The following is a 131,519-nucleotide window of genomic DNA, read 5'->3' as shown; positions in this document are numbered from 1 at the left end:
TTTTGTATCTAATGTAAATAGTCTGACTAATGTATATGTCATACTGTAACTAAAACGTATTATGAAGTTGTTATGTTATGTTCTCCATACTTAATTATTAATAAAAGTTTAATATAAAGACGTCTTTATAATCAATGATATGATAACATTGTTAATGGGATTACTATTGTCTAGGAGTGTACACAATTATGTACTATTCAGACTTTTCAAGATAATTTAATTTTTTTGTCAATCCACTCATCGGTTTGCCTGTTGACTTCGACTTTATCATAAGATACCCTGCCAATACTTCTTCTCTTTCGCCCCTGGTTAGCAAAAGCTCAGATTAGTTTGAATATGTTGTTCTTTGTACGTAAAGTACCTGTTAACAAAAAATGTGCGTGTTTTTTCGTAATGATTTTTACCCTTCGACATAAATTTTTTTTTGAAAGTCTCAGTTGTATAACAAGCTTTTTTAAGCGATGGTGAACAAGACGATTCCGAAACGCAAGTAGCCACCGCGATGGATGATCACTAGGATGTCAAAACTGTCGAATTTCGATTCCGACTCATATTGACCTTCCTTTTTTTTTATTGATTAAATCAATTAACCCCATTTTTTCGACAATTTGTGAATAGAGTAATGTTACGCTCGCCTATATTTAGTAATAATAAAATCAAAATTATTTTATTGTGCTGTGGCTTAAAATTAGTAATTTTAGTCGCCACCTCTCTTTTGAATGTATGTGCGGCGATGATGGGTGACATCATCGATAACGGCAGCCTGGAGAGGATTGCCGGAAATCTCGATTGCAGGGTCCAGAAAAACCTCGAAACGGCGTTCGCGAACCATAGGGAGGAATGTATAGGTTTAAATAGAGGCCTCGTTCGGGATCGAGCAAGTCTCAGTCAACGAGTGAATGAGTCTAGTCGAAATTATTGTGTACATAATAAGTTAGTCGTGTAAATTAGTATACCTGGGAAATAAATTTTTGAGTTTTATCCACGCCGATTTTAAAATACCGATCAATTTCTTGAACTATTTTTGATACGTGTGTATGATGTCTCTCTTTAGATCTTACAGAAATAAAAAAAAAATCGTTTGTCTAAAATTCTGCTGAAATTTGTACACTAAGCAAAACTTCTTCAGTTTATAAAGTGATCATCATGCAAATCTTCCCCATATTTTTTCAATATAAAAGTATCACCTACAGGTGCCAAGATGCCAGAATTTACTTTGATTCTAATCGGTATTTCATTTCTTGAATGGCTTGGTCCGGCCTTTAGATTTCCTATTGTTTGGGAAAATTTTATTTGAACACCAAGTGTTCTATATACCTGAACTAGTTTGCGGAATTACCTTTATCGATAGCAACGTCTTTGCTAGAGATTTAATAATTTTTGATGCACCTTTTGTTAAGCAAAGCAAAGAGGCTAACAAATATGTATTTTCCTAAAGTTTGAGTCAGTCATATTTGTTATAGTCAATATTAATATTTATTGGTTTATTAATATTTTTTCAATTTAATTTGTTTTAAAATCTTGATTAGGGACTTTGTATTAAATTTTCAAAAAATAAAGGATAAACAATTTTAATAAAGAGGTTTTAATGGTATATTTTGAACATTCGTCTATACAAATTTACAGAACTAATCCCTTGTCAGAAAGAAACCACGTAGAATTTAATAAAAGTGATTTTTTTTTATTTTTCAGTTTTATCACATTTTCCTCTTTCTACAATGGGCGAAATATGTTACCACACATAAAATATACTAAACATATCTTAAATCGAAAGGACTATTTCGTCTATTGTCATCATCGTACATTTACTGCCACCATTTACATACGAATATTGCATATTATTACACTTATTAAAATTGCCAATGGTTATGTAAATCTAAATTTTTTCTGCACTTAGCCAAACGTCACCTTGGGCCGCTAAAATACCAGCAGATGGATTTATCTTGAGAGGTTCCATGGTTTTCTTGTTAACCGTAAATTTATAATTCTTTAACAAAGCTGTTAAGCCAACTTTTGATTGCATGAAGCCAAAGCGCATACCTATAAAAATCAACAATTACGATTTTAATACAAAATTTATTTTATTTTTTACCTATACATATCCTGGGACCTTCTCCAAAAGGGAGATGCGAGAAGTGGTGCCTCTTACTCTTATTTTCTTCAGTAAATCGTTCTGGATCAAACTTTTCCGGCTCTGGATAATATTCTTTATCGTAATGAATAGCATAAACCGGTATTTCAACCATTGTTCCTTTCTCTATAACCACATCTTGGTCTGGAATTTTGTAGTCTTTAACACACTTTCTTACTAGACGAGGCACCGGTGGGTATTTTCTCAAAGTTTCTTCAATCACTTGATCCATGTACTTCATTTCTTGTATTCCCCCGTAGGTAATCTCACCATTATACTTAGCAAGGACTGCATTTATCTCATCCCTTACTTTATCTTGAATATCTTGATGTCGTGCGAGTTCATAAAGAGCAAAATTCATTGTGGTGGAAGACGTTTCAAACCCAGCAATGAAGAAAACGAAGCTTTGGGCTGCGATTTCTTTCACTGTTAAACTGTTGCCATCGTGTTTGTAACCATTTTCACTTGCAAGTTTGTTGTTCTTGAGATCGATTAGTAGCTGCATGAAATCTTTGCGTGTCTGGTTATTTTTCTCCCTATAGTCAACAGTTTCTTTAACAACGTTAATGAAGAACCTAGAAATGTCTGGAGGAACCAACACCACTCCTAACTTCTTAGCTAAATTAGGAAAACTCGAAACGAACAACCGGCGAATCATGCCTGACCTAGAACCTTTCAAAAGTTTACGTCCGTATTCTCTAAAAGTCGAATCATCTTCTTTGAAGCTGTTAAATTCCAAACCGAATGCACACGATCCTATTATATCTGTGGTGAAACATGCCAGTATTTCTTTGATCTCAATTGGTATTTTCTTCATACGATCAGACTCTACTTTTGCCAATAAATTGGGCACACAGTCCAGCAACGTTTGAAACATCATTTTCATCTTACCAGAAGTGAAAGTCGGAGTGAGTTTGGCTCTCAGATTTTTCCATCTTTGCCCAGCTAAGGTAAATAAATGTGCACTTAAAGGATCTCCTTCCTCGTTAGAGTACACCCCACGATCTACGAAATGGTGAAAATCTTTTACCATTATATTTTTAATGTAGTCCAGATCTATGAGAAAGTAAGTAGGTGTTAGTGCTACATAGATTCCTCCATGTTTCCATCCATTTGCTTTCATTTCATCGTAGCAACGTTTCAAAGATAAGCAGAGGTGCTCTTTGTTGTTAAATGGGTTGGGAATGTTGCCAAAAGGTATCACTGGGAGAAGTTGTGGTACATTTTTGCGTGACCAGTACTGGTAGGTCCACTTGAAGTAAGCAATGACAAGAGTAATCGCTACAATTGCATAGCCGATGAAAACTCCAATGAAAGAATCATACGTCATTTCTAACAACAAAAAAATACGAATATTAGGTAAGTATAAAATAAATCGTATGTACCTACTTAATAGTTAGCTCAAACGTTGTAAAATTTGTCTAACGTATTTACTAATACTATGTATCTGCAATCTACTTCAATGTTTATATAGTGTTCGTAATCCGATAAAAAATTGTTTATCATGACGCTTTGCAAAATTGTGTGTTTCTCCAACATAAACAAGGAATCAACATAATTTTGTATTTTATTTTCATAAACTAAAACATACACAAAAGACCCGATCAGCGTCCACTATAACCTACATTTCTCTCTTCACAATTTCCAGACTTGATATCTAACAGTAAAATAATTTAAAACAACTTCAGTCATTCCCGAATTAAGGCTATTTTTTGCTGAAAACAGCATTGGAAACAAAGTAACAAAATGTCCTCTTTAAATATACAAAATTCTAACACATTTAAGATAGTTCAGTGTATCACTTTTCTCTTATTAATAAGCAAATTCAATGGTGTTATACTCATGAACAAATATTGTTTTGGAAATCCTTAACTGTAAAAATGACATAATTCTTAAATAATATATATGAATACGCCGGAAACGTCTTTTTCCTACTTTTTGCTGAATAATTATCGTACTAGGCTACTGATGAAACAACATGAGAGTAAAATTTCCATTTGTAATAGAAACATTAACATTTTATATAGGGTATCAACTGAAATTTGAAGGTTCTCATCTGACATTTATATTACTATAATTTTGGATTAGGCAGTGCGCAATGATACGCAGGAAGTACCATTTGGTTATAAAGACCACTAAATATCAAATATTATTGAAAGCCATGGATAACTAAATGCAACAAAAAATGGATATTCAGAAATTCAAACATGTAATCGAGTCCATCGGACGACACATTTTCTTCATGTGTTATGACCCCTAGGGTACAGAAACACAGATCACATAAATTTTATGTGGCTAATATGAATATCATGTAGATGGTAAAACGCTAACCAAATTTTGTCTAATCATCCCCGCCAACAATATGATGATGATCAAAATTGCACATAGTAAATTGGTTTTATATTGTATAAAATAACACAGTCCTACGCGTGACATTTTGCATCCATGTTGATTTTTTACCCGAAACATCCAGATTTTTGGAAAAAAATTAAAATTGCATATCATTTTGAAATTCAATTTTGAAACTGCAAAACCTGCTTTGAAATCTTGTATACGTTTTAAAGTTGTCGTAAGAATGGTAAATTTTGAATCAACATATATTTTTGTTTATCCCTTCAAAAAATTGATGACATCATCTCAACATTTTGGCGAATAAATCCTATCTAGAATGTAGAAAATATGATGAGTCTATACTTGCCATTTATCACTGGTTTCATATTTTTTAGAACTGGTTATAAAAAGTACCTCAAACAAATTCGTGAATGAGTCAGCTTATTTAATGATTAAATCAAGAGCGACTCACTATATTTTCTGGAAAATTTAGAAATAGAACACTGTTATTATTAGTACTACACTGCACCTCTGCAAATTGATATGTTGATGACGTCATCATATAATTTTGTAAAGAAAAAACTCATTTAAAACATACCCTTCGCACGCTTCTATACATTTGCTTTAAGATTACATACATATATTTATTTTAACTTATAGGGATTCTCATAAAAAATGAAATTCGCAAAATCAAATTTTATAATTGTATTTATATTGTACTCCAGAGGCGAGGAAAGTTCTGTCGAAATAACCTTTGACCAATTTTTTTCAGTGTATTTTGTTTAATGTTTAGCGCTATACTAAAAATTTTAAAAACAATATTAGTAGGAATAACGTTTTGGAGAATGATAATGCGATCACGATGATGACGAACATAATCATGATAACACAAAACTTAGGTGACTTTTAAGTAAACTTTATTTTCTAACTCTAAGTTTATACTTACTTAATTGTAATTAAAATTAAGTTAATCACGTATTAAACAAGGGGTTAGTGACCCCTGATTGGTGTAGAGTCCGTCACGTGGAATTTAATGACGTGTTAAAAATTTACTCGCAATTAAATATTTAACTGAGCTTCTCTAAACCGGGTTCAAGTCTATTAAAGTATTTTTTAAACACTCGGTTCTGAATAATATGCCTCATCACAATGAATACCAATAATTGCTGAAAGGTTATTTCGACAGAATTTTCCTCGTCCCTAAAATACAATCGAACAAATAGAGCTGCGAAAAATTTAATGTTGATTTTTTTTTTTAATGATAACCCCCCGGCCCCCCATTTCTAGGTAAAATTAATACATGTGTGGATTGTTGAAGCACAAGTAAAGAAATACATAAATATTTCTTGATGATGTCATTTACATTTTGCCAAGGATATACGCGTCCAATTTGAATAAATGCAGTGCAATACTGTTAGTAACATTAATAACAGTACGATATACTCAAATTTTCGGGAAAATGGGATGAGCAATAAAACGTATTACCCCATTAATTTTTTTAAGTCACCTTTTATAAGCAATTCTAAAAAATATGAATGCATTGATAAACGACAAGTATAGACTGTTAATATTGAATGTATTTTAGATTTATTAGACACAATTTTGAGATGACATCATCAACTTTTTTTGGGAGAAGGAGAAACAGCTAAATTTACCATTTACTAGTTAACGGTTTACTATGCTTACGTTAATCGTAGAACATTTGCAAGATTTCAGAGCATTCGATTTTGCCATTTACAAAATTAAATTACAAAATGTCTCTACATAATTTTGAATTTTTACAAAAAACTGCATGTCTAAGGTAATTATTAATCGACAATGCCTCTAATAAACTTAAAACCTTTGCAAGATTTCAGAGCATTCAGTTTTACAACTCCAAAGTTAAATTGTAAAATATTATATCTATATTTTTGATTTTTTTTAAAACCCTGGATGCCTAGGGTAAAAACCTAACATGGATTCTTAAACTATAAATAGAGGAAAGTGCTATTTTATAAAATTTAAATAACATTTACTAGTGTAAAAGTTGAAGATGACGATGACGTCATCGTTGTTAGTGGGAATGATCATATAAATTTTTGTCAACGCTTTACCATCTACAAAGTTTGACAACAATCGATCTGGTGGTTTCGGAGATTATCTGTCTAATAAAAATCACACAGAAGCGAGCAGCGGCGGACGACCACGACAGACAGAGGGAAACGAGAGACCTATGCTTTCGTATTCTTGAGGTCATGAAACGTCGAAAGAATAGCCAATCGCCCGTTATTTGAACTTATAGAGGTTCTCATAAAAAAAAACAAAATCAAGGGAAGTTCTCTCCAAATAATTTTCGATCAATTTAATTAAATTAGTGCTGCAAATTAAAATACTGACCTGAAATTAAGTTTCACTTAGAATTTTTCCATAAATGTAACCCTTTTTCAAAAAGGTACCACACAGAATTTAATAAAACACGTTGTGTGCATGTTTTTATCTTTTAATTTTATGACACCTTGATAAGTGTAAGATAACACAAAAAATATATTATTAGAAACACTAAAGCCTTAAACCTAAAGGATTATTTCGATAATTGTCATCTTATATCTACTGCTAACATTTACGAATATTGTTTTTAAATTTTTTCTGCACTTAGCCAAACGTCACCTTGGGCCGCTAAAATACCGGCAGATGGATTTATCTTGAGAGGTTCCATGGTCTTCTTGTTAACCGTAAATTTATAATTTTTGAGCAAAGCCGTTAAGCCAACTTTTGATTGCATGAGGCCAAAACGCATACCTATAAAAAATCAACAATCACGATTTTAATACAAACTAAGTATCTCTTATTTTTTACCTATACATATCCTGGGACCTTCTCCAAACGGAAGATGCGAGAAGTGGTGTCTCTTACTCTTATTTTCTTCAGTAAATCGTTCTGGATCAAACTTTTCAGGGTCTGGATAGTACTCTTTATCGTAATGAATAGCATAAACTGGTATTTCAACCATTGTTCCTTTCTCTATAACCACATCTTGATCTGGAATTTTGTAGTCTTTAACACATTTTCTTACTAGACGCGGGACCGGTGGGTATTTCCTCAAGGTTTCGTCAATCACTTGATCCATATACTTCATCTCTTGGATTGCCCCGTAAGTAATGACCCCATTATTTTTAGCAAGCACAGTATTTATCTCATCCCTTAGTTTATCTTGGATATCTTGATGTCGTGCGAGTTCATAGAGAGCAAAATTCATGGTGGTGGAAGACGTTTCAAACCCAGCAAGGAAGAAAACGAAGCTCTGAGCGGCGATTTCCTCTACTGTTAAACTGTTGCCATCATGTTTGTAACTTTCATTTGCAAGTTTATTGTTCTTGAGGTCGATTAATAGCTGCATGAAATCTTTTCGTGTCTGGTTATTTTTCTCTCTGTAGTCAACAGTTTCTCTAACAACTTTCATGAAAAAGCTAGAAATGTCTGGAGGAACCACTACCACTCCTAATTTCTTAGCTAAATTAGAAAAATTCGTAACGAAGAACAGGCGAAGCATTCTTAACTTAGAACCTTGGAAAAGTTTACGTCCGTAGTGCCTAAAAGTTGAATCGTCTTCTTTGAAGCTGTTAAATTCCAAACCGAACGCACACGATCCGATGATATCTGTGGTGAAACATGCCAGTATCTCTTTGATATCAATTGGTACCTTTTTCACGCGATCAGATTCGAGTTTTGTCAATAAATTGGGCACACAGTCCACTAGCGTCTGAAACATCATTTTCATCTTACCGGAAGTGAAGGTCGGAGTGAGTTTAGTTCTCAAATTTTTCCACCTTTGTCCAGATAAAGAAAACAAATGTGCACTTAAGGGATCTGCTTCCTCGTTACAATACGTCCCACGATCTACGAAATGGTGAAAATCTTTTACCATTATATTTTTGACGTAGTCCAAATCCATGACAAAATAAATAGGAGTTAATACTGCATAGGTTCCTCCATGTTTCCATCCCTTGGCTTTCATTTCATCGTAACAACGTTTCGAACTTAAGGACATGTGCTCCTTGGTGTTAAATGGGTTGGGAATATTACCAAAAGGTATCACTGGTGGAAGTTGTGGTACATTCTTGCGTGACCAGTAGTGGTAGCTCCATTTGAAGTAAGCAATAACAAGACTAATCGCTACAATTGCATAACCAATGAAAAGTCCGATGAAAGAATCGTACGTCATTTCTAACAACAAAAACAAATTAATCCGAAAACCATAAAATTTATTAGATGTACCTACTCAGTGATTAGCTCAATCGTTTTAACTCATTTAGAACAACTGGTTATCTGTAATCTATTTCATCGTTTATATACTATCCGTAATCTAGATGAAAAGTTGTTTATCATGACACACTGCAAAATTGTGTGCTAGTGTTAATCCGACAAAAACAAGGACCAAATACAATTTTGAGAAAATTGTTTCGAAATGAAAATATAATAATATAGAAACCTGACCAGCGTCCAAACTATTCCCTCCTCTTTTCTTCCTTAATTTAAATTACCTCAAATTGTAGAATATTTTCTGCTGAGAACAGCATTGTAACTAATGTAAAAAATGTTCGTTTTGATTATATCAAATTTTAACCCATGCTGCTGGCGAGTGTCTAAATATGACACTTCTTTTTCATAAAAACCAATATTCAATTTCGTTAAATCATTTTGCTACAAACACTTGATGACAATGGGTTTTACTGTTGTTCTGTCAACTTATTGGAAAAAAACTGTCCGTTGAATTGAAAAATATTGTGTTTTATGTAGCGTAAAATATTTTTTCCACTTATTGCATAAAAGTTGCTTTACTGAGAAATTAAAAAATGCAACATTTTTCAAACGTGGTCGAAAAATTGAAAAGTTACCGATGTAAGTGCAGCAACAACATTCTAAAAATTTAAAGAATATTTTTAGGAATAACATTATAGGGTGATGACAGTGTTGTTCCAGATTGATCAGTGATCACGATGACGATGTAAGCACAATAATTATGATAAAACAAAACTTAAATAACTTTCAACTAAACTGTATTTTCTAACTCTAAGTTTCTTGTTCTGTCTTTAGATCTTATAGCAGTCAAAAGGATTTGGTTTGTCTGAAAATTCTGTTTAAATATGTACATATTTTTAAATATTTTTTCAAATCCAACCATACACCACCTTCCGGGGTCAAAATGCTAGAATTTATTTTAAATCTAAGTGGTTCTATTGTATTTTTATTAACTCTAAACTTATAGTTCCTTAGTAGTGCAGTTAAAGCTACTTTTGATTATAATAAACCAAATCGTGCAGCTACAAATACAAAATTTATATATTTTTAAAATTTTCTCGTCTTTTTCTTTACCTATACAAGTTCTAGGTCCTTCACCAAATGGAATATGAGCGTAGTGGTGTCTTTTGCTCTTATTCTCTTCGGTAAATCTTTCAGGGTCGAAATTCTTCGGTTCTGGATAATATTCTCTATCATAGTGAATCCTCAAAACGGATATGAAAATCATAGTACCTTTTTCATTAACAACGTCGTCGTCTGGAATTTTATAAACTTTGACAAACCTTCTGGTAAGCAAGAGCGGTGATGGATATTTTCGTACAGCCTCACTGAACACATGATCCATGTATTTCATTTCTTGAAGGGCTCGATAAATGATCTTGTTGTGATTCTTAATCAAAATCTGATCTTGAATCTCTTGATTTTTGGAAAGTTCATACAAAGCAAAAGTCGCAGTTAAAGCAGGCGGTTTAAACCCATCAGTAATGAAGGAAATGAAAGTTTGTCCAGCAATTTCTTCAATAGTTAAAGTATGATCGCCTTCATTCCCGTCATCCCTAAACTTACCATTCTTCAGCTGCATAAAATCTTTACGAAGATAGCGACTTTTTTCCCCATAATTAATTTGTGACGTCCTTCTCACGGCCTGGCTAGCTCCTTCGTCGTTGCGGGGTGATGGGTCGTTCGACTGTCTTGACCTTGGGCGCCAGTGTGTCACAAGAGGGCACACAGAAAAAAAAGAAAGATGACAGGAAAGCCGAAGAAGAGAAAGAAAGAGGAGTGGAATAATTAGAATAAAGAGAAGAAAAGGAAGGAAAGGGAAAAAAGGGAGAAGCAACAAATACCCGGTCTAATCACGTATATAATCTGGATTCTATATACAAAAAAAATTAATATAAATTGGGGGGGGGGGGCGGCAGCAGCTCGTTGGTAGGTGGATTGATGACCCTGGTGAACCGGCGACCCGTGACGATTGGAGGCAAAACAAAAAAAAACTGGCACAACGCAAACTGGGACGCACCCGGTTTCTCCCGGACGATCGGCGAGCACTTCCCGGCGATCGGCGCGCACTTCCCGGCGACTTACCGTATTGGTACCAATACGCAGAACGCCCGTTCCCGTCTCCGCGGTCCTGTTGAGGTCAGCTTCGCTTCCTGTGCCTCTCCTGGACTCCGTTGGCCTTTGGTGTTCTCGCCTCAGCCCTTTTCTCGTCTCTCTACCACGGTCTCCCTCTTCCCAAAGCCTCGACAACGGCCCTCGTCGTCTTCACCCAACGCTCGCCTCTCTCTCCTTTTCTTTTCCTTTCTTTTTTTTTCGCTCGTCGCTCCCGCAGAGCTGCGCCGCCGCGTAAATGTCACGTTACACACCCCCGTTAGTTACCCAAAAAAAATTAATAATAACTGGAATTAAAATAATTACGGGGAGTATTAATTTTTTTTCCTAAACCTACTCTACCTACATAATAACTAAATTTATTTAGCGTTTCCCTATAGGACTTGGACCACTCATCCAACTATTCTCCTTATTGGATGGTCCGACATTTCAGACTAATGTCCAAACTGTAGTCCATCACATAGTCAATTTTCATATTTCTAAATTCGGTATAATAGCTGCGTCACAACCTGTCAATCTATTATTTCTGTCTACTCTGGGTATAAATGGCTAAATTTTCAAATTCTGCCAATACTACAAATCTGTCAAATCTGCCAACCTCGACACTAGTGCCTAAAAAAGTCAAAATCGAAATCTATTCTCTACACAAACAAACACCCTAACCGTTCACACTCCATTCACGAGATCTATCGTTCTTCTTCATGCACTCCTCACCTTCCTCACAGCGTCTAATCCGAGTTTCTTGTCTGATCAGGTTTCAGATCCTTGGTATGGTATCTCCCAAGATCCACACCATTCTCTGTCGTTAATCGGTACACTAGAGGTGAAAGGACTTCTGCTATCTTGCACTTTACGAATTTCGGTTCCAATTTAGCGGCATATCTTTTAGAAGCATCTGACAAAACGTAATTTTTCTTCCACACTGTATCACCAACGGCATACAAAGGTGCCTCGCGTCTCCTTAGATTATAATAATGACAATTTCTGTGATACGCCTTATCAAGTTTCTTCTTTACCTCGTTGTACAATGGTAATAAACGATCCATACTTTCCGCATAAATGTCCCTGAAAGTGGGTTGAAGATCAAACTGATGTAGGTTTTCGTCCTTACCGTACAGTAATCCGTGTACTGGTACAAAACGGCCGAAATTCAAAAAAACGGGAGTGTATCCTGTCGATTCGTGGACGGCTGTTCTCAACGCGTAGCCAATCTCGTGGATGTTAGAATCCCACTTGTCATGTCGCTTATCTTTTATGTATGAGCGTATCGCAGCTCCTACTACTTTGTTTACCCTTTCCACAGGATTCACTTGAGGATGGTACTTACAATTAAACCATAATTGGCTTCCAAACTCCTTGGCCAATCCTCTAAACATGTTGCTCGTCAACTGCTTCCCATTATCGCACACTATTACTTGCGGTGCTCCAAAGATATAAAAGACATTCTCTCGCAGATAGGTGGTAATGCTGCTACTAGTCGCCTGTCGCAGCGGCTTCAATAAACAAAACTTCGTGAACCAGTCTGATACCACAAGCAAAAATCTATTACCTTTAGACGATCTTGGAAGTGGTCCTCTCAGGTCCAAAGCAATCATCTGCCATGGGTACGAGACCTTACGGGACTTCCCCATCAATCCTGGTGGCGCCAAATTGAGTGGCTTCTGCGCCTTGCACACTTCACAGCTTCTTACATAATGTTGTACGTCCTTACGCATGCGCGGCCAATAATAAAGCTCCTGCACTCTTTTCAAAGTTTTGAACATGCCTAGGTGCGCAGCAATTGGTTCGTCATGACATGATTTCATGACCTCTGTTCGGTATGTCTCTGCTACATATAATTTCCACTCTGGACTACCATTTTGGCTCTTCAAACGCCTAAACAGGTGGGAGTCATCTTGTATCTTCCACACTGCATTACCATCTGGAAATTTGTTGACTCTTTCAAATCGACGTCTGTATTCCGGATCTTTCATGCTCTCACCCTTGACCATAGTCAATATCGCTACTTCGTGTGGCGCTCTCGACAGTGCGTCTGGGACTACATTCAACGCTCCCTTTCTATGTTCGATCTCACAGTCGTATTGCTGTAGCTTCATGGCCCAACGTGCTAATCTACCTGTTGGATTTTTCAATTGATTGAGCCACAACAAGCTGTAATGGTCAGTTATAATTTTAAACTTTGTACCTTCCACATATGGCCTGAACTTCTCAACACCAAACAATACCCCTAAACATTCTTTCTCAGTAACTGTGTATTTTCTTTCTTGGTCTGTCAGTGTTCGGCTAGCATAAGCTACCGGAGTCTCTTTGCCTTCTTCATTCGCCTGCACAAGCACACATCCTAAACCTCTATCTGATGCGTCGCATTGGATTGAAAATAATTTAGTAAAATCAGGACTGGCAAGCACAGGTGCTGATACTAGCGCCTCCTTGATCTTCACAAAACTTTCCTCAGCTTCGGTCGTCCAAGTAATCGCCTGACCTTTCTTTTGTCCTTTAATGAGTTGAGTTATAGGTGCACTCATCACCGCAAAATTAGGAACAAATCTCCTGTACCAACCCGCAACTCCTAAGAAACGTTTCACTTCTGTTCGCGTGGTGGGCCGTGGATATTCCACCATAGCTCTCACTTTCTCAGGATCCGTTCGCAACCCCTGTCTGTCAATTACGAACCCTAAATAACGAAGACTCGCCCTACAAAATTCACATTTGTTAAAGTTAATTGTAAGATTGGCGTCATGCAGTTTTCCATATACCTGTTGTAACACTTCTACGTGCTTCTCAAAAGTGGGTGTCGCTATCAGTAAGTCATCTAGATACACAAAGACAAATGGTTCTAAAGAGGGTCCAAAAATCGTATCCATAAGACGTTGTTGAGTTTGCGCTGCATTATTCAACCCAAACGGCAGTACATTAAATTCATATAGACCTCTTGATGGTATCACAAAAGCAGTCTTTTCTTTAGAGTTGGCATCTAAGGGAATCTGCCAGAACGCAGCTTTCAGATCTATGCTACTCAGAAACTGAGCTCCCGTTAATTTGCTCAAAATACAGTCAATGTGCGGCAACGGATAAGCGTCGCGCTTCGTGACTGAGTTAAGCTTACGTCCGTCAAAGCAAAATCTGTACTCACCTGAGGATTTCTTTATCAACACTACTGGTGATGCCCACGGGGATGAGGATGGCTGTACTACCCCTAATTCTAACATTTTGTCTAACTCGCCGTTCAAATGTTGTAACATATATGGTGACATGTTGTTATATCTCTGCTTAATTGGTTCTGCTTCACCGGTGTCAATCTTGTGAATTATTTTGTTGGTTCTACCCAACTTGGTTCCTGCTTCCCACGAAAGAGACTTAAATTTGCCAATAACCTCTCTCAAGTTTTGTTCTTGGTCGCTATTCAACTCTCCCCTACAAATAATTTTGTTGACAGTCATCACTGCCTCGTTGGTTGTTTCACCTACCTCGCATCCCTCACGTTTATCATTCACAACAATCGTTTTCTGATTCCAATCTATTACCGTTCCAAATTTCTCACAAAAATCGTTACCCAAGATTACAAAATGGCGGATGGTCGGTACCACCCAAAACTTCATGACTTTGCACGTTCCATCTACCGATATAGGTAACTGAACGTACCCCGTAATTTTCTGCATACGTCCTTCTGCAGTATTCACACCTTCTGTTCCTGATTCGTACACATGTAGATTAAAAAATTCTATCAGATATAGACCGTTTTCCCCTATTACCGAAATTGACGCTCCGCTATCTACTAATGCAACCAATGAATGTCCATACGCTTCAATTTTCAAATGGGGCCGACTATCACATTTTTTGTCTACCTCAAACATAGCATCTAATGGATTTGTTACTATTCCAGAGCATTCGGAGTTACTAACCTGCTTAAACGATGCCTTTTTTATACACCTTTTTGGACATCTTGCTAAAGAACCGCAAAAACTCTTCACCTTCGCCAACCACTCTCTCCACTCGTGTGGTGAGATGCCACATTTTTTCTGAGCCTTTTGATATACACCAGACAACTCGCGTGGGCTCTTGGATGCGTGTTGCCTGTTTGCTAGTTTTTTGAACACTTTGGGCAGTTAGGTCGGATAACGCCTCGTCGTCCACATCCAAAGCACACTGGCTCCTTCTTGGCTTCACGACAATCTCGCTTCAAATGACCAGCACGATTGCAATTATAACATCGCAGTTCACTAACTTCAGGTCGGGCACAATGTGACCGTGACTGCCTCGATTTAGACGAATGCGCCTCTGTCTCTACTAACGTCTCAGAGTAGGCCAAATCTGGTTCTAGCAACGCTACACTTCTCCTTGGTGGGGGTTGGAATCGTTGTTGTGTCGTAAAAGCGGCTTCCAACGTCCTGCAAACATCGGCCAACTGTTCAATGGATCTTATCTCTTGCAAAGCTATTCTAGTCTGGAACTTGGGCAGTAAGTTTTTCTTTATGGTGCTTAATCTAATTTCTTCTGACGGCGGTTGTGAGAGACGACTAAATAAATTCGCCATTGCAGCTATGTAAATAGTAACACGTTCGCTGTAACCTTGTGTCCTGCTACGAATCTCTCTCCACAATTCTTCGTCGTAATCGGGTGGTAAAAAATCTCGCTTCAAAGCCTGTACTAACGAATCCCAACTGTGCACTGAATCTCTGATTGAACGGTACCATATTAGCGCTTGACCTTGGAATAAATCTACGGCAGATCGGAACAATTCTTCTTTCGACGTACTTCTCGCCCTTCTAAGTTCATCAATTCGCTGCAGAAAGGAACTTACTGATTTACCATCGAACGTAATTCTCCATTTGTACACTGGTGCTATCTTGTGCATAGCTCCTTGTACATCTGCGCTACCTGAACCTCCCGGTAAGTTGGCTTGGTCCAATATCTCTAAACGTGTTTCATCGAATGCTACCATGATCAACGTATTGTCCAATTTATACGCTGCGGATTCTTCACCTTCAACGCTGGCGGGGTCTGCACAAAACCTACTGACTCTTCCCAACACGTGGTTGATCCTGGTCTGTAACCTCCTGTTTGCTTCTACCCGAGATCCGTCAAATTGCCTCAACAACTCTCGTATCTCCGCTATCGTGGCGTCAACTTCCTTCTTTTCGTCTTGAAACACAAACTGTGACGTAGTGTAAACAATATTGGGCCGTGCCTGATCTTCCCGTAGCCTTCTCCTCAAATTCTTCCTTTTTGTGTCAACGTCGACACGGTCTGTGCGAGCTACTCCTCGTATCCTCAACTCGTAGTCGATTTCGTTGACCTTGAGAAAGTTCGGTTCCATGTCATAAATGGAGCTTGCACTGGCCATTATGTAACCCTACGATACAAGACCTCTTAAAAATGCGCACTATCTAGATCTAATAAGATACTATTTATTATTGTTGCTTCTCGGACAGAATAGAGCGTAGAAAAAGAAGTAGAAAGAAAAGAAAAAAGAAAAGAACCCGACAACTCAACAAAATCCACCACTCGCATCAAAGTTTTACACCCTAAAGCTTCGAATCAAAGCCCCACGTTGGTGAGCGCCACTTCTTGTGTGACGTCCTTCTCACGGCCTGGCTAGCTCCTTCGTCGTTGCGGGGTGATGGGTCGTTCGACTGTCTTGACCTTGGGCGCCAGTGTGTCACAAGAGGGCACACAGAAAAAAAAGAAAGATGACAGGAAAGCCGAAGAAGAGAAAGAAAGAGGAGTGGAATAATTAGAATAAAGAGAAGAAAAGGAAGGAAAGGGAAAAAAGGGAGAAGCAACAAATACCCGGTCTAATCACGTATATAATCTGGATTCTATATACAAAAAAAATTAATATAAATTGGGGGGGGGGGGGCGGCAGCAGCTCGTTGGTAGGTGGATTGATGACCCTGGTGAACCGGCGACCCGTGACGATTGGAGGCAAAACAAAAAAAAACTGGCACAACGCAAACTGGGACGCACCCGGTTTCTCCCGGACGATCGGCGAGCACTTCCCGGCGATCGGCGCGCACTTCCCGGCGACTTACCGTATTGGTACCAATACGCAGAACGCCCGTTCCCGTCTCCGCGGTCCTGTTGAGGTCAGCTTCGCTTCCTGTGCCTCTCCTGGACTCCGTTGGCCTTTGGTGTTCTCGCCTCAGCCCTTTTCTCGTCTCTCTACCACGGTCTCCCTCTTCCCAAAGCCTCGACAACGGCCCTCGTCGTCTTCACCCAACGCTCGCCTCTCTCTCCTTTTCTTTTCCTTTCTTTTTTTTTCTTTCGCCTCGTCGCTCGTCGCTCCCGCAGAGCTGCGCCGCCGCGTAAATGTCACGTTACAAATTGTATCTTCGACAACTTTGTAGAAGAACTGTGACACATCCCTAGGAAGTGTCCTTACTCCTAATTTTTTAGCTACGTTGGGAAAATTCATCAACAAGATTCGCTTTATGATCCTGAAATGATTCTAAAAAAATACCTTCGACTGTATCATTTGAAAGGTGAATTTTCGTCTTTGTAACTGCTGCAGTCTAGCCCAAAGGCACAAAAACCGATCACATCAGTAGTGGTTCCTTTAATGTTAATTGGTATACCTTTGCCCCGATCAGAATCCATTTTTTCTAACAAATTAGGCACACAGTTGACCAAAGTTTGAAACATCATCTTGATTTTACCAGACGTGAAAGTTGGATTGAATTTCGTTCACAAGTGTCGCCACTTTAGTCCACCTATGGCAAACAGACGTGCACTCAAGGGATTAGTTTTTTTGTTATAGTACTTTCCACGGTCGTCAAAATAGTGAAAATCTCTTGCCATTATGTTCTTCAAATAATCCAAGTCTACTATCAGGGAAGTTGGAGATAGAGTGATGTAGAGGCCTCCATGTTTGCAGCCTTTAGAATTCATTCGGTCGTAGGAACGTTTTTCGGATTCTAGCTCTTAAATAGGGTAGATTTCTTGTTCGCCAATACTGGAAAACATATTTGTAATAACCTATTATCAAGCTTATCAATAGGCAGCTGATACCAATAATAGTAAAGGCAAACGTCAAAATCATTTCTAAAAAATTGCTCGAAGGTATCCAAACTATTTTATACTCACATAAATATATAGCTTTGTATTTACAGTGTTTATACAAACATTTCAGAGTATTAGATTATTCTGCAGGCTACAATCACTACATTGTTATCACCATCTAATAATTCCGCAAGTATTATTCATATTTTGCAATTAATTTGAACTGTTTTTAAAGGAAAACTATATAATAGTTGAGTATATTCACCTCAAACAAATAACACCGATTTATCTATTGTGTTTAAAAATAAATTATCGTTCAAACTGTGTACAAACTTTGTTTGATCTAAATTACATTTGGTTAAATATGAAGAATGGAGAATGGTGTTACATAATGTCTCTTCATTCTAATTAATCTTCAACTTAAAATTCAAGACTTTCTGTGATTATAGAATTACTTTGTTAATAATAATAATAATTTAATAGATCCAACGGCCAGAGGCCTTTACAGGAAAATATAGTACACATCAATTATTATTACAATACAAAAAACACTTACTAATCAATAGACGAAATTACTTAACACTAATGAATAATTGCAAAGTGAAATTATAACTGAGAGTAACTGAATAAGTTAACTAAAATATATACTTTTGCATTTACTTTGAAATTTTCTAAAATTCATCCCAAATAAATCTAAACCAAATTTGTGCTTGTTATATTCTCTTAACATACGTATTATAGGAGAGTTAAAATACTGATTCGTGTTAGTACAACTGTAATGAAACAACAGTGGATTTCGAGCATTTGTACGAGGTACAAGAAAATTGATCTCAGCCAATATGTTACTATCTACAGTAGCGGTCATTTCTACGGAACCACTTGATAAAAAGTCAAGTTGGTAGCCCTGTCATCTAGTACTTTACGCCGAACGCGGTTGGTAGCGGTAGTTGATATGGCAATCGAAACTAGCGCAACACGAATGTTTCGGTTGCCCTCAGCTATGCCGCACTGTATCCCGTGCAGACTGTATGTTCTGTTCATCTATTTATTAAAATAAAATATCCACATTGTCAATTTGACCCTTTTCCTGTAAGATCGTAAAACTTCCATAGTGACTTTTCGTGCGCACGCATCTTCAAAACCACGTTGGAAATTGTATCCGGCACTCCGGCAGTAGAGCAAAGGCCTGTGACAACAAACCGTTTTAACAGAATGCAACCGGCTACACATGCGTAATCTGTCGCTCATTGGTTAATTTAAACTTGGCGCTCCAAAAATCTGACTTCGCCTGCGCGATGTTGTCTCACTCTGTGTCATTGGAATTTATATAATGTCTACTCACTTTGCTTACAGGAAAAGGGTCACATTGGCCATCTAACCTGTCAAATTTTTGACACATATGTTTTCCCCCAGAAACCCGCCAAGGTCACTTACACCAAACAAATTTTGAAAATTTACACTAGGGAGTGGTTCTATAGAAAAGATCGCGACTTTAGGATAATATTATTCAGAATCTTAAATAAAAACATAACAGAATGGTATTTTCTGCGATTACACAACGATGTTAAATTTAATTCATCAAGTAGTTCCTCTTGTGGATAATTCCTTACTGGATAAACACCATGCTTTTTGAAATAAACGTATTTACACAGTTTTCTTTGAACAGATTCGATAGTTGCTACGTGAACATTATAATGAGGGTTCCATACAATACAACAGTACTCTAACACAGTTCTGACAAATGAATAAAATAGTAAAAGTATACAGTCAGTATTATGAAACTCCCTAGTGTTTCTTACGACAAATCCTAACATTTTCATTGCCTTATTAGTGATGTAGCTAATATGTGAAACAAACGACATACTGGAGTCCATAACAACACCTAAATCTTTGAATTCATAGCACCTAATAAGTGATACATCCAACATTTTATAATCGAAAATGATATTAATGTGTATACGGCTGTAGGTCATTATACGACATTTCTCTTTATTAATTGATAACAAATTTCTGCCACACCATTCTAATATGTTATTGATATTATCTTGCAAATCGATACAATCTGTCACATTGTTGACAATCTTTACAAGTTTTACGTCATCGGCATACAGAAAAATATAACAGTCCAAGTTAATACACTTAACTAAGTCATTTATATATATTGTGAATAACAAGGGACCTAAGTTTGATCCTTGCACTACACCTGAATTACATTCAAAAACAAATGACCTATGCCCACAATATTCAACATATTGCTTTTGACCAATCAATATCGACCTAAACAATGTAATCAATTGATCACAAATACCACTTAAACTTAATTTACGTAACATGATGTTATGGTCAACTTTATCAAACGCTTTTGATAAGTCCATGTAGATGACATCAACTTGCTGTCTCTTATCTAAAGCACTTAAAACCAAATGTGTGAACTGACAAAGATTAGTAGAAGTTGAACGTCCTTTTACAAAGCCATGTTGAAAAGTCGTTATTTGTTGTGAAACGTGATTGTATACTACATCAAAAAGAATTGTTTCAAATATTTTAGCGAAATTTGGAATGATAGCCACTGGTCTGTAGTTTTTTATGTTAAAGTTACTTCCAGATTTAAACACAGGACACACTTTGGCCACTTTCCAAAGAGACGGGAAAACACCACGCTTAACAATTAAATTAAATAAATGACACAAAGGACTAACAATACAAGAAATACAATCACGCACAAAGAAAGCAGGTATAAAATCACAGCCCATTGTAAAATTTGGTCTTATTCTACGACTAGCTTTAATGATATCACTTTCAATTATCACAAATTGATGTAACACAGGAACATTTATGCCGCAGTCGGTTATATTTTTATCAGTTGTCGAAGAAGAGACTTTATTTGCACTGTATTTATTGTCAGAAGACGATATAGTACCAGGAGTCGAAGTCAAATCACTTTTAAAAACACTTGAAAAATATATTGCAAAGCCATTTACAATAGAATGGGGATTTGAGAATTCACTTTCTTCAAATGTCATTTTCCCTGGAATTCTTGAGGTATTCTTTTTCATATTAATATAAGACCAAAACTGAGATGGATTTGACCTTATTTCATTTTGGGAAGAAGTAACAAACTTGGAGAATTCTAGTTTTATTAAAATTTTAATATCGCAACTTAGTTTTCGACATCTTTCTCTGTGAGATAACAAACCAGTCTTTCTGAATATTTTCAGCTGCTTATCTTTATCCTTCAACAACCTTATTATGTCCTTTGTAAACCAAATTGGATATTTTTTGAAAGTTTTTCTATACTTAGGAACATACATGTCAAATAGATGAAAAATAGTATCATTAATGTAGGAGCCAGCAGCCTCCACATCTTGAATTGACAGAAGTTCATCCCAGTTCCAAGTACTAATAGTTTGGTATAAACCCATCAAATCAGCTTTGCGAAAATTATAAACCAATGTATTAGTGTCAGGTACAATGCTACTTGTTAAAGTTACAGTAAATGAAAATACAATCAATAGGGACGGGTGGTGTTCGTCTTCTTTTACTAAAGGGTTGGTGTTGCGTAACGTTGTACAGCCAATATTTACAGAAGTGAGTATCAAGTCCAACATTCTAGATTTATAATTAAGTATAACATTATTTTGCTTAAGGTTTGAAAAATTTAAAAATGAATTAAATGTCTGAAAAAGCACTCTTGGGTTCTGATTATTATGCAAGCAATTCACTAGTTCTGGAACATTAAAATCCCCCACTATAATACAGTTATTGGACAATTCGTAAGAATGTTCCAGATAATCAAAAACTGATTCATATATAAGAGCATCCGTTGAGGGCGGAAAGTATAAGTTGATGACAATTAACGACACATTACCAATACTAACTTTCACTATTAATAAGTCAATTTCGGGATAAGGTAAATCACTTTGTATAAGTTTAGCAGAATATTTATGACTAACTGCGGTTAAGATTCCTCTTCCTTTCCTTCCATTGAGAGACCTGAATACTTGGTACATATCCTCAAAGTATTCACTAGATTTAACACTTTCACTTAACCATGTCTCTGTTAGAAATATCAAGTCATAATCATTACTAAGTATGCTCAAGTAAAACTCGTTGGTTTTGGTATTCAAACCACGGACATTCTGATACGTTGCAGTTAATTCAAGTAAATTATCTAGCCGCTGGGTTGGATTTAGTTTTTTTGGTCATTAGTTTGAATTTTTACAATTTTAGGTAATCCATTAAAGTATCTTAACTTAATCTCGTTCTCACCATTATCCTTCCTCCTCCTGAATTCCTTTCTAACGTTGTATGCCAAATTTCTTTGACAAACGGTGAGATCTCTATTTACGTATATATTATTTTGCGTTCTATAAGATTTAAGAACACTAAGAACATCATCAGCTGTATTAAATCTAACTAATAGAGGTCTAATTTTAGAAATGTCATTTTTTTACCCAGTCGTATACATTTAGACACCACACTTTCATCAGTACCTATTATCTTTGCAGCATTAGAAATATCAGTACGATGTGAATCGTCCACTACTCACTACACAGTTGCGATTGTGCTATTTCGAACTTATTAAATCATATATCTACCTCAGCTCCAAACTGGATGACATTGAAAACAAAGCTATTTTGAAGATCGTCCAGGAGGCATTCATTTCTCTGGAATGGTCTATGGCCTTAAAATTAAATCTATAATTAAGGTTGTGAAAGTACAGTAAGAATCGATTTGTATCCATGGAGAGAAAACAACGAGCACTTAAACTTCAATAGGATTCATGTCTACACTTCGCGGTGACCAATTTAACAGCGTAATTTTACCAAATTTAAGTACCGAGTAACAATGTTCTAAATATGAGGACGCACATTGTCTTGTATGTAAATAAAATCTGGGCCTATGCGAACAGGTTCTTATTCATCTGGAGACTACAAGTTGAATTTTGACTCCTCGAAAAAATAAATCTTGACCTTAGATCATATAATAAATAGATACCAATACTCAAACTGAAAGCTGTGACTAGACATGAAGCTATCTGTTGTCGTTTTCTACGTCAAGGGGAGTAGTATAACGCTATCCTTGTGTGATCACCACATCATCTTTTTTTTTTCATGCATTGCATCTGTATACATACTTCACTTCCATCCTTGTACCGCACCAGCGCAACAAATCGCTTTTGACACATGTTTCTTCTAACCTATCTTTCGAGTTCTTATAAGAAAAATAATTTTTGAATTTAGAACAAAGATCCTATCTAATACTATTAAACGAGCAAAGTTTGTACATATATATATATGTAATGGGTTTCTCGAAAACGGCTCTAACGATTTCGATGAAATTTACAGGTTCGGGTTTTTTTGGGTCAAGAAATCGATTGATCATAGTTTTAACTTCTGAAAATTACAGCTTCATGCATTTTCAGCAATTTTCAGGCAGTGAATTATATTTGTTGCTAGGCAACATCAGATGACACTACACGAACACGAGATTGTTTTATATGAGAAGTTTGGGTGACAGTCTGACAGTACGTTTGACGTACCTTTTTATCTTCAATTGTACGTACCGAAACATACTCCACTGTATAGAGGACGTTGAAATTCACCTCTTGAGGTGAGAAAATTTACCAAAAACTAAACAGTGAGCGGATAAAAGGCACACGAAAGTGTGTTGAATTGAGATTATTTTGTCAAGGATTCATTTCAGAGGTTCCACGGTCAGTGTCAACATGTGATCGTTTTCGGGAATGGGACCGTGTTATTTGAGTTTTTGGGCTCAACGTTTCGCACACTTTCGTAAATGGCATCTTCGGGAGCAGGGTTGAGATTGAGAAATTAGGAATAACACAAAAGAGCACGGTAACTCAGTATGTTAACCACACCAGAGGCGAAACTCTTCTGGCAGTAAGAATGTGGTTGTGACCTTTTTCTAGAGTCGAGAGAGAGAACTAGGAAAAAAACAAACGACAGAGAGAAAACTTGGGTAACAAATGAGATGTCAAACAATAATTCCAGTTTTCTGTTCTTTAATCTCTACATGTCGCTTATCAGTGTTTAAAACAAAGACTGCTTATGGAATTTCTTTTTTAATGTGTATTTTTAAGTAGCGCGTGTACTTCAAAATGCATACTATACGCATATTTATCTGTCCTAATCTGATCTAATACTACCAAACGAGCCGAGTGAAACTCGGTCAACCAGATATTTTTAAGTGATGTAATCATAATGGATCACAATCCTGCCCTATAATTTACTATTCCTTTCGTTACCTACAGTGAATTATTTGTAGAATCAAGCTGTCAACATCTTTCGTACGAAATTAGTTCAGACACACTTCCTAAAATTTAGGCGCGCAAAATTGAAATAGTGATCAGGCAAGGATCGCTTCATTGTAATCCCTCTAAGTACAAGAGAGATGTGTGACAGGAGGATGTCGTCACAGGCTCACTTAGGGAAAGTACAAGGCGTATTGGTATCTATTTATTATATGATCTAAGATCTTGACCCAGTCTTCTGTGCTTCAGTGAACATAGTTTATAGCAAAAGTAGTATCTGATCTTAATGGTCAGATATTTAGAACCCGTCTATGGTTTCCAAGATGGCATTAGTAGATTGCTTGTATGTCAACCCAGGTAAAAATAATCAGGTAATCTTCACAGAAGCCATAAGGATCTTCACAGGGAACTCGAGTAAATAAACATTTCTCTAGACTTTAGACTTTCGTATAGGATTCACGTTACAGATAAAATATAGAAAATTATAAGACACTTTTGATGGTCAAAAAACACTTTCTTGGTATAGCTGTAAACTAATAAATTAATATGTATTATTACTAAAGAGCGGATTCTTGGACCAAATACTTACCTTTTCATTTTGGTTGTAGGCAAATGAATGGAACTTACATATAAATATACTTACTTGTATCTGAGAAAATTCTTTTATTTGAGCCTTATTTGTTTTTGTTTATTTGCTTATTTTTGATCATGAGTGCCTTTTTTGCATTTTTTCGATCTATTTTACTTTTTCTTCCAAAATCTGAATTTTCTTTCTATACCCCTCAGCACATGTTCTTGCCAAGGTCACATTTAATATTTGCGGTAAGTAGGTACTATAGAGATAATTCAGTCCATGTTTTGGGTAAAAGGGTCGGGAGAATTCCGTTAGCAAAATGCCCACTCAAATATATTTCTTGTCGCGTAAACCATCAAATAGTAAATTTTATTACACAGTTAAATACATAGGTCGTCGCTTGAGAACTGGTTTGACGCATAGACCAGGCCCGCGCCAGAGGGATTTTCGTCTCTACTTTTTGGTGCAGATTTGCCGCATGTCGCGGTTGGGCGAAGCGAAACATAGTCAGGTAGGTTTTAAAATAATTAAAACACCCATTTACAGATCCCGACACAAGTTGCTTTCTTTTGCTTTTCTAGGAAGAGCTTTAACATTCCAAATACACCATACCCTCCTACAACTTTCTTTTCGAGTTCTCTTTCTATATCAATGTGTAAAAATGCTCGGGCCTAAATCCCTTGTTTTTATGGCCTACTTTAGGGTCTATTTTAACTTTTTTTTAGCCTAAAATCCGCACTTTAATTACACTAGTTTACAAGGTTTTATATCCAAAGACAAAAATAGTTGAATCCAAAGGATGTGGGTTCGGGAAATTCAAATCTGAAAGCAGAAAAAATCCAGCACGTGAGGTTTTTGAGATATTTATATACTAAGTGCAAAAAAAATCCGAACACCTTGAAAACGTCAATATTTTTAAATGAAATTTTATACACACATTGGTTGTTGTATAAGTAAGAAATGATGAACATATGAAGACAATTGAAGAACTTTTACGTCATTTTAATTTTTATTGTCCTGATTTGAGGTCTAGCAAGATGGGGCTGTTCTGTAAAATTTTGACGTTTTTCGGTATTCGATTTCGACAATTTAAATTCCTTAAAAAGCCGTTAACATGCCCCCAGTGCGAAGACGTCTTCAGTATTCACAATTAGGTGATTTTGATAAGGGTCGAATAATAGGCATGCATGAAGCAATATTGTCCTTTAGAGAAATTGCACTTCGTGTTAACAGAGTTGTGTCTACAGTGACGGAATGTTGGCAGGCGTGAAGTCAAGACGATAGAAGACACAGAGCTGAAGGATCCGGGCGACCAAGAGCTACCACTGGGCGCCAAGACCATCGTCTGCGTTTGTTAGCTCTAAGAAACGGAAAGTCTACAACTCGGGCAATTGCCAACGAATGGTTTGCTGATGTTGTTAGACTTATAAACATGCGTTCCGTATACTACCGTATTAAATCTTTTGTCCTTAAAACTTACCACCCACACTTTGTTTTACCTTTAACACCTGCACATAAGCGTCAACGACTCGAATGGTGCAGGGAACGTAGTGGATGGGACAAGGAATGGAACACTGTTGCATTCAGTGACGAATTGCGCTTTTGTTTATCCATGCATGATGGCCATATGTTAGTGAGAAGAAGACGTGGAGAAAGACGAAATCCTCAATTTGCTATGGAAAGACATGTACACCGCACAGTAGGATTAATGGTGTGGGGGTGCATTTCTTACGGTAGTAGATCTACGTTAGTGTTTATTAAGGGGAGTACGATCTCTCCGCGATATGTGGAAGAAGTGGTAGAACCACATCTGCTTCACTTCTTAAGAACGCAACTTGGGCTTGGTTTTCAACAAGACAATGCGCGTCCACACATCGCTAGAAACACTTTTAACTTTTTTGAAGAGTATGAAGTGGAGTTATTGCCATGGCCTCCTAGATCTCCTAACCTTTCACCCATAGAACATGTATGGGATATGATAGGACGACGTTTAACTCATCTTCAGCGGCCACCACAAACTTTAAACGACCTGAAGCGTGAAGTATAAGCTGCTCGGAATGAATTAAATCAGGATGACCTTGATCGACTCATTAGGTCCATGCCAAGACGTGTAAACGAATGCCTCAATAACAGGGCTGCTCCAACCCATTACTAGCTTAGGTGTTAATATTTCCATTTGAATTTTTCATCATTTACTAGTAGTAAGTAGTAGACTGTAAACCCAAAAGATTTTCAAAAAATTGTTATTCTATCCAAGTGTTCGGATTTTTTTTGCACTTAGTATATAAACATATACCGTATTTATTTTCTTTTATACAACTCTTGTAACTTTTTTATTTTTAAATATATATGAACATATAGTTCTTTGAGCAAATTTGTATCATTTTAAAAGATCATTTACGTAAATAAATAACATGAGTTTCAATTTTTCAAGCTATTAGATTGTCATCAATGTTTTATTTAAAATTTTTCAAGTATTATTTTTAGAATAATTGGTTGCTTTTTATTTTTCTACGGGGAGTGATAATAAAAGTGTGAGGTTGGCTCACGATCTTTTAAAATGATAGAAATTTGCTCAAAGAAATAGAGGTTTATCTTTAAGAATAAAGAAGTTGTATCCAATAAAAGCAACACTCAGTATATATTGTAAACATTATGACTGAAAATTAAAAATGATTAACACTAACGTTTCTTTTATTTACAGTGTTGTCACTTTCCCTTATAATAGACCAACAGTAACATATTTTCGTCCCAGAAACCTTGATACTTCTTTTTAAGCATATTTGTTTTGACTCGTTAAAGTCGAATGTTGATAGATTGAAATTAAAACACCTTGTTAACAAATAACACTTTACTTCTCTTACGCTTACAGTACGAACTTGAACTTGTGATGTCGGAATGTGGGTTCGTAATGGTCGTTTTAGGTACTTAGACCGACTGACAAAATGATGGGGGTGGAGCTTACGACCCTTCTACCTGGAAGGGTCTACTCATTGTTGTACATAGATTGTACATACTGCCCCCTTAAGGTATATAAGCCTTAATACTAGTATAACAATGACAAAAAAAATTTGGGAATTACATGATGCATAAACACAAAGGCATCAAAGACTTAATAAAATATACAGTAGGAATAAATGTGTAACATATATACAAAGGGCATCAAAGACTTAATACATATATCGTAAATAAGGACCAACTACAGTAGGAATAGCGCAATAACTTTCACTTATATGCACTAAGCGCATCATCACTGCACATCACTAATGACAGGCCATATGACTATTTCACTGCGCGTCACTGATATTTTCTGTCGGAAGCAAGCACACTTTCTTCACAGTACGTTGGACGATCCCGTTGGTCGTTTTTACACTGATGACTCGTATCTGGCCATCGTCTCCTGGGTGCACGTCGGATATTCGCCCCATCCTCCAGGATAGGGGCGGGAGGTTGTCTTCCACAAGAACCACCATAGATCCTACTAGATCCGGATTACTATTGTTCTGGAACCACTTGCCGCGGCTCTGTAAAGTCGTCAAATATTCCCGTGTCCACCGGGTCCAATAATGGTTTCGAAGCCTCTCCACTAGCTGCCACCTGGACAGTCGATTGAGTGGGATTTCCTGGAGGTCGTACTCTGGAAGCGCGGTTAGTGGCTCTCCAATCAGGAAATGGCCGGGAGTAAGGACTTGGAGGTCGTTAGGGTCATTGGTTAAGGGTATGAGCGGTCTCGAATTCAAACAAGCCTCGATACGTACGAGTAGTGTGTACATCTCATTCATTGTTAAATGAGAATTACCGACCGTTTTTTTTAAGTGCTTCTTCATACTCTTTATATTCGCCTCCCAGAGTCCTCCCATGTGGGGAGATTTCGGTGGAATTAGATGCCAATTGACATTGATATTTGAGAGTTCACGGCTGATTTGTCATTTTGCGTATTAAACTTTTGTAAGTAGTCTTCTATACGAGATAACTTTTCCAGAATTGTGCTTTGAACGCTTCTAGCTTCGTCGGCTTTTGTCATTTTACGAGATTGATAAATTAACGTTAAGAAGGATTTAAGAATAAGTGATTATGTTTATATTAACAATAGGGAACTACAGAAAATTTATTTGATATATGCAACTTCCGACTTTCTGTTTAGAATTTGAATCACGATGAAAAACGCACTAAAGAAATATATAGAATAAGTTAAAAAGTTTAACGAATAAATTGCTTAACGCACGTACTGTGTAACTATAATAATATGACTGAATGAGATATAGAGGTTGGCTATGTTTTCAAGATTTGATTTCTCACTATCTACGAATTAAATTGCAATCATGAGAGTGGGCAGACGAGTTAACGATTTGATAAAGTTTGAGCCTAATTACCACCGTAATTATGAATAAAGAATTAGAATTCGATCGAGATTACGACTGATCCAAAGCGTAATTATAATTGAAAAATACGAATTATTTAGATTTAGCTTATAGAATGAATTAAGGACTTTCTGAGATTTTACAAAAACCACGATATGACTTATTGAATATGTGATGCGATTTATAAATTCATCTAGCGACTTTGGGAGATGAATAGAATTAGAATATAAGAGAAATGACGCGTATTGTTATATAACGCGTAATTTGAATTAGAATAAATACTTAGGTACCGCACAACGCGAACCAAGGCACGCCCAAATTCGAGATTAGTGGAACGGGATTGAATAGGATAAGAATGAGAGCCACTAACCTGATAATGAAGACGTCGTCAATTCTTGATTCTGCTTCTGATTACGGCACCGATTTTGCAAGAGTTATAACCGCTGCAATCCGGTTCGAAGGACCATGTTTTGACTCTTTAAAGTCGAATGTTGATAGATTGAAATTAAAACACCTTGTTAACAAATAACACTTTACTTCTCTTACGCTTACAGTACGAACTTGAACTTGTGATGTCGGAATGTGGGTTCGTAATGGTCGTTTTAGGTACTTAGACCGACTGACAAAATGATGGGGGTGGAGCTTACGACCCTTCTACCTGGAAGGGTCTACTCATTGTTGTACATAGATTGTACAATATTTGAACAGTCCGTCTCGCTTTAGGTACTAAAATTTTACCACAAACGTAACAAAACTGATTTGCACTTAATTTGGACGATCTCGAAGACATTTTTTATGCGACAATGGTGCATTCACATGAATCAGCTTAACACTAACGTGAACGTAAAAGCAAAGTTAATTATTTTGGATTTATGAAAAATCCTGATGTGATAAGGATTATCCGTTTTTGGATTTGTTATCAGTAAGGCATTTAGAAGTAAAAAATATTGTTTTATTTTTGGATATGAAAAAAAGTTTAAATTTGTAAACTAGTGTTATTAATATCTGTTTTTACTTAATGTATATCTCTGTGTATAACATTATGTATGCATTATATACACATATATACTTATATAGGTACCTACATTAAGTTAAAGTAGGTTTTAATACCCTAAAATCGCGCGTATACTCCGCGGACTATACGTTGTTTTTCCTGACGCCGGGTGCGGACTATATGCGAGGGCGGACTATAGGCGAGGGCAGGCTATACGCTGTAGGAAAACCAACAAAAAATTTAAACGCAAAATAAAAAAAATTATTGGGCATTCTCAATATAAATGAAAAATAAAATATATAACAAAAATAAAAAGATTCTCAAAAGTACCTAGATACTTAAATTTAGGTACCTAAATAGGTAGCAAATATCGAACCTTACAGGCACGCACATTGTCCGCGGATTATACGTGAGGTTGCGGACTATCTGATTTTTAGGAGGGAGATTTAAAAACTGCGGGCTATACGTGAGGGCGGACTATGCGCGGGGGCGAACTATACGCGCGATTTTAGGGTAGTACATACCCATTAATTTATCAGAGATCAATTTACCTTCCGAGCGCGGAAAGTACGTTACTCGGTACTTAAGGCAAGATTGTGGCCAAAGTATTCTACGCTTCGGTCCACTTTAAGCATCCATCATCAAATTAAATAACCTAATAACGTTTATTAACAAAAATTTTGCTTGTATATTTGGTTGCATAACTCATATTTTGAAATGTTTTGAATTTTCAGTAATTTAATAAAATTACTATCACCGGAAAACTATTGTAAGGAACTGGGCTGTTAATTGGCGATTAAGAATCTCGAACATAATCTCTAATACCTCGATTATTGATCGCCTTTATTATCAAACTTGGTCGTTAAATAGCTATTCTAATTGCAGTTGGATTTTCCGGTTCTAGGCATTCCAAGAAAAATTACGGTACGGTAATGTCAGATGAAACTACAACGAGTTGTTTCAAACATGTTTCTAAGACGTTTCACGTGGAAAGTTTCAAATACAAATTCAATCAAGTCGCCTGAGACATGTTTCATGTTACTAATTTACTAAATGATTGTTTCCGACATATTTTAGAATTATAAAAATGTTTACTGATGTATTTAAGAATTTTAAACAACATAATTTATTCAATTCATATTAATTAAATCAAATTAATTTAACAAAATATTGGGAGCTTCCATGGTAGTAGGTATTGTGTGTTGCATACCCAATATTTATTCTAATATTGTCATGGACAAACTCCATGAAAATTTAGAATTAGAAAGGACAAAAAACAATATTTGAATCATATCACATTGCATTAATATATTTAGATTAATATTAGGAGTTAACTGAGTGGAATTTTTTTGTCAACTTTGAAGAAAATTGTGAGTTTATAGTAGCCACATACAAGCCTCCCAGTTTGAACTTCTTCATGAACGATTTTTCACCAGAGTATCAATTAGTTAAAAAAATCGTTGTTTTTAAACCCCCACACTGCAAAGTTCGATGATCGTTAACTTCACTTTTTATACAATACATACAAAAATGTCAGTACTAAAGGAGAACACAGAAAAGATGTATAATTTTTCTAAGTTTTAAAGTAAACTACCCAATTTAGGGTAATTATTAACATACGTAATTAGAACATGCTTCTGAGAATATTGGTTATTGTTTTGAAATACAAATCAATATTGTTTGGTGAAGGTCATTGAAAATTTAAGAATCGTTATACAAAGTAGACTAACACAAAATACAGTTATCTATAAATATAGAGTGATATAACAAAATCATATTTTTTCTGCATCCAACCATACTTCTCCTTCCGCCGATAAAATAAAAGAGTTCGCTTTGATCTTTAGTGGTTCCACTGTTCTTCGATTGACTTTAAATTTGTAACTCTTTAGCAAAAAAGTGAGACCCACTTTAGATTGCATTAGACCAAAACGAGCACCTGAAAAATTACAATTCAACTGAAAATATAGCTAGTTTCAAAATACTCTTACCTATGCAGATTCGAGGTCCTTCACCAAACGGAATATGAGCATAATTGTGTCTCTTGCTTCTATTCTCTTCAGTAAATCTTTCTGGATCAAAATTTTCCGGAACCGGATAATAATCTTCGTCATAGTGAATCGCCAAAACTGGTATAGCAATAATAGTACCTTTCTCTATAATAATATCTTCATCTGGAATTTTATACTCCTTCACACACTTTCTGGTAAGTACAGGCAGGGGTGGATACTTTCTTAAAGTTTCGTTGAGCACAAGGTCCATATATTTCATTTCTTGTATTGCTTCGTAAGTGATTTTACCACCGTGCTTTGCCAAAACCGTATTAATTTCGTCTCTAACCTTATCTTGAATCTCCTGATTTTTGGAAAGTTCGTAAAGCGCAAAAGTCATGGTCGTGGATGACGTTTCAAATCCAGCAATGAAAAACACAAAGCTTTGTGCAGCAATTTCGTCGTTAGTTAAAGTATTACCATCATGTTTATAACCGTTTTCAGTGGCGAGTTTGTTGTTCTTAAGGTCGATTAACAACTGCATGAAGTCTTTACGAGTGAAGTTATTCTTTTCTCTATAAGTGACCGTGTCGTTGACAACTTTGATGAAGAAATCGGAAATATCTTTGGGAGTTAAACTCAGTCCTAACGTTCTAGCTAAGTTTGGAAAATTCGCCAAGAAGATACCTCTCACCATTCCAGAAAAAGTCGGAATGAAAAACTTGCGTCCATATTCTCTAAATGGTGAGTTTTCTTCTTCGAACGCGTTACAATCAAGACCAAACGCACAAGAACCGATGATATCTGTCGTAAAACATCCAAGGGCTTCTTTAATATCAATGGGCTTTTCATTCACACGATCGGACTCAATTTTGTCTACGAAGTTGGGTACACAGTCCACCAGCGTTTGGAACATCGCTTTCATTTTTCCTGATGTAAAAGTGGGTGTTAATTTTGTTCTCAAATTTCTCCATTTTTGACCACCAATCGCAAATAAGTGTGCACTTAGAGGATCATCCTTTTCGTTGTGGTAGATTCCACGATCAACAAAGTATTGGAAATCTTTCGTCATTATGTTTTTCAAGTAGTCTAAATCTATTACTAGGTATGTAGGTGTCAAAACTGTAAACAATCCACAATGTTTCCATCCTTTGCTTTTCATGTAATCGTAAGTGCGTTTCAGTCGTATGGAGCTATGTTCTTTGCGTCTTAAGGGATTGACAGAATTTCCGAATGGTATACTTGGTTCTAAATACGGCAGGTTTCTTCTCTTCCAGTATTGGTACGTCCATTTGTAGTAAACTATGATTATGCTTACCAGCGTAACAGCGATGCTGATAATGTTACCAAAAAGCGAATCGAAAACCATTTCTAAAAAAAAAGTATTAGAAGTATATAAAACGGTGATTAATACTTACTGTCTCCTACGGAACTTAGTGGTCTAGTCCTTTTGATTATGAAACGCAAAAGGGATTTATATTGCGGGAAAATGCATTATCATTGTACTGATTTCATCGTCCGATGTCTGATTGCGCTACTTACACTCGCCCATATAACAATATCATAAAGAAGTTAATCAAATAACAATGTACCTTATGTCTTGTTTTTTCTGATGTGAAAGCAGAAGATTTTGCAAAAAAGTAAACTAAGATAAAAATGTGAGGATTAATCATGAATTTGCATAGCATTAAGAACGTTAATTTTTATATAACAAAAACAAAGGAGATAATAGTATAGTCACGGTTAAGGTGTTGTGCGTTATGAAAATTTGAACTGCTAAAAATATTTAGAAGGAAATAAAACAAAATTGAGTAAATGAAACCTTATAGAAAGATGAAATATATTTTTCAATTTATTGAAACTCATTTTTCGCCAAACCGACAGGTCAAAACATGTGTTTTCCTTTGCTCTTGATCATCGTCAAACGCCAAACATAGACGTAGAGCTAAATGCATTTAACTGAAATTTTATAAGAGGCGGCAATGAATTTGTTAATATTTGTATGTAGAAATGTAATGTTAAATTAACCAATTAACAACTAGATAATTTTTATCATGACCTGCTAGTTTCAGAAATTTGAAAATCTGTACTTGAAAGCAGTTTCAATAAATAAATATTCGTGCTCCTCCAGAAGTTAAAGACAACAATTTTTTGGAAAACAACGTTTATTTGTTCTATATTTTGACAAAGTATAAAGATATAGTTACGGAATAAACCCACACGCCGCCCCAGTACGACGCCTATGAGTTTTCTCGAGGGCTTTCTAGTATGTACGGCGATGATGTGTGACTCATCAAATAGAGACCACCGAAAGGAGCAGCCAGTCGAGTCCAGTCAATATTAAGAGGATTTGTCTCTAGTCGAATACATTCTAGTATTTCCAGTCGAGTCGAAATTATTGTGTACATAATCGCTATACAGCTATACAACATGCCTAAATTGCAAAAAATATTCAAGCCGAAAATTTATTATCACCTATGTCTCCCGACCTCTTTCATACAATTGTAGAACACCTTTTTAGAACATTCGAATAAGATAACTGTGGAATCAAAATAAATGAAGAAATTCTAACGAGTCTGATTTGCTAATGACGTGGCAGTTTTTGCAAAATCAGAAGAACAACTCACAAGCATGATCCAAGAGCTGGACAAAGAGAGTTGAAAATTGATTTGACTATTAACTTTCAAAATCAAAAATATTAACAAACCAACAACACCCGATCACAAATAAGACACTATCGGCAAAATGATGCTTCAAAATTAAGCCCAAGACAGAAATGAGTAAAAAAAAAGGTTTGTGGTCTGGAAAACATTCTGATGTGTGTCGAAGAAGGTTTTACGTCGAGAAGGAAAAACAAATTCTTATTAAACTAAACCTAAATCGTTCTTTTATTTAATTTATCTATCAATTATTGCTAATGGAACTTGGAATTAAAATAGCCACGATCAACAACTATACAGATTACTGTCATTTTTGTAGATATAACAATAAAATGTTGCAACCTAAAAGTTAAGAATTTTAACCCCTAATCCGTAACTTCATAAATTACACACCCCGGCAGGGGCAGTCATCAAACGCCGAACAGGGTCTTACACTAAAATCAATTTAACAGAGTTATGAACAAGGGCACCCGAAGATTAATTTCTTATTATTTATGTTTATATTTAAGAACATAATTACACTTAGCACAAATAACATTAGCCAATCTTTGACAGACAGCGTACTTTCGTGTCGTTTATCAAAGATTGAGAAGAATTCTTCCAGGTCGGTTTTGTATTATCTCCCATCGATCCAGTATTTAAATTTAAACTAAATGTTATCGATATTTTACAATAACTAAAATCATATTTTGTCAACATTCAACCATATCTCCCCATCCGCAACCAAAACAGATGCTTGTGCGTTCATTTTAAGAGGTTCTACAGTTTTCCCATTAACAGTAAACTTATAATTTTTAAGCAGAGTCGTCAAACCCACCTTCGACTGCATCATTCCAAAACGTGCACCTGTAGAAATATAAATTTTATTGAACCGTCTCTATTCTTTTTTACATTTTTACCTATACAAATTCTAGGACCTTCGCCGAACGGAATGTGGGCATAAGGATGCCTCTTACTCCTATTTTCTTCAGTAAATCTCTCCGGTTCGAATTTTTCCGGTTCTGGATAATATTCCTCATCATGATGAATCGCTAGGATTGGGATGAAAACCATTGTACCTTTTTCGATAACAACATCTTTATCTGGAGTTTTATAATCTTTTACGCACCGTCTTGTGATATGGGACACTGGTGGATATTTTCTTAAGGTTTCGTTGATCACCATATCCATGTATTTCATGTCTTGGATGGCTTCGTATGTGATCTTACCATCGTACTTTGCCAAAATTGTATCTACTTCTCGTCGAACTTTGTCTTGCATTTTTTGGTTCCGCGATAACTCATACAGGGCAAAAGTCATAGTTGACGCTGACGTTTCAAATCCGGCAATGAAGAAAACGAAACACTGAGCTGCTATTTCTTCAAATGTTAAACTGTTATCGTTTCCGTTATAACCGTTTTTGTCTCCAAGTTTGTCACTTTTAAGATCGATTAACAACTGTAGGAAGTCTCTACGAATATAGTTGTTCTTCGCTCTATAGTCAAGTGTGTCTTTCACAACAGTGAGGAAAAATTCTGAAACATCAGAAGGTGTGATCTTGACTCCTAGTTTCTTAGCAGCGTTAGGAAAAACTATCATAAACATTCGCATCATCAATCTATACTTATCCATAACAAAAAACTTTTGACCGTATTTTTTGAAAGGCGAGTTTTCTTCTTTAAAAGTGTTGCAATCCAACCCAAAGGCACAAGACCCGATAATATTCAACGTGAAACAACTTACTGTTTCCTTGATGTCAATTGGTGTTTTATTCACACGATGAAAGTCAACTTTTGCCAGCAAATCGGGAGCACAGTCCACCAGTGTTTGAAACATCATTTTCATTTTCCCGGAAGTGAAAGTTGGAGTGAGTTTAGTTCTCAAGTTTCTCCATTTATAACCACCTAAGGCGAATAAGTGAGCACTTAAAGGATCATCTTTCTCGTTGTAGTACCTTCCACGGTCGGTAAAGTATTGGAAGTCTTTGGTCATCACGTTTTTGAGATAATCCAAATCTACTACTAAGTAAGCTGGGGATAGAACCATATAAATTCCACCGTGTTTCCAGCCTTTAGCTTTCATTTCATCATAAAAGTGTTTAAGTTGTAGACTAATGTGTTCCTTACGATTGCGAGGATTCGTAGTGTTTCCATATGGTATAGAAGGTTCCAGAAAGGGTAGGTTTCTTTTTTGCCAATATTGGTATATCCATTTGTAGTAAGCGAAAATAGCGATAAGCAATGTTACAAGAAGGTATATTGTATTACCAAGAATATACCCGAAAACCATTATTAATGATTACATCGTCACCTTAGAACTGGTTTGCCGCATATCCAGATCGCGTCCGAGGGATTTTCGCCTCTACTGTTTAGTGCAGATTTGCCGCATGTCGCACTTGGGCGAAGCGAAACATAGTTTAGATTCAGTGCTGATTTGCCGCATGTCCAAGCAGAAATCGATACAGTACCGTTATCCGTTTTTACGTACTTCCTTGCTGTTTTGCTTTTCAGCGTTAGGTTTGGGGTTGGGAAAGAAATCGTATTCAACTTCACGCGCAGAACAATAAGAATAATGTGAAATAAATAAAAAAGAGACTTAACAATTTTGATGAATCTGAAATTAAAAAAAAGCAACTGTAATTTGTGCAACTCTTTTTCTGTTGTTATAGATGTTACAAATATTTTCAAATTATTAGATTCGAAATTTTACAAATTTAAATTTCAAATAAATTTGTTGTTCGATAAACAAATAATTTAATTTTTTACTAAACAGTAACATTTTTCTTTAATTTTTTCTCGGGAATGATTGAACTTATTTTCTCTAAAGTTTTAGTGAACAAGATTTATAACGCTGGATACCAGTAAAAGAGTTCACAATTTTTTGTAGTATTCTTATTTGTAGAAACGATATTTCTACATCAATAATCACAAATAATAGATACATTTTTAATTTTTTAAATTAAAATGTTGTAAAAGTAATATGAAAATTAAAATTTCGAAGCAAAATCTGTTTAGGTGGATTTTGCTTCGAAATTTATTACTGGAACGTTTACAAAAATCAGCTTTTGACATAAAATGCTTGCAAATTTGAAACAGAATTGGAATGTTTCTTGACAATCAAGCCTAATACATTTTTGACTTGTATCTTTTAAAAAGAATTATTTCCGAATTTATAGCTATTTACAATGTACGACTTACTTCAAGAACAAATTCCGTATTAGAATTTTACCTATAATAACTAAATAAATGTATGTTGTTAACTTATATAAGGTACCTTACATCGAAACGAGTCATTTGTTTTTTAATATGACATTGCCTTTCTTTATCATTCTATTTGTCTAACAATTATTGTTGTGCAATTATACGCGTGTAAATAAAAATAAATTTACAATAACTTATTTATGGGTAAATTTTTTTAACAATTAATTTAAATGGATGGTTATATGTAATGGTAATAATAGCCGCATAAAATTCACTCACTGTTTAGGTATACCAGATATCAAAAGCTATTAAATCCAAATGTTATTGTTTATTTTTTTTATGTCTCGAGCGCAAGCTAAGGAAGTATTGTAATCAGGTTCATCGGGCGACTTTTATGGCTTCTCAACGTTTCATGACTCCTATAATACGAAAACATAGGTCTCTCGTTTCCGGTTGATAAAACGCTGACCAACATTTGTAATCATCCTCCCCATCATATAACGTCATCTCCAACTTTTACAGCAATAAATGTTATATAAATTTTAAAAAATAACATACTTTTTCATTTGTTGTTTATTGAGATTTTACCCTAAGCATCCAGATTGAATTGAATTACCATAACCCTAATTTCTTGAGATTTTGGAAACAGGATATACTACATACATAAAGAAAGTTAAAAGAATTTGAAGTAATATAATGATACTCTTTTTACATCAACATACTATTACTTATCAATTAATTGGGCATCGTCCAAAATACTGTTCATAAATTATAAGTGCAGGAAGTTTATGCAAAAACATGCAAATACATTTTTTGCGTGTAATAATATGTATTGCTTTATTATTAAATATCTACTCATTTATAAGAATTATTAAAATTAGTAAAAAAAAGTATTCAAGTCTCTTTCTAGTTTAATACCTTACCTTATTAAAATAATAAGTTTAATCAATTATGTAGTTAGCAAACAATGACGTTTAATTTATACTTAGTAGGGTTCACGGCATTAACTTTTCACATTGCATGTTTAATTCGGAGTTATAATTTGAGAATATAATTTACCCGTTTATTTATTTTTGTAGTTTAGTAGTACTTCAGCAAATTTAGAAAACTGTATGTTATTGAAAAATACGTGACAAATCACGAGGCCAGGCAATCTAGAGATCTGACTGCTGGTTTGCGCGGGAAATACTGCATACTTTTTAGATTAAAGGAGTCTATGATAAGCGCACGTAGGAGATGATAGACAGAGAACTAATATTTAGAGCTAATGTATTGGAAAGAAATAGGACAAGTTTACGTGCGCACACCACAGCCTCCCTTTCTTCTCTAAACAGTTTGGGATCATACCATAGTATCATAAATAATAATTGACAAAGAGTTCGCAAAGGAATCCAACGGAAATATTTATACAATTGTTTACAACTACCAGTACAAATAATTCTTTCATTTTCAACTGAAAAGCGTATAACTATATTAAGTACTAGATATTATGGAGTTAGGGGTAATCAAATAGATTTGGGTTGCAGTCAACATAATTGTCACTGATACATAAGACATGGAAACGAATGATTTATTTCCAAATCCAAATATACTGCATTTACAGTTTTAAACAATATCACTGCTAATTTTCTCTGGTTGCCCGAAAATAGCTACTTGTAGTCAATATCCATGTAATGTAATAAAATACTGGAATCTAATTGTTTGAGACAACAACCTATTTTTACCCGAGTGTTCTTTATCAGTTTGAATATTTTATATAAAAAAATTACATATTAAGCTGCAATTTTAGTAGGACTGCAGCGAGTCGACGAGCCGCCATTACTCCGCCAATGCAAAGAAAATATCATTTTATTATCCTTTGTAAAAATAATTCCTTTCTGTAAAACACATTTAAATTTGGTACTCCGTATTTCGTTCACAATTCACCATTTAACAATGGAAATTAACAATGCAATATTTGGATTCTACAATTTTTAGGTAAAATGAATGACTGCAATGAGTTTTATCAAATGAAGATTTTATATAAAAATAAAGAAAAATAAGTCTCTTTATTTTAAAAATATTTAGAAAAAATCGAATCAAAACATCAATAACTTAACATTCATTGTTCGTTATACTTAGTTAACTACTTCACCACGAGATTTCTAATATCGTTTCAATTTTTCATTTATTTCACATTATGAGTCCTTGCCGTATTACTTGTTCTGCGCGTGAAGTTGATTAAGAAATCTTAATCTTAATTATCTCTGAAAAATGTATCTATTATTATCTGTAATTATTGATGTGGAAATTTCATTTCCACAAATACGAATACAGGTATGCAGCACTATGAATTTTGTTGACTAAAATTTTAGAGAAAATAAGTTCAATCATTTCCGAGAAATCATTAAATAAAAATGTTACTGTTAAGTAAAAAATTAAATTATTTGTTTAACGAGCAACAAATCTATTTGAAATTTAAATTTGTAAAATTTCGAATCTAATAATTTGAAACTCAATCTTTCTTAAAAAAAAAATCGAAAATATTTGTAACATCTATAACAACAGAAAAAGAGTTGCACAAATTACAGTTGCTTTTTTTTAATTTCAGATTCATCAAAATTGTTAAGTCTCTTTTTTATTTATTTCACATTATTCTTATTGTTCTGCGCGTGAAGTTGAATACGATTTCTTTCCCAACCCCAAACCTAACGCTGAAAAGCAAAACAGCAAGGAAGTACGTAAAAACGGATAACGGTACTGTATCGATTTCTGCTTGGACATGCGGCAAATCAGCACTGAATCTAAACTATGTTTCGCTTCGCCCAAGTGCGACATGCGGCAAATCTGCACTAAACAGTAGAGGCGAAAATCCCTCGGACCCGATCTGGATATGCGGCAAACCAGTTCTAAGGTGACGACATAGAAAATTACACTCAGTAATAAAGGTACAAGTGTACACTTATTGTACGTATTCAGAGAGTTTAATTATAAATTTAGAACTGCCACCAAACTTTTATATTGTTATCAAGTATCTTATCGCTGCATTTAATTTATTAGTTGACCTTTATGTAATTCTTATGTAACTACATTAAATTATAATGCATTATTTTGCGCAGATCATGCACTATGCCAAAACGTGACGTGGCAAAATCTTTTAATTGCATAACAACAGTAAAGCAACGACGAGTTTCTAATCACCCACCACTTTTTAGATTGTTGATAATAAAAGTAATTAATTAGGTATAATTTTGCTGATGCATGTTTTGGCTGATGCAGAGGGCGCCCAGCACGGACTATATTTTATAAAAGACAAATAAAAGAAAAATGATTAATAATAAATTTAATTTATGGGGTAAATCTCTGAATCTATTACAAACACGAAGTCTCGCAAAAAATAACGCACCTTTTTAGGTATTTGATAAGGAAAAATTTAATATCTTTTAAATAGACTTTTTATAAGTAACACCCTCAGAACCTCACAGAGTGTTGCTTCTAAATTTTCCCAATGTCAAGAGTTATCTGGCCAGAATTTATTTTCTTCCACTAGTTTTTCTAGTTTTCAACAGGCGAGAGTTAATCTTCGTTTTAAAATTATTTATGTCAGTATGCAACCAACGTTACACATGTGTTTGTTTAATTGCATAATCTGAAAAGTATCCGAAATCTAGAAGACATACGTTAAAATCGCACATCATTCTTTGATCTAAATAATTAATCAAGACACGCTAGTCTAGAATAAACGAATTCCCTGAAAATTGAGACACAAATGACGTTTATTTATCGTTAAAAGGTTTGTATAATAATAAATTCCCATATACTCTTTTTAAACAAATAATATTAGCAAATAATAATATGGATATTTCAAAAGAAAGTCATATTTTCTTAACATTTAACCATATCTCTCCATCCGCATCCAAAACAGAAGCCTGTGCGCTTATTTTAAGAGGTTCGATAGTTGTCTTGTTAACAGTAAACTTATAATTTTTGAGTAAACTGGTCAAACCCACTTTGAACTGCATAATACCAAATCGGGCACCTGCAAAAATGTAAATTTTATTCAAAGGCTATTATTTTATAAATTTTCTCACCTATACAAATTCTAGGACCTTCACCAAACGGAATGTGGGCATAAGGATGCCTCTTGCCCTTATTTTCCTGAGTAAATCTCTCCGGATCGAATTTTTCCGGTTCAGGATAATATTCCTCATCGTGGTGAACCGCCAAGATTGGTATGAAAACCATTGTACCCTTTTCAATAGTAACGTCTTCGTTAGGAATTTTATAATCTTTGACACACTGTCTCGTGATCTGGGGCGCTGGTGGATATTTTCTTAAGGTTTCATTAACCACCATTTCCATGTATACCATCTCTTGGATGGCTTCATAAGTAATTCTGTCTTCGTACTTTGCCAAAACTGTATTTATCTCCCGTCGAACTTTGTCTTGCATTTTCTGGTTTCGCGACAGCTCATACAAGGCAAAAGTCATAGTTGACGCGGAAGTTTCAAATCCAGCAATAAAGAACACGAAACATTGAGCTGCGATTTCTTCAAGTGTTAAAGAACTGTTGTCTCTGAGCTTGTCATTTTTAATGTCCATTAACAACTGCATGAAGTCTTTGCGGCTGCAGTTATTCTTCTCTCTATAGTCAACTGTGCCTTTAACAACTTTGAGGAAAAAATCTGAAACATCAGGAGGTCTGATCATAACTCCCATTTTATTACACGCGTTAGGAAAAACTAACATAAATAATCTTATCATCATTCTATACTTATCTAAAGCAAAGAACTTTTGGCCGTATTTTCTGAAAGGTGAGCTTTCTTCTATAAAAGTGTTACAGTCCAATCCGAAAGCACAAGAACCGATGATATTCATTGTAAAACGACTTACTATTTCTTTTATGCGACCGATCTAAGCACACAACGGCGGCTCACCTTTTGGAAGAACTGCGAGAGAAGTAGCGGGTCCCCTCCCAGTGCCCAAAAAAAGGAACAAGGGCATGAAGAAGGTCAAAGGTTAGGACGATGGCCTACAGGAGAAGCTGCCGAGCGTTTACGAAATGCTGCACTACCAGGATAGAGTGACGACTGGTAGAATGAAGACACGTTACGACCTTCGGAACAACTCAGTAGGGTTCCAGGCGGGAGATTTGGTATGGCTTTATAACCCCCGAAGACGGAATGGTCGTTGTCCGAAGTTGTCATCAGACTGGGAAGGTCCCCATACTGTCGTGACAAGGATCAACGATGTCGTCTACAGAATCCGACAAGGGCCGAAGAGGAAAATGAAGACTGTTCACTTAGACCGCCTCATGAAATACAACAGCAGCGCCGTTGACGTTTCTGATCAGGACGATCAGAACTAAGGAGGGGGCAGTGTTACGAAATAAACCCATAACCTCCCCGGTGCGACGCCTATGAGTTTTCCTAGTATGTGTGTCTATGAACGGTGACTCATCGACGGCCGAGCGGCGAGCGCATAAAGACAAGTCTGGAACCGGTTACCGGAAGTCTCGAAGCGACGTCTAGGGAAATCTCGAAGCGGAGTGCCGATGGATGTTCGGAGAGTATGGGTTTAACAAGAGGCGACCGTCGGGAATGGATTCATTCATTCAGCCAGTGGCGACAGTCAAGAGCGTCCAGTGAAATTCGCCGGAATAATATCTGTACATATTCGTTGCAATAGTTAGTAGTGTAATTCGAGTTAAAGAAATAAATCGTTGAGTTTTACCTACGCCCGATTTCAATCACCCGTACAACGTAACACTACATAGTTATTTTATCAGCAACTTAAAACTAAAAGTAGTTGATTCGCATGTTGATCTAGGAGTCACCTTTAGTAATACTTTGTTCTGGTCTTCACACAGTACAAAAATTTGTGGTAAAGCCAAGTCTACCTTGTTTCGCATATATAGAGTTTTTAAAGACGCTTCTCCTGAGATTCTTGCTACATTATACAAAATTTACTATCGACCTGTTCTGGAGTTCGCGGGTCCTGTGTGGAGTGTGGACTCGGAACACGTATGATCTCTTCTACAATGTATACGTCTGACAACTCGTCTGCCCTATGGCCAGAATCACCCTCATTATTCGTAAATTATTTGCTTGTAATTTGGAACGTCATCTTTCGTTCAAAACTTCTACCCGACTTCGTGGAATAGTTATGAACTCTTAAAAGAATCATATTGAACAAAATGTAGCCAAGGTTTTTTAAACTTCTTCAATAGTTAATTTAATCAAAAATTATTTCGATATTCCATGGGTAGTACAAGTACCCAACCTCGAACTAAGACGGAACCTTTCGTGACAAATCGTACCAAGCACCGATTTCAAAATAAGATTTTCAAAGGTTTTTATTATGAATGATACAATGATTTGAAAAAATACTGGCCGGTAGCCCTCGTTTACCTCCACAAATGTATGGCTCAATAATAGCTTTGAAGTGATCCGGCGAAATATTATAAAATAAAAACCAGTTCTCCATGTTAATTCCCTATTTCCAAACTTGTATCTAATGGTTTATTTTTTTAATTCCATACAAAGAAGAGTAACTGCAAGTATAGTTATTCTAAATTAAAGTAACAATAAAAGTCAAATATCAAAAATCTCAGATTAAAATTATCATTGAACATAGACTGATATAACAAAATCATATTTTCTCTGCATCCAACCATATTTCTCCTTCCGTCGCTAGAACAAAAGAGTTCGCTTTCATCTTTAGGGGTTCCATTGTTTTCTTGTTGACGTTAAATTTGTAACTTCTCAGCAAAGAGGTCAAACCTACTTTTGACTGCATTAGACCAAAACGAGCTCCTGAAAGAATCCATTTTAATTACTCAAATTTCAAAATCTCCACCCTTCTTACCTATGCAATTTCTAGGTCCTTCACCAAACGGAATATGAGCATAGTTGTGCCTCTTGCTTTTATTCTCTTCAGTAAACCTTTCCGGGTCAAATTTTTCCGGATCCGGATAATAATCTTCATCTTTATGAATTGCCAAAACTGGTATAACAATATCAGTGCCTTTTTCTATAATAATATCTTCATCTGGAACTTTATAATCTTTCACACACTTCCTGGTAAGTATAGGCAGCGGTGGGTACTTCCTTAAGGTCTCATTGATCACGAGATCCATGTACTTCATTTCTTGTATTGCCTCGTAAGTGATCTTACCATCGTGCTTTCCCAAAACCGTATTAATTTCGTCTCTGACTTTATCTTGAATCTTGTGATTGTTGGAAAGTTCGTAAAGCGCAAAAGTCATGGTCGTGGATGACGTTTCAAATCCAGCGAGGAAAAAAACGAAGCATTGTGCAGCAATTTCTTCAGTCGTCAAACTATTGCCATCGTATTTATAACCATTTTCAGGCACCAGTTTGTTGTTCTTGAGGTCGATTAACAGCTGCATGAAGTCCTTACGGGAAAAGTTGTTTTTTTCTCTATAGGCGATCGTGTCGTTCACGACTTTCATAAAGAAATTTGAAACGTCCGGAGGAACTGCCTTTACTCCTAACTTTTTCGCTCCGTTGGGAAAATTTCTCACTAAAAGTGACTTTACCATTCTAAACCTAGTCGACGTGAAAACCTTGCGTCCATATTCCCTAAACGGTGAGTTTTCTTCTTTGAACGTATTACATTCTAGTCCAAAAGCACAGGAACCGATGATGTCTGTAGTAAAACATCCAAGGGCTTCTTTAATATCAATTGGCGTTTGGGTCACACGATCGGATTCAATTTTCTCTGTGAAATTAGGTATGCAGTCTACCAGCGTTTGGAACATAGTCTTCATCTTCCCAGACGTAAACGTAGGTGTTAATTTTGTTCTTAAATTTCTCGATTTTTGACCCCCAATGGCAAATAAGTGTGCACTTAGAGGATCATCTTTTTCGTTGTGATAGACTCCACGATCGACAAAGTGTTGGAAATCTTTCGTCATTATGTTTTTCACGTAGTCTAAGTCTATCACTAAGTACATAGGTGTTAGACCTGTAAACAATCCACCGTGTTTCCATCCTTTACTTTTCATACAATCGTAGTAGTCTTGGAATCGTAGGCCTAAGTTTTCTTTGCGTTTTAAGGGACTAACAAAGTTACCGTACGGTATACTTGGTTCTAAATACGGTAGGTTTTTTCTCTTCCAGTACTGGTACGTCCACTTATAGTAAGCTATGACTATGGTCACCAGCGTCACGCAGATGCCAACAAGATTTCCAAGAATCGAGTCAAAGATCATTTCTTACAAAAAAAAATTGTTAGAAATTTAAAAATGAGTGACTAGTACTTACTCTCTTCCGACGGACTTAGAATTGTATTTCTTGTGGGACGTAGGCGAGATTTATATTATGGTAAAATGGATTATCATCGTACTTAGTTCATCGTCCGATATTTGATTACATTACTCATACTGGTCCAAATAAAAATATCGTGTTTTTTGTAAAGAACTTGAACAGATAACAGCGAACGTCTGATTTTTTATGATTGAGAAAACAAAAGATTTTGAAAATAAATGAACTAAAATAAACACGTAAGGATGAATTGTGTATTTACATAGTATTTAAGATGTCAATTTTTTATATAATAAAGGAGATAATAATGGTATCACGATTTATGTGTTGTGAGTTGTCTCATCATGTCACCTTTACCTACTGCTTTGAAATTTGTCCTGCAAAAAAAGTTTAGAAGACTAGTAGATGTGCGAGAGATGTTTAACGCATAACCGGAAATGACCTTTATATCTTGTTACACATTTGTTGTCTTTCCATTAGTTTACTGATTCCCCATTTCTTGACTCAAATTTATTGTCTTTTAGGAATCAAACATACAAAAAGTTACATAGTCACCAATCTGGACTGTCAGGCGGTGGTTTGTAGTGACTAAAACTAAAGAAAACTAGTCGTTTAGATGGTATATTTTTCGAAAGTTTGTGGAATCTTATTGATCACTCAGTGTGCTATAATAATAGAAGAATAGACTGAAAACACAAAAAAATATTTATTGACGCGTTTCGCCAACAACATTGCCATTATAATAATATTTAAATGGTTTATTACTCAACAGATTTACATCCAGTTACAGGGCTGACCATAAATGAATTAATCCAATTATCGCAAACTTAAATCTAATACTAAGGTCTAAATTGAACTAAATTAAACTAAAAAAAAACTAAATAATTAGTCTAACGATTAGAAAAGTAACTAAGCGAAAATATCAAGCATATCTTGCAGTATTGGCTTAAGCGGCCACACATAAATATCAAGTTCTTCGCCAAGGCTGTTACCGATCTGTGACAATTTATATATTGGAGCATTAAAAAGAACATTTGAAGGAGCTCTGGTACAATTAAATGTGCAGTGATAGAGACTATGTAAACGGGGTACATTGATACATAGAAAGCCAATTTTGTAAATGGAATCTATATGGTTCTAAAGGACCTTATATAAAAATTTTATTGCGGACATTTTATATCGACATTCTAGGGTATCTAGTGAACACGAATTTAAAACATCTTTATGATCAAAACCTCTAAAGGGACAGGTACCTGTGCTAAGATAAAATAAATGTTTTGCCAATTTTCGCTGAACGTTTTCAAGTTTTAATTTTTGATAAGCATAATAGGGAGACCATATTAGGGAACAGTACTCTAACTTGGACGTATAAGTGCAATATATAAAGTCCTTAGGGCTTCCGGATTACTCAATCACCTACATGTTCTAACAATAAAACCTAAAATTTTAAGAGAAGACGCTACTAGATTATTTATATGGGGGTGGAAAGATAAGATACTCTCAAATGTTACACCTAAATCCCGGATGTCAGTTGTACGTTGCAAGTTTACGCTTTTTAAACAGTAGTCGAAATGAACTGATTTGTTGGTGCGCGCAAATGTTAAAACTGCACTCTTCCTCATGTTCACCACAAAATCATTTTCAGTGCACCACTCATATGTAGCATCTCCATTAGCCTACAATGATAGCATAATCTTTATATCATCTCCATAAAATAAGACCCTGTTGCTTATCACTGAGTATAAATCGTTGATATATATTAGAAATATTAATGGTCCTAGAGCTCAACCTTGAGTTACGCCCGACGTTTGAGAAAAGTAGGAAGATTTGAATCCATTATAAACAACTGTTTGCTTTCGGTTGGAGAGATACGAATCAAAGAATTGGATGGGCGCTTCACTAGAACCAAAACTTTTCAACCGCCTGAGAGCAATGGAATGGTTAATGGTATCAAATGCCTTAGACACGTCCCAGTATATACAATCAACCTGCTACTTCTTATCAAAATGTTCCGCTACGAATTGTGTGAAGCATACAAGATTTGTTAGAGTTGAACGCCCAGGGAAAAAACCATGTTGACAGGGAGAAATCATTCACTTTATTGACGGAAATATTTTATTGTAAATGACTGTTTCAAAACCCTTAGAAAAAGCTGAAAGGACAGCAACAGGCCTATAATTTTCGATACGGCTGTCGTCACCAGACTTCAAAAGCGGAGATATTTTGGCCAATTTCCAATCATTAGAAAATGTTTGAGTTTTCAGCGACAGGTTAAATAAGTAAGTTAAGGGTTCGACTAAAATAGCGCGACAATCTTTGACTAGGTAATATGGAATCTGATCAATACCAAAATTGTACTTCGGCTTGAGCATGTACAGACCCTTCTCAACGTCCAACTTGTCTATGTTTAAAAGATGCACACAGAACGCAGGCACTGCCATAATCAGAAGAAATAGAAGTACCCGCAGATGAAGTGTTATATATAGGTACTGTTACGTTTGACGGGTAAATAAAATCGGCGTAGATTAAAACTCAAAAATGTATTTCTTAATAACTCCTATTTGTAGGAACAATAGGGAAGGAATTGAACACAATCTCATAACACACGTCAGTCGAGAGTATATTTTACATTATTAATAATAACAACAAATGTGTTTGCAATGCCTACCATGTTGACAACCTAAAAGTATGTGAGGGATGAAATAAATGTACACACGACTAACACTCCTTACACACAGCAACACAACGGGGTGGCGGAAAGGATAAATAGAACGTTGATCGAAATGGCTCGTTGTCTCTTAATTTAATCCGGTCTATCACCGTCGTTCTGGGCGGAAGCTGTGTTGACGGCGTGTCACATCAGAAATCGATGTCCAGCAAAGAAGATCGGTGGAAAGACTACGTACCAGGTTTGGAATGGTAAAGTACCAACTGTGGTCTACTTCCGAGAGTTTGGGTGTAAGGCATTTGTTTTGAATAAGACATCAACTAAGGGGAAGCTGGACAACAAATCAAGAGAAGGAATTTTTGTGGGGTATGCCGATTTGTCAAAGGTGTATCGAATATGGCTGCCGGATTCCAGACAAATCGAAATAACGAGAGACGTGAAATTCATGGAGAACGACCAGAAGTTTTCTATCGAGAAGGATATCGAGCACGATTGGTTTGATGTAGACATTGCTAAGAACGTAGACATTGCTAAGAACTCCGTTGAGGGAGTTGAGCCGCATCCTGAACCGAATTTTGAAGGGGTATTCAGGGGTTTTTCACCAGAATTAGGTGAAAATGATGTTCAAAAAGAAGAAACGGCACCGGTTCGACGACCGGGACGGCCGAGAATCATCAGAACAGGACGTCCGGGAAAACCACGTAAAGATTTCGCTAAGCAAGTAGTTCTAGAACCAGTAAGTGCCGACATTGCTGAAATTTCCGCGAAAAAAGCCATGTCTGGACCCGATCATCCAGAGTGTATTGAAGCTATGGCCTCGGAAGAGAAATCCTTAATTAAAAACAATACTTGGTATTTGGTAGACAGGCTAGGGGGTCAGCGGATCATTGGAAGTAGATTTGTTCTACGGAACAAGTATAAGTCAGACAGCACGAAAGACAAGCGCAAGGCTCGCGTGATGGGTCAAGGGTTTGGTATGAAACCTGAAATAGACTTTCACGAAACGTTTGCTCCCGTGGCAAGATTGGCTTCTATACGTGCTGCGGTTGCAGTATCTTTCTCTAAAGACATGAAGATTCGGCAACTGGATATAACTACAGCTTACCTGAATGGAATTATCAAAGAGAAGATCTTTATGGAGGCTCCGAAACATTTAGAAGAAATACTTGATCACATCGTGAGAACCGAAAAGAAGGAAACGACAATCAGAGAAGAAGCAAGAAGGATGATGGAGCGAATGCGTAAAGGCGACATGGTTTTTTTTACTGAACAAGGGTCTTTACGGTCTACCACAATCTGGCAGAGCTTGGAACGATCGATTAGATGACGAACTCCGAATTCTTGGAGAGGTTCCATCCGATGCAGATCCTTGTGTATACGTCGTCCAGGCATCGAACGTTACAAGTTTTATAGTCAATTACGTTGACGATATATTGATTATGTCGGGCAGTGAAGTCGAAATCGAACGAATGAAGCGTTGTCTTTGTCAAAAGTTTGAAATCAAAGATTTGGGGAATCTTAAGTACTGCCTAGGTATTGAATTTGAAAGAAAGGACAATTATCTAGCTATTAGCCAGAGGGGATACATAGACGATTTACTTGAGAAATTTGACATGAGTCATTGCAATCCGGTCTCTACACCATTAGAGTTGAGGATTAATTTGACGAACGACGGAGAAGAATATCCCTTATCAAGAACTCATCGGCGGACTCATGTATTTATCTATGGGAACTAGACCAGATATAACACTTATGCGGTAAGCTACCTCAGTCAATTTAGCAGTTGTTTTAGAGAGTCTCATTGGAAGGCAGCAAAAAGGGTATTACGTTATCTTAAAGGAACTAGATATCTGAATCTAGTGTACTCACGAGGGAGCGCAAGTGAACCTCCAGTAATGTATATTGTCTGGTTGACAGGAAATCTTATACGGGATATGTTTTCCTAATCGGGGGTACAGCAGTGAGCTGGGGATCAAGGAAACAGCGGTCTGTGGCTTTTTCATCGACAGAGGCTGAGTATATGGCGCTAACTGATCGGCAAAAGAGGCCATTTACATGTAGAAATTACTAAAGAGTCTGGGTGTTAACCGAGACTATAATTTTGAAGAATGATAACATTGGTGGTGAAAAATTATCGGGAAATCCAGTTTTTCACGCTCGTTCTAAGCACATAGATATACGACATCATTTTATTCGAGACTGTGTGAAGAAGAAGGAGATCGTGATTGAGCACGTCGCTACTGAGGAGATGACAGCGGACATTCTAACCAAACATACGTTTAGGTTGTCAACATAGTAGGCATTGCAGACACATTTGTTGTTATTATTAATTAATGAAAAATATACTCTCAACTGACGTGTGTTATGAGATTGTGCTCAATTCCTTCCCTATTGTTCCTACAGTATTTACACGACTAACTATTGCAACGCTTATGTACAAAAATTATTCCGGCGAATTTCGTTGGACGCTCTTGACTCCAGTAGCTGAAGAATCCGTTCCCCAAAGGTGGACTCTATCTAAACAGCACGTGGTCCTTGTCGATGCCCTACGTCACCGCTTCTCGACTTCTCCAGAACCCCCATTCGCGACTTCCGTTTCTAGGCGTTTCTGTGGCGATCCGCGCCGCTCTGTCGCTGTAATTGACGATGAGTCATGATGTTCGGCGTATAGACCAGAAAGGTCTCGACGGCCATAGGCGTCACATTGGGACCGCGTATGGGGTTATTATTATTATTATTATTATTATTATTTCGTAACACTATTCTGAAAATATTGTGCAAAGCCTGAGACAATATCTAAAGGTTTGGAAAGCTCGGACCCTTCCAACGTAAGAACACCAGGTACTCGAGTTTTTCCACTTTTAGCACGAACAAAGTCCCAAAATTTCGTCGGATCCTTACACAACGATTGACTTATGTACACTGTTCAGATAATCATCGTAGTCACGGTTAGTTAGCAATTTTGCCACATTTCGTAATCTAATAAATTCATGTTTACAATGGATAGCATAGCATTGTTTGTATTTTCGCCTAAAACTATTCTTAAGCTTAAGAGTAGTTCTTAATTCAGGACTATACCACTTGGAAAAATATTTGCTGCCGGATGTAAATTTGGATACGCAAGAATCAAAAATGTCATATTTTTATCATAAAATATATTCTATGATACAAAGTTTTACATGCCAAATTAACACCTATAAGATTATATAATGAGGACCAATCTGTAGCAAATAAGCGAGAGTATAGAACTGGAAAATTTGTTTTGCGAAAATTATACTTATTATGACCTGAATATTTTGAAAATTTGACAAACCGCGCGTCCTTGTAAAATTTTGGATGCTACAGCATCTATCATATTTACCGAAATTGCTAAATATCGATCAAAGAGCAGCTTAATTGCTTTTTAATCTCCAACAAAACACCACCACCACGCGATTTCCCCGACCACTCAAAATTATGGTCAGACTGGAAAACAAGCACGTTGCTAGAGAAAAGTTCCGAACTTTCAGCACTATAGTCTAACCATGTTTCCGTCAGCGCTAAGATATCATAATCAACATAACTTGTGGAAGAGTAATTTTCCTTTGTTTTAGTTCGTAGTCCTCGCACGTTCTGATAGTAAACTCGGAAGTCCTCATCACTGTTGGGTACTGTTAGTTTAAATTCGTCAAACTGGAGTCAATGACAGTACTTTCTTATTATTATTCTCTAGACAAAGGTATACTAAAGTTACCTACCTCTCTTTACTCCCTCCGACTCCACGGGTACAGGTGAACTCGGCACCAAGCCTAATCCGTCATAAAATATACACGCCAATTCGGCACCAACAATTTCAGGAAATTTTAAAAACTACCCTTTGACCATAGGCCAACTCGACACCAACCACCCGCTTCAGGTAGTTCATGAATAAACCGGTAGTAGCAGCTTATGTATATATATGTTAAAATTCAGTCTATACACATCCCAGCAGTGATAAAAACGTGTACGGTTCGACAAGCCGTATTGTTTTTAGAAGAAAAATTGCATCAACTTAAAAACGGCATCTTAACAGACTATGAATTCGTCAAATTCGTATCGCATTGATACAAAATTTGTAATTATTAATAACCCTTGTTACCATACCTGGTGCTGTAGTGCCGAGTTCACCGATCTTTATTTCAGGCTCGGTGTCGAGTTGGCCTATCGTAACTACCCGCAAAATTTACCTGCGATTAGTTGGTGCCCAGTTGGCGTCCGCCCGACTCCACAAGAATGTAAAGGGACGAGTTCGGGATGGATCCGTGATCTGTATTAAATACATGATATTTATTCTTAAAAATTTCTACATTTTCGTGATTATTTAAAAATTTACGATTACTGACATCTTTAACTAACTTCAAACAATTTAGGTTTATTCTCTGATCATTCTCAAAAATACTTGAATTTTCAAATCTTCCAATTTTGAGGTGAGCCATCTGCTCTTTGAATCTCGTGATGATCAACGTTTTTGTTTGCCCAATAATATAATTTTTGATTACAATCCTTACAATTCTTTTCATAATCCGCAACTTTTCATTAGGCTCTACTTTTCCCTTCGGGTTTCCGAGAAGAGTTTGAAGACCTCAATACCAAATCCTCTACAAAAAAATTCCAGCCCTTTAGTTACTGAAGGAGCAAAATGCATTGTGGCCCAAAACGTCTTCTCGTACCCTCCCGTTTGAAAAGTAGTTGATTCAGGTACCCATTTTCTAAATTTAAATTTATTAACTACTATAACAACTAGTCTAGCTTCAAAACCGTTACATCTGGTGAATCTTTGATGATTTTAACCTCTTTACTGAACCTTATCTTATTCAAAGGAAAGGTAAGGAGTTGGTTAACTAAAAAATTGTAAAAAAGTGATATAACGAAATGTAGTAGTACGATATCTTTCCTGTACACATGAAATTGTAACTTATTAGTGTCTTTAATTACTAGTTATTGTATCACGAAAAGGCAGTCTCCTGTTGTTCTTTTTGTAGTGAGTGAAGTTAATGCTGTTGAATTGACTGTTTAACTCTTTGACGAATTTTTTTTTATCAACATTTGGCAAGCTGAATTTGGAGATTTCATTGCTGAGACATTTTTGCAACCCAAGATGCACACCAAACTCGGCTTTGTTTTCGTTTCTACTGTATTCGATATTTGTCTATTGTGTTTATTTCGCATTTATTTGATGAACTCATTTTGATTGAATGATTAACTTGAATTAATGCATGCGGATTCATTGTTGTTCTAAAATTGTTGATATCGCTTGCTTCATTTCTTGTAATTCTAATACTCATCCAGCTATCATTATAAATTAGAAAAATCTGGGATTTGAATATTATTATTATTATTATTAATATTAATATTATTATTCTTTGAGCGGAGGCTAGCGCCTATTGGGCTCACGAAAGGTTCTTTAGATGCTTGAGTAAAAAAAAAAAAAAAAACAGATAAGGCTGACGTATGCTTAAACCAGGAGAAGCTTTGATTTAAAGATATTGACACTTTCAGAATCAATAATATTAGCCGGCAACGCATTCCAAGCATTAAACACTCGGTTATTTAAAAAATGTTCTCGGGATCTGGATTTGTACTTCTCGTGTTTCAATTTCAAACGGTGACCACGCAGGCGATCTTCGCAGCTAATGTGAAATAAGGTGGACAAATCTATTTTCAGGTAGCCTTTTAATATTTTAAACGTCCATACTATATCGTTTCTTAAACGTCTTTCCGAAAGGCCGTTGAGCGATAGTTCTTGAAGCCGTTGAGAATATGGGAGGTCACGAATACTTTTAACCATCTTAGTGGCTCGTCGTTGAGTCCGTTCCAGTAGGGCAATATCTTTTTGAAGGTATGGACACCAAATGACGGCAGCGTATTCCAACAAGGGTCTGACGTGAGATTTGTAAAGAATTAAGAATGAATCTTTAGTTAAAGTCTGAAAACACTTCGATAACAAAAATATTAAGGAGTTAGCTATTTTTACAATTACTGAAATGTGTTCTGCCCACTTGAGATCATTTTGGATAGTGACACCCAGATCCACGTATTTTTCGACCTCTCTTAAGAGTTCGCCTTCAATTTGGTAAGGTAAACAGGGGTTTTTTCCTCCAAGATGAAGGACAGCACACTTTTGTCTGTTGACAGGTATTAAACAAATTTCATACCACTGCAATACCGTCTTAATGTCGTCAGTGAGGATGTCATAGTTACTACTAGGATCACTAAAGATTTTAAGGTCATCAGCGTAAAATGTGTGGTTGGATTTTAAGAGCCGACTCAGATCTGATATATAAATAGCAAATAAAACTGGTCCGAGAACAGATCCCTGAGGGACACCAGACTTTACTGCGTAAGTATCAGAAAATGAGTCACCGATTCTGACATAAAACTGCCGGTCTGATAAAAAAGCTGAAATCCATTCTAACAGATGACTTCCAATACCAGCTTCATTCAGTTTATGTATTAATCTTCGATGGGGAACCTTATCGAAGGCTTTTTGGAAATCAAAGTAAATAACATCAACTGAATTGCCACGATCAATTTCTTTGGTCCATTTATCTAAACTACTAAGGAGGCACGTAACCGTGGAGCGACCAGGCAGAAAACCGTGCTGTGTGGTAGGGATTATATCAGTTTTCATCGTGAAATCAACTAGTTGTTTACAAATTATTCTTTCCATTACTTTACAACACACAGCTGTAAGACTTATAGGGCGATAGTTGCTGCAGTCAGTTTTATCACCTTTTTTGAAAATAGGTGTTACAGATGATATTAACCAGTCGGATGGAAGAGATGAGGAGAGTAGAGACTGCAACATTATGTGAGCAAGTGGTGCGGCTAATTGAAGGGCATATCTTTTCAAGAAAGATGGAGATATATTATCAGGGCCGGGAGCACTATTTTCTGAGAGCGTAAGAAGTTCATGGTACACAACAGTTTCGCTTATTTCGACGGTATCTAAATGAGAAGAGATACATTCTTTTAACGAAGACTTGGAAATATCACTTAGGTTTTCACTACTATATGTGTTTTCGAAGAATTTTGCAAACTCATTAGCAGATTCAAAATTAGAATTACAGAATTGACCACAGCTATTTTTTACAACAGGTCGAGAGACTTTGGCGCAGAGTTGACGTTTTGTATATTTGTAAACCGCTTTTGGTCCTTTATTTACCACAGCATTTTCATATATCTGTCTAGATTTATTTAAATCATCTATCAGCTTGTTTGAGAAAACACGATGTGTTTTAAAATCATCGCTGTTTTTAGTGGTTTTGTATGTACGCCATAGTTTGCGTTTATATTTAATACGCTTCAATAATTCCCCATTGATCCAAGGTTTCATTTTATTCATTCGTTGGTATCGCATTTTACTATTACTAGCAATCACATTATGTAAGGTGTTTTTGAATATGTTCCATAAAACATGAACATCGGAAATAGAGTAAAACTCGTCCCACTTAAGATTATTTAAGAAAATAGACACTTCATTATAGTTTATTACTTTGATAGGTTCGTTAATATTTTGTGGAGGAGAAGCTGTAATTTGAATAATCGTTTCTATCACGGCATGATCAGACTTGCCAATTGGAGAAGATACGTTAATATCAGACAGAAGAGAATCATCATTAATTAAGATTAAATCTAGGAGAGAAGGAGTGTCACCAAGTCTGAAACGTGTAGGTTCTTCCACCAATTGGTAATAATTGGTGTTAAGGTACATTTCAGAAAAAAGAGAACTGGAGTTATTTCCTTCGGGAATATGTGATAACGGCCAACTAATATCAGAGAAATTGAAATCACCACAAACAATTAAGTCACTATAACGTGTAGATAATGCCGAAAGTTCGTTTATTAGAATTTTATCATCTAACAATGAAGAGTTCGGAGCGCGATATATGCAACCAATATGAAAGGATGCTTCCTTAGACGCTACACAGAGGAAAAGGCATTCAATAGTTGATGAAATAACATTATGGGCAATTTCGCTAATTCTAAAATTTTGAAAATCGGTTTTGTTTAACAAGATACACACGCCACCTCCTCTACCTTTACGATCTGAACGATAAATATCGTAGTCAGGTAAGTTGATTACGCTGCTGTCAACTGAGTTATTTAGCCAAGACTCTGATATTGCCATACATGAGGGTTTTTTGTCTTGTACATATAAAATAAGAGAGTTTAATTTTGCAAGTACCGAAGCAATATTAGTGTAAGCCAGGGAAAACTGCATTAATTTGGCGGTTGGTTTATTAGACAGTGGAGAGATGGGGTTGTTGATTACTGGGGTGGTAATACTTTCTAACACGAATTTGGTTGCGTTCGTAATTAATTGCTATTTTCGTAGAAAGTTGTCTTTTTTGAATTGTTCTACAACCGATATATAGACTGGACATCTGGTGTCCCATGCCGCGTGATTTAAGTTAGTTTGAGACTCGTTGTCTTTTAACAACTTTTTGCAGTTAATACAAGTAAGGACCATGGAATTACATTCTGACACAGAGTGATCTAATCCGCATTTTGGACAGGATTTTTTTTGAGTACATGACCTGGAAGAGTGGTTGAAACCATTGCAATTAAAGCAGCGGATCAGATCGATAGCATCATAAGCATAGCAGTAATCGTAACCGATAAATACCCCCCCAGCCTTCATAACCACATCATAAGTTGTTTGGTCTACCTGCAAGAGCGCTTGAAATTTTTTTTGATTTTTTTTCGTGGGCCACTGTTTAAGCACCCTACATTCGGGAAGATAATTGAATGTTGTACTGTTGGTTTTAACAGAGTGTTAATATAATTGAAATAAAAGCACAGATCACGTAGCGAAAGCGGAATACACTATTTCTAGTTCAAATTAGCATTTTTTTTCATATGTCCAAACGGATTTTTAACTGTAAACTCCATGTATAGATCGACATCCTAGTGAAACGAGCAGTTTGGGAACAACTGGCTATTTTACGAAGCCGGAGTAAAGAGTCTAATATGCGGCAGGTGTTTTAGGGATAGAAATGTGTGTGTGTTATACCTCGCTATAGCGTAAAACCATATAAGATTGGTAACAGGCTACGATGAGGAACATAATTTCGGTTCTGGTTACGATATCCTCTGTAAGCCGCTTGCTGATTTCTCCACTACCATAATTTAAATTTGGCTCCACACCATCGTAAAACTTGTGTATTACAGTCTAGCAACTTTATGTAAATTTTGTTTTTATTTTACTTTTACAAAACTAGGGTTGCGTTTCAAGGCCAAATTTTGAGTATTTCGCGAGTTATATAATTTTGTTCACATTTGTCACTACAACCCCTAAACTGGATGAGAATTTATCAGCAGAAGGTATGCACGTAAATAATTTCATCGAAATGAAAGAATTTGTTGGTGTAATTGGCAATATTTAAGGAAATTAATAAACTACGCTAAGAAGTTGATGTGTTAAAGACAACAAACATTGATCTTATCAGACTTTTGAGTAACAAGAGTGAAAGATCGCCAACAACTAAAAGTCAGTCACATTTTTTTCGAAATATAAGATGTTCCGTCTAGAGGTCTCAGGGTTCAGTTTAAGGTCCTCTTTTATTTTCCATTTTTTTAATGATGTGGGTTCGGATATAAAGTCAACATATTCGTTTTTTGCTGATGATTTAAAAATACATTGTGTAATAAACTGCAAACATGATATGTTTGACTTGCAGAGTTATTCAATTGCTTAATTGGTTTGATAGCAGTGGTATGTTTTTTAAACATGACAAATATAAATTAATTAATTTTAGCAGAAATATTGTTCAGTTATCCTCATGTAAATAATAATAATAATTTTATCCACTATTTAAAGCAATTTGTAAATTGTCTCCATGATTTTCCTACCGTTTTCTACATGATATTCCTAACACGTGTTAAATTTCACAAAAATCATCGCAGTAATTTCTGAAATTACCTGTCTAATTAAATTGACAGACCAATCGGAAGACATATTTTATCTATAAAACGTTGAAAAAACATGAAAATAGCCATTCGTCGTATGGACTCAGGTTATTAATTCATTATAGAAGATTATATCTAATACTTTAATTTCTTAATTACATACAAAGAAAAATAACTTGAAAGTGTAGTTATTTTCTAACAAAGTAACAATAAAAAGTCAAATATCAAAGATCTGAGATCAAAGTTATCAATCAACACACACTGATATATATGAAAATCATATTTTCTCTGCATCCAACCATATTTCTCCTTCCGCCGCCAAAACAAAAGAGTTCACTTTCATCTTTAGCGGTTCCATTGTTCTCTTGTTGACTTTAAACTTGTAACTTCTCAGCAAAGAGGTCAAACCTACTTTTGACTGCATCAGACCAAAACGAGCTCCTGAAAGGATACACTTTAATTACCAAAATTTCAAAATTACTACCCTTCTTACCTATGCAAATTCTAGGTCCTTCGCCAAACGGAATGTGAGCATAATTGTGCCTCTTGCTTTTATTCTCTTCGGTAAACCTTTCCGGATCAAATTTTTCCGGCTCCGGATAATAATCTTCGTCATAGTGAATTCCCAACACTGGAATAAAAATAGCAGTGTCTTTCTCAATAACAATGTCTTCATCTGGAATTTTATAGTCCTGCACACATTTCCTGGTAAGTAGAGGAAGAGGTGGGTACTTCCTCAAGGTCTCATTGATCACGAGATCCATATATTTCATTTCTTGTATTGCTTCGTAAGTGATCTTACCCTCGTGCTTTGCCAAAACCGTGTTAATTTCGTTTCTAACCTTATCTTGAATCTCCTGATTTTTGGAAAGTTCGTAAAGCGCAAAAGTCATGGTCGTGGATGAAGTTTCAAATCCAGCGATGAAAAAAACGAAGCTTTGTGCAGCAATTTCGTCGTTGGTTAAAGTGTTACCATCGTGTTTATAGCCGTTTTCACTCGCAAGTTTGTTATTCTTGAGGTCGATTAACAGTTGCATGAAGTCCTTACGAGAAAAGTTATTTTTTTCTCTATAGGCGATTGTGTCTTTGACCACCTTCATGAAGAAACTTGAAACGTCTTTGGGAACTAACGTCACTCCTATTTTTTTAGCTGCGTTTGGAAAATTCCTCAAGAAAATTGACTTCACCATTCTAAATCTTGTCGGCGTGAAGACCTTACGCCCGTATTCCCTAAACGGTGAGTTTTGTTCTTTGAACGTGTTACATTCTAGTCCGAAAGCACAAGAACCGATGATGTCGGTAGTAAAACATCCAAGAGCTTCTTTTATATCAATTGGCGTTTGAGTCACACGATCGGATTCAATTTTCGCTGTGAAATTAGGTATGCAGTCGATCAGCGTTTGGAACATCGTTTTCATTTTCCCTGACGTAAATGTAGGTGTTAATTTTGTTCTTAAATTTCTCCATTTTTGACCACCAATAGCAAATAAGTGTGCACTTAAAGGATCATCTTTTTCATTGTGGTAGACTCCACGATCGACAAAGTGTTGGAAATCTTTCGTCATTATATTTTTCAAGTAGTCTAAATCTACCACCATGTACATAGGTGTTAGAGCTGTAAACAATCCACCATGTTTCCACCCTTTACTTTTCATAGAATCGTAGTAGTGCTTGAGTAGTACACCAAAGTTTTCTTTGCGCTTTAAGGGATTGGCAAAGTTACCGTATGGTATACTTGGTTCTAAATATGGCAGGTTTTTTCTCTTCCAGTACTGGTACGTCCACTTATAGTAAGCTAGGATAATGGTTATCAGCGCTACGCAGATACCGACAATGTTTCCAAAAATCGAGTCGAAGATCATTTTTACTAAAAAAGAACTGTATTAGAAACTTCAAAAATTACTGAGTGTTACATACTTACTATCTTGCGACGAACTAAATAAGTGTTGTATTTATTGTAACACGTAGACGAGATTTATATTATGGTAAAATGCATTATCATCGTACTTATTCCATCGTCCGATGTTTAATTACGTTACTCACACTGGCCCAAATAAAAATAACTATCGTGTTTTTTGTAAAGGACTTTAACAGATAAGAGTGAACTGCTTATTTTTGTATGATTGTGAAATCAGAACATTTTGGAAATAAATAAACTAAAATACACATGTGGCAATGAGTTGTGAATTTGCTCAGTCTTAAAGACTTTGATTGTCTTACGATAAAGGAGATAATAATGCTATCACGGTTTATGCATTGCATGTAGTCTCGCTCGTATCCAATACCGACTTTGCTTTGAAATTTGCATTGCAAAAAAATATTTTTGCACTCGAAGGAGTAGAAGTCGGTTTCTATGACTGAAAAATCGGGAGAGAAATAGAACATTTGTTCTCTAGGGAGAGAAATAGACTATTTGCTCCCTAGGCAGAGAAATACATGATCAAATTTCCATATAAAATTTTTGTCATATGTATCACAATTAAACAGAACAGAAGGAGCTATTTATTTATTAACATTAAAAGTACAAGATACTTGACAATTGTTACAATTAATATTCGGAATCATATTAGAAACATTCGCGTCAGGCGCCAATTTTAGCAGTTGATAAAAGTCCACACTAAACATCCAAGAGATTCTATGACCTGATGGTAGAGCACTGAAAATATCGGTAAACATCGCAGTGTTCTACAGTTTTCTGTTTCGTACTGCACGGAAGTAACTTTTACTACATTTTCCGTACTGCTCAAGCCGTCCGCAGTGTTTGTCTACGCATAACTGCAAAAAAAAACTCAACTACCTGTACCTTATTGTGTTTCGGTATTAGCTATAACAGCTTTGTTTCCATAGGCGTGTAGCACATTTGACTTCAGCGTCCTCTATCGCCAAATAATTGCATATTTGGCGGATAAACCACGATAAACAATCGAAACGTCCATTTGAAAGCACGAGTGTCACGAATGTTAATCATTAGGAGAGGCGCTGCACGAAATAATGACCCCAGCGACTTTCCGTACTTTGGGCGGGACCAACAGATGGCGCAGCATGACAAGTACCCGATATTTCTACAGGTTTAAATGGCAGATTTGAATATTCTTCAATATATATAAATACATGGAACTAAAATTATTTTATTATCGACTGTAATCAATAAAACATTTTCTGCGCATCACTTCGACAATTTGTATACTTCCCATAGGCCCGTATGTATATGATTAATTAATTACTCCCTCCGTCCGAAAATATGGTATACATTTGTAATTTTATTTAATAATATGTGATAACCCAAACTTCCCGCCATTAAATTGACCCTGAGAAAGTTTGAAAGGCCCACGAAAAATTAAAAAATTCAAAGTTTGGCCTTGGCTGTGATCGTCTAACAAATGGGAACCTACGTTTTTTGAAAAGTGCCGAGAAGACGTTCTTTCATACAAGTGCATACACTGCGTGTGATTCGAGAGCGCAAGAAACAATAGACAAAATTGTTTTGGAGGGGCTACCACGGCACCCCCTCGCACGAGGAAAGAAGCTGCGAAGATTTACTCTTCAGCGCAAAAACCCCCTTGTTATATATTCACGAACATATTACATTTCAAACACCTTAAAATATATGAAAACAATATACTCGCCAATTGACAGACATACACATATGAAAAACGAACAAACGCAAAATCCTATACATCTGTTTGGAATCAATGTAAATATTTGAATATTACACATTTAATAAAACAACAAAGCAAAATCTGAATTAAGTAACTGGATGCAAATACACAAGTTATTACGGGCGTGTGGCGGCAGATTTTAAAGTTACGGCAGTTAACAGAAGCACAACAAGAGTACCCCTGGGCATTCTAGCATAAGCGGAGTTTGGAGCTACCGGTCTGGGGCTGTTCTCCCCCCACGACGGTGATTCTATCTATCACAAAGCCTACCCGCACGCATATCTCCATTACGAACTTGCCCTGCGAAACTAGGCCGCTACGATCGCCGCTACGATGGAAACATTCATCAACAAAACATTTACAAAACAGAACTTAGCAAAGATTTATCAAACAAAAGATTTGATGTGTAATAAACTTGTGCAAATAAAAATATTATGTGAAGTTAAAACTGCAAAGCATGGAAATTTACGTTAAAATTATACAACAAAGGAAAATTACTGAGGTTAAAACTGTGAGACAGAGAAATATTGTATGAGGTGAAATTTTGCCAAGTTAACAAAATTTACATGAGATTAATAATTACCACACGTTATCAACGATTCAAACAAAGAGTTTACATTATGTCAAATTATGTCATGTTCTAGGTGATTGGTTACTTCAAAAAAACAATTTACTTTGAGAGTTTAAAATACCGCGAACTGGTTACCCCAACAAAACGGATAATAAACAAACACAAAGATATCCAATCATCGCTCCGAGGGAAAAAGCGTCTCGGTGATGTAATCATGATAACGATGATAATAATGATGATAGCCGCCTAAGGGAAGAAATCATTTTAACACAGTTCGCAGTATAATGAACTTGTTTAACTGGCGTGAATGAACTATTAGCAATCTTCCTACCTATTCGTAATGAAACAACGAAGGTGTTTTTCCTGACCAAGTGAATTTCATGAAATCTTCTAGTAAGTGGTTTATTTAAATAATCCTGATCGTTAAATTGCGTTTGCACTAGCTGATTATTAAGAAAAACTAACTTGATTGGTGAATTTTCAAACAATATAACAAATTTACAGCACGTGTTTCGCGTTGAACGGAAGTCGGCAATTTTTCGATTAAAAGGCCCCAAGGATTAACCGCGCGGGTTGGGGACACCTGAATGACGTTGGCTACGATTGATTGTCGTTAAACAAAGGCTTCCTCCCATTTTATCAACTACCAAACCAACTAATTTAAACCTAGCTCTTACCACGTGTTTACAGTCACACAAGCACATTCAGAATGACTCTACGCCATGCTGCCCTTAGTCTAACCACCAACCCTCTAACTAAAAATCCCTAGCGCTAAATTGTCCGACTACCAAGCAAGCGTTTCCGTGCACCAGGTTGCTTATGTTTAACGATTTGCTTTTTGTGATTGAATTTTTTTTTCTCTTTCAAATTCAAATTATTCAAATGTGATTTCGCGCCGCTATTAATTACTTTCAGTGCGAAAATTTTGATTTAAATTCGGTCACCACAAATACGACAATACATTTCAATTTATATGCAATAGGACTTTATTTAGAGCTTCTGGAGAACATACCAATTTCGTTGGTAACCTTTCCTCACGACGAAGTTTGGATTTATTAAGATGAGGAATTTTATACTTAAAATTAAATAAATAAACAAATAAACAAAAATAAATAAAGAAATTAGTTTATTATAATATATTATTATTTACTATAATAAATAATTTATTTAATTATTCTTCCTAAAATCTCTTATTTTTTAAATTCAGCGCGGTGTTGATTTATTTTCTTGTTATTGTAGTAATTTTCTTGGTCACTTTTTTAACAGAAACAAACGTAGATCTCAGTCCACTATTTATATGATTATATGATGTTCCATCATTACACAAGTTGCAAACAAAATTACTTGATTATAATTTGCATCATCACTCGTTAATTATAATAATTTTGTAAAATGTATACTATATTTTCGGACAGAGGGAGTAATTATTATAGCAAATTGAATAGACGACAAAGTGATAAATGCGCAGCATCAACTCACATAGCCAAGGCAAACCGTATTTTCTCCCGCGCTGTGCTGTGCACTCATAGAGGAGGATCTCACCCACAATACACGTAGTGAAATTGATGGGTGCCTATAGAGCTATCGGGTACTTTAGGACCGCCAGTGCCAGGAAAGTCGACGGTCCACAGTGAATTTCATGCTTATCGTTCAGTCGAGTTCACACATTCTACGTGAAAACGTGTACATTACCAGCTCGCTCTTTTCGTTGAAATATATCGTTGTCCCGTTAAAAAGGCCAAATCTAACTTTGAAAGAAAACACCCTGTTCATGTCGTGACAAGTTTAAATTGTAGCCCTAAATGAGTTTCATAAATATCAGACTAACTTGAAAATGTTTTTCAGTTCTTCTGTGACCAAATTGGGATAACATGCATTAGTGTTTACACAGTTTTCTTGTATGGGTACTTAGGAATGGTTTTAGCACAGGCCAGATAAAGTTTTTTTGAAAAGTCGACACGCTACAGACTTTTTTTGTTTTTGTAATATTTTCGTATATTTTTCTTTTCGGCATTTGTCGTTTGCTTTTTAGAATCAGCATTAAAAAAAAAGTTTTAAAAAACTGACAACTCGTCTAAAATATATAATAAAATAAAATTCGATGAACGCAAAAGGTGTACACGAGTTGAACGAAAAAAATATACTACGGCAGAAAATTATGGTTGTATTCGTTTAAAAATTATGTTGTGCAATCTTCGTGAAGTACAGATTTTTGCCGCTCAAACAAATACCGCAGTATGATGCTTATCGATCAGTCAAGTAGAAATATTCTCCGCGAAAACATGTTCATTACCAACTTTATCACCACAGATTTAATCGCTCTATTCGTAACTCTTGCAGTTTTGTTCGTCAGCTACTGGAAATGGACATACAAATATTGGCAAAAACGCAACGTCCCATACGTGCAACCCCAAATCCCCTTTGGGAATCTCAGCAATTCCTTCAAAGGCAAAGAATACATCGGAGTCAGCCTGAAAAATATCTACGACAAAATGAAACTCGAAGGTTCGAAACATGCCGGTATCTACATGTTCAACAAATCCATCTACTTCCCGATCGATTTAGACTTCGTAAGAAACATCATAACGAAGGATTTTGACCATTTCGTCGACCGTGACTTTCACTCAAACAAAAAAGAACCTCTGCAAGGCCATCTCGGCAATCTAGAGGGCACCGAATGGAGGAATATGAGGACGAAACTAACACCAGCTTTCACTTCGGGGAAAATGAAAATGATGTTCCAGGTGATGGCAGAGTGCCAGAAGGATCTGCTAACGAAGATGCACGAAGAATGTTTGAAGAACAAGCCTATCGACATTAAAGACGTTTTGGCACGGTTTACTACAAATGTCATCGGGTCATGTGCTTTTGGCCTGGACTGTAAAGCTCTGGAAGACGAAAATTCAGAGTTCAGAAATTGTGGGAAGCAAATATTTGAAGAAACCAAATTTGAGACTTTTAAGCGACTTTTAGTGATGACGTTTCCTAACATTACCGCGTTTTTTAATATTTGGACGATACGTAAACATGTGGTTGAATTTATACTACACATAGTTGAGAACACGATAGAATACCGGGAGAAAAATAACACCAATAGGAACGATTTTTTGCAACAGATGATAAAATTGAAGAACAATCCACCTAGAAATCCTGGTGAGCATGACGGGAAACCTCTAACACTGGGTGAAGTGGTGGCCCAGTGTTTCGTTTTCTTTGCAGCGGGCTTTGAAACCTCATCAACTCTAATGTCTTTCGCGCTTTATGAGCTCGCTAAGCATCAAGACATACAAGAAAAGTTGAGAGTTGAAATTAATTCGGTTTTGGATAAGCATGACAAACAAATTACGTATGACTCGATCCAAGACATGAAGTATTTAGGTCAAGTTGTTGATGGTAAGTATTATTTTTGATAATTTTCGAAAATGAGTATTTCGTTTTAGAAACTCTAAGAAAACACCCTCCGGCACCTTTTCTTAACAGAAAATGTGTGAAGGAGTACAAAGTTCCAGGTGAAGATTTGGTAATCGAGAAGGGTATTGGTGTCATGATTTCAGTACTAGGAATACATTACGATGAAGAATATTACCCGAATCCTACGCAGTTCAATCCTGATCATTTCAGTGATGAAAATAAGAACTCAAGACATAACTTTGCATATTTGCCTTTCGGTGAAGGTCCTAGGAACTGCATTGGTACGACCATATAAAAATATTATTTTGTGTTAATACTTTTTTTAGGAATGCGTTTTGGCTTGCTTCTGTCAAAACTGGGTCTGGCTTGTTTAATAAAGAATTATAAATTCTCTATTAACAAGAAAACGCTGGAACCTCTAAGATATAAAAAAAATGGTCGTGTGCTTGCGGCAGAGGGCGAGATATGGCTGAACGCTCAAAAAATTTAGTATTTAGTTCTATATTGATTTAATATAATTGTTTCATTTATGTTGTCACTACATTTGTATGTTTAACTGATTGAATAAAAGACAATTTTATCTACATTTCTTTTGTACATTCTTCTGATTCTTATGTTGTTTTTCGGCAATTATTTGAAATTTAGTAGATTTCTCCGCAAAATATAGAAATGAAAATTCATTGGTACTGCTGGACTTAATTTAAGTATATGATGTATGCGTGATAGGATCTAACTGCGATACGTAAGTAATATTTGGTTGCCTATACCTACCTATCACCAATTTACATGGAATTAAGATGCTGAATACAAAATTAATTTATTGAAATAGTACTACTAGATTTATTCGTTTTGAATTAAGCAAAAAATGTTGTTCCTATGTCATTTTTTTGTAAAATAGAAAATGCAGTTTTTTTTCCTCTTGTGAACTCAATCCGGGGACATACTGTATAGTAAGAAAAAAAAAGCAAAATATTAAGCACGACCCACCTGTCCCGATCTCAATTGTGATGAATTTTTCCTTCGTTGTTAGACCAAGGGGCGGAGCGTAATTAATCCATATTTCCCTACAAAGATTTACCATTTTGAATATGTTTTAAGTTATAAAAAAAAGACTACGTATAGTAAGAAAAATGGACAATATATTTAAACAATTACTTTGTTTTAAATCTTAGATTCTACCGCTTGTTAAAATAGAATTCACTTCACATTTTACAACAAATAGAATAAGTTAGTGAAATGGATACAAGAAATGGGCGGAGCTGAGTTCAGGTTTTCCTGAAGAGTAAGCACTACTAATAGCATTAGTAGTAAAATTTACTTGAGTTTATATGTTGCTATAAATATTTTTGCTTTAACTCCTTAATTAAGTAAAAGGAAGACCCTTTTACTACCTATGAACCCATTTTAAACCAAACGGTACTGCTTCTAACCCTTCGTTGTTAACCTACCGCATGGCCGCCTAGGTCCTCTAATCTTAACCCTTGTAGAGTTCACATGAAACAGTTAGTACCAAACCCCGGTTAATACAGTTGAAGGATCAACAAATCCAACTGAAATGGTTGATGTATAAAGTTCGACAAATCTGGACACAATAATCATTTAATAAGATAAGCTGATGCCCGTCTGACCAACCGGGAACGCTACTTTGAAAATTTCATTTTTGTTTGACATATGTTAAAGTTGTTTAATATTTTTTTTATTTGTTTGGGTTTTCTGTCTTGGAGTTAGATGTTCAACAAATTGAACATCTAACTTCTTTATTATTATTATTTAGGTTTTTCCTAAAAAGTTTTTTTATGTTTGCCAATTTGGGTTTTATTGGACTAACAAAAGATTTGCGGTTCACCCAAGTTAGAAAAATAAATAATAAATCTCCCAGATTAAGAACTACAGACCCTGTAATTCCTAAAAGCTTTCCGGATTGTTTCCGGAGGTTTTACGATTGTGGATGAAAATCAGAAAACTTCAAGTTATTATCTCTCTTATTTATGTTTCCACAAAGCTGTTGGACCCAGAATTTTCTGAATTAAAGTTCGCTTTGTTTAGCTTGAGTACCACTATGTACCACTCTTCTTCTGGTAAATTTTCGTGCAATTTGTAAATCTGAAATAGCTGAAGCTTATAATTCATATTTGCATAACGATGAAGTGTCTGTTTACAAAAATCCTAAGGAAGTTTTCAAATTTATTCATATGAAACAAGGTCCGGCCTAAATTCCTGGTAAAATGCCCCATGAGGATGTAACATACGAATCGGCTGAACATACTGTTAATGCGTTTGCAAGGGTCTTTTCTGATATATACGGTCCTGCGTCAAACCTATCAGTTAATGATATTCATAGTAACCTACAGTCAGATAGGTTTGTACTTAACATGTGTTTCCCTTCATATTTTTTATATTTGTGGTGTAAAAATATGCAATTAAAAGTTTCATGCTAATTTGGGACTTGTAAAAATATAGTATATTTCCCACAAACTGGAGAACGGACTATGTCCTTTAATATGCCTACTAATGACGATACAGCGATACAGGGATGCAGGTGTCTCAGCCACTTACATATCTAATAATTGGGGTTGATTAGTTGGCTGAGTTTCTTTTCGTGAGTGTTATCATTGAGTTATCGGTTCTTGATGGTGTGGCGATGTGAGCGAGATTCCACGAGGGTGTAATATGTACTGCTAATCGTCATAAAATCTAATTGGATAATCTGCAATAATTCGGTGAGTCCGTTCCTTATCATTACTACTGTGTTTGACCTGATTATTGATAAGTGATACCAAGTCAGTTGTCAAATAATGTTAACAGAACTTGAAAGAAATTGAGAATGTAATAACTGATCAAATGAGCCTTGACATGTCGCGCTAATTTAATTAGCTGTCCGTCTTCCTGTGTTACCTAACTGGCAACTGGGGATAGTATGTGGGACCGTTGAGGGCACGTATTTCTCCCCTTGCCATTGCATAGTCCGGTACTACCTGTGTGAGTGTGATTATCTGTTCTAGCAGATAACCTCCTGTTGTCGCGGGGGATGTATCCGTTGTCACGGACAAAGTTGTCAGTTCTTGCGCGTCTTCAGTTTTTCCCTTGATGTCCGTGGTCAAAGGACTGGTTATCGAAGTGGGCACCTCGCGCGCCTTCAGTTTTTCCTTTGGTGTCCCTGCACTCTTTGATACTAGACCTGGGATAGTAACTGGAGTGGGGGCATCGTGCGCCTTTTTCCCTTCGCCCCATTGCACGATTTACTACTAGTCGCCATTGTCGATAGCGAAAGTAAGTACTTCGCGCGCTTTTCCTTTAGTACTCGTTGCGCACTCCGTATCAGACGATAGAGACCGTTTTGATTCCAACCTCTTGGACAGAGCTCATTGCTGTTGTATCCGGCAATATTGGAAATCGATGGCTTAATCGGAAAAGTGTTAATTTTCGGGACTAACGTTGACCACGTGGTGTAGATTTGTTTTATTGTTTGTAAATTCACCGGTCATGTTAGTTTTTTTTAATCGTCAGCTAGTGCTAACACAATTTAACAATCAGGATTATTTAAATAAACCACTTGCTAGAAGAATTTATGAATTTCTGGATACATATACGTACTTAAGTGTTACATTATAACACTTCTTAATTCTTCACACAAGATTGTTAATAGTTCATTTACGGCAGTTAAATTAACAAAATTAATTTTACTGTGGGGGGTTAAAATAAATTCTTCCCTTAGGCGGTTATCATCGTGATTAGCACCGTTATCGTTATTACAGCACCGAGACATGTCCTCTCAACGCTAAAGTTTGATTACACCACTGAGGCATGTCCTCGCCACGCTAAAGATTGATTACACTACTGAGGCATCTCCTCGTAACGCTAAAGATTGATTACATCACTGAGGCATGTCCTCACAACACTAAAGATTGATTACATCACCGAAGTTTATTCCTCGCAACGCTAAAATTTACGTCACCGAGACGCTTTTCCTCGGAACGTTAAAATTTACATCATCGACGTATTTCCTCGTAACGTTAAAATTTACATCATCGAGGCATTTCTTCGCAACGATAAAATTTACGTCACCGAGACGCTTTTTCCTCCCAACGATGACTGGATATTTTTGTGTTTATTTATGATGTGTTTTTTTTTGAGGTAACCAGTTCACGGTATATTAAACTCTCAAAGTAAATTGTTTTTAAGTAACCAATCTCTTGGACCTTGACATAATTTGACATAATATAAACTCTTTATTTGAATCATTGATAAAGTGTGGCAAGTATTAATCTCATGTAAATTTTGTTAACTTTGCAAATTTTCACCTCATACAATATTTCTCTATCTCATAGTTTTAACTTCAGTAATTTTCCTTTGTTGTATAATTTTCATTGGACGTAAATTTCAGGCTTTGCAGTTTTAACCTCACATAATATTTTTCTTTAGTGTATTTAACACCAGATCTTTTGTTTTTCATAAATCTTTACTAGTTTTGTTTTGTAAATATTTTGTTGATGAATGTTTCCATCGTATAAATCATTTGATGTCCAATTAAAATCCCACATATTTGTTGTTTAAAATTTCACAAGATTGTATGGCAAATTTAAATGTTGTTTATTGATCTTTTGAAACTCTAACACTTGTTCAGTTGTTGTTAATATCAGAGTCATAAGAAATTGAACACTTAAAATGGAATTGAGTTTAAATAACACAGAAAACATGGCAGAACCGAAGTGCGGTTCCTAGTCAACCTGGCGAGATTCATCGTGTCACCTGCACAAGAGGTACAGGTTTGGATAGATTTAGGGGCAGATAGATTCAGGGGCAGATAGATTCAAGGGCGGTCGCGCTGTCGACTTGGCCCAATAGTCGAGATCCAACTGCGGATCTGCGATCGATAGAATCACCGTAGCGGGGGGAGAACAGCCCCGACCGGTAGCCCCAAACTTCGCTTATGCTAGAACGCCTCAGGGGTATCTTTGCTGTGCTCCTGTTAAATGCCGTAACTTTAAAATTTGACGCCACACGCTCATAATAACTTGTGTATTTGCATCCAGTTACTTTCATTCAAATTTTGCTTTGTTTTTATTAAATTTGTGATATTCAGATATTTGCGTTGATTCAAAACATAAACGTAGGGTTTTTGCACTTGTTTGGTTTCCCATATGTGTATGTCTGTCAATTCGCGAGTGTCTTTTCTTTCATAATTTTACGGTATTTCATTTGACATATAATATGTGGGTGAATAAAACCCTAGGGGGTTTTTGGAGATGAAGAGCGATGGCGACCCGGTCCTCCTGGGCCGCCAGAAGGGCACGCCCGAGTTACCTTCGCTTTTTTTCCTCCTAGGGAGGGGTGCGAGTCTAGCTCCCCTCCCAAATTTTTGTCTATTATTTCTTGCACTTTCTACTCGCACGCAGTGTATGCTCACTTGTATGAAAGAACGTCTTCCCGCCACTTTTCAAAAAAAAAAAACACAACGCAGGTTTCCTTTTGTTAGACGATCGCAGCCAAGGCCAAATTTTGAATTTTTGAATTTTTCGCGGGCCTTTCAAACTTTTTCAAGTGTCAATTAAAGACGGTAAGTTTGGGTTATCACAATCTGTAACCGAAAATTTGGGTTCAAGTTCTCTGGATCGCCTTTTCCATGTTTTTCATATACAATTCATAAATTGGGAAATAGTTACTGCGCCTATCAAGCTAAATTAAAATATCAGGCACATAACACTCATACCATATCAGGGTGACGCAGTAACTGCCAATCGTATAAAACAAAATTTGCTAGGTGACTGTGCTGCCAACCTGACTTTTTATTGAGTGGACCGATATAAGTAACCCCGACTATAGGGGCAATTCTGAATGAAACCTGTTAAAATTTAAAGGTTGTTAAAAATCAAGCTTTTTGTCGGATGTGTATATTAATTGGTATTCCGGATCCCGATAAATTAACACCATGTTAAAATTGACATATTTTTATCGGATCCGTTTAAATTTTCGGATGACTTCGTTAATTTGGTTTAAAAGAACTACCCAGTGTGTTTCGTGGCCTATTTTAGGTACAAGATGCCTTGACTTTACTATCATAAATTCAAATTTTGTTGGAATTGAGCTTCTTAAACATAGAATCTGGTATAGATAAATTATAATATAAAATTAAGGAGCAGACGGAGACGGACCGAGACCAAGTGGTACGTGTTCAACGGTGATCACAATTTGTGAGGTTAGGAGTGCAATTAGTGAATCAAAACATTCAAAACAAATACAAGTTTATTCTGGATTCTTGGATAATTTATAATTTGGCATCAATTACTATATTTAACTACAGGAAGCCACTTATAAGAATATAAGAAATTAACTCCATGGTAAGTAAGTTTATACTCAAGTAAACTGAAGTAAAATGTATTGGTTTTAGGTTATGAAATTTTATCATCCGATTTGATGTTCATATTGAACAACACATAATAGTTATGTATGTGTTCAGTCATGTGATTGCTTTTCTGAAATTAGCTGAAAATGATACCTTTCCAAAAAAATCCAGTGTCTTGAGGGAGAAGTGTTACTTTTTATTAAAAACGCACCAAATCATAACTTTTTATTACTTGCATAAAGTTGCTTCAGTAATGAGTGCTTTTTGTGGTTTAATGCGGGAGGAACTGGCCAAGCTGCGCATCAACAACATTGAAGACAGATGATTTGTTTCAGTGGCCAAAATAGCAGACTGGTGCTTCGAAAAGCTTCACAATCATAAAAGAGGACAGTATAGGAGCGTCAAATTTAGTTAAGTAATTGAAAATTGTATTTTTTACTTGAGAAATAATAATAGAAATTATTTTTGTTATGTTTTTATGTAGGAATGAAATGTTTGTAAATTGTTAATTAAAATAAATTATTTTCCAAATGTAGTTATGTTGTTATTTAATAACCATAAAAATTAACTTGCAATTTGCGGGCAATTATTATTTGGAGCATTTCGAGGGTGCTAATTGCTACCATTTCCAAGGTGTTGTAAGGATCCAATTCGAATTTTTAAATTTCAAATGAATTCCGCGCGCACAAGAAACGGTTAGTGAGAAGAAGGAGAGGTTGGCAACCAACCACCCCAAGGAAACAGGCGTGCGCAAAGCGGGTGGTTTTGTCTCGTGTAAAATCGGGCACTTCGCTTTGACCGCTTGGAACAAACGGTCGATTTCCTTTCGAGCGCTTCGAGCAACAGGTTGTATTTTTAATTGTGAATTATTCTGTGCCTTTTGCTGTTGTGTTTCGTTTTTCCAGTGTTGGTCCGTTCCATTGGAAAATCTAGCAGCCCCGTTGAGCCAGTGGGTGTTCCTGATTTCTCACCGTTCTTACGACGAGGTTTTTGTGTTCCTGTTGGCGGTAAGCCGTGGCGAAATCTTCGCATCTTTGGAGAGGTATGTTTTGAACACCTGTTTCGCGGCGAGTTCAAGCCCCGACGATGCTTCTGACCTCGTGACACTTCGACGCGTGCGCTTTTTTCCACTAATCTCGTTTTTTTATCTTTCATTTAAAATCCATCGCAGTAGGGCTTTACAGGAAGTGATTTCTAGTTCGGGCCATGCTTTATTTAGCTATATTTGTGAAATCTGTATTTTGGATGGCGGCAAACGAGTTGTTATTTCACCGTTCTTGGTTCAGGCAGCAGCCATTTTGAGGCGTCCATTTTCTTTCTTTTAAACGAGCACATGTTTTAACTGAATCTATTGAACAAATTAACAACATTGTGGGTCATGGGGGGACGTGCCTTCTATTCCTTTTATTTAGCCCATCGTTTATACAACGCCACAGGATTCATCGTATTTTTGCATCGCATATTTTCGACGCCTATTATTTGGAATGACGAATTCGTCCAACGCCATTTTGCAACTGCAGCTTGTCTGCCATGTTTGTTTATGTGTTTTGTTTGGGGAAATGTATGTGTAATAATGGCCCACAATGTAGCTGAATATTTTCACGTTTTGAGTTTTAACCAATAACTTGACTGGACACGAATTAATATTAATCACATGTAAATCTGTTAACTTTACAATCTTTCACCTCATGCAATTTGTCTTTGTCTCACAATTTTAGCTTCAGTAATTTTCTTTGCTGTATAATTTGAATTGAACGTAAATTTCCATGCTCTGCAGTTCTGACTTAACATGATATTTAATTTGTACAAGCTTATTTCATACCAGATCTTTGTTTTCACAAATCTTTGCTAAGTTTTGATCTTGTAAATGTTTTGTTGGTAAATATTTCTATCATGTAAATTATCTGATATCCAAATTTGATCTCAATTAAGAATTATTTGTTGACTGAATTTCCGTAAGAGTGTGTGGCGAATTTAAATGTTGTTTATTGCTCTTTGTTGAAACTTTAACACTTGTTCGGTTGTCCTTTAATATTAGAGTCATAGAGTTTGAACATTTAAATAGAATTGAAGGTAAATAACACAATAACACGTAGTGTCGGCGATGGGCGCAGTTCCTAGTTGCGGTAGCGGAATGTGTCGCGCTCTCTGCACATATGTGCAGGCTTTGAACTAGATTTCAGTGGGAACGGTCTTGACGACGAGGTAGTAGTTGACCAGACTTCACCGCTAGTTTTAGGCCGAAACGGCCTGCTTGGACGGCATGTTCGTCATGGAGGGGTGCTGTCTGGCAGGCTTGGTGTAGATAGAATCACCGTCGCGGGGGAAACCAGCCCAGACCGGGAGCTCCAAACTTCGCTCACGCTACGACGCCCCCTCTGGGTATTTTGCTGTGCTCATAAATGAAATTGTTATATTTTGTTCTATGTTTGTTCGATCGCCACACTCTCATAATGATTCGGGTTCTGCCATCCAATTTACATATGTGTAGGTCTTGTGTTTGTTCGGTTTTCATATGTGTAGGTCTGTCAATTCGCGAGTGTTTTTCTTTCACATATCTTAAGGGTTTTGAAATGTAATAAAATGTCGTCCGGGAATAAAACCAAGGGGGTTTTTGCGCTGAGGGGTAAATCTTCGCAGCGTATTTCCCCCTGTGAGGGTGGTGCCGTTTCCCCCCCTCCAAAACAATTTCTGTTAATTATTTCTTGCGCTCTCGACAGTGTATGCACTTGTATGAAAGAACTTCTTCCCGCCATTTTTCAAAACAAAAAAAAAAAAAAACACACAACGTAGGTTCTCATTTGTTAGACGATCACAGCCAAGGCCAAACTTTGAATTTTTGAATTTTTCGCGGGCCTTTCAAACTGTTTCAAGGTCAAATCTTAAGGCGGGAAGTTTGGGTTATCACAGTGTTATCGTTCAGTAATTGACAGGTGAAAAATAAATTAATCAACGGGCCTCACTTTTTTGCTGATGATTTATTAATAACTACTTACATTCTTTGTAAATTCTCTTCATTATTTACTATAAATAAATGCAAAATACCGTCCAGGTACGCCATCATTGTTTTTTTTTTGTTAATTAAAGGGTACTAGCGAGGGATCCTTTAAAACTGTCACTTTTAACGGATTCATTTAAACACCCTTGTTAAAATTTAACATCAATTTGATGTTTTAGAATAGTAAATTTTGATTTTGTCGGATGTTTAATTTTAAAGGGTGTTAAAATTAAACGGACTTCAAAATTAAACAGTACAGAATAGAGATTCATTTTTAACAACCTTTAAAATTTTAACAACCTTTAAATTTTAACAGGTTTCATTCAGAATTGCCCCTTATATCTTATTAGTCAGTTAATAGGGGCAATTCTGAATGAAACCTGTTAAAATTTAAAGGTTGTTAAAAATCAAGCTTTTTGTCGGATGTGTATATTAATTGGTATTCCGGATCCCGATAAATTAACACCATGTTAAAATTGACATATTTTTATCGGATCCGTTTAAATTTTCGGATGACTTCGTTAATTTGGTTTAAACGAACTACCCAGTGTGTTTCGTGGCCTATTTTAGGTTCAAGATGCCTTGACTTTACTATCATAAATTCAAATTTTGTTGGAATTGAGCTTCTTAAACATAAAATCTGGTATAGATAAATTATAATATAAAATTAAGGAGCAGACGGAGACGGACCGAGACCAAGTGGTACGTGTTCAACGGTGATAACAATTTGTGAGGTTAGGAGTGCAATTAGTGAATCAAAACATTCAAAACAAATCCAAGTTTATTCTGGATTCTTGGATAATTTATAATTTGGCATCAATTACTATATTTAACTACAGGAAGCCACTTATAAGAATATAAGAAATTAACTCCACGGTAAGTAAGTTTATACTCAAGTAAACTGAAGGAAAATGCATTGGTTTTAGGTTATGAAATTTTATCATCCGATTTGATGTTCATATTGAACAACACATAATAGTTATGTACGTGTTCAGTCATGTGATTGCTTTTCTGAAATTAGCTGAAAATGATACGTTTCCAAAAAAAATCCAGTGTCTTGAGGGAGAAGTGTTACTTTTTATTAAAAACGCACCAAATGATAATTTTTTATTACTTGCATAAAGTTGTTTCAGTAATGGGTGCTTTTTGTGGTTTAATGCGGGACATTGATTAAATACATATAGATAGACCCATGCTATTGTTTGGAGCGAACAGGCCAACGGCCGGCGAACAAGAGATGGCGCACCAACAGTCGGCCGTCAAACGCCGGCGAAAAGCTTGGACACCAATCACGCGCGTAGATAACCCAAATCGCAGCAACAATACATTTAATAAAGCTACCACTCGACAGAGGGCGACGAAAACAATGTGTAAAAATCTCATAGTAACCATTTATATAATTTGCAACGTTGCCAGATGAGCCTAGCACAACTTTGCCGTTATTTCTAGTCGATTAGATTTTATTTCGTTTAAAAGTTTCTGGTGAATAAATGGAATTATTATAATGAATAAACAATACAAACAAATTATTACTTGTTATTTTAAATACTTGTTAGTGTTGATGAAAACATAAATGGTAATTAAAGTTATTCTAAATACGGTCCGGTCCGGTAGCTCAAATTTTACAGTACGAGTGATATGTTTCAGGACGAGTAGGTAGCCGAGTCTTTAATTTCGAAACGAGTACTGCGAAAAGAGTTACCGGACGTATGTTGTTATGTATTTTATTTCATACTGTCAACATACTTTTTTATTCGATAATATTATTATTATTTTGAGAAAAAATCCAAATCGAGTCACTTTTTCTGACATCGTTAGCAACCGCTCTTTGGTAAACGTTTTAATTTGTTTATTCGTGCAAATCAGCATCATATGTTTAAACACATAGTACTTATAACACTTTACAGGACTTATTGTTTTGTATAATCCGACTCGATGGACGAATGTTTTGTGCAATCCGTCTCGAAGGACCAATGTTTGTGCAACTCGGTTCGTCGTACCAGTATTTTTTGTAATCTGGTTGATACGACAATGTGATACCGAATTGTACTTTGATATTGCTCCAAGGACCTTTGTTTTCTTGCGTGCGAGATGATAGACAGCGTTCGGTTTCGATGTTTAATACAGGACGGTTACAGAAGTACTAAATTTACATTTGTATTTACAATAACAGGTAAAGCAAAAGAGACCCAAAAGGGTCAGTGGCCGCTTCCGGAAATGGAAGACTTGTCCTTTTTGGCCACGGAGGTAGAAGAGTGTCTCTTCTACCTCCGTGTTTTTGGCTCAATTTTATGGGACTTGTCCGTTTTTTTGATTTTACCGGAATAGTTCGATCCAGTAAAACGTCAAACTTGACATAGTATGAAGTAAAATAAATACATTTTATGATGTAAATACAATTAAGTGTATCGATAATTCGCTACTGAAAATTTATTGAAATATAATTTGTGTTAAAAAAAGATTTTTGTGGTTTTATGGTTTTTATGTAATTAAAATAAATAATATCAAGAACTTGTATTATATATCAAAAACATTCATTGTAAATAAGAAAATTATGTAAATAAACCATAAAACCATACAAAATTTTCCTGCGACCTCTATTCAAAATCCCAGTTTACCAATAGGAATTAAGGCACAAAGATGTTTCACTGAATTTATTACCGATTTTTCAAGAAAAGTATGCTTATAAGCCTATAAGCGTCTAATAGGTTAAAACAACAAATAATAATCACAATTTATTTGTTTTATGTGTTCATTACAATAATCCCATTTATTTACCAGAAACTTCTAAATGAAATAATATCTGGTTGACGAGAAATATCCGCAAATTTGTGTTAGGCTCATCTGGCAACGTTTTCGGTAGGTAGGTATCAATGGAATAATGCGATTAGGTATACTGACCGTTTTAAGGAGTGCTCGTTCAATAGTGCGTAAACTAAAAGATTTGGTAATTTTCTTGGAAGAGTTTGTTTCTTCAATGAAAATTTATGGTTTTTAATTCTTCGGCCGCTTGAAAGTCTCGCCATGTGAAAATAGATTATTTGATAACCTGTTTCGTAATAATTGTAAATACGAACAAAAGCATATTTGCATATTCTAAACAACTGGCCATATCGATTCCAAACTTGTACAGATATGTTTTTTATTGTTTCTGTTTTGAATGAAATAAATTTTATTTGCAAAATACTTAATGTCTAACGACATATCACGCATACATACTACCCCATTTACTATATTTTCAATCTGTGCATTTTTCGCTTCATTCGTAGGAGCCAGGTAAGAAGTATCAGTGAGACCGGCGGACTTTCAATAGCTCGTAAATGAAAAGATTTAGTAAAGTTTCCTAGAACAGTCTGTCTCTTCATAAAAAAATTTAGACATTTTTACTATGAAATATAGGTACAATACGGTATATTCCACTGTTTGTTTTCTTTGAGATACGACTAGTTCTTGTGCCGAAGTGAAACACCAAAAAGTCTAAAGTCCGGAAATCAGAGTGAATTTTAAAACACATAAAACGACTTCTTTATTTATTTAAATATTGTCCTGTAACGTCCTGTGACGTGGAATGGAGTTTCTTAATGTACAAAAGTATGTTAGATAATAACCGAAAAATTTTCTTGATTAATAGATCGATTCTGTAACTTGTTATGTTAATAACATTCTGTTATCACTATGTAAACACAGCTAACATTCTGTTGTTGCTATGTAATAACATATTTAACATAAATTGCAATTCGCTAAGCTTCTTTCTGTTATGTTAATAACATTATGTTATTAAAATACTCTGTAAAATAACAGAGACATTTGAGTCAATGTTATTAACATAATGCGGTTATTTTGAGGTTTATTAATTAATAATATCACAAATTTGACTGAGGTGGCAAAAGAAGTAAAATGACAGAAGTGGATGATTTTCTACCCGTCTTCGGTTACTTATTATTAGAAGACGAAATTCAACGGTAGGTCTTTCATATCATAGTATTACTAAAAATATTACAATACATGTATTATATGAACAGAATGAGAATTCGGCTGAGAGAGCTTCGCGACAATCAAATTTCCTTTGAAAATTTAACAGAGACGGAATTTAGAAAGTCCTTTCATTTTAGCAAAAATATGACCCGTTTCTTGTTGGAGAGGTTGGAACCTCATTTGGGAAATCTACGTGCCAGTGGTATTCCGGGATACTTAAAAATTTTAGCCACATTGAACTTCTTAGGCCATGGCTCCATACCAACACTGCGTAGGAATGTCTTCTTTTGTTGCCATGAGTCAACCATCGGTTAGCAGGGTCATGACTTAAATTTGTCACCTAATTAGTGAAATTTTAATGCCTGTCTGGATCTAGTTCCCAACGACAGCAGAAGCGATAATATCTACTAAGCAAAAATTTTATGAAAAATATTTTCGTGGTGTATTTGTTTGACAGTGACAGATGATGAAAATGGTGTCATTACTTCGAAAAATAACATTTTCGGACAAATGACACATCTGTTATTTAGGTACTAACATAACGGTTTACAGAATACGACATTTGTTGTTTTATGTTAACGTCCTGATAACATAGCAATTTTAATAACAGAAATTTAAAATAACATAATGTTAACTGATTGTTACAGAATCGACCTATAAAACTAAAGGAAACACAATTATTACTTGGAATAAAAATAAAGAATATCAAGAACTTGTGCTATGTATTAAAAATATTTAATTTCAAATAAGTAAATTATGTTAATAACCCATAAAACCACAAAAATCTTTTTTTAACACAAATTATATTTCAATAATTTTCAGTAGCGAATTATCGATATACTTAATTGTATTTACATCATAATAGTTATTTATTATACAAGCGGTTAAAGTGAATGTTTAATGAGCGGCCAGTTTAAGGCGAGAGCGGCGTATGCCGCGAGCGCCTTAAGACCACGAGTTACACATTCATTTTAACCGCGAGTGTAATACAAACTTTTATTCAATTTTGACAACCCCAAGTCCCAAATTGTGAAAAAATTGGTGATTCAAAGTTCACATTCGAGAAACGTCAGAATTGACAGCGACCAAATAAAAGTTTTATATGCGTAGAATTTAGGTTACAATATCAGGTGTGTGTGTGTAGTATGTGACTCTGGCGACGGTGTTTATTTTAAACAAACTAAAATTATCGAAAAATTGCAAAATCATGCAAGATTCCAACGGCAAAACTTGCTCCCAAAAAAGAGCAAATCAGAAAGTGTATCAAAAGTTCCTTAGATGGAAAGAGCAGCAAGGCATTGGAGAAATTACAGAAATGGTAACCATGGTTTTAAAACAGCAAAATAATAGTATATTATTAGCCAAGGTTGCAGAGTCAAGCATTCTAGACCGAGCGCAAATTAGAACCCGAGACGCGCAGCGTCGAGGGCTCTAAGTGCGAGGTCTAGAAGTGGCTTTGCAACCGTGGTTAATATACTATTTTTTTCACTAGTAGAAACCATAAGACAATAAACTGAAAAATAAACGTTCAATTTTTTGACGCAAAGTGATTTTGTTTTGATTTCTAATCAAACTTGATCTAAATCTTCAACACAAAGAAAACCGTTTATACTTGTCGCTGAGTTAAACATTTTATCTTCTACCGTCTACCAACTACCATGCGTACACTCAAGTAATGTTTGTAGCACACATTTGTTCATTCTTTAAGAAATAATCACATCAAACATTGCGTACATAACCTCAATTTTTCTTTTTGAACCCGTGGTAGCAAAAGTTGAATTTGCTACCACTAAATGAGTCGACATTTGCACGCGTCCAGGCTGCTAGTGAAAAAAAATTTTATTTCGCTAGCGGTTTAAAAATTTTGTGGTGCTACCGGATAAACCAAAGCTTTAGTGGCCTACTGACGGCAAAATAAACGTTTGTTTACATGTCAAAATTGAATAAAATTTATTTATTTTACTTTAGACTATGTCAAGTTTGACGTTTTACTGGATCGAACGATTCCGATAAAATCAAAAAAACGGACAAGTCCGATAAAATTGAGCCAAAAAGGACAAATGTTCCATTTCCGGAAGCGGCCACTGACCCTTTTGGGTCTCTTTTGCTTTACCTGTTATTGTAAATACAAATGTAAATTTGGTATTTCTGTAACCGTCCTGTATTAAACATCGAAACCGAACACTGTCTATTATCTCGCACGCAAGAAAACAAAGGTCCTTGGAGCAATATCAAAATACAATTCGGTATCACATTGTCGTATCAACCAGATTACAAAAAATACTGGTAGGACGAGCCGAGTTGCACAAACATTGGTCCTTCGAGACGGATTGCACAAAACATTCGTCCATCGAGTCGGATTATACAAAACAATAAGTCCTGTAAAGTGTTATAAGTACTATGTGTTCAAACATATGATGCTGATTTGCACGAATAAACAAATTAAAACATTTACCAAAGAGCGGTTGCTAACGATGTCAGAAAAAGTGACTCGATTTGGATTTTTTCTCAAAATAATAATAATATTATCGAATAAAAAAGTATGTTGACAGTATGAAATAAAATACATAACAACATACGTCCGGTAACTCTTTTCGCAGTACTCGTTTCGAAATTAAAGACTCGGCTACCTACTCGTCCTGAAACATATCACTCGTACTGTAAAATTTGAGCTACCGGACCGGAAGTAGAAGAAGAAGTATTTAGAATAACTTTAATTACCATTTATGTTTTCATCAACACTAACAAGTATTTAAAATAACAAGTAATAATTTGTTTGTATTGTTTATTCATTATAATAATTCGATTTATTCACCAGAAACTTTTAAACGAAATAAAATCTAATCGACTAGAAATAACGGCAAAGTTGTGCTAGGCTCATCTGGCAACGTTGCAAATTATATAAATGGTTACTATGAGATTTTTACACATTGTTGTCGTCGCCCTCTGTCGAGTGGTAGCTTTATTAAATGTATTGTTGCTGCGATTTGGGTTATCTACGCGCGCGATTGGTGTCCAAGCTTTTCGCCGGCGTTTGACGGCCGACTGTTGGTGCGCCATCTCTTGTTCGCCGGCCGTTGGCCTGTTCGCTCCAAACAATAGCATGGGTCTATCTATATGTATTTAATCAATGTGCGGGAGGAACTGGCCAAGCTGCGCATCAACAACATTGAAGACAGATGATTTGTTTCAGTGGTCGAAATTCCAGACTGGTGCCTCGAAAAGCTTCACAATCATAAAAGAGGACAGTATAGGAGCGTCAAATTTAGTTAAGTAATTGAAAATTGTATTTTTTACTTGGGAAATGAGAATAGAAATTATTTTCGTTATGTTTTTATGTAGGTATGAAATGTTTGTAAATTGTTAATTAAAATAAATTATTTTCCAAATGTAGTTATGTTGTTATTTAATAACCATAAAAATTAACTTGCAATTTGCGGGCAATTATTATTTGGAGCATTACGAGGGTGCTAATTGCTACCATTTGCAAGGTGATATCGTTCAGTAATTGACAGGCGAAAAATAAATTAATCAACGGGCCCCACTTTTTTCCTGATGATTTATTAAATAACTACTTACATTCTTTGTAAATTCTCTTTATAATTTACTATAAATAAATGCAAAATACCGTCCAGGTACGCCATTATTGTTTTTTTTTTTGTTAATTAAAGGGTACTAGCGAGGGATCCTTTAAAACTGTCCCTTTTAACGGATTCATTTAAACACCATTGTTAAAATTTAACATCAATTTGATGTTTTAGAATAGTAAATTTTGATTTTGTCGGATGTTTAAATTTAAAGGGTGTTAAAATTAAACGGACTTCAAAATTAAACAGTACAGAATAGAGATTCATTTTTAACAACCTTTAAAATTTTAACAACCTTTAAATTTTAACAGATTTCATTCAGAATTGCCCCTTACGTTTGAGTGTGTATTTTCCAAAGATTCTAATGACTTTGTTGTTCCAGTAAATGTTGAATTTAATGTTATCAAAGACACTAGAAATAAAAAAGTAGGAAACTCAGACAATATCAAATCCAAAACATTTCATGCACAGTGTTCTGTTAAAAATACTGAAAAAATGTTTAGCTTTTGTGGAATCTTTTCAACAGTTTTTGATTTATTGTTAGTATACTTAACTGGTGAACATAAGAATGATAAATTCAATAAAGACAAATTTTAAATCCACAACATGGTTTGATTTACGTAACCCCAAACCTTTACTTTCATGTCCGCAAGTGTAATATTTAAATTGTACTGCCTGAAACCCAAACTTAATTAAGTATTATGTCCATTTTCAATCTAAAATATAGCATTTTACATCTTTAATAACGCTAAACCACGACCTAAGACGCATAAAAACTCCTGGATGGCGACTTCTTTCAAGATGGGCTTCGCCTGTATCTGAGCCCGGCGTCCTTGAAACGGGAAATCGCCCGGGGACGGTACGGCGACCCGAGAGGGGACGGATAAAAAAAACGGTGATGGTGGTAATTATTATACGATTTAAAGTTGTCAACCGAAGTCGATCGAAGATCCGTGTTTGGTATCACAACAACGCTACGAAAATTGTAGAATACCATTCCTGGTTTTGTTTACCTCAGTTGTGAATTTTTTAAGGTTATAAATGGTAGGGGAAGTTGGGGGAATATCGGCCCCCTAAGAATTTTTGCCTGTAGAAGGTGTGCTTGTGAAATGATGTTAATGAAATTTTGTCAACATAAAGTTTAAGGTGTTTTGTAAAAGAATATTTATTGATTTTTACATTAAACGTGTAAATAAAATAATTCAAAAAAAACAAACAAAAGGTTGTATTGGCCAATATTCCCCCGCCCATCGGGGTAATATCAGCCGGACTTCAGTGCAGCCTGTAATAAGTTAGCAACAATGATCGCAAATGTATTGTGTGTGGGCTTGGGTTTGATCGGTGCACGCTTTGTGTGCCCATTCTCCACATATAATGCAGCGTAACCACAATTCCCCATTTTTACCAAATTCTCCACACACAAGGCATATATCCACATGCGACATTTTTGAACTTGCTTGTTTGGTTGAGAGTTTGGATTCCTTGTTGGAAAAAACCTGTTTTTTGACACTGCTGAGTTTCTTCTCCTTATTCTTGGACCTTTCAAGTTTCTTCAATCTTCTGTCTTCTTTCAGTATTAAATTCTGTTTATTTGGCGTTGAAGTGATTATCTCTGAATGAACTGCTTTTGAATTTTTTCGAGTCCCTAAATTTTTAGCTACAGGGGTCGGTAGCATCTCTGTAAATGACAAATGTTCCGAAGTACCAGGCACAAGACTAGATGTCGGTTCAGGAGTTGAATGCCTAATGGATTCCCCCATCAGTGTAAGCTCTGGCGAGGAATGTCTAATGATTTCTGCAGATTCTTCTGCTTCACGTATGTCTGGTTCATGTGATTTGTATATCTGTGCCGGTGTAAAATCTTCAGGGGAAAAGACGTCTGGATTGTATGGAAAAATTCCAGTGTGTTCGAATCCATTTACCGCTTTCTGTGGAGTTGCGACTCTCATAAACGCTTTATTAAATAGTTCCGCAACCTCAAATGGAGTAATTTTCTGATGTGGATGACATTTTAGGTATTTATTACACTCCTCGTTAAACCCAGTTTTAAGCGATTTATAAAAGGTAACGTCTAAAGGCTGTAATTTGTGTGAAGTGTGTGGAGGTATAGTCAAGAGAACAATTCCATTTGCTTTACAAAAGTCATAAATTTGCAGAGTCGAATGTGTAGTATGATTATCCATAACAAGTAGGACAGGATCTTCAAGACTCGGTTTGACAAAGTTTTGGAAGTGTTTCAGGTATTGAAAAAAAAGTTCCTCATTAATCCATCCACTCTCTGAACATCGATAAGCAGCCCCTGGTGGACCTCCTTTTCCGAGCAGTGGATTCAATCTCTTACGGGGGAAAATAAACATTGGGGGAACATACATTCCGGATGCGCTAAATGCGCAAACAACCGTTATATTTTTGCCTCTTTCCCAGCTTGTTAAGTACCCAACTTGTTTGGTGCCTTTTTTAGCCAAAACTTTGCCTGGAGATTGTACAGTTGATATTCCTGTTTCATCTGTATTGAAAATTCTGTTAGCAGTAAAACTGTAATTATTTAAAAGTTGTTCTAAATTATTGTAAAATATTGAAACTTCTTTTTTATTAAACGCTTTAACCCTATTTATACTTGTCGCTTCTGGCGTTCTTAAGGAAATCTCTGGGTGTCTTGATAAAAAGCCATAGAGCCAATCATCTCCAGCACGTCGCTTATTTGTGTTAAAAGGACATTTTAAACTGTTTTTATTTGCATAATCGAAGGCGCATTTTTTTACTTCTTCTCTTGTCAACCCAAAAAACAATTTACATAAATGAATTATTCGGTCAGCTAATTCTTTTTCTTCCTCTTTTGAAAATACAGGTGGTCGACCTAACGTTGAAGGTTCTTTAATCTTTCGTTTCAATTTTGTTTGAAGCGTGCTTCTGGGAATCCCATATACTCTAGCGGCTTCTCTAACTGGTGTCCCTTTGTTAATGTCGTGTATGGCCTGTTTTAATGCAATTTCAGTCCAAGATGCTCTATCTGTTTTTCTGGAGTAATTGCGGGGCATCTACAAAAGAAAATCGGGGTAATTATGGCCGGCCGAATTTCCCCCACTGAACGTGGCCAATATAACCCCAAATGCCCCACATTACTTCAAATGACGAATTAAATTTTCCTTACAATATTTTTCTACTTACGATTATTCCTCTGGCTCAGGAAAATCACTTGAACACTCTCAACAACTATGGATGATTATACTATAACAGTTTGGGCGCAATTCAGTTCTAAACAATAAACTTTTATACATCGGTTTAGGCAAGTTTAGTTTATCGGCCGTTACTTCCACGATTGTTTTGCAATCCTATTAAGACTTTAGGTTATAACTATGCTACCATCCTATAGATGGCTCCAATTGCTCAACTGACTGAAGCGTCTATAATGAAAGAGCAGTTAAGGGGGCCGGAATTACCCCGGTGGCCGGTATTCCCCCAACTTCCCCTATTACAAGAAAGCTGACAGTTTTCTTCGGGGTGCTTCCTTACAACGCAGACCATAACAATACTTCCTTAAAAAATACATGAACACGTTCCACGTTCGTTTAAAGTGGTTTAAAAATTGGTCAGGTTTATAATTTTTGTTGTTAAAAACTGTACACTAAGACATGAATATAAAAATGGAAGTCTCCTATATTCACGTTTGTTAATTCTATAGGTATAATTTTTTTAAGCCGGCATAACTCACATTTTTAAAATGCAACTCCTGAAATCGCGAGGAATGTTCTCCATGTGAGGTATTTAAAATAGGACGCAATTAGACCGGACTTAAGGGAAACCGGCTTTGAGTGGTTTGTCACTGCAACTAGCATTATATGCTTTTAGGAAAAATAAACATCATAATCATTGTAAACATATCTAAATTATAGCTAATCTCAAATTAAATCCACCAAGATAAAATTAATTATTATTTATCATGAATTGTTATCTTTTCGGAGAACAAAGTCACTGAATTTTATAATAGGAAACCAACTATATTCCGCTAACAGTAGTCAACTGGAATTATTTTCAAATTTTATTTGAGTCTCTTTTTTTTCAGTTTGTCTACATTCCATTTTGTCTATGTCTCCTTTCCTTCCGTTGTCGTTGTTTTTATTTTATACTTGATGATCTAACACTGTATTCGCTCCTTTATAAGGTATGACACAATTTATCATCACCATGTGTTGTTCGTATCAGGAATTAGTCTATTTATTGCTTATTTTCATTTTAAATGTTTCCTTTTCCCATTATGCATTACTATTTGTGCTGTCATGTATCTACTGAATGTACTCCCGCTACCTTCTGGATGCCTCTCTCTTTGCGTTAATGTTTGCTATAGTATTAATTCATTCTCTCTTAATATTCTTTCTGCTGCTCTATTGTATCATCGCTAGTCTCAATGGGTGCATATGTATTTCTTGTAGATACCCTTTTGTGTTTACGTTCTAACCTTATATAAGATATTTTTTCATTTACCGTTTTAAATTCAGTCACTTGTCTTTTAATTTCCCCCTCACCATGAAAGCTGTGCCTACTTATGTCTGTTTTTCTGTCCTTGCAGCTATCCATAATCACATCATAAAATTGTAGTGGATACATAATTAATTTTCTGAGTACATAGTATTAAGGGAAACCGGCGTTGAGTGGTTTGTCAGTAGAACTGGCATTATGTACTGTTAAGAGAAATAAACATCATAATTACCGTGAATGTATCTAAATTGCTGCTAATCTTATAATAAATCCACCAAGATTAAATTTATCATCTAACGTTATCTCTTAACAGATTTTTTTTTTATTTTCCAAGATCAGTTACCTGCACACACTATTAGAAGTGAATCCAGGAACTGGCTGTCATGGTACAAATTTTTGTAGAACAACTTTCTTCTCCTATGTACTTTTTGAATTGTCGAATTTTAGAAATTGTACTGCTTTTTTTTTTTTATTTCATTCTAGAGTTCTGTTGACTTTAAATCTTATTATTAGTCTTCGAAATTCATGCAGTTTTTAAAGTGTATATCGGCTAGGTTGTACATTCAACTGTGTTCAAAGACAACACTAAAAGTTTTTGAGATAGAGTCGCTGAACTTCTTGAAATAATAGTAATAATTATAAACATTTTTCAAGCATCAAAAACAACGCATTGGCCTTCCAACATGGACACAAAGCTGACTGGTCAATTTAAACTAAGTTAGGCACTTTAACACGGCATGGAAATCAGTTTGTCATGAAATGACAAAGTGCAGGTAGATCTTATCTGCGCAGATTTTTCGAGTGCTATACAAGTGAAGCACCTTTGGATTTGGTCTAGTCTTTCTGAAGCTTATAATACCATACATAAAGGGAACAACTTTTTGCGGTTCAAAATCTTACGATTTTGTAAGTACATCCGCTGTCCTTCAAGGTTCTAGTGTTGTCCCTGTTGTCTTCATGCTTTTTATCGACGACACTTTAAAGTATAAAGATCTGATAACTTAAAGCTGTACTCGAAAATAACCAATCAAGATGGCGGCAACAATTCACAATAGAATAAACAGATGAAAGTGATCGGACTAATGTCAGTTGTTAGTAAACTGATAAAAGTTCGTTGTAACATATGATGAAAAATAAACTTCGATCATTCAACTTATGCTATTTAGGGTCAAATTCTATGGAAGAAATGTAATCTAGCAGATTGGGCAATTGCTTGCAATTTTTATTTATTTTTGATGTTATTTACGAATCCAGTTCAGCTTCTAAATTTCTGATCTGAAACTGGTTACACAGAACTTTCCTCGCCCCTCAAGGAGCAGTCTCTCAAATAAATTATACCATTTGATTTGTGACAATGTTTACGGTTTAAAATAAAAAATATACGTAACGTTTACTGAGCAAACTTTTAAGGTGACGTCATCAACGTGTTAGTGATGGATAGACAACTTTTGGGTAGCAATCTACCAGACTTACGCTAACATCGTAGTATGTAATGTAAGTTTCGGACCAAAGTTGTTATAAAATCATGAATTGTTTCCCAAAACACTGGATTGAAAATTTTGAGATGACGTCGTTAAACAACAAAATGAAACTTTCTTAAACCACGGAAATAAAAAAAACCTTCTTTTTCTAATTTCTGCCGATTGCGAACAAAATCAGGTCACATTTTGGTCAAAAATGTAATGACTCGAACATTTTCAAATTAGGAACGCGTACTATTATAGCTCTTTTTGAAGCTTGTTATACTATACTTAAAAGGAAGGTATATTAAAGGAAAGCAAAATGAATTCCATCCTGAAAAACAGGAAGTCTACTTAAAAATATAGCGTCTCTTAAAGAAAAGCAGAACGAACGTAATTTTGAAAATACAGAAAGTCTGTCCGAAAATTAAAAAGTATTATTAAAGAAAATCACAATGAACGTCATTCTGAAAAACGGAAACTGTTATAAAAATATAAGTTGTAACGCAACTTAGTTTTGAAAAAAGAAGAGTGGGCTGATTAGAAAAAGGTTGACAGATAGAAAAATAGTATCTGAATGTTTAATTTTGTTGATGTTTTGTACATTTAAATAAATGAATCATATTATAATTGGCGCCCCCCTAGTGGCTCGAAGCACCCCATTGTACATTCGCGGTTAACTGTGTGCAAAATTCCATGATGCCGCCGAAACTTAATATTCCAGCTTCAGTTACTCTATCGGCTGACCAATTTAAGCAACTACTATCGACAATTACGGAGTAAGCTGCAGCTACACAACAGTCCGAGGCACGACGAAGCGTATCACCATCTTCTTACACTCGATCTGCAGGTAGTTTTGCTAAATGTAGTGCCAGATTTAATGGGTCAGATGACGCCGATGTAGAAGCTTTTCTGGACAACATCATAACTAAGGAGATGCAGTTTTAGCCCAGGCGCCTCCCCCCATTTTCCGTCAGCAGCGTTAAATCTTGCATTTCGCCGCGCGACACTGAAGTGGCAATGATAATGAGGAGTGGGAGTTATAACCGCGTCCTTGAACTATTTTTGCATCTCTCTAATCATAACATATAAAGACTGCACCAATATCAGTGACGAAAATGCACTGCGTGGCCTTTCAATGTTGCTCGAGTCTAGCGCTGCTACTTGGTGGCAAGGAATCAAACCGTCGACGAAAGACTGGCAGAGTGCAGTAAATATCCTCAGAGAAGTGTATTCGAAGAAATTACCCCCTCATGCAGTCTTCCGAGAACTCTTTGCTCGTGAGCAAACACAACACGAAGCCACTGATATTTTCGTTGCGAAATTTCGCGCTTTAATGGCACAATTGTCATATAGTGTCGCAGAAGAAATGCAGCTGGATATGGTTTATGGACTTTTAGCTCTGAAGAATCGAAAGAGACTTACGCGTAGTGAAATAAACTCTTTCAAAGATTTGCTTAATTGTGCCCGCGAAGTAGAGCAATCGTTTCGTGAATCCGCGTTTCGCAAACAAGAAAGAAACACAAACCAAGAAGGGTAACATTGGTATTGATTTCCAAAACGAGTGTTGGTTTTTTAGAGATAAACCAGAACATACTTTCAAATATGGAATTAAAACAAACTCCGTAATCCCATAACCCTACGCCAAAATGAAGCTTGGAAGATTAAAGACACGGCAAAAGATGAAATAAACGCCCTACTTCAGAAGAATAGCACCATCTTCGAACAAGGGGGAGAAACTACATTTGCTACGCATCGAATTAACACACAAAATGCTGTACCAATCTCCGTACCACCGTACCCGCTGAACGGACTAAAAAAGCAATTCCTGCGTGGAGAATTGAATCGATTAGTAACACAAGGAATTATAGAAGAGTGCGAGTCACCATGGGCCAGCCCTCTGGTTTTAACTCCAAACGGAGGCAGCTATCGTCTTTGCATAGATTATCGTAAGCTAAACTCAGTAACGGTAAGCGATAGTTATCCAATGCCTCGAATAGACGATGTTCTTCACACCGCTAAACATAACCATTCATGTCTACAATTGATTTACAAGCAGGTTACTGACAAGTTCCTGCTTCTGAAGAAGATCGTGACAAAACTTGCTTTATGAGTCCACTTGGGACGTTTAAATTCAATCGAATCCCTTTCGGGTTGAAAAACGCGCCCGCGACATTCGTTCGATTGATGGACAGATTTAGATCCGGTTTGAAGGACACTGCAGTGTTCGTATATATAGACGACATCTTGGTACTTTCAGAAACTTTCGAGAAGCACATAATAGACTTAAAAACAGTATTTTCGCGTTTAAAACTTATTGGTCTTCATGTTAGACGTGAGAAGTGCTCGTTCTTCTGCGACTCGGTCAAATTTCTCGGACATATACTGACCAGTGATGGAATTAAAACTAACCCTGACAAAATAGCTGCTATCAAAATCTTGAGACTTCCAAACAATCGCAAACAGCTGCAAAGTTTCATTCAGACATGTAGTTGGTATCGCAAGTTTGTTTCGTAGTTTTCCGTAATTGCACGTCCCTTAACTAATCTTCTTAAGAAAAATGCGTCTTTCCAATTTGGTGAAGCCGAATTTAGAGCCTTCGAGACGTTAAAAGAAAGATTGACTACCGCTCCAGTCCTTGCTCAAGCCGACGAAGTTGTTACGCCTTGGGTGCAGTCCTACTCCAGGGGGAGAAATACGACGAACATCCGATAGAATACGCCAGTCGCTTGTTAAAGGATAGCGAGAAAAATTATTCAACTACCGAATCTGATTACACAGAAAACAGATTTTTTTGAAATCAAATTCATATACTTATAATACATAGGTAGTCATCAATAATAATTATTTAAGTATCACAAAAATACGAAGTAACTATGGTTAGCAAACTTAAAATTTCTATCTACAATTACTAAAAATAAAAAAAAATCAGATCTGAGATACCAGTTTTCAGTTAAGGTGTAGTAATACAACCAAATCATATTTTCTCTGCATCTAACCATACTTCTCCTTCTGCCGCTAAAATAAAAGATTTCACTTTCATCTTTAGAGGTTCCATTGTTTTCTGGTTGACTTTAAACTTGTAATTTCTCAGCAAAGAGGTCAAACCTACTTTTGACTGCATTAGACCAAAACGAGCACCTGAAAGAAAACATGTTAACTATCACTCGTTTCAAATTCTCGATTCATCCTTCATACCTATACAAATTCTAGGTCCTTCACCAAATGGAATATGAGCATAATGGTGCCTCTTACTTTTATTCTCTTCGGTAAACCTTTCTGGATCAAATTTTTCCGGATCCGGATAATGATCTTTATCATGGTGAATCGCAAAAACTGGTATTTCAATGAAAGTACCTTTCTCTATAATAATATCTTCATCTGGAATCTTATAGTCTTTCACACACTGTCTGGTAAGTGTAGCCACAGGAGGGTACTTCCTTAAAGTCTCATTAATCACGAGATCCATGTACTTCATTTCTTGTATTGCTTCATAAGTAATCTTACCATCGTACTTTGCCAAAACAGTATTGATTTCGTTTCTGACTCTATCTTGAATCTCGTGATTTTTGGAAAGTTCGTAGAGAGCAAAAGTCATGGTGGTAGACGATGTTTCAAATCCAGCAATGAAAAAAACGAAGCTTTGTGCAGCAATTTCTTCGTTAGTTAAAGTATTACCATCATGTTTATAACCGTTTTCAACCGCGAGTTTGTTATTCTTGAGATCGATTAACAGTTGCATAAAGTCCTTACGAGTAAAGTTATTCTTTTCTCTGCAGGTGACCGTATCGTTGACAACTTTGATGAAGAAATTTGAAATGTCTTTAGGAGTTAAACTCACTCCTAATGTTCTAGCTACGTTTGGAAAATTCATCGAGAAAATAGTTTTCAACATTGAAAACCTGCTCATTTCAAAAAACTTGCGCCCGTATTCTCTAAATGGTGAATTCTCTTCTTTAAACGTGTTACATTCAAGTCCGAAAGCACAAGAACCAATGATATCTGTGGTAAAGCACCCAAGTGTTTCTTTAATATCAATTGGCTTTTGATTCACACGATCGGTCTCAATTTTCTCTAAGAAGTATGGTACACAGTCTACCAGCGTTTGGAACATCATCTTCATTTTGCCTGACGTAAATGTGGGTGTCAACTTCGTCCTCAAGTTTCTCCATTTTTGACCACCAATAGCAAATAAGTGTGCACTCAGAGGATCATCCTTTTCGTTGTAGTAGAATCCGCGATCCACAAAATGTTGAAAATCTTTGGTCATTATGTTTTTCAAGTAATCTAAATCGATTACCAAGTATGCAGGCGTCAACATTGTAAACAATCCTCCATGTTTCCATCCTTTACTTTTCATGTAGTCGTAATTGCGTTTCAGTCGGATGGCGCTATGTTCTTTGCGTCTTAAGGGACTAGCAGAATTACCGTAAGGTATACTTGGTTCTAAATATGGCATGTTTTTTCTCTTCCAGTACTGGTACCTCCACTTGTAGTAAACTATGATTATGGTCATCAGGGCTATGCCGATGCCAACAATGTTTGTGAAAATCGCGTCAAAAATCATTTCTGCTGAAACAAAACCGATCAAAATATAAAAAAAAAGAAAAACAGATGGATGTTAGGTACTTACTTGGTATCTGAGATTTAGTGTTCTCATTCATCCGTGCGAGACAAACACGAGATTTATACTACTGTAAACAGCATTATCATCGCACGTAAGTCTATCACCTGATGTTTGTTTGTATTACTCATAGTAATAGTGGTTCAAATAGCAAATATTTTTTTTACGAAAAACTTTAGAATGTATCTACTATATCTTTATGCTCTAATAGCATGTAATCTGAAAAGAACAAAAAATTTAAAACAGTCATCTTGCAATATTGTAATAATAGACGATAAAAACCATATGGGAAATGCGAAATGAGAAGAAAATGCGGAAAAATTAATTAGGAAACCGTAATGAGAAATGAAAAATGAGAAACGAGATGTACGGATTAAGCAATCCCGTGCAAGACGTGCGAAATGAGAAATGGAGTGTGCGCTATGAGAATTAAGAAGTACGAAATGAGAAACAGAACGTGAGAAATGTGAAATAAAAAATGCGAGTGAGAAATGAGAAATAAGAAATGTGAAATGAGAAACGAGATGTATGAAATGCGAAATTAGAAATCAGAAATGCGAAATAAGAAGTGGCATGTGCGAAATGAGAAATGAAAAATCGGGTGTGTCAAATGAGAAACAGGATGTTCGCAATGAGAAATGTGATGTGCAAATTGAGAAATGGGATATGTTAAATAAGAACTGAGATGTGCTAAATGACAAATGACTTGTGTGAAATAAAAAATGAGCTGTGCGAATTAAGGACGGATGTATGAAATGAGCAAGGTGTGTGAAATCAGGAATGAAATATGCCAAATAAGGTATGCGCATTGAAAAATGAAAGCTAGATGTGTGAAGAGGGAAATTGGATTGAGTTATGCGAAATGAGAATTAAGACGTGTAAAATGAAACATGATGTATTTAATATGAGAGAGAAATGAGGTCTGCAGAAAGAGGAATATGGAGTGATAAACGAGAAATCGGGTTTGCGAAATGAACAATGTGTGCGAAATGAGAAATAAGATCTTTGAAATTGGAAATAGGAATCAGATGTGCAAATAAGAAATGAGTTAAACAAAATGAGAACTAAGACGTGTGAAAGGAGAAATAATGTGTGCGATATGAGAAATGAAGTGCATAAAGAAAAATGTGAAGTGAGAAACGACAAATCGAGATTGCGAAATGAAAAATGTTGTGTGCGAAATGAAAATTGTATGTGCGAAATGAGAAATGAGGACTGAAAAATGAAAAATCCTGCGTGGGAAAAGAGAAATAAGTTTTGTGAAATCACAAATGACTTCTGCAAAATGAGAAATGAGAAGTGAGAAATGAAATGTGCGAAATGAGAAATGAGATGTGTAAAAAGAGAAACGAGAACAGCGAAATCATAAATGAGAAATAAGAAATGAAAAGCGAAAATGTGAAATGAAGAACGAGATGCAGAGAATGTGAAATGAATAACATTATTACAAACTCTAAGACGAAATAAATGTACTGTTTTTTAAACGTTTTTCCTGAACTGTTTTTCCTTTTTTTTTGCGTTCATTGAATTCAAAAAATGCAGTAAAACACAAAACCGTAAGCGAGACTTGCGCGACATATTTTTCACCATGATCACGAGATCGACGAGATAGATTACATTCTTGACAATTAAATTGTGACACACTTTATGTGTATGTTGGAGGAAAGAAGACGTTATATACAATAACGAAACGTATAAGACCTTGGATATAATTTGTATTACTCTATGGGGTCCCTTTGGAGCACAATAGTACCTATTATCCGAATATGTTTTATGTTTACATTTAGTGAATTCATTTCATTAAAAAGATAATTAAAAACAAATCGCTATGTATATATTGTAATTTGAGATCTGATAGACTTGACAGATGTTTTTATAAAAGATAAAATTAAAGAGTAAATTTATCATTTTTGATAAGTGCCTTATATCTGCTCCGAGTGGGAGTTCGGGGGGTTTCCGAGCTGGCTAAAGTGCCAAATACTTAAAATTTAATCTGAATAGAACATCAAAGAATTTTGGGAAATCAATTTTATGAGAGATATACTTTATTTCGTAAGATCTTGGAAATGTTTTGAATTGCACTAAATAACAGTTCGTTTGTAATTGATGATTAAGTTTTGAGAATGAGTCATATAATAATAATAACAACATGACAGCCAATGTCTTCGATGTGAAGTAGGAGTAGAAAGCCAAATAAGGCATTTCAAAAATCTAGGAAACCGTCATCGGTAAATAACAAATAAATTCATTAAAATTTCAGATTCATAAAATCAAGAATTTGTTTCACATTTGTTTGTCGTTTTATGTCTTCCAAATAAAAAAGTAGGTCTAAATTTTCAGTCTATACAGCATCTATTACTATCTACTGGAGATTTAACTTTAAAAAATCTGTAAAACTACTGGACTGATTATTGTGTAAACTTTAAAATTTTAAGAATATCGTGTAGGTGATATAACAGTAACCAAAATGTATCCTCTTCTCCACCAAAAATTTTATGTCGCTAAAAAATATTAGTGTCCTTTTATAACTAACATTTAAATCCACAAAAAAAAATGACAGTTTATCCTAGAAAATACAAAATCGATTATTCCGAAACTTTGAAACGGTTTAAGGTTATCACGATTTCGATAAGGCGCTACTCAGAATTGGTCTGTTCACTCCTTCCAAAAACTTGAATTCTCAAAAGGCAGGATCAACGATTAAAATTAATCAATTTTGGTGGTAGGTACACGGAAAAAAATTGGGTTTCAGAACGACCACTAACGTAAGATAAACCAAATATTCCAAGAAATGTTGCTGCAAGAGTTTTGCTGTAGCGGGGATAATAACATGTTTGTGTTAATAAAACCTGGATCCTATGACTTAAATGCCACCCTCCAGACGATTCTGAAGTGCAACATTTCGGTGACTGTGAAGATAAACTACGACCTGTGACCTTGTTATTTTTCGACTCCTATCAGTGTATTTATAAACTGTTTTTGTGGATGGATACAGTCGTTTTTTAAGAAACAACCACCAACATGTACCGGCAAATGCTCTTCTTGATATCATTCTGTGGGTGCACAGTTTTTGCTGAAAGTAATAATTTTGTGGTAACGAGTACAGAGGCTACAAAAGAACAGAAAACTAATATCACAGAAGTAGGTATTTCAAAAAGAAATTTTAGTGAATAACACCCAAAACTTACAGCTTACTCATGTTAATCCTCAAATCTATTCTATGCAAATTTTCGCAAACGTCAGCAATCGGTTTGCAAGAACTCTGATAACGAGCAAAGTAAGAAATTCGGATAGCACCCCTCACGAAACAACGTTTTCAGTGGTCTTACCCGACAATGCCTTCATTTCAGAGTTTGAAATGGAAATTGAGGAAAAAATCTACAAAGCATACGTTAAAGAAAAAGAAGAAGCCAAAAAAATCTATCAAGAGGTTTGTTCCAACTATTTAAATTTGTTTCAAGAGATTAACAAAATTTGACTTAGGCTGTATCCACTGGCCAAAGTGCTGCTCACGTTGAACAAAGTACCAGAGACTCCAAAATCTTTACGGTATCTGTAAACATAGAACCCGAAAGCAAAACAATTTTTAGACTTGCTTATGAGGAACTCCTTCAGCGCCAGTTTGGTCGGTACGAACTTGTGATCAACATCCACCCTGGGCAACTTGTTGAGGATTTGGGTGTTGAAGTATTAAATAACTAAAATGCTTTCACGATATTGTAACAATTTTTAAAGGTCCATATCAACGAAAGTAGGCCACTGACGTTCCAATCGGTTCCTTTTCTTCAAACTGGAAACGAAATCAGTAAAAACCAAGAAAATTTAAACGACTTTGTGCAAATAAATTCCATCAGCAATAAGTCAATCAGCGTTAAATTCACCCCTGATATCGAGCATCAACTGAAGTTTGCGAAGAGTCTTGGTAGTGCGAAAGAAAATGGTTTGGCTGGACAATTTGTGGTGCAATATGATGTGGAAAGAGATCCCCAGGGGGGAGAGGTATAAATTTTTCATTATTAAACCAGTTTCGAAATTGTTGTCTTCAAGGTTTTGGTCCGCGATGGGTAAACATGTAGTGTTCGTTCTAGATCACAGCGGTAGTATGATTGGGAGAAAATTTGAACAAGTGGTTGAAGCAATGAAAAATATCCTGTCGGACCTTATCTCTAAAGATTTATTCGACATTGTGTGGTTCTCCGAAGGCGCGTCAGTTTGGAACGTCGAGACCAATACTTTTGTAGACACAAATATATCTTATTCTCACTCAAATTATGGGCATTTAGAACCAACGCTGAAGGTAAAAATAGATTTCTGGTGCTTCCTGAGATTAATGATATTATTTTAGGAAGCGAATTTACCTGAAGCTGCAAGCGTATCTGACGAAAATATACACAAAGCTAAAATTGCCATAGAAAATTACGAGAATATGGCATCAACTAATATCATCGGAGGTTTAGAAGTGGGTTTATTTCTGATCAAGAGAACTGAAAAAAAATTTCCTGATAAATATCAACCAATACTCATATTTTTGACTGACGGTTTACCGAACGTTGGGATTGACTCTGGCGATGAAATCGTCACACTTGTAGGTATTCGTTTACGTTGTTAGGAAACATTACAGTGGCGCTACTTTAGGTATCTAAACTCAATGATGGAGCAAATCGGGCGCCAATTTTCTCCCTGTCTTTTGGTGAAGATGCGGATAAAGATTTCTTGAGAAAATTATCTGCGCAAAATCTGGGTTTTTCTAGACACATTTACGAAGCAGCTGATGCTTCCTTACAACTACATAATTTTTATCGTACCATTTCTTTGCCTTTGTTGAGTAACGTGACTTTTAAATATGTGGACGAAGTGTCAGCTGTGACTAAGGTTCAGTATCCGATACTTTTCAAAGGCAGTGAGTTAATAGTAGCAGGACGAGCACGTGCGTATCTCTTATATACTGAGCATAACTTTGATTGTGTGATTTTTAGCCGAAAATTTAGACGTTTTGCTTAATGTGACTGGAAGATGTACAATTGGACTTGTTAATTTTCACACTGTTCAGTCTAGACCTGTTAGTTCATTGGAAAGACTTTGGGCTTACTTGACGGTTCAACAAATATTGCAAGAAAGAGATAGAGTTACAAATACTACTGAACTAACGAAGAAAGCGCTTGAGATATCTCTGAAATATTCTTTTGTAACACCTGTTAGTTCTTTAGTGGTTGTGAAGCCCAATGCTACGGATTCAGTTGACACTAAAGCGGCAGTTGCAAGACCAGAAGGAGGTATATATAAGTTTCACTAAATATTTGAGAGGTACTTGTAAAAGAATATTTCTTGTTACAGATTATCCAGAATATTCAGTAATTCGAAGATTTCCATTGAGTACCACTTTTCGTAAGTATCACTCAAAATTCATTGATCACTGGTTCAAAATCCTTTAATATGCGGTGCCATCGAAAATAAAAGGAATCAAATTTTGGTGTTAGTCCATTAGTTGTACAGGTGCTACTGCTATACATAGAAAAATTGTTTTTTTCGAGCAATCTGAAACCATGTAAATACCCGGTAAAAAAAATGTTTAATTATGGTTCAGGTGGTTGACTACGTCAAATCTAGAACCGTAGTACCACTTCCTAAGCTTGGCAGGCAACGCCAAATTTAATTCATTTTATTTTCGATCGCACAATGCTCCACTTATGTACTTTTTCATTACAGAACCAAACCTGATGCTATTTTCAAGAGCTGACGGTATGTATTGTATTAAATTTTCTTTTTCCAAAATGTGTCTTCTTAAGCAATGTTTATGTTCCAAAATCTCAGTTAAAGTAATATCACGTTTACTTTTCAAAATTTAATGCAACTGGAAAATGTGCCTTGAATTTTTGCACTGCTCAGTCTAAATTAGTCAGTTCATTGGAAAGACTGAACAGCAACAATTCTTTCTTCCAACTAATGTTACAAGAAAGAAGTAGAGCAACAAATACAACTGAACTAACGAAGAAGGCACTCGAGTTTTCTCTGATGTGCTCTTTTCTTACTCATGTTAGTTCTTTAGCGGTTGTTAAACCTAACGCTACGGATTCTATTGATACTAAATCTACAAGCCAACAGCCAGAATCAGGTATTTCGTGATGCAGATTATTCGTGCGTATGGTATACATGATGGTAGAGTAAACAAAACAAAAAAATGGTGTAAGTTTATTTAGATAGGACTTTACTTTAATTTTTTGTTGCAGTAAAACTATTTTAGGGATTTTCTTTTTAAATAATGTCGCAATGATCTGTGAATCTGTCACAATGACAAATTATCTATGCTGACAAAATTAAAACATTTGTTTGCTTGATTAAAAAATTGCATCTAATAATTCTGATCTAATAAATGAAGTAGAAAAGTGGCAGTCCAGCTCAAACCAAATGTCAATCAGACTACTGACAGACAAAAAACTAAATCATCAAATCAGTTAATCCAACTTAAAGAAAAAATATCAAAGCCTACTTCACTATATAAAGATCGTGAATGGATAATAATAATAATTAATGCATTTTTGGATAGAGAGATCTTCCATTCATTCCTGTACTGGATTCTGGATTCTGGATTCTTAATTTATGGGGGCTGACCGTAGCCAGCCGGCACTTAGGCCTTGCCTTTGGGCCCATTGTACCTTCCCCAAGTCCATATCAGGGTGTTTTCCCGCTCCTCTACTCGTCAAGCCACCCAACTACTTGAATGTACTTGAGTAATGCAGAGGGTGGAAACTCCCTGATATTTGCCATACTAGGCCAGATGTCCCCTAGTATGGATTCCCTGTAGGAGGCTAGGGCTGGACACTCACGAAGAATGTGCTCAGCTGTTTCCTCTTCTTCATTGCATCCACGACAGATTGGGTCTGTTACCACCCCTATCGTATGTAGATGTTTGTTAAACTGGTAATGTCCCGTAAGGAATCCTACCAGTTTACGCAGTTTGTCCCTTGAAAGTGAGAGATGAAATTTCGTCAACTTACGGTCTGGTGTCGCCATACAAGCTCTACTATGCCGACAGCTGCTCAGCTTCACCCATATCTGCTCATGGCGTCTCTGGGTATATTGATTTACGAGTTCGTTCGAGAGGGCGACCGAAGGCGTGATTGCCGGTTCGGGTCCCCAGAAGGGCATGCGCGCGGCTCGCTTCGCCATCTCATCTGCCCTCTCGTTTCCTTCGTTGCCACTGTGTCCTTTGATCCAACAAAGTTCCACACTATTCCTCTGCGTTACATACTTTAGCGTTTGTCTGCACTCCCAAACCAGCCCGGATCGAACCATACAGCTGTCCAGGACTAGTAGTGCAGACTTGCTGTCAGTAAGTATGCGTATTGATTTGTTGCCGATTTCACGTTCAGCAATGATTCTAGCTCCCAGCATTATTCCCATCAGTTATGTTTGTAAGACAGACGTGTGGGTGCCGAGAGGTACACTGATTTGTGTGTAGTTGTTCGGAGTAGATGCCGGCTCCTGAATCACTATCTGTTTTGGCACCATCGACATAGATATCTATGTCGGCTCGTCCTTCTGAATTATCATTCATTGATATTCTATATGTCTTCTCATATATTAATTTTGTTCCCATTCGGTCACAACCCATCCTTAACAAGGGTATTCTGTTGAACGCCTCCGTTAAGATCCGAGTGTGCTTCGTTGTGCGGCCTTGCTTGTTCCATACTCCCAGAGAGTGAAGTCTTAGAGACGTCGTCATTGCCGCTTCCTCTATGTAAAGGTTAAGAGGTGCTAAGCAAAGAACAGTCTCCAGAGCCGCTGTGGGAGTGGTCCTCATTGCTCCTGTAACACTGAGACACGCCATTCTCTAAACGTGTTCAAGTTGCAGGGCTGTTGTTTTTTGTCTGGCTCTGGGCCACCAAACTAAAGCTCCATAGCACAGCATCGGTCTGACTATTGCCGTGTAGATCCAGAGGGCGATCTTGGGATTTAAACCCCACGACCTTCCCACCACCCTACGACATTGCCAAAGAGCCGAGCGTGTCTTTTCTACTTTATCATCTACATGCTTCTTCCAATTCAGTCGCCAGTCCAATACAACTCCCAGGTATTTGACTTCGTCCGAAAGTTGAAGCGTTGTGTTAAATATTTTTGGAATCTGTAGTGTACCAATTTTCCTTTTCCTGGTGAACAGGATTAGTTTCGTCTTTTCTCCATTAACGGAGAGGGTATGTCTGCTGCACCATTCCTCGACTATTTTTACTGCAGCTTGCATTATCTCACATAATGTATCTGCGTTTTTTCCTGTTAGCAGAATGACTAGATCGTCCGCGTATCCAATTGTGTGGTAGCCAAGATCATTGAGGCGTCGTATCACGCTGTCAACGACAGTATCCCACAGTACAGGAGAGAGAACTCCTCCCTGAGGACATCCCCTGTCTACAACAGCCTCGATCTCAGTGCCACCTACATTAATCATTACTTCCCTGTTCCTCAGCATACCGGCCACCCACCTACTTAGGGTGGGGTCCACGTCGTGCTCTCGTAGGGCTAGCTCTATGCTTTTGAAGGTCGTTTTATCAAACGCTCCTTCAATATCCAAAAACATTCCTGTACTGATTTCTCGAACTCACTCTTTAGCTGATGTTCGACATCGTCTTTTACTTTTTGATCCATCAAGACCACATTTTCTCCGACAAGATTTTACATAACCTTCAAATTTGTTTCTATGTCCTTCATTTGTTCTTTAATTCCTGTTATTTCATTTATGTTTGGTTCCACTTCCATTTGGAATTTTTCGCTTGGGCTGGTGATTATGTTATCTTTTTGCTTGTCTATTTTTTGTCCATTTCTTTATTGCTGGCGCCCATTGTTTCCATTCCTGCGCTCATTTCGTCTTTCATTTCTTTATTTCTTGCGTCCATCTGTGTAAGCATAGCCTCTGCTTTAGTTGTTCCTCCATTTTTGCGGCTTGAGCTCTTGTCGCAATAGGCATAGTTCTTGTCCGATCTGCCCGGAAGTCGTAAAACCAGTTATTGATCTCAAATCCATAGAGGTTTTTTTCTGAATTCATTGATGTAGTACAATCATACTTGCTTTCTGATTGAAAGGGCAAAATAAATTATTAAAATTATTAATTTTAATTAATATTAAACATTAAATAAATTAACCAGTAACAACTGAAACCAAAATTAAACTTCTGTATTCTACAAAAGATACTCAAAATGCTCTCCATTTACCTATTGGCAATCAAAAAGGACGTTGAATGAAATTTTGTAGTGAGTTAATGAACATAATAATAATTTCCGTAAATTTAATTCTATGATCAAAATCATCTTCGTTTAGCTCTTGCACCAAAAAGATTTTGACTGGGTGAAACTTTTCCATTTTCATTACTGTTTGAATCGGTTTTCTACTATATTATACAGTTTTGAAGCTAATTGAAAAAAAAAAAAAATTTGTAAACATTGGATACTTAATTGAAACGAATAGAATTATAAAAACAGAAAACATTCAAATACTTGAAACGGACTCTGATCAAAGACAAACTAGCTGGAATCTTACATATTAAGAAAGAAGAAATCATATTTTTAACTATTTAGTTTTTTTATCAAGCATATTATTAAAATTAAAGTAATGAACAAGTTTTAAATTCATCTGTAGTTAGATATTGGGAAAACATCTCGAAAAGGAATTGAATCACCATTTTCCTATACTGTACCTTTATTTCTCGAAAGAAGTCCGTTACATTATCTTTAAGTTCGTATGAATTATTATTTATAGAAAGGATGCATGCCGTAGATAAGTTCTGCGAACTATATCCTTCAGGTCTTTCAAAGCTTTGCACGCTGCTATCTTCCAAGATTTTCTTGGATTTTCTTTAAATATATCCATGTCCATTTGACACGAGGTGCGAATGACAATTGAAAAAAAATATATCAAGAATACTACGCACTTATTATAGTCATCTCTCCCTTTGTGCTACTCAACGGAAACTCGTAATGGAATCTGTACGACATACGAACTGCGAGATGTGCTTCTTTCACGCATTCCTAGGAGATATGAACAGTCATGCTCACATAAATCCCGTACAACCCCACTATTACGTTTTATCAAAATCAGTAGCATGGATACAAATTACCAGCTGTACGGGATTTATATAAACATGACTGTACATTCGTCTATGACGCATCTGACTTCTTTCTTAAAATAAAATGTAGTTTGACACTAAATAATATCCATGTGTTTTACTCTATATTTACAGATGCAATAAGTGAGACAGATGAGATGGAAGGTAAGCGCATCATGATAATTTAGACTAAACACACATTATCTTTTATCATGTATTTAAGCTTTTGAGCCACTTTTCGTGGAAGAAATCAGTGGCGATCCAATAAACTCTGGTATGCATTTTTAAGATTTGTACACGGATTCATCTAATTTATATATTTCTTGCAGCTCCTCAGTGGCTCACGGACCTCAGAAACAATAACCAAAATATCACAACTGCTGAAGGTAAGGCAGTCATTTTATTAAGAAAGTAATTTTTTCTGAACACGCAGAAGGCGAAGATCGATTATAACCGTTAATCATTTGTGTGCAATTAATTTTGATTTTAAGGAACTTTCATACTGCGTACAAGTGGTGGTGATTTGCCACATCCTGAATGTCCCAAAACACCATTTAATGGTACTGGTGTATGTATATTTGTATTCGATTGTCCACAAGTGTTTTCGTTCCTAGATGATCTTAATGCGTATTTGAAATATTTTTGCTCATTAAACGAGTAAGTATAAGACATTCGTAAAATACTGGAGTCTCTGTTTTTAAAATTCTAGATACGCAGGAATATGCTGCCCAAATGAGTCCTCTTGAAAATAAAATCCAAAACGGACAGTTGACCGGCTTTTGTTGCATGTATATAGAATGAAATAGCTTGTTAAGGTCGTAAACGTCTCTATGACAAAATCAAATTTTATTTTCAAATAAACTTTTCCTTTTGCATACAAGCTTACTTCATTGCGTCCTTGCCTTAATTAGCCTGTAGAAACAAAAGGCGTTCTTTCTTAGACTCCGTTTATCCCTGCCTTAGTTTCCTTGCTTGGATTCATTTAAATCTAAAAATTAAATAAGTAAGTAAGTTAAAATAGAACTACGGACTGTAAAACTACAGGTAAAGAAGCATGCTGTGGGTGTGTTTCAAGTGAGTTTTTCCTTACAAAAGTTTGTTATGACGTCATCAACATTTTAACATAGAGATATATCAGTTGGAATAGGTGCAGTGTAATAATAAGAATTTACAGTGCTGTATTTTTAAGATCGGGATAAGAATTCTAATAGACATATTTCCAGCAATCTTCACACTGTGTGAAAGTGGTAACGATTTGCTATATCCTGAATGTCCAACCCTTTAATATTACTGGTATTTCTAAGTTTCTAGTCCAGAAATGTTTCCGTTGCTTGATGGTGTGTATTTGAAATATTTTTGCTCGCTAAACGAGCAAGTATTTTAGTTTCGTAAAATACTGGAGTCTCTGATTTTAAAATTCTAGATATGCAGGAGTTTACTGCTACAAATCTTTCGAAAAATAATATGGATAGATGACCAGATTTTATTATATGTGTTTACAACGAAAAGGGAAGGATGAATACCCACTTAATAAATAGTTTCATTGTTATTACTTCACATGTAAAATTTTATTCGTGTCCTTTGACTCCTTTGCACACAATGTGTACACCAATTACGGAAAAAATTCAATATCTTACCATTTCAAAGACGTTGTTTCATAAATCCTTTGTGGATTTTTATTTTATGTGACACATAAACTGTAAATTTTCTTTTCTTTTACTTGACTATTCAGCGTTTTATGCCACCGTGCTCATTCTTTTGTTAAAAACAAGATAAAAGTAATTACGTCACAATGAGAGCAGCACTCAGTTTACTAAATATTATACATAGAAATAGATAATTAAATATTATTTTGTAAAGCTTGAACACTCCATGTTGTTACTTATCGTTGTTAATAACGTAGTATTAGTCGTTCAAATAAAAATATTAGGAAACTGTGACAGGCTGCAAAAAACAAAAAAATACCTTGCATATCTAGGTTAATTTATTGATATCTACATTTTGGGATTACCCTCAATATCGTTGATAATAACTGCATTTTTCTACGTTTACGAACTTCCCTAAATAAAATTTATAGGAAAACAAGTATTAATGCTTTCTGGAAATTCCTGAGGATTATATTAGGTACCGAACTTTTGCTTTTTGTGGTCATATACTTATTATATTAATTCAGGGTGTGAAATAGGATGCAACGTTCTTAGGTAAAATCAAGGGTGGCTCAGGAATTACTAAGTTTACGAAGCAAGGCACAAGATCCTCCATAATCTAAATATCGAAAAAATTACGTTGTCGTACTTGCGATTTTAGCAGTTCAGATGAAATTTTTTTCGCAAAAATAGAAATTATGAAAACATGAAATACCTTAAGTCAAAAAGCCGCTTTAAGCTTCTAAAGCGAAATGAAGCAATCACCATAGACCTACATATAAATCGAAAACAAAAAACTAGAACTAACCATGTTCTCGCCTATCAGTATTTTGCGAGTAGGAATCATAAACGAGGCCTATAACCATCCATTGGGGGGCTCCCAACAACCTGTCGTCGAAAGATTTTTGTGAGCCCTCCATTAGATACTTTTGAGCTCCCATCTTGAATAGTAATCTCATATAAAAACTCTTCTTTCAGACTATCATAGACGAGGCCTATAGCCATCCATTGGAAGGCTCCCAACAACCTGTCGTCGAAAGATTTTTGTGAGCCCTCCATTAGATACTTTTGAGCTCCCATCTTCAATAGTAATCTCATATAAAAACACTTCTTTCAGACTATTGTTAAATTTCGATGAACCGATATGTTTCACCTGCAAACAGGCGAACAAATGTCCCAGCAAACCAAATCTCTCCCACGAATCACCAATTCCTTCATATAATGAAGTTGTTAAGAACTTCCACTCTGCTGTTCACTAACCAAACTAGATTCCAAACTTCAATAACTGCACAAAGTAGTTCCAATGCCCTAAATTCTGATGCTCCGTCTCACGCAACATGGACAAAATACAAAATACAGTGGACAGCCCAATTGCATCAATAGGGAAATCATTACTATTGCGCCAATCTATTCCGTTACAGCAGCTCCTTGTACACATCCCGCATGAAATCGTTGCTATACAGATACACTATCCTCAACCGGTAGCTATCTGTAACTCCTACATTCCCCCTGACAAAGACATAACACACATAATTTGAAAATATATTATAACAGAGTTCTTCCCCAAAAATCCTGTTAGGCAACTTTAATAACCAACATCAAATTTGGGGATCTACAACCATGAGTAAAAAAGGAAACACAGTAGCCAAGGTCTGTGGATTCTGCCAACCTCATCGTACTTTTAAACTCCGAAGCTAAAACCCGCCTTGATTCCCCAACTGGACTTTCTTCAGCTATTGCTCTATCCTTATGCGATCTGTCTTTAGTGCATTTACTAGAGTGGACTGCTTTACCTGATTTTCACAATAGTGACCACTTTTCCATTTCCATACAGTATCAGTATAAGGTCGTGATTTGTCAAAACTACAAAATCCGACCTCGCTGGAAAATTTTCAATGCAAATTGGAAACTATATGTTGACTCTATTATCAGTAAAATCCCTGCTACCGAGTAACTCATTCTGCCTGAGGCTAGAACTAAAAAATGGTTGTCCATCGTACATGAGTCCGTTACTGTGGCTATGGGTAAAACATCTGATAATCTTAAATGCCACTCGGTACTCTGGTAGGATGAAGAATACAGAAAGGCCTTTTCGGACTGTAGAACGTTACACAACTTTGAGAAATCTCATACAGTTCAAACTTTATCGAGCAAAATCTAGCTGTTATCAAAAAGAATAAAAAAGGGTCCTGGCGTAAATATGTCTACTCTATCACGAGTAACTTTACATTTTCTGACAAACCGAACATTTATATTATTTATATATTTAAGCAAAACCCTTTCCGATGCCAACTTACCGTAGACTTTCCCTACTATTAGAAGAACTGAATTAATCCATACCTCCGCTCCTTTCCATGCACTTCCAGCAATTCCCCCTTGACTTTGGGGCAAAATCCACTACAACTTTGAACGGTTCCAACAGCATCACTTCAAAATTTGACATAGGTCTGGTAAGGTCCACACTATTGCGGACTTTCTGTCGAGAAGACAGTGTAGAAACTGCAAACACTGCGACAAGATGGAGCAGCGTGAAACATCGGTCCACTGTGAAGAATGGACTACGGTCCAACTTAAAAAAAAAGAAGTTGACGTGGATAGCGGATCGTTGCTCAAATGGAAAGAAGATGGTGTAGAACAGCCAGGTTGGTCGGAAATATCAGACGAGTCACCCTCTTTAAAAGCGTTATGGGTTCACTGGGACTTCCTGCGTGTCGAGAACGGGTTGCTTAAGCGAGCTTGGGAGAGTCCGGATACGAAATATACCACCATGCAGTTGATCTGAGGACAGAAATAAGTACATGATGGTCGTCACCGATTATTTCAGCAGATGACCCGAAGCTTATGCCATACCGAACCAAAAAACCACGACAGTTGCAGAAATGATGATTGGATCAGCAGGTTTGGGCTCCCAATGGAAATACAATCAGACCAAGGCAGAAACTTCGAGTCAAACCTATTCCAAAGGGTTACTGAAGTACTAGGAATACGAACGGACTACGCCGTTCTACCCACAGTCAGATGGAATGGTAGAACGGTTGAATCGTACCATGAAAGAACATCTTTCGAAGGTGGTGGCCGAACATTAGAAAGATTGGGATCGACACCCTCGACTGTTCCTACTGGATTATCGATCAGCTGTCCATGACACCGGCGCGCATAGTTTTCGGAAGAGAACATCGTCTACCTTGTGATATCTTCTTCGGCTCTCCGTGTGAAGAACCAAAAGGAACTCATACATTACGCCGATGACTTGAAGAAGAAGCTACTGAGCGTTCACAAAACGGTGCACCAAAATATCCGGATGGCAACTGACAGAATGAAAACACGCTACGACCTTAAGAATAACTCAGTACGATATAAGGCAGTCGTGACGAGAATCAACGATGTCATTCACAGAATTTGACGAGGGCCGAAGACCTCTTTATGAAAGACAAAAGTGACATGGTGGACGTTTCCAATCGGGACGATCAGAACTAAGAAAGGGGCAGTGATACGAAATAAACCCATTCACCGCCTCGGTACGACGCCTATGGGTTTTTTCAGCGGCTTTCTAGTATGTACGGCGATGATGGCGGCGGTGGCGGGGAAATCAGTTTAATGAAAGGTACACTTGATTTCATAAGATCTTGGAAATGTTTTGAATTGCATTAAGTATCAGTTCATGTGTGATTAGGGTTAAGTTCTGAAAATGATTATTAATAATATGACAACTAGTATCGCCGTTGCGAACTAGGATTAGAAAGCCAAATAAGGCATTTCGAAGATAGCAGTCTTAGTAACTGCCATTTTTCAAAAATTAAGATTTTGTACGTAGGTAATGTTTGAGCTGTTCTCTGCATCACGAAAAATAGACAACTTTTATTATGAACATTAATCACCCCTATATCAGAAAATATCAAAGCGTACTCGCCTATTTTACAATATCCATCAAGCGTAAGGGCGTATAAAGACTTCGCGTATAGCTAGAATCATCCAGCAGGTTTATTTCTTTATAATGTAATGTTATAATAAAATAAGTAGTGTTACATAATACATAAATTAGTGATATGGAGTGTGCGCCCTTATGGTTTAAGACCTTCGATATAATTAAAATTATGTATTATTCATTAAGACTTGACATCCAACGAATCAAGGATTTGTTTCATATTTCCTTGATGTTTTATGTCACCCAAATAAAAACAAATCAGTTTATATAGCATCTATTATTATCTATTATTAACCAAAATGTATCCTCATCTCCACTAACAATTTTCTGGAGCTAAAAAATATTTGTGTGCTTTTATAACTATGACTTAATTTCACAGTAAAATTTGACAGTTTATCCTAGAAACCAGAAAATTGATTATTCTCTACATCGTTTAAGGTTATCATGGTCTCGATAAGGCGCTACTCAGAATTCGTCTGTTGACTCTTTCCAAAATCAACAAAAACAAATTGAAATTTTTAAGATAACAACATTACTTTAACCAATCCATATCAACAATTAAAATTAATCAATTTTGGTGGTACGTAGGTACCCGCAAAAAATGAGGTTTTAGAACGACCACTATATGTACCGACGTATGACAAACCGAAAATTGGGCGAAATGTTGCTATCAAAGTTTTGGTGAAGCAGGGATAATAACATGTTTGTGTTAATAAAACTTGGATCCTGTGCCCTAACGCCCCCCCTTGGAGATGACTCTGAAGTACAACATTTCGGTGACTGTGAAGATAAACTACGACTTGCAGCATTATTTTTCGAATCCTATAAGTACACTAATAAACTGTTTTTGTGGATGGATACAAAATCATTTTAACAAACAACCCTCAAACATGTATCGTCCAGTGCTCTTCGTGATATTATTCTGTGGATCCATAGTTTGTGATGAAAGTAATAATTTTGTGGTAACGAGTACAGAGGCTACCAAAAAACAGTAAACTAATACGAGTATCTCAGATTTTTGTTAAGAAGAATTTAACGTTTTTAAGGTAGTATTAGTCGTTCAGATAAAAATATTAGGAAGCTGTGACAGACTGCAAACAACACAAAAAAATACCTTGCATAATTGGGTTAATGCTGCCTTTATTGATGTCTACATTTTGGAATTACCCACAATATCGTTGATAAAAATTGTATTTGTCTACGTTTACGGACTTCCCTAAATCAAATTTATGGGAAAACAACAACCAATACTCTTTGGAAATTCCTGAAGATTATAGGCACCGAACTTTTGCTTTTCATGTTTTTTAAATTTGCTTGAAATATCGAATAAGGAAAATTTGTGGTCATGCATTATATTAATTCTGAGAATGAAATAGGATACAACGTTCTTAGGTAAAATCAGGGGTGGCTCAGGTGTTAAGAAGTTTATGAGGCAAGGCACAAGGTGCTCCAATATCTAAATATTGAAAAATTAAATTGTCGTGTTTGCGTTTTTATCAGTTGAAGTTTTTTTACCAAAAAAATAGTAGTACATTCCAATATTCACTTACTTTTTATGACAAGCCCTGAGGGCTGAGTCGCTCGTCACCGACAATATCAAATATATTTAAGGCAGAAAACCAACATGAGAAATTTAATATCAGTACGTAGGTACATGTTTAACTCCTATTGTTTATGTTTATAAATTGAAAGAATGCGACTATTAAGCACGTAACGAACTGCCTGATTTGAATGATTTTATCTCTTCAAAACTGAGGAGGCGACAAAATTTTTTAATTAACGTTCTGAATATTATTCTGGACAAGTAGATGTTACCTACGATAATCCTTATTTGTTTATTATTAAATATAGACGTAGGCAACAACATTGTATTCCCAAATTTTCGAGAAAATAGGGTAAATGATTCTTGATTTGATTTGAACAAAAAAATATTCCCCATGAGTCACACAAATCACCGTTCTTCGTGTTAGTAATTCAACATTTTTACGGCACCACCATTGACTTCACAATATCACAATTTTTTGCGAAAACCTTGGTATCTAGGATAAAAATCAAGGCGGATTCATAAACGACATTTCAGAAGTACATCATTTTATAAAATTTAAATGGCGTTTACAAAAAAAATCAACCTGTTGGTGAAGATCATTAACGAAATTTTGGTTGGTGTTTTACCAATAAAATGATACTCATAACATACATATAAAATAGGCCAACCATAGGTCCAGTAGTTTCGAATATCAACTGCTTAATAAAAATCAACACAGACAGACGACCATGTATATTAGGAATATCGTGTAGATAGTAAAACACTAAACAAAATTGGTCTAATCATCTCCACTAACAATTTTTTGACGATTCCCTAAATTTTCTTTTGGTAAACGCTATTTAAATTTTATAAAATAACATACTCCTATATTTGAAGTTTTTCAGACCTCTCTGAAGTACAATATTTCTGTAACTGGGAAGATAAACTACGACCTGTAACTTGTTGTCCTACTACTATCAGTGTATATATTTATAAATTGTTTTACTGATGCAAATAAAATAAAAAATTCTGCATACGAGCATCACACGTTGAACAAATAACCATCAAACATGTACTGTCGAATGTTTTTCTTATTATTCTTCTGCCATTCCATAGTTTTTACTGAAAGTAAGAATTTTGTGGTAAGGAGTACAGATGCTATCAAAGAAGAGAAAACCAATGTCTCGAACGTAGGTATTGTGAAAAGTCATTTTTAATAATAATACTCAAAACTTACAGTTTACTCAGGTTAATCCTCAAATCTATTCTATGCAAATTTTCGCAAACGTCAGCAATCGGTTTGCAAGAACTCTGATAACAAGTAAAGTAAGAAATTCGGAAAGCACCGCCCACGAAACAACTTTTTCAGTGGTCTTACCCGACAATGCCTTCATTTCAGAGTTTGAAATGGAAATTGAGGGAAAAATCTACAAAGCATACGTTAAAGAAAAAGAAGAAGCCAAAAAAATCTATCAAGAGGTTTGTTTCGACTATTTAAATTTGCTTCAAGAGATTAACAGAATTTGACGTAGGCTGTATCCAGTGGGCAAAGTGCAGCTCACGTTGAACAAAGTACCAGAGACTCCAAAATCTTTACGGTCTCTGTAAACATAGAACCCGAAAGCAAAACAATTTTTAGACTTGCTTATGAGGAACTTCTTCAACGCCAGTTTGGTCGGTACGAACTTGTGATCAACATCCACCCTGGACAACTTGTTGAGGATTTGGGTGTTGAAGTATTAAATACCTAAAATGCTTTCACGATATTATAACAATTTTTAAAGGTTCATATCAACGAAAGCAGACCACTGACGTATCAATCGGTTCCTTTTCTGCAAACTGGAAACGAAATAAGTAAAAACCAAGAAAAACTAAACGATTTTGTGGAGATAAATTCCATTGACAATAAGTCGATCTGTGTTAAATTCACTCCGGATATCGAGCATCAACTGGAGTTTGCGAAAAGTCTTGGTGGTACGAAAGAAAGTGGTTTGGCTGGACAATTTGTGGTGCAATATGACGTGGAAAGAGATCCGCAGGGAGGAGAGGTATATTTTGTCATTATTAAACCAGTTTCAAAATTGTTGTCTTCAAGGTTTTGGTCCGCGATGGGTACTTCGTTCATTTCTTTGCCCCATCAGAACTGCAGCCTCTACCAAAACATGTAGTGTTCGTTTTAGATCACAGTGGTAGTATGATTGGGCGAAAATTTGAGCAAGTGGTTGAAGCAATGAAAAATATCTTGTCGGACCTTATTTCTAAAGATTTGTTCGATATTGTGTGGTTCTCCGAAGGTGCTTCTGTTTGGAATGTCGCAACAAATACTTTTATGGACGCAAATATATCTAATTTACACTCAGATTATGGCCATTTGGAACCACATCTGAGAGTAAAACTAGTTTCCTGATGCTTCCTTGAAATTAATAATATAATTTTAGGAAACGAATTTGCCTGAGGGTGCAAGCGTGTCCGACGAAAATATAGACAAAGCTAAAAATGCCATAGAAAATTACGCCGACATGGGAGCAACTAATATCATCGGGGGTTTAGAAGTGGGTTTGTTTCTGATTAAGAGAACTCAAGAGAAATTTCCTGATAAATATCAACCCATACTCATATTTTTGACCGACGGTCTACCGAACGTTGGAATTCACTCTGGTGATGAAATCATCACACTTGTAGGTATTCGTTTATGTTGTTGGGAAACATTGTAATACGCTATTTTAGGTATCAAAACTCAATGAAGGAACAAATCGGGCGCCAATTTTCTCCCTATCTTTTGGTGAAGATGCAGACAAAGATTTCTTGAGAAAATTATCTTCGCAAAATCTGGGTTTTTCTAGACACATTTACGAAGCAGCTGATGCTTCCTTACAACTACATAATTTTTACCGTACTATTTCTTTGCCTTTGTTGAGTGACGTGACTTTTAAATACGTGGACGAGGTATCAGATGTGACCGAAGTTCATTATCCCCTACTTTTCAATGGTAGTGAGCTGGTGGTAGCAGGACGAGCACGTGTGTATCTTTTGTATACTTTCCATGACTTTAATTGTGTGATTTTTAGCCGAAAATTTAGACGTTTTGCTTAATGTGACTGGAAGATGTACTGCTGGTCCTGTCAATTTCCATACAGTTCAGTCTAGATCTGTGAGTTCACTGGAAAGACTTTGGGCATATTTAACTGTCAAACAAATGTTGCAAGAAACAGATAGAGCAACAAATACTACTGAACTAACGAAGAAAGCCCTCGAGTTATCTTTAAAGTACTCTTTTGTCACTCCGGTCAGTTCTTTAGTGGTTGTCAAACCGAACGCTACGGATTCTGTTGACACTAAATCTGCAGGACCACAGCCAAGAGCAGGTACAGTACTAAAGAAGTTACTAAATTTCTAATTGATATTTTTGGCAATATTTCTTACTATAGATGAATCAACATATTCGTATTCAATACTTAGAAAATCACAATTTTCTACGACATTTCGTAAGTATTGCTCAAAATTCGGTTGGTGTTGTGTCAAAACAACGTACGAAACCAAATTTACAGACGGTTGTAGTTAGTACTACCACGTAAGTTAATTTGTGCTTTAATAGAAACATTTTTTCGATAAATCCGAAACGATATCGACACCTGGTGGCAAAAAGTCTACAGCAAAAAGGGACAACGACTGCGTCAAATTAAAGACAGTAATAGCACCTAAAGTTTGAAAGATATTCCAATTATAATTCGTTTTATTTTTGATTGCATGATACTAAACTTTGCACATTTTGTTACAGAACCATCAAGAATGCTATATGCGGTAAATCTCGGTAAGTCCTGTATTTAATTACCTTTTGACACGAACCTATTACTTTATTTTTTTTTACAGCTGCAACATATGATTCCGAAGGTAAGCACATCATGATTACTTGAAATATGCACTAATTTGATTAATCATGTTTTTAAGATTTTGTCGATTACGATGCAATTCCCTCCAGTACGTATTTTTAAGATATGTCTAAGAATTCATCTAACCTGTATAGTTAGTTCCAGCAGCAGCTCCTCAGTGGCTCTCCAACCTCAGGGACAATAATCAAAATATAACAACTGCTGAAGGTACGACCGTGCCTTTATTCCGAAAATAACTTAATTCATTTCTGAACATGCAGACGGACAAAGTCGAGTGTAACTGTTGAGCATTTAAATGTATAAATATTTTTTTTTAAGGAACCTTCACACTGCGTACAAGTGGTGGTGATTTGCCACATCCTGAATGCCCCAAAACACCCTTTAATGGTACTGGTGTTTGTATGTTTGTATTCGACTGTCCACAAGTGTTTTCGTTCCTAGATGATCTTAATGTATATTTGAAATATTTTTGCCCGCTTAACGAGTAAGTAATATACTTCCATAAAACACTCAAGTCTTGATTTTTAAAATTCTAGATACGCAGGAGTGTGCTGTCCCAAATGATTCCTCTAAAAGTTACGGCTAAAACGAAGAGATGACCGGATTTTATTCAATTTTTAGATGTGCTTATAATAAAAACGCTTTAAGTTTTCATTGTTTTATAAGGCCGTAAATGTGTCTATGATAAAATAAAATTGTGCCTTACTATGTTCGTCCCTTGATTAATCTGTCAACCAGTCCTCGAAATTTGTATCAATTTTGTAACAGTTGCTGAATTCGAATAAAACTTGTAGTATCCCGATTCGAATTTAAATTTCACGCAAAGAAATTGAGAACAGCACCGCGAAATTGCTTTTGATTAATCTGAATTTAAATAATAAATTTAAAAGAGTCTCCTAACCTTAGGCAGGCAACCACACATAAAGGTTTTTAGGGACGCGGAAAAATACTAATATCGGGAATGTCATTGCTACCTGAATGAAAATGGAAAGCGGTCTCGTCCATTATCTATCAACTCCATTCTGAAGCCAACAAGATTTGTCTCATGTAATAGTTGTGCTATGCTTCACATTGTTTAGCCATTTTATGCTTTACGCATCGAGTTTTACATAAAACCAACACTGGTTTTTTTTATTTCGGCATAGTCCTGTTCAGTAGGAAACAAGTGGCGTAACTTGGGAGGAGTCTGATGTTTTTCTATTGTTTGTACAGGGTTTTTATAAACAATTCTAAGGGCGTATCAAAAATTCCGCTTCGCTGAAATTATGCCTCATTATAACAGTCCTCACTTGTCATTAATGTCATTTGTAACCTGTCAAATAATTAATAGAATCATCGCTTTTATTGTTCTAACGTTTTCCAAATATGAATTACAGTAAATCTCGTTGATTCAATCTCAAAACAACAAAACAGTTCTTTTCAAAATACGTAAACGGAGAGTGTCTGTAACCGTTTGTAAGCAAGAATATCTGGCCAAATACACTGATTTGTTCGAACTGGCAGTGGCAACCAAGGAGAATCTCCTGGAAGACCTTCAGTATCTCAGAAAGTTGTTGATGAGTTGAGACGACACGAGAAGAATCTACAAATATGTTTGGCAATCTGTTCTTAGGTTCAAATAAAGTTTTTTCTTTGGGAAATACGCTGTATGGGTTTATTTCTCATTGTTTTTTTTTCCTATTTAGTGTTTTAATTCCTTCACTCCTCTCACTCCACAGTGCGCTAATTTGTATGGACGAACACATTCTCCCATTTTTGAAAAACACAAAGTAGGGTTTCACTTTTTTTGACGAACACCGTTTTTGCGGTTTTTACAATTTTGTTCGCTTGTCAATTTGTGGCGGAATGTTTGGGTTTGTTCTGGCAATTTTTTCTTAAATTGTCTTTATGCCTGGGTTATTTGTTATTATTATTAATGAATGTTGTTGACAGATCTTAAGCGCAGTTACCTAGAAGTAATACCATAATTCCAATCTAAACTAACTTAAACTATTAAAAAAAAAGCAAAAGTGGAATGTGTCGAAAAAGAAAGAAATGTAGTGAAAATTAGATTCATTTTTCAAAATAATTAATCAATAGACTATTGTCTCTCTAACTGTGGTCTTTCTTTATTTCAGATAGCTTGCAGTTGAAAATGTCAGCTCCATGCTCTATAACTTTGTAACTCCCCTGCATTTGATAGAAGGGAGGGACTTGTAGGGTATTGGTTCCTGGAAATTGTTGCTCAAAAGTTGTATTTTGTGAGTCTTTAGCAATCTTGTGTAAAGAATTAAGAAGTGTTATAATGTAACATAAACAAAAGACTGAATCCTGACTAAGTGAATTTCATGAAATCTCCTAGTAAGTGATTTAACTAAATAAATATAATGCCTGTTAAATTGTGTTAGCACCAGTTAACGATTCAAATCCTAACATAAACTGTGAATTTACAAACACTAAAACAAATTTACACGTGTTAGCGTCGGTCGAAAATTTGCATTTTCCGATTAGAAAGCCGCAAGAATTAGCTCCGGGCGTTGGGGAAAGTGTGGCGTCGTGGTCGTTACGATTAAAACAAAGGCTTCCTCCCTCTTAGTAACTACCAAGCCAACTAACTTCACCCCGCTAACTTACCGCGTCTTTTCACCATGCTCTCACTCACGAAACCAAAACAACAGTGAACCTCTCACCTCTCTACCAAGCCGCCCTCTTCTAACAACCCTCAAACAAGCCACTACCAATCAGAACTACCAACTACCAAAAGGCTCTAACGTGCACATGGTTGCCTATGTTTATTGATTTTCTTGATTGATTTCCACTCATTGTGGCCGCACTTTCAAGAAGTGGAAGAACTAACAATTTAAAATTTTCATTAATTGCTGCTCAACTTGCGGTAATTTTTACAAGTTCGTCACAGTAAAGGCAATAAATCCGTTTCTCTGGTAAGACCTTCCCCTATTGTAAGAGTAATAAATAGAAAATTATTTCAATACGGTACGTGGCTTACCCAGCTATCAATGTGACGTACCATTGATTACTTTTTTCTGAATTTTAGAAGAAAAAATCGGCTATAAAATGCTTGACCTGAAAGTCGTAAACACACTATATCTTTCGACAAACTTTACCTACCTACTTGATTTCACAACATGGTTTACTCAACTACCAAGCGACAAATCTTCCGTGAATATAACTAAAATGTAATTGATTAAAATTTGGTGTATTTGATGAGGTATTTTAATTATTTTTGAGTGAGTAAATAAAATACTGGAACCTCGGTTTTCGAAATTCTAAGTATGCTGGAGTAAATAAAAAGTAACGTCTAATATGAACAGATGTACGGATTTTATTACAGGTGCTTTAGCATGCGAAGGACTCGATTATCTGCATCTGACTATCAGTTTCAATTACATACTTTCAAACGTTAATTGTTTGATAAAGAAAACGTGACTATGATAAAATCAAATTTAATTTTCAAATAAACTTTTTCCATTCAAACACAAGCATACTTTACACTTAGTGTTTGCATGACTTGCTTGAATACAACAATATAGGAAAAAAGATAACAAAAGTTAATGGAATTTTAACTCAGCAGTGGAATTTCGTGTCACTTGTACACAGTGTGGACACTACTTATGAATATAATTCATTGACCGCTTCAAAGACGTTGTCAAACGTAAATGTTAATTGCGTCTACAATCGACTTTTATTTTTTGTTGCACAGGTGATTGCACCTTTTTTCTGAGTTGACGAAATCTACTTGCATACCACCAGTGTTTTTGTATACCACTGTTTTAATAGCACTTCAGATATTCGCACTTTCAGATAACTTAAACAAAAAATCTACAAAAATGTTTATAACAATTCAAATGGATAAGAAATTAATCTTTTTGTTTATAAATAACTTCAAGATTTTCTCCGTTTTGTCGCCGTTTGAGGAAAAATGTCGATCGCATTTTTTTTAATGGTCAAAGTTTAATATAAATAAACAAGTAAATTTATTGTCCAACAGGCATTGTTGCCTATAGTGGATACAAAAATTAAACAGCAATACATGTGACAAATACATAGTAAATAAATATAACTATAACTATAACGTAGAGACATTTATGTAAAAACACAATTGCAATCTTGATAAAAAGCTAACACTCTCTTCTTGAACATAGGAGAATTAAAATTTTTTTGGTATATATCCTCATCTAAGCTCAGACAATTATACAACCTTATGCTGGAAATCAATGGGCTGTTAAAGTGATGATGTGTATTCGGAATTCTGTAGAAAAAGGTGTTATATGATCTAGATCCTATCCTGGGAACTAACAAGTTTAACTCATTGAGGAGCAACGGACTGTTGATCTGCCCATTGAGGACTTTTTGTAAAAATGCCAATTTGGAAATATTTTGCTTAGCATATAGTGAACTTTCATTAACGGACCAAATAAGTTTACGTTGTTCATAATCCCGTATTGAGTAATGCCCAAACATTTTGAAATATAAGTGTTTACAAAATTTTTTTAATATATTTTCTAAACTATTAATATGTATTTGATAAAATGGACTCCAGATGATGCTACAATATTCCAGTTTGGACGTCACAAGACTATAGAATAGGAGTTTAATACATGATACATTTTGAAAATCAGATGTATTTCGTATAATAAATCCAAGCACTTTTAGTGCAGATCAATTAATATTTTCTATGTGCGGAACAAAGGTTAATTTTGAGTCCATCATCACACCTAAGTCTAACACTTGATCACATAACTCTAAGGGAGTGCCTTTAACATTATAATAAAATTCATGCAAGTTTCCAGCGAAATGCAAATATTATATTTCTAACAGCGTCGTTTTTGTAACCTATATGTTATTATTTGAGGCCTGAAATATAAGCATAGCTGTCTTTTTTCTTTGTTGTATTACATACTTAATGTGTTCTGTAATTTTATTCTTTTAATTCTTGTATTTTTCATTTGACTTATCAAAATTTTACACCTTTGTGCTAAGTATTTTATTTAGAAGAATTTGAATTACTGCTTAATAAAAGTCAATCTGAAATTTTATACACTTAATTTCACTTGCATTATTTATTAATATTTCGGAGTGCTTTTCTATTCCAGCTGCTACTTATTGCTCTTTAATGACGTGGTGTTAGTTATTCATATAAAAATATTAGAACATTGTGACAGTTCTACAAAAACGACAAAAAAAGATGTTGTATAATCGGCTTAATCCTGCATATATATCTATATCTTGGGATTTCTCTCGATATCGATGATTATTTCTGCATTTACGTATGCTCACGGGTTTCCCAAAACGAAATTTATAAGGAAATGACTACTAATACGTTTTGAAAATTAGAATTACAGGCATCGCATGAATAATATACTAGGAAGTGCAGCTTGGTTCCAAACAACCTTATAGTTGTTAAGTTTATTACAGAGACCTGATCTGAAAATTGAAAATATGAAACTTGTTTTTCACATTCCCGGGAAAACTCCTTCAGCTATAATATAAGAGGAGTTCGAGATAAACGTTCAATTGCTAAGTATACAAAAACTTTCTCACTAGTACTGGAGTTTCGAGCAATCTGCTCAAAAAATATGCATTATAATGGTTTAAATTAAATTCCTCGAGAGCGGTACGACGATAAAGGCAGGATTTAGCAACAATAAAAACATCATATCAGTATAACAGAATTCATGTTAAAAGAAAAATCTTTTAACTCTGACTTAAGACCATCAACATTCTAATATTAAAAATGTATTACTGACTAAATTGGTGTTTAAGACTGGAATTAATTTTATTTGTACGAAGAATGTCCTTACCAGTTATATCAGGGCCGTAGATTACTTTAACTGCCCATTCACAATGGACATAAGACATAAGAACGAGCGCATAACATAATTTACGTAATAGACGATGAATATCACTGAGGTTATATTTAGTTGCCATTACGAATCACTTTATTAAGATCAGAAAAAGAACGAGTAGAAGATAGTATCGATGCAAGTTTTTTGATATCATGTTCCATTTTTTAAGCAACAGAAGAAGCAGTATATTCAACAATAGTAAATAACAAAACATTAGAACTACGCAGTTTGTTTTCTCATTAATTTTTCAAAAAAATTGTATCAGTACGATCTTAAGAGTAACATCATAAATGTTAACACGATTATAATTAGATGTTTTGATTTCCATCCATACCTCTGAATTACACGACTGTCTATGATGTGTTTCAAATTACTATCAATTGACATTTTTCGTTCATTTTGCAGAGCATACCCAAAAAGATTTGTCACTAATTATATCAGCAATCTCGACCTCTTCTACTCCCAGACACAAAGTATTTAAAAACTTAATTATCATTGCTGTAAAATTACTACTTATACAAATTTTTGGTCAATGAAACTTATACAAGGATATCTGGTACCTACACTTCTTATTTTGCTTATTTTCACCTTCGTACATTTACCTGATTAGCATCAATTACAAGTAGTCGCAAATTGAAGATCTGTCAGTCGGTAGGTCTGATTAAATAAGAGATCTTGATAAATGTGTCAGAATGAATTAAAATACACTCGTAAATTATAAATATATATAGGAAAAGTACACTCATCTTTTTCGTTTAATACAATACGAAATTACGAAATTCATACGCTTTGGTGTGATGAGTTTCAACTTAAGGTGTAGAAGGATTAAGAAAACAATAATTCCAATTTTTGCTTAATAAGTTAAGTTAGAAAATCCTGCAAAGTACACAGGTCACTGATTCCGACGTACAGCGGTCTTTTTTCTTCCAAATGGTGGTGCCAATCTGTCGATGTTGAAGGACCATAAGAAACGAAAAACCTGATTTTTGCCTGAAAAATATGTAAAAGGATAGGTGAAAGTAGGTACTTGATATTCCAGGAGGTAGGATACGTTTGAAATATATAAAACGTAGGTATACAAGATTAGAGCACCATGATCAGTTGATCAACTAGTGATAGAGACATTTCCGCTGCTGTTGTAAAAAGGAAACAAGTAAAGTTACCAACTTAACTAAGTTTCGATGCTGATTGCAGATTATAAAAATAATCCACTTGTACTTGATAAAATATACTCACTAAATCAGTAATCTTTGGTCAGGATTAGTTTTCTGTGAAAACTGTTTTGACAATTTCGTTTTGATACGGTGTTTTAGAATTGTGTACCTGCTACTTTTGTAAGTTCTTGGAAACTTTATTTTCTATCACACCAGTTGGATCACACTTTCCAGCCTCACAGATCTGATATTGTCTACATAAGTAAATGTTAAGTTAGTCAGTAAAAATTCAAGACAATTTTATAGTTAATGGTTTGTTCCATACTTGACACATCAAAAAATTTTAAGCTGTCTGCGACTGGCCCGTTTCAGTTAAACGTAGCCATTTCATTGGTCAAACTGCTTCCGATGGAACCTATTTTCAAGTACCTTTAAGTGCTGCTTCAGTTCCTAATACCTGACATTTTCTGGCGTAGGCACGGCGCTGTTGTTTAAATGTCTTCGGTCCATCGGCATTTGACAGGTTCGCGGTCTGCCAGACATTCGTTTCATTATTCTTTATTGGGTTTGTTAAGTTTTTTTAACAATACTAGTACTGCTATTTCCCATTTTTCAGGAAACGTTTCTTTTTCAGGAGTCAATTCGTCACTTGCGGAGTATATTCGGTTAATTTTTCCTCAGCCTCACCGGACCCGAAAACTTTGTACACTTAATTTTTACTACTGCTTCACTCAACCCTGCTTGTGTTAACGGAATTATTCCTCCAGCTTGGGAAGGTTCACACTTTTCACACTTGTCAATGGGAAACAGTGCTTTAGCTAGTTGGATTATACTGTAAATGTCTATGTTCACAGGTATAGATATTTTTTCGTTATCTTGTCCCGTATATTCTCCTCAATTTCTTGATAGTTCGCCCCCGTGTCTTTATTGTCTGTTTATATACTTGTAGTTACTTCTTTGTTTCTAAATCGATCTCTTTCGTGTGTTCTTTGTGTTAGCCTTTCTCTTAGCCGTAGACCTTCAGTTCTGACATACTCCTTTGAATGAATGGCACAGAACGACGCACCACGAGCAATCGGTTAAGTTGGTTTATGGTGAATTTTTCCAACTCAGAGTGTGTCGATATGGTAATGCTTTATGGTGTGTGCGAACATTTGCATCAGTAGTACAACATCTCCGAGATCATGGTACCTTCAATTTCAAACTCACGATCGTAGCCGTGATAGGACAGAAAAAATAATGTAAGCTGAAGAACAAATTTTGGGACGCGACGAAGAAGAACCCGACGTCAACACTCGCCGACTTGGAGCTGAAGTTGGAGTTTCACAGTTTGTAACGCATCGTACATTAAAACAACAAGGTCACATCTCTGCCGACTCTGAACTTTTGATCAACTATGTTTAAAATTTGTCCCAGGTAGTACATCGCTTCATATTTGATAATAACAAAATAATTCCTTTGGTAGGGTCATTTATCAACCTTTTTTCGTTTCTTCAAAGTATTTGCTTCTTTTTATTGTTGATTTTCTTCGTTAACCTCTTTCATTCTAATTTTTGGTTTTCTTTTATCCTCTTTTTTCGGATGATGCATCTGCCAGTGGGAAGGGCTCGCCACAGAAGCAATTTTTCCTTTTCGTTTTTCTTTTCCGGAGTTTTTGGCCAGAACAGAATCTTTTTGAAAAGCTATGAAACATAAGTTAGTCTTTCGTCATTCTGCTTCTCGGGAGTTATTGGAAGAACTTGAATATTTTGATTCTCACGTTCTGTTGTCTCACCATCTATAATGTCGCTGTATAATTTCTTGAACGTGTTCATCAAAATTTTGAGCGTTCTCATTAAAATTACTCTTTTCAGAACTGGAATTTTGGAATCATCATCAACTGGTATGGTATAATGCGTTAATCCGCAATGACCCATTAAATGGTACCTGTTAACCTGTTATCAACCACTGGTACATAAAGCACTGCAAGAGTACCAGTTCATGAATTGCAGTTTTATGGATTATAACCCAATTTTATTGAGAATTAATATATTTTAAATGATTTTTCAAACATACAATGACATGCTAGGAGTACAAACATTAATTTGACTAACGCTTAAAGCCAAATAATAAAATTACTTTGGTACACACTTGCTTGGCGATCTACGTAAGAGAAACTGTGAAATTGTGCTGGAAAGTGACTTCAGATTTTTATTAAGACTGCCATTTACCAATACATCATTGTACAAAAGTGCAATAAAGGCGTAGAGGTTGCGATGTAAATCTACACTTTTTAAAATACGTACTGCAAAAGCAAAGCATTTTAGAGTACCAGATAATAAAATTGTGTTCCTGGAGGTATTATTTGGGCTTCGACTTCCGAAATTATTAATAGTTATAATAATAATATAATATATTCCTATCAGACTTAAACTAGAAAGCATTATAGAACAACGGTATGTTAAAACAATACCCATAATAAGATCTAAAATGTCTGAGAATTATATATGTATGGTTAAGTGCTGATAAAACAATAGATATTAAAGACAGCTAAATGCAATTAGTGCTAATTAAATTCTCAGATGTAATACGAACGTTTTTTAATCTCCACGAAATATCTTACATTTACTCCGTCAACAAGTTGCTATCATCTGCAAAGTTCATTTTGAATGTTTAAAGATACATGAAAAGTGCAACGCATTTTTAGAAGACTACTTACTGATAGAAAGCGGAAACAAAAGTAGGTCACGGATCGATGTTCTGCTACAGCCTACTACAATTCACTTGTTTGTAATATTACGAGATTTTAATGATCCATTTACCTATCCATAAATTTTCGTTAATTACTTATATTTGATACAGATTTCTACAGCCGTAGGATAAACGACTGATAGATGGCACAACTTTAGTACGCTAAAAATTGAAATGACGGCATTATTAATTTTTTAGAATGATTAAAATAGGCATAACAATCTTTTACCTACCAGGCTGATAGTCCACCGGCATAGAATTAAAAGTAAGAAGGAACGAAAAATTAAACAAACTTGAGGTGTGCCCTTTTTAAATTTTTGTTTTTATATGTCAAAATATGAAAATTATTTTTCACATATCAATGTGGAAATATTACTATTAGCTACAAAATATGAAGAAAATTTGGAATGAAAAACAGGAACATAAAATTAATTCAAACGAACAAACTACACAAGGGAGTGTCGCGTCGTAGTAACATACATATTTGTTTCCGTTTTAATTGAAAGGTTGTAATCAGTTCTTATCAGTTGCGTTAACATAAATTACATAAAGTATAAGATTATTTGCATTAATGAATAATCTAAGCTATTTGTTTTTTAAATCGTGTAGTTTAATACGCATAACTGAATGTTTGTTTGGGTGTGCTTCGTCATTCGGTAAAAACACATCAATAACCTTATTTCAGTCTTATTGCCTCTCCTTAATTATACTCCAGCGACTCCAAGAATTTCGTTATTCAAACATTTACACGCTTGACTACAGGCATAATATTGACTTAAGTATCATCTCGACTGAAGTGCTAATTTTCCGATAGCCATCCACGCACTCAACCCAAGACTTCACGACACGCATCCAAAGTCTAATTACACTTATCGTTAATCACAGGACGTTGTTACTTATCACATTTGGAAAAATTCGCTCCGTCATAATTCCATAATGACCTCACATTCGGCGAATTTTCATCACAATTATCGTTTGCAATAAAGCAAACACAGGAAGTGTGAAAACCACAGTGTTTTTCATAAATCAATATTCACAACGCACAATTGACGTAATGCATTGTTAAACCGGTTATTATCATCTTGTTTCAGTAATCACGTTCAAGATATTAGTTGTAAACAACGGTGACCGGTTTCGGGCGATCATTATCAAACAATTCAGTAGTGAAACGTCTTTCGTGTTAGCGATTAGTAGAGATAACTCAAATTCATAAAAAATCGTGATAAAGTTATCGCAGCTAGTGAAATGTACAGTACGTTGTTGTAACGCTACTCATCAACATGTCTCTAGTGGCAGCTATTGTGATCAACCTTTTCTCAATCGTGGTGTCCGTGGTGGTTGTTATTATCACGTACATCAAATGGAGACACCAGTATTGGTCTAGACGGAGAATTCCATTTTTGGTACCGTCAATCCCGTTCGGAAATCTCCAAAACCCGGCGAAGAAACGATACTCAATTGGATTCCACATTAAGAACTTATACGATGAAGCCAAAAGGAAAGGTCTGAAGCACTGTGGACTCTATTTCTTCGCAAGTCCTATATACTTAGTGGTCGATTTGGACTATTTGAAGAACATTACAACCAAGGACTTCCAACATTTCGTGGACCGTGGTATGTACTACAACGAGAAGTCTGACCCTATTAGTGCCCACCTGTTCGCCATTGGTGGTTCCCGATGGAAAAACCTTCGTACTAAACTCACTCCTACGTTCACGTCTGGTAAAATGAAAATGATGTTCCCGACTTTAATAGAATGTGTGTCCCTTCTAATGGAAGCTGTGGAAAGAGAACAAGTCCAAATCGACGTCAAAGAACTTTTGGGGCGCTTCACCACTGATATTATCGGTTCGTGCGCTTTCGGCCTCGATTGTAATTCGATCAAAGAAGAAAACTCCCCTTTTCGCATCTATGGAAAGAAAGTCTTCACTTCTTCACGCATGAGAACTTTGAAGATGACCCTAGCATCAAGTTTCCCGAACCTAGGGCGACTGTTCGGTGTGCGTCAAGTCTCAAGTGAAATTTCAAACTTCTTCAGGAACATTGTCAAGGAGACGATTGAGTATCGCGAAAAAAACAACTTTTCGCGACCTGACTTTATGCAACTGTTAATCGACTTGAAAAACGAAAACAAGGGCTATTCTTTAAATTTGGACGAAGTCGTAGCCCAAAGCTTCATCTTCTTTCTGGCAGGATTTGAAACCTCGTCCACCACAATGACGTTCACGTTGTACGAACTGGCCAAAAACGAAGAAATTCAAGAAACGTTGCGCAAAGAGATCTTCAGGGTTTTGCAAAAGCATGACGGCAAAATCACTTACGAAGGGATCAACGAAATGAAGTACTTAAATCAAGTGATTGATGGTGAGTACTTGTAATTGATAGACCAGGTTTAATTAGACTTTGTAGAGAGTCTGCGAAAATACCCTCCGGTACCTTTCGTTACGAGGACTTGCGTGAAGGACTACAAAATACCTGATGTGGATGCGGTCATCCAGAAGGGGCGACGCGTGATAGTACCCATTCTAGCTTTGCACTACGATGAAGAGTACTACCCGGACCCTTACAAATTCGATCCTGATCGCTTCAACGAGGAGAACAAACAAATGAGAAATCCATATGCGTACATTCCGTTTGGTGAAGGTCCTCGAATTTGCATAGGTACGACCACTAGTAATAATAATAACGATAATAATAATTGGTTGTAGGTATGCGGTTTGGTTTAATGCAAACCAAGGTCGGTCTCGTCGCTCTATTGCAAAAGTACAGGTTTAAAGTGAACCCAAGGACCAGCGATCCTTTAAGAATGTCGTCGAACTCCTTCATACTAAGCGCAGAAGGGGGGATTTGGCTCGATTCCGAGAAACTCTGAAACAGACATTGACTTATTTATTGCATAATGTGATATTTATTTTATTTTTTTAATTATTTGACGTATTATCAGCCTTTGGCTGAGTCCACCGGAAACAATGAGATTCCTCTATATATTTATCGTTTGTGTATTCGGGCCTCAAGTGTGATAAAGTGATAGATTACCACACTTGCGCTAATGAAGTACTTAGTGATATTGCAAAAGTTTTAAGGTCAAGGCTGTACTAGTGTGTTCCGCAGAAAAATACCGTGTTCAGACAATAACATCGTCGTAAAAACGTGAAAGTGTTACCCAACAAGAAAAACCACAATTTTAATTCAATATTTTGTGGTTTAGTGAAGAACTGATGAATTGGTGTGATTGTCGGCAATAACAGTAGCCTGTAAACACGATTATCGTGCAGTCTGGCGTAGTAAAAAATGCGCTTATCAGTAGCATTACGTTTTAAATTTTTCTTAATTTAGAACACTTCAATTTATTGCTCTTAACTGGTCCATATTTTTTTATTTATTGATTATTACTGGCGATATGGTACACAAATGATCCGATAATGATCCAGTCAGTCAAGTTTTGTAACGTTTCTGTTTACTCAGTGTTAAGTATTTTTGCTACATATTTTTAAAAATATTTTTGTTTGTGTTCGTTTACATTAAAGATAACAATTAAATGTAACGTCACTTGAGTAATCTCTACTTAAGTCTTTCAGAAACAAGTCGGTGGAAATGAGACTAAGTACACAAATGGATAATTACTGGAAGTGAAATTTTTTGCTGGTAATCCCTCGTTTCAGTTTATTTCTCAGAAGCAAACAATCCTAACACGTTTAGGTTTTATTACTGCACCTACCTTGGCATTTTTATCCTATTGTTTCTTATTCCTTATCTAATTGTTGTGGTATTTCTTGTCTGCACCTTATCGGACGTTTTTGTTTACGATAACTTTTAATTAATTTTTGATTTCTCTTATCATTAATTTTGATTGTTTTGTTCCTCGCTGACAAAATAACATAACAATGACCAATTTCACTAATTTTCTTTAACAAAAATAAAATAATTAAAATCAATGGCAATCAAAACAGTTTGGTAGAAGGGGTTAGCAATTGCGTTTTAATTTTAAATTGTTGGTTAATCAGACTATCAAACACAAAAACAAGTGTAGAGAATTTTTTTAACGGTAATATGACATTTGGCTTTCGTTAAAAATATTAAATTTTTAGCAATTTCATTAATATCACGTTGTTTTTGCGTGAATGATTGGTCCGAAGAATGTACACTGCAAATGGTTGAAATTAGTATCACGAAAAAATGGTAAGTCTTGTTGCAGACTAGGTACTTTCTGTCCATTTGTGCTATATAGGACATCGGACGCTCTTTTACACAGTCTTCGGCCAGATTTCTTATAAACGCCCAGAAATTTTGGAGAAACAGAGACACCATATTCATTTATTTTCTTAATGAGGTTGCAGTAAGAGAAAAAAGTTTCCAGTACAAGCAAATACGTCGGAAGCCAGTGTGAACGTTTTTTAACTTAGTGATAATTACATATATAATAATAATTTTAATTGTGCTCATGACATAGCAGAAATATTGGATTTATTGTTATTGTTATTTTATTGTTATTAGTGCTAAAGCGCTAAGTCTTGGAAATCAGGCACTATTTATTTTCAAGAAGCCTATCATTAGATTAGCTTTAGCGGACATGTATTCCATTTAATAATAATAACAATCATGGCATGGCATACTTGGTCTTAGTACCGCAAAGTGGAGATACTACTCAACTAAATCTCCATAGTTGCAAAGAAAAGTTCAATTTGACTTAGACGAAAAAAAAATGTCGATATACATATTCAATGTTATTTATATTTTGTATATTAACATACTCCTACGCGTGTAGTTAATAATCCGTCTCGATTTTTTGTCCTAAAAAAATCAAAATTGCATAACAAGATTTTACAATTTAACTTTGAAACTGCAAAACCGAATTCTCTGAAATTTTGCAAACGAATTAACGTTATGGTAAGCAAACCGCTAATCAAAATTTCCCAAAATTCATGACGTCGTCTCTTTAGTTATAACAAAAGAAAGTGTTTATCTGACGAATGATTCCAAACCGCAACATGCGACTTATCTTGAACGCCGAAGACTTGGACTCCTGACGTCTCGACGTGCCGAAGGGAAGAGCTCTCACTAGGAAACCTCGACATTATTTCTCCCTTTCCGAACGTAATTCAAAACAACTACAGACTCCACACAATGACGTGGTTGACTAAAAACCAGAAATTTCACAGAAAATCTCTGATCAGTAAAAATCCCGTCAATCGACTGTAACATACCGAAGCCAATAGAGATCGTACTCAAAAAATAGCGAAATCAGCGCAGGGACTTGGTGCCAAAAAACAACGCTTCGTAACTTAGTAGTAGGGAACGAGGGGCTTGTTGTAACAGTTTGTAGGAAAACGAATATAATTTGGTATCTATTAGCTGTTTGACCATTATAAAAGTATCTGTCGGTAGTCTAACTGTTCCCCTACTGGACTGAACAGGTAAAAGGTCAAAATTGTTCATATTCACTTCATACCAGGCACTTTCTTAAAAAAAGTGCACTGTTACAACTTGCCCCGTGTTTGGGGCTAGTTGTAACAGCCATCAGGCAGGTAGTAACAGTAAAAGTAAAGCTAATGTTAATACATATTTAGACTTTATTTTTCAAAAATCAACACAACACTTCATTTTTTTTATCAGTTTATCAGTAAAACTGAAATAAACTTTTAGAAAAAGAGTCAACATTAAAAATTTGAGTTTTGTTTTCCTTTTTCTTAATATATCTGGAAAGCAATATATGGCATAGGTCAAAATTTTCGCTCGCTTTTTGTATGCTATGTACCAGATTTGTAGAAGTGAATTTGGGATAAGTTGTAACATGTTACAACTTGCCCCCGAGATATTGTTACAACATGCCCCGTAGCACATTTTTCTACATTTAATTACATTTCGACAAAATTATGTCGCTTAGCGTCAAAATGTGTAAGGAATATCAAAGCTGAGTAATTTTTGAACTACATGCAAAATTAAAAGTTTAAAATTAGTTAATAACAGATACGAAAAACCAAATTTTACTAAAGCAATATTTTACATTACTTGGCCAAAACGAAACACGTGCACACATCCACTCACTGCGCTGGCTGGAGGAATAGTGATTGTGATGACATGATGTCTTATGGTGCAAGAATTAAATTTAGGAAAAAACCTGACGATAAAGAGTTTAAATTCCCGGTAAAAATTTAGTGTTACAACTTACCCCTGTTACAACAAGCCCCTAGTTCCCTTACTAAAACGGTCTCGTTGCTTTGAGTCTCCTCTCCAACGCCATGTCCGCTATTTCAACACAAATCAATAAACTCAGCGGATCAGTATCACTTTCTTCTGGAAAAAACTCTCTGGTGCCGCTAAAGCTCAACACAAGTATCCACTTCAGGCGTACTCTTCAAAAACTCAAACAACCTGACCTCCAATTGTTTTTCCCCAGTTCCGGCACCTCCGGCATGCGTATCGGTGACCTTCACCTAGGGGCGATATCGCACGGGTCATAGTTTAACAGGACAAAAATGTCAACACAATGCTGCTGTCAAAGCAAAGCTACCCTCACCAGGTCCGAAATAAAAATTTCAAGAAACCCAAGAAACATACATACCGGAACGGGCTACTAATGGTAAGTCGCCAGAGATGGATTAATGGTTTTCAGCTGGTTTATGGTAAAAGAGAGCTGGGCAAGATCGACGTGAAGAGAGGACAGAAAATTTACCTATTACTGTTTTCACAAGCGAGAGCTCTAGCAGAAGCCAATCGAAGCCTTTAGTTCCTTATAAAAGGATAGAGAATTTGGTGGCGGGTACTTCTATTAGATTGGTACTCGACTGGCATGAGCAAGTCAGGTGGTTGGACGAGCCGGGGGATATTTGCATCCTGACCCGCTATGAAGGGCCTTTCAC

At 35.8% G+C, this 131,519-nt stretch overlaps 11 protein-coding genes, 2 long non-coding RNA genes and 1 pseudogene across 21 annotated transcripts; 4 read left to right on the top strand and 10 right to left on the bottom strand.

The window, feature by feature from the left end:
* Window positions 1-1,762: 1,762 nt before the first annotated feature.
* Window positions 1,763-8,760, bottom strand: LOC135142138 (uncharacterized). Its single transcript, XM_064073807.1, has 6 exons — window positions 8,721-8,760; window positions 7,298-8,665; window positions 7,079-7,240; window positions 6,478-6,558; window positions 2,093-3,463; window positions 1,763-2,040 (listed from the first exon to the last, which is right to left on the bottom strand). Exons 2-6 carry the CDS (start codon window positions 8,661-8,663, stop codon window positions 1,877-1,879), a joined length of 3,144 nt encoding a protein of 1,047 aa, XP_063929877.1. The 5' UTR covers window positions 8,664-8,665; window positions 8,721-8,760; the 3' UTR covers window positions 1,763-1,876.
* Window positions 8,761-13,477: 4,717 nt separating this feature from the next.
* On the bottom strand, window positions 13,478-15,131 carry LOC135142325 (uncharacterized). Of its 2 annotated transcripts, XR_010282502.1 has the most exons (6): window positions 14,755-15,131; window positions 14,605-14,711; window positions 14,320-14,543; window positions 13,986-14,266; window positions 13,609-13,836; window positions 13,478-13,546 (listed from the first exon to the last, which is right to left on the bottom strand). XR_010282502.1 is itself a non-coding variant. In XM_064074012.1 (5 exons), the coding sequence occupies exons 3-5, from the start codon at window positions 14,340-14,342 to the stop codon at window positions 13,814-13,816; spliced, it is 327 nt and encodes a 108-aa protein (XP_063930082.1). In that variant the 5' UTR covers window positions 14,343-14,543; window positions 14,605-14,711; window positions 14,755-15,131; the 3' UTR covers window positions 13,484-13,813. The 2 variants fall into 2 exon arrangements, 1 of the variants encoding a protein (XP_063930082.1); XM_064074012.1 differs by having other exon boundaries at window positions 13,484-13,836.
* A 16,205-nt stretch (window positions 15,132-31,336) lies between these two features.
* On the bottom strand, window positions 31,337-33,659 carry LOC135142285 (probable cytochrome P450 6a17). Its single transcript, XM_064073971.1, has 3 exons — window positions 33,461-33,659; window positions 32,043-33,413; window positions 31,337-31,990 (listed from the first exon to the last, which is right to left on the bottom strand). Exons 2-3 carry the CDS (start codon window positions 33,409-33,411, stop codon window positions 31,827-31,829), a joined length of 1,533 nt encoding a protein of 510 aa, XP_063930041.1. The 5' UTR covers window positions 33,412-33,413; window positions 33,461-33,659; the 3' UTR covers window positions 31,337-31,826.
* A 1,515-nt stretch (window positions 33,660-35,174) lies between these two features.
* Window positions 35,175-36,979, bottom strand: LOC135142349 (probable cytochrome P450 6a14). The gene is made up of 2 exons (XM_064074038.1): window positions 35,602-36,979; window positions 35,175-35,548 (listed from the first exon to the last, which is right to left on the bottom strand). Exons 1-2 carry the CDS (start codon window positions 36,968-36,970, stop codon window positions 35,385-35,387), a joined length of 1,533 nt encoding a protein of 510 aa, XP_063930108.1. The 5' UTR covers window positions 36,971-36,979; the 3' UTR covers window positions 35,175-35,384.
* Window positions 36,980-41,735: 4,756 nt separating this feature from the next.
* LOC135142137 (cytochrome P450 6a2-like) lies at window positions 41,736-46,349 on the bottom strand. Its single transcript, XM_064073806.1, has 8 exons — window positions 46,149-46,349; window positions 44,728-46,098; window positions 44,517-44,675; window positions 43,830-43,895; window positions 43,169-43,353; window positions 42,897-43,088; window positions 41,952-42,774; window positions 41,736-41,899 (listed from the first exon to the last, which is right to left on the bottom strand). Exons 2-8 carry the CDS (start codon window positions 46,094-46,096, stop codon window positions 41,736-41,738), a joined length of 2,958 nt encoding a protein of 985 aa, XP_063929876.1. The 5' UTR covers window positions 46,097-46,098; window positions 46,149-46,349.
* A 12,526-nt stretch (window positions 46,350-58,875) lies between these two features.
* On the bottom strand, window positions 58,876-60,907 carry LOC135142059 (cytochrome P450 6a2-like). 3 transcript variants are annotated; one of them, XM_064073715.1, is made up of 3 exons: window positions 60,668-60,907; window positions 59,240-60,624; window positions 58,876-59,187 (listed from the first exon to the last, which is right to left on the bottom strand). In XM_064073715.1, exons 2-3 carry the CDS (start codon window positions 60,606-60,608, stop codon window positions 59,024-59,026), a joined length of 1,533 nt encoding a protein of 510 aa, XP_063929785.1. In that variant the 5' UTR covers window positions 60,609-60,624; window positions 60,668-60,907; the 3' UTR covers window positions 58,876-59,023. The 3 variants fall into 3 exon arrangements, with proteins under 3 accessions (XP_063929785.1, XP_063929784.1, XP_063929783.1); XM_064073714.1 differs by having other exon boundaries at window positions 60,683-60,907; XM_064073713.1 differs by having other exon boundaries at window positions 59,240-60,613; window positions 60,668-60,906.
* Window positions 60,908-63,249: 2,342 nt separating this feature from the next.
* Window positions 63,250-66,973, top strand: LOC135142240 (probable cytochrome P450 6a21). Of its 3 annotated transcripts, none has more exons than XM_064073920.1 (4): window positions 63,250-63,369; window positions 65,317-66,369; window positions 66,417-66,668; window positions 66,714-66,973. In XM_064073920.1, the coding sequence occupies exons 1-4, from the start codon at window positions 63,357-63,359 to the stop codon at window positions 66,875-66,877; spliced, it is 1,482 nt and encodes a 493-aa protein (XP_063929990.1). In that variant the 5' UTR covers window positions 63,250-63,356; the 3' UTR covers window positions 66,878-66,973. The 3 variants fall into 3 exon arrangements, with proteins under 3 accessions (XP_063929990.1, XP_063929989.1, XP_063929988.1); XM_064073919.1 differs by lacking the exon at window positions 63,250-63,369 and adding an exon at window positions 64,631-64,768 and having other exon boundaries at window positions 64,822-66,369; XM_064073918.1 differs by lacking the exon at window positions 63,250-63,369 and having other exon boundaries at window positions 64,631-66,369.
* Window positions 66,974-84,518: 17,545 nt separating this feature from the next.
* Window positions 84,519-86,996, bottom strand: LOC135142058 (uncharacterized). Its single transcript, XM_064073712.1, has 2 exons — window positions 86,459-86,996; window positions 84,519-86,328 (listed from the first exon to the last, which is right to left on the bottom strand). The coding sequence occupies exon 2, from the start codon at window positions 86,326-86,328 to the stop codon at window positions 84,583-84,585; it is 1,746 nt and encodes a 581-aa protein (XP_063929782.1). The 5' UTR covers window positions 86,459-86,996; the 3' UTR covers window positions 84,519-84,582.
* A 4,998-nt stretch (window positions 86,997-91,994) lies between these two features.
* LOC135142372 (cytochrome P450 6a2-like) lies at window positions 91,995-93,967 on the bottom strand. 2 transcript variants are annotated; one of them, XM_064074065.1, is made up of 3 exons: window positions 93,860-93,967; window positions 92,425-93,795; window positions 91,995-92,367 (listed from the first exon to the last, which is right to left on the bottom strand). In XM_064074065.1, the coding sequence occupies exons 1-3, from the start codon at window positions 93,888-93,890 to the stop codon at window positions 92,204-92,206; spliced, it is 1,566 nt and encodes a 521-aa protein (XP_063930135.1). In that variant the 5' UTR covers window positions 93,891-93,967; the 3' UTR covers window positions 91,995-92,203. The 2 variants fall into 2 exon arrangements, with proteins under 2 accessions (XP_063930135.1, XP_063930134.1); XM_064074064.1 differs by having other exon boundaries at window positions 92,425-93,798; window positions 93,860-93,959.
* A 2,714-nt stretch (window positions 93,968-96,681) lies between these two features.
* On the top strand, window positions 96,682-104,823 carry LOC135142371 (inter-alpha-trypsin inhibitor heavy chain H4-like; annotated as a pseudogene).
* Window positions 104,698-131,011, bottom strand: LOC135142373 (uncharacterized). Its single transcript, XR_010282511.1, has 3 exons — window positions 130,829-131,011; window positions 104,830-104,931; window positions 104,698-104,771 (listed from the first exon to the last, which is right to left on the bottom strand). It is a non-coding gene; the product is annotated as an uncharacterized LOC135142373 (long non-coding RNA).
* On the top strand, window positions 112,054-115,637 carry LOC135142370 (inter-alpha-trypsin inhibitor heavy chain H4-like). Of its 3 annotated transcripts, none has more exons than XM_064074061.1 (15): window positions 112,054-112,229; window positions 112,288-112,518; window positions 112,572-112,775; window positions 112,824-113,087; window positions 113,135-113,428; window positions 113,478-113,717; window positions 113,767-114,058; window positions 114,108-114,404; window positions 114,468-114,524; window positions 114,818-114,850; window positions 114,910-114,930; window positions 114,988-115,017; window positions 115,068-115,136; window positions 115,248-115,413; window positions 115,466-115,637. In XM_064074061.1, exons 1-15 carry the CDS (start codon window positions 112,110-112,112, stop codon window positions 115,491-115,493), a joined length of 2,346 nt encoding a protein of 781 aa, XP_063930131.1. In that variant the 5' UTR covers window positions 112,054-112,109; the 3' UTR covers window positions 115,494-115,637. The 3 variants fall into 3 exon arrangements, with proteins under 3 accessions (XP_063930131.1, XP_063930130.1, XP_063930132.1); XM_064074060.1 differs by having other exon boundaries at window positions 112,055-112,229; window positions 112,279-112,518; XM_064074062.1 differs by lacking the exon at window positions 114,468-114,524 and having other exon boundaries at window positions 112,055-112,229; window positions 112,279-112,518.
* LOC135141958 (uncharacterized) lies at window positions 121,487-125,076 on the bottom strand. Its single transcript, XR_010282445.1, has 3 exons — window positions 124,889-125,076; window positions 124,628-124,821; window positions 121,487-121,765 (listed from the first exon to the last, which is right to left on the bottom strand). It is a non-coding gene; the product is annotated as an uncharacterized LOC135141958 (long non-coding RNA).
* On the top strand, window positions 125,622-127,644 carry LOC135142045 (cytochrome P450 6a8-like). Its single transcript, XM_064073692.1, has 3 exons — window positions 125,622-127,023; window positions 127,069-127,320; window positions 127,368-127,644. The coding sequence occupies exons 1-3, from the start codon at window positions 125,940-125,942 to the stop codon at window positions 127,529-127,531; spliced, it is 1,500 nt and encodes a 499-aa protein (XP_063929762.1). The 5' UTR covers window positions 125,622-125,939; the 3' UTR covers window positions 127,532-127,644.
* Window positions 131,012-131,519: the final 508 nt, after the last annotated feature.

Source organism: Zophobas morio, unplaced genomic scaffold (assembly GCF_036711695.1).
Source record: "Zophobas morio isolate AGI-343-1 ecotype UQ-CSIRO unplaced genomic scaffold, CSIRO_AGI_Zmor_V1 ptg000046l, whole genome shotgun sequence".
Taxonomy (NCBI): domain Eukaryota; kingdom Metazoa; phylum Arthropoda; class Insecta; order Coleoptera; family Tenebrionidae; genus Zophobas; species Zophobas morio.
This window is presented reverse-complemented; position numbering and strand designations above follow the sequence as displayed.

What these genes read in the sequence shown, in the direction of transcription:
- LOC135142138 (XM_064073807.1), bottom strand. Translation starts at nt 8,663, where the DNA reads ATGACGTACGATTCTTTCATCGGACTTTTCATTGGTTATGCAATTGTA. An exon ending in AGGTCCCAGGATATGTATAG is followed by an intron (nt 7,241 to 7,297) that starts GTAAAAAATAAG and finishes GATTTTTTATAG; the next exon opens with GTATGCGTTTTGGCCTCATG. An exon ending in CATCTTCAACTTTTACACTA is followed by an intron (nt 3,464 to 6,477) that starts GTAAATGTTATT and finishes TTTTGTTGTTAG; the next exon opens with AAATGACGTATGATTCTTTC.
- LOC135142325 (XM_064074012.1), bottom strand. Translation starts at nt 14,342, where the DNA reads ATGATAAACGTGAGGGATGCGAG. An exon ending in ATAAACGTGAGGGATGCGAG is followed by an intron (nt 14,267 to 14,319) that starts GTAGGTGAAACA and finishes AATTATTTGTAG; the next exon opens with GGGAGAGTTGAATAGCGACC. An exon ending in GTTGATAAAGAAATCCTCAG is followed by an intron (nt 13,837 to 13,985) that starts GTGAGTACAGAT and finishes GCGTTCTGGCAG; the next exon opens with ATTCCCTTAGATGCCAACTC.
- LOC135142285 (XM_064073971.1), bottom strand. Translation starts at nt 33,411, where the DNA reads ATGGTTTTCGATTCGCTTTTTGGTAACATTATCAGCATCGCTGTTACG. An exon ending in AGGACCTCGAATCTGCATAG is followed by an intron (nt 31,991 to 32,042) that starts GTAAGAGTATTT and finishes GTAATTTTTCAG; the next exon opens with GTGCTCGTTTTGGTCTAATG.
- LOC135142349 (XM_064074038.1), bottom strand. Translation starts at nt 36,970, where the DNA reads ATGGTTTTCGGGTATATTCTTGGTAATACAATATACCTTCTTGTAACA. An exon ending in AGGTCCTAGAATTTGTATAG is followed by an intron (nt 35,549 to 35,601) that starts GTAAAAATGTAA and finishes ATATTTCTACAG; the next exon opens with GTGCACGTTTTGGAATGATG.
- LOC135142137 (XM_064073806.1), bottom strand. Translation starts at nt 46,096, where the DNA reads ATGATCTTTGACTCGATTCTTGGAAATCTTGTTGGCATCTGCGTGACG. An exon ending in AACTCCAGAACAGGTCGATA is followed by an intron (nt 43,354 to 43,829) that starts GTAAATTTTGTA and finishes AACCGGTTCCAG; the next exon opens with ACTTGTCTTTATGCGCTCGC. An exon ending in CTGTTGTATTTCATGAGGCG is followed by an intron (nt 43,089 to 43,168) that starts GTCTAAGTGAAC and finishes TTGTCACGACAG; the next exon opens with TATGGGGACCTTCCCAGTCT.
- LOC135142059 (XM_064073715.1), bottom strand. Translation starts at nt 60,608, where the DNA reads ATGATCTTCGACTCGATTTTTGGAAACATTGTCGGTATCTGCGTAGCG. An exon ending in AGGACCTAGAATTTGCATAG is followed by an intron (nt 59,188 to 59,239) that starts GTAAGAAGGGTA and finishes GTATCCTTTCAG; the next exon opens with GAGCTCGTTTTGGTCTGATG.
- LOC135142240 (XM_064073919.1), top strand. Translation starts at nt 65,214, where the DNA reads ATGATGCTTATCGATCAGTCAAGTAGAAATATTCTCCGCGAAAACATG. An exon ending in TTTAGGTCAAGTTGTTGATG is followed by an intron (nt 66,370 to 66,416) that starts GTAAGTATTATT and finishes ATTTCGTTTTAG; the next exon opens with AAACTCTAAGAAAACACCCT. An exon ending in AGGTCCTAGGAACTGCATTG is followed by an intron (nt 66,669 to 66,713) that starts GTACGACCATAT and finishes TACTTTTTTTAG; the next exon opens with GAATGCGTTTTGGCTTGCTT.
- LOC135142058 (XM_064073712.1), bottom strand. Translation starts at nt 86,328, where the DNA reads ATGCCCCGCAATTACTCCAGAAAAACAGATAGAGCATCTTGGACTGAA.
- LOC135142372 (XM_064074064.1), bottom strand. Translation starts at nt 93,890, where the DNA reads ATGAATGAGAACACTAAATCTCAGATACCAA. An exon ending in CACTAAATCTCAGATACCAA is followed by an intron (nt 93,799 to 93,859) that starts GTAAGTACCTAA and finishes GTTTTGTTTCAG; the next exon opens with CAGAAATGATTTTTGACGCG. An exon ending in AGGACCTAGAATTTGTATAG is followed by an intron (nt 92,368 to 92,424) that starts GTATGAAGGATG and finishes GTTTTCTTTCAG; the next exon opens with GTGCTCGTTTTGGTCTAATG.
- LOC135142370 (XM_064074060.1), top strand. Translation starts at nt 112,110, where the DNA reads ATGTACTGTCGAATGTTTTTCTTATTATTCTTCTGCCATTCCATAGTT. An exon ending in AGGACCACAGCCAAGAGCAG is followed by an intron (nt 114,405 to 114,467) that starts GTACAGTACTAA and finishes TTCTTACTATAG; the next exon opens with ATGAATCAACATATTCGTAT. An exon ending in GCTATATGCGGTAAATCTCG is followed by an intron (nt 114,851 to 114,909) that starts GTAAGTCCTGTA and finishes TTTTTTTTACAG; the next exon opens with CTGCAACATATGATTCCGAA.
- LOC135142045 (XM_064073692.1), top strand. Translation starts at nt 125,940, where the DNA reads ATGTCTCTAGTGGCAGCTATTGTGATCAACCTTTTCTCAATCGTGGTG. An exon ending in CTTAAATCAAGTGATTGATG is followed by an intron (nt 127,024 to 127,068) that starts GTGAGTACTTGT and finishes TAGACTTTGTAG; the next exon opens with AGAGTCTGCGAAAATACCCT. An exon ending in AGGTCCTCGAATTTGCATAG is followed by an intron (nt 127,321 to 127,367) that starts GTACGACCACTA and finishes AATTGGTTGTAG; the next exon opens with GTATGCGGTTTGGTTTAATG.